Source organism: Diceros bicornis, chromosome 28, assembly GCF_020826845.1.
Source record: "Diceros bicornis minor isolate mBicDic1 chromosome 28, mDicBic1.mat.cur, whole genome shotgun sequence".
NCBI lineage: Eukaryota > Metazoa > Chordata > Mammalia > Perissodactyla > Rhinocerotidae > Diceros > Diceros bicornis.
Genome location: NC_080767.1, coordinates 29,316,430 through 29,460,608, shown reverse-complemented (window position 1 = coordinate 29,460,608; position 144,179 = coordinate 29,316,430). Strand labels below are relative to the sequence as shown.

The following is a 144,179-nucleotide window of genomic DNA, read 5'->3' as shown; positions in this document are numbered from 1 at the left end:
GGCACATCTGGAGTCACTCCATTTCTTCTGATTCTGCTGCCCTGCGTGCCGTCTCAAGATTTGTGAAGGCAACCGACAGTGCCTTGGGTCACATTAGCTGGGATCTTGCCATCGGGCTGCTTCCCTCAACCCAGCATCCCAGATCCCAGAAAATTCCTAAAGCATAAGTCATTTGAACATGTGCTAACTGCATTCCTTCAGAATGGAAAGAATAGGGGCTTAGGCATCACCCAGACCTATGTCACCCTTATCACAGGGAAGGCCTCGTAGATCTTGGCCATCAGTTCAGCACAGGTTGGACATAGCACTTAGCTGTGGGTTGTGGTCCAGATTCTGCCATGCATAGGCTTTATGACCTCACAGAAATCGCTTCTCTCTGAGCCTCAGTCATCTCATCTGGAAATGCAAGGAAGAACTCCAATTTCACAGAGCTGCTTTCATGATAATTAATAAGACATTGTGTATGATGGGATTAGCACAATTCCTGGCATGTAGTGAGCACTCAAAACACTGTCAGACAGAGAGCAGATGAATGGTTGCCAGGGGCTGGGGGGAGTAGGGAATGAGGAGTGACTGCTTAACAGGTACAGGACTTCCTTTTGGAATGATGAAAATGTTCTGGAACTAGATACTGGTGATGGTTGTACAACATTGTGAATGCACCAACTGCCACTCACCAGTACACTTAAAAATGGTTAAAGTGGTCAACTTTACGTTAGATGTATTTTACCACAGTAAAACAAAACCGCCAAGCCTCCTTCTCCACCCCATAGGGTGAGTAGGGAGGAGGAATCAACTAGGATCTGTCTTGAGATCTTCCCACGGAGGCAAGAACCAAGACAAGAAGATGCCCTTGAGAATCTTCATGGCGGGGGAAAGTGGAGCTCGGGGTTGGAGCTTCACCGAGTGTGGCTAGAAGGGAGGGAGGGAAGGAAGGCAGCAGCAGATGGGAAGATAAACGGACACGGCCTTTCAGACTTCAGGGAACCAGTTTTCAGTGAACATCATCATAGGGTACAGAGTGCAAATCACAGATCAGAAAAGAGATAGCAAGCCTGGAAAAAGTGAGTCATGGGGAGAGGAAAGAAAACGTCACTCATCTAAAGAGGAAAAGAATAACCAAGAGGCAGCACGATACAGTGCAAAGATCTCCATCTGAGGCTTACGAACAGAATCCTCTGGAAGTCTATTAAAAATCACCAGTGCCCACCACCTCACTACACTCTCCACCCTCCATTCCCCCAGCCCCACTGTGACTCTGGCTCTGGAGGTCTTGAGCTGGCACATGGTGGAAATAGGCCACACTTTGGAATTTGACTGCTGCCTCCCACTACTTCACAGCTGTATGACTCTGGACAAGTCACCTAATTTTCTGCATCTCAATTTCCTCCTCTGTGAAACAGGAAAACCTACTCATAGGGCTATTAGTAAGAGTTAATGAAGTAGGCAGATAAAGTACACGCCACAGAGCAGGCTCCTTATTAATATACATTGCCCTTCCCCTTCTCTAATGGTGCATGTCACTCTCAAGAATCTATTTTCTCTTTCCATCAGGCCATAATGCAAGAGAAGACACAACAGGGGATTTTGAATAGAAAACAAGAACCATTTCCCATAATAAATGTATATGAAAGATGACACCTTAAATAGAGCACTGCGGGCCGGCCCAGTGGCGCAAGCGGTTAAGGGCAGCCCATGGTTCGCAGGTTCGGATCCCCGGTGCGCGCCGACACACCGCTTGTCAAGCTGTGCTGTGGCAGCGTCCCATATAAAGTGGAGGAAGATGGGCATGGATGTTACCTCAGGGCCAATCTTCCTCAGTAAAAAAAAAAGAGAGAGAGGAGGATTGGCATAGGATGTTAGCTCAGGGTTGATCTTCCTCACAAAAAACAAAATACAGTGCTGGTTATAAGGGTTAAATCTACCATAGAGGCAGCTATACTCATAATAGCCAAAAAATGGAAACAATCCAAATGTCCATTGACACTTGCCTAGATAAATCAATTGTGGTATTCATTAAATATCTGTACAGCAATAAAGAATATCCAACTGCTGATACACACAGCAACACAGATGTCAACAGACATACTAAGCAAAGTCAGACACAAAACAGCACACATCCTATGACTCTGTTCAAATGAAATTCATATGCAGACAAACTAATTGATGGTGACAGAAGTCAGAAGAGTGGTTACATTTCAGAGGCTTTTGACTGGGAAGGGGCACAAAAGAGCCTTCTAGAGTGCTGGAAATGTTCTATATCTTGATTTCTTGGGTAGTTACTTGGGTTTATACATATGTAAAATTCAGCGGGGTATGCACTAAGATTGTGCACTTTCTTGTATGTATGTTATACTCCGACGGGGGGCAGGGGTAGGGACCTGCCACAGAAGTCTGCAAGAATGTCTTGTCACATTGTCCTGAAACCCAAAATACCAAACCTGAAGTTGTGCAAATGGTTCAAAATTCTTTTTGACCAAAAGTGTAGAAATTGAGAGCAAAAAAAGTATTTAGACCTAGCCTGGGAGGAAATCAAACAGGAATAATAGGTAAGACAGTGAGGAAAGTGTTTCACTGTAGTTTTCTTAATAGCACTCTAACATTTTTGACATTTTGTGCTCTAACATGCTAACATTTTGATAGGAGTGGACTATGTACACTCGACAGTCTTTGCATCTCTGCTATTACGTACTTCTGTAATCTCACTTCTTAAATTCTTTGCTTGCAATTATATTGAGCTGCTGCCAGGTCAAAAGTGGTACCGTTGTGACATTCTCTGCAGTGTTCTAGGGCTGGGGCCCACAGAGGCAAAACACAACTAAAAACTCAGACCTACTGAGGTAGACCACCCATGTTCGGCCCTTTGAATACTCTTCTCACATATGGAGAATTTCACATGTTATGGGTGCCTCTTCCCCAAGGGACAAGCCAAAAAACTCACTTGCCCACTTTCTCTTGGAGCTGGAGTGCAGGCATGTGAGCTAGGATCCACCAATCAGAAGTGAAATGAAGACAACTTTAATTCTAAGTAGAGAAAAGTGGAGAAGCAGGCACCATGCAGAATGAATCCATTTTTGGCAAGGGTGGCTGTAGAAGCTGCCAGCTTTCAGGGGCAGCAGTAGTGGGGTTTGGGCAGCAGAGGTGCAATCTGAGATGCTTGAGTCCAGCCGCAGTAGCAGGGGCATCTTCACGGTAGCAGTGGCCAATGTTCTGGAGCATGAATTCTCTGGTTCTGCCAATGTTTCCATGAGCTACGCAATGTCCTATAATAAATTCCTTCCTGCTTAAACTGGCTAAAGGGAGTTCTGTTGTTTGCACTAAGAGCCTTGAATGAATTATCCACTGCATCAGCTCATGTTCTCCAGAGAAACAGAATCAACGAGATATATATATCTGTATGTATGTATGTATATGGGAGACATATGTATACATACATATATATGGCTTTATTTTTAGGAATTGCCTCACACAATTGTCAGGATTGGCAAGACTGAAATCCATGGGGCAGGCTGGCACGCTGGAAACTCAGGCAGGAGTTGATGCTGCGGTCTTGAAGCAGAATTTCTTCTCCTCTGGGAAACCTGTTTTTGTTCTTAAGGCCTCCAACTGATCGGATGAGACCCACCCACGTTATCAACAGTAATCTCTTTTTCCTAAAGTGAACTGATTGTAGATGTTAACAATGTCTGCAAAATACTTTCACAGCCACACCTAGATTCGTGTTGATTAAATAACTGGGTACTGTAACCCAGCCAAGTTGACACATAAAACTAACCAACACATCCAACCAAATCAAAATTCCTGGAATGACCATTCACATTATGAGCATTAAGATCCTTCACTCTGAAGGAGACTTCTTGGTGCGTTTGACATAAGTTTCCATTTGCAAAAAAATCATATACAGTTGTTCATACAAAAGAAAGTCCACCTAATCTAGGCACCTGCATTGAAGAGAAGACTATCCCTGGAATCCAGGCCATCCTCCCACCCCTACAGCCCTTCACCTGGCCCCAGCTGCCATCATCTCTCAGCTGGACCACAGCCACTCCCCCCTCATCCTTCTGCCAGTCTCCAGCCCTTTCTGCTCTAGTCTGTTGTCCATCCTAGGCAAGGGTGCTCCTTATGAAACACTAGCCTGAGTGTGTCTCCACTGATTAAAATTCCCTCCAGAACCACTACACTGCTTCTGTCTCCTCAGGCCAGCAGCCGTTATGGTTTGGTACAAGCAACAAATGCAACTCTGACTGATTTAAGTGAAAGAGGAATTCATGGAGCAGTCCCCAGGATGGAAGGAAAAGCTAAGGTCTCTTGAGAAATCCAGGCTTCCCTAGTGATCTTTGAAGCAGGAACTAATGGACCATCTTTTCACAGCCCAGCTGTGGGGATGAATCAGAGTCAGTCCTCTTGATCTCCATGCAACTCCCCTCAGGGGCCAATTTATAAGGAGTGGGTGTCTGATTGGCTGGGATTGATTCACAGACCCACCCCTTGGTCACAAGAGGGCCAGTGATGGAACCACCAAGACTGAAATTAACCAGAGAGGGGGAGGAGTCTCAGGCAAAGTAGGGGAATTAGAGGCAGAGGGGAAATAGATACTAGGCAAGCATGGACAAGACATAGCCACACCAGGCCCACCTCCGCACCTGAAGGATCCCTCAACATCAGAACAACTCAGGGAGCAGGACGGATTCCATTGTTTGCATTCAACAGGGCCAGCAGGGAGCGGTAAAAGCAGTCCCCAACCAGCTAAGGAGAAACAAGGGCTTTCTGGACAGTAAGACTAGACGCCCAACCCCAGGGACCCTCAGCCTGGACCCCAATTTCCCCTACTGTTTCTAGGCCATTGTTCTCCCCAGGAACTCTATGCCCACAGTGGGGAGCATAAGAGATCTTTCCTAGCCTCCTACCTTACCCTCTGACAGCTCCTCTCTCTTTGCTGGCTATGAGAGTCTGTGTGGCTGGGGAAAGGGTCTCAGGGCTTGGGAGCCAAGCAGGGGAGGGCAGAACAGAGAGAGTTAGAAGGGAGAGCACACTCACCTTGCATTTCTCTGATTTCATTGTTTTCTTGTTTATCGTCTACTCTACTCGCACTGGAATGTGAGCTCCGTACAGGCAGAAGCCTCGTCTGTCTTGATCACTCACTGCCATAGCCCCAAGCCTGTGACAGTAACTGGTATGTAGCAAGCAGTTGGGAAAGTAAATATTTGTGACTGAACAATTAGAATGCAAGTCAGGTGGAGGCTACACCCCACCTGCTGCCTTTGGCTCTGAGCCAGACAGGCAAGATTGGGCCTGGAACTGAGTCAAACCATGAAGCAAGAGGAAGCCAGATGGGGGCAAGGGCACAGCTGTAGACTCAGCCAGACCTGGGTCCCAACCTGCCTCTCGCATCTGTGAGGCATGTCACTTCACCACCCTGAGCCTCAATTTCCTCGGTTTTGAAATGGGGATCACACCACATACTTCACACTGTTGGGGTGAGAATAAGTGAGAATTAAATGTGAAAATTGGCACACAGTAAGTGCTCTCCTCCCCAGATACCCTTCATCTCTGTTGTATGCTCTGCAAGGGAGGAAGTTGTTCTAATCAGATGGTGGGAACTGAATGCTACATCTCCTGGACCTGGGGAGTTGTGTGTTTTACGAGAAAAGCCTGGAAAAGGTAATGTCGAACCCACAGGGGAAATGAAACATCAGTGGAGGAATATCTAGGCAATGACAAGCCCCAGGGATCTCAGTGGAAAGTCTCATGCTGCAACCTCTAGCACATCTAGCTTGTGGCTAGGAGAAATGTCACTTCAGTGTTGCCTCTGCTTCTGGGGAAGGGATCAAAAGATATACATAGCAGGCAATTTGGAAAAAGAGTTTTATTAGTTTCATGAGAAACAGCTGCCATGAGTGACGACCTGGATGGGGACAGATCTCTGGCGGCTTCCAACCAATGGCCTGGAAAAAGCCCACCTGTTCCCTGTATATCCTCGGACGAGGGTCTAAGTTGAGGTCCCGAGAAGAACGCCCCACCTCCTTGCTCCCTCAGTGCTGGCACAGATTCAGGCCACGCATTCTCATTAGACATGAGATTCTCCTGCTCCATGGATATCTCACTGAACAGGAAAATGAATCAAATCAACATTCTAGACCGTCAGATCAGGATCGATCTGGCATACCAGCCACTGTTCTGGATCAGCAACCAGGATCATAACATTCTGAATCACTAATTAGCAAGTCACCATTCTAGAGGGCCACCCAGAATTCTAAAAGCAAAATGAGAACCCCCTAACTTTCTAGGTGATTTCATCAGGAGCTTCACATTTTAGAATGCCTGTATTCCCAAATCAACCAGAAATTGGACATTCTACAATGTCAACCAGGAACCCAGTGTTCTGGCATGCCAAATGAGAACCACTCCTAACATTCCAGATGGTTAACCAGGAATTCAGCCTTCCAGTATGACAAACAAGGCCACGATGTTCCAGATAATGGGTGAGAGATGCAAAGTTCTAAGTGTCAACCCTGATACTCTCGACGCCAAACCAGGAATCCAACATTTAAGACTATCAACCCTGGCCTCGGCATTCTGCAATGACAAGCACAAAGTTCTACCCTCCGGAATGCTGCTGCCTGGCCCCCTCAGAGCTCTCTGGATGGCCGCTCCACACCGGGTCCATCATCCTTGGGGGGCTTGGGAATGCGGAAGGAAACATAGGGACAAGTGTTGGTGTTGAGGCAGACCAGCCTCTTCAGCGTGGCCGTCTTGACAATGTTGAAGCCCATCTCGCCACCAAATGTGCTCGGCTTCCAGTACTCCGGAGAACAGATGGGATTCCCTAGGAGGCCTTTGAGGGAAAAGGGAGCCCCAATTTCTATCATACTCTCCCCAAAGATGGAGTTTGGATGGCACTTCTCAAGAAGCAGCCCCGGGTAGAACTCCAAGGCATCGATGTCTCCATATAGCTCCTCCAACTCAGCAGCCATCTCCTTCTCTCCTACAAGGGGGAGAAGCTAGAGTCAGAATCAGGATGCCATCCATTAAGGTTAATCTGGGGAGGGAATCTTCTAGGTCCACTTTTTTCTGGAGCGAATAAGAGACTTCAGAAGAGCAACCTGAGTGCTGAGCACATCTCCTAAAATCTGGCCTAGCTGATTGAGCCTTCTCCAGGGCTGCATCTAGGGAAGGAATTTGCTACTGAAGAAGGAGTCAAGGCCTGGATCTGCCACCAAACAGCATGTGACCTTGAGCAACTTGTCTCACTTCTCTGTGCCCTAACTACCTGATCATTACAACCAGGAGAAGCTACCCATCTTGTTTCCTTCACAGGCACATTTCAAGGCCTTATCGTGGTCCAACCTTTGCATTCTACTGGAGCTCAGAGACTTAATGTAGCTTGTCCAAGCTCACACAGAGATTTAGCGACAATGTTCTTTCTGCCCCTCTGGGCTGTCATGGGAGACAGACATTGAGCTTCCCTACCCATTTCCTCAAATCCACCTCCGTAGGGCACTCATACATAGTTATGAGTCATGCCATGCCCTGGTCAAAACAGTTCAGTGGTTCCCCATTGTCTGTGACAAGTGTTCCCCAACTTGGCTGCCCAACAGCTGGGCATCTTGAACAACAACAACAAATATGTATATACACACACACACACAAATGTATATACATATATATATACATACATACGTATATGTATACAAAAATATATATATACACATATACATAAGTACATGCATATACACACATGTACACATATACACATACATACAGATTCTTGGGCACCACCCAGGCCTAATGAATCAGAATCTCTGGGAGAGACATCTAGGATTTGGTATTTTTAATCAGTTTTCTAAGTGATTCTTAGGTAGCTGGCCCATAAATGGGTGTTTAGGAACCACTAGACAGAATAAAACCCAAAATCTTTAGCATGGAATCCAAGATTCTATACAATTTGGTCCCAACCTCCCATCACTACCCCCTCCAAATAAGCCCTTTGCTCCAGCCACACCTGCGACTGTTCTCCTGATTAGGCTTATTCTGTACAACCTCTGTGCCTTTGTACTTTCTGATTCTCTACCTAGAAGGCTCTTCTCTGTATTCTTCACCTGGAAAATGCCTATTTATCCTTCAAACTCAGCTGAGAAGCCACTTTCTCTCCCCCAAGCAGGGTTATTTGCCATTTCTCGCCACCCCCGGCGTGGTGCTCCCACACCTCTTATAATCCCACAGTCACAGTGCTGACCACATGTATTGCCCCATTTTTGTTTCCTTGATGTCTTCCTCACTTGATTGCGAGTCCCGCGAGGGCAGGAAACAACTGCTCACCTGTGAGTTCCTGGAAGGAGGTGTAGGGCTTCATGCCAAACCTCTTGCGGTACTCGTTGAACGGCCGCAGGCGCAGTTCACGGGATTCCTTGATGACGTCCACAGCCACATGCAGGACGTGGTGGTCCATGTTCCTACCTCCACCGATCTGCCAAGAGATAAACACAGCTGTGGTTTATCTGAGAACCAGGCCACACTGTCCTGGAAATGAACTTCAGGTCAGGAGTCCTTCCTCAGCCAAGAAAGAGAACATGGCTCAGCCTAGTAGTGACCATGCTGGGGATCTGGCCCCAGGTCTGCCACTTCTGTCCCTGCTCTCTCAGGGACCCACTCAAAATCTCAGCTTCCTCATCTTTAAAGTATGGAGGGGGCCAGGAGGACCCCGCTAGTGGCTCACGAGCTCACACTGTTCCCCAACCCTTTGAATTCAGGTGAGAAATCCCAACATCTTGTTAAGGAAGGTTCTGGAACTATTAGGTTCAGCAACTAGGACTCTGTAAAAGAGATGACCACAGCCAAGAGTTCAAGCAGACAGAAAGGGCATCCCAGCTCTGGAAATGAAATTTGGAGGGGCAGAAGCGTTTCTGAGCCATGAAGTGATAGAAACAGAAGGATGGATGAATATTAGTTTGGGGGGGGGGCCAGGCTTTCCTAAGATGTTTTTTAAATTATTCCTGGAAGAACTGACATGTGTCTGTCACTCTTGAAATCAGTTCTTATCATAGAACAGAAATGTTTAAGCTTTTAAGTGATCCTGCTAAGGAATCTATTTTTATTGCTTCTCATTCCCTGTATCTTAGCTGAGTCAACAAAATTTACTGAGCATCTAATATTAAAAGGTGAATCCCTAGTAACCAGCTACCACTAGGAAAGAGAAACTCAGAGCTAGAAGGTAGGAACACAGGGTATCAAGTCACTCCATGCAGGTCAGATAAAGCCCTTCACAAGAATGCAGGTGACTACATCTGTTCTTTCTTCTTCCTTCTGCCAAACCTCCTGGGAGGGAAATGGTCATAAACAAGCAGGGAGCAAGCTAAGATCTCGCCATGAAAACTATAATATATACACCAATTTAGCTTAACTCAACTTGGAGTTTAACTCCAAGACGAATGGGTGGTGTAATATCCTTTGAAGGGAGGGAAAATAGGGTTCAAAGCCCAGGTAACCTGGTGAGATAAAGAAGTCTCCAGAAAAAAAATTCCAACTCATAACAGTTAAGGAGTACTAGTCTAGAGAAAACTTCATTGTTTGGGATGAATTGATAATGTTAATGCTTAAGAAAGAGTGTTGTGTGTTTAGTACAAGCATAATTGACTGGGAAAGAGGAAAAGCATAGCTGGGTGAAATCATACCTCTTGGAGCAAAGCTAGCACAGGCTAGTGCCAATTTCAGCTCGGCCATTTACAAGCTGTGGGGCTGTTGTGAGTGGACTTATGTTCCCCAAAGAGATATGTTGAAGTCCTAACCCCCAGCACCCGTGAATGTGAACTTATTTGGAAATAGATGTAATCAAGTTAAGAAGAAGTCATACCCTATTAGGGTGGGGCAATCCTAATCCAATGACTGGTGTCCTAATAAAAAGAGAAAACAGAGAGAACACCATGTTGGAACAATGCTTCTACAAACCAAGGAACACCAAGGATTGTCGGTAACCACCAGAAGCTAAGAGAAAGGCATGGAACAGATTCTCCCCTGGAGCCTTCAGAGAGAGCATGACCCTGCTGAAACCTTGATTTTAGACTTCTACCCTCCAGAAATGTGAAAGAATAAATTTCTGCTGTTTAAAGCCACCTGGTTTGTGGCCCTTTGTTAGATCAACCCTAGGAAACTAATACAGGGACTTTGGGCAAGTTACTTAAGCCAAGTCTCAGTTTCCTCATATCTAAAAATGAGGAAGGTAAGAGGATCCACTGATATGGTTGTGGGGAAATAAGCGAGATAAAGCATGCAAAGCACTTACTGCAGTGTTGGTCACATGGTGACCCCAAGATGGCAGCCATGTGCAGTGATTATCAGTGGAAGCCCTATTTTATCACTTCTCACACTCTTTGTAATATCTTGAGAGTCAACACACTTTGGTCACCCTCCTGCCTTGTGCCAAGTACAACAACACCAGAGCTTTTCACACACATCATCATGGTCATTCCTTGAAAATGCTTTGGAAACCAAATAGCCCCACCCAAAAGCTATTGTCTCTATTCATGTCTGTGTCCTCACAGAGAACACAGGCCATAAACCAGCCAGCAGCTGCCCGTTGGTGGCAGCATATGCTAATTTCAGTCAAATTACCAGGAGGAAACCTAAATCCATATGGTGCCACAACTTCATGATAGGGCTTAAGGACAAGGATTAGAGAGAAGCAGGGGATGAGGCAGTCAGAGAGCTGGGATGAAGGAGATGGGAGCTTCCAAATGGGGGGAAGGGGAGATTTAGGAGGGAGTTGATTAGGAATTTCAGGGAAAGAAGCTGTATTCATTTGCTAGGGCTGCCATAAGAAAGTACCACAGACTGGGGGGCTTAAACAAGAGGCATTTATGTCCTTACAGTTCTGGAGGCTGGAAGTCCAAGATCAAGGTGTCGGCACGCTTGGTTTCATTCTGAGGCCTCTCTCTTTGGCGTATAGATGGCCATCTTCTCCCTATGTCTTCCCTCTGCATGTCTGTACCGTAATCTCCTCTTCTTATGAGGACACCAGTCAGAGTAGGGCCCACCCAATGACCCCATTTAACCTTAATGACCTCTTTAAAGACCCTGTCTCCAAATATAGTCACATTCGAAGGTACTAGGGGTTAGGACTTCAACATATGAATTTGGGGAGTGGGGACAATTCAGCTCATAACAGAGGCCTATGACTTAGTAAAGACCTACTATGTGCAGGCACTTTCAATATATTACCATACCCTGAATGTCCTCCCCTTCCTCAAATTGCTACGCTCTCTGACCTCCGGGCCTTTGCCATGCTGTCCCCTCCACCTGGAACAAATCATCCCCTGCCATTAACACTACCTCTTTCCCTGGGAAATCTCTATGTATCTTTCAGATCTCTGCTCCAACATCACTTCCTTATCCACAACCCACAACTCTAGGTCAGCAGCCCCTCTTTGAGTCCCCAGAGCACTGTGGACTTTCCATATTGTGGTTCTTAACATGCTCTCATAATTCTGATAACATCAGAACAGCACTTGGCGGGGTGCCTAACACCTAATAAGCGCTCAGATGATGTTAGCTGTCATATGACTATTGTTCCTTTCTAGGGTGTAAATGTCAAAAGTCAAGGACCCAAGAACCACATTGATCTTGTTCACCACCGTATTCCCAACACGTGGAGTAATGCCTGGTATGGTTGAGTGAACAAAGGAACAAGAGGATGAATGAAGAAATGCTCACAATCGCACTGTGGGAGTGACACTATCACCATTTTACAGAAAACAAAACTGGGATTTGGATCCAGGTCTGTTGGATCCCAGAGCCCACCTGCCCTCACCAATGCTCCTCCGAGACTTACCCGGCCAGCACTCTGGCGAGAGAAGGCGTCCACCAGGGCCTCAACCCCGTAGTCCACCAGCATGGAGGTGTTGAATAGGAACTGCTCGTAGCTGTACTCCTGGGAGCCCACCTTGAAGGAGTCGGGCATGAGCGGGTGCCAGTGGTAGAGGTGGTTGAACTCCGTGGAAATGCGGTTGCGGTACTGGAACTGGACGCCAAACAGCAGCTCCGGGTCAAACTTTAGCTGCAGGAAGTAGCCACTCAGCTGCTGCACGTACTCCTCGATCACAATCTTGATGGTCTCCCCTGGGAGGGAGGATTGGGAGAAGGGTCAGCAGAGCACAGGGCTTGGGAAGTAGGCCAGTTCACGAAAAGGATTTTCTTTTTGCCTCTTTATTGTTGTTATTGTCGTTTAATTTTATTTGGCCACTTTTCCTATGTTTTTTGTAACAACGTGTGAAAATGGAACTTTCTGTCCCAAATTAGACTGATGTCCCGAGGCAAGAGCCACCAGCTACCCCATATTCCAAAGGGAGGTTGTAGGCCCAGCTAAGCAGGTCACGCAAAGGAAGCATCCAAGAATCGGTTTTGTGGCCCTTGGGTGACCACTTTCCCACAGCCCATTAAAAGAGGGTGGAGAGGCCACAGAAGACAGGAGAGCAGAGACTGACTTAGTGAGGGCTCTCAGCATGCTGACACCCTCAGTGGGTGAAGGGGGCTTTGAAGATGCTGAGACCTACTGCTGCAGCAAAGGAGGGACACTGAGGACATAAGGTGAACCTAGTCCCAAATATATTTCTTATCTGTTCTCATACATCAGAATGCTTAACAATAGATTTTTCCTCTGTCCCCTCAGTAACCAGCTACAAAGCAAAGAGCCAGGGAAGAAACAAATTGAACATTCCATAAAAAAATGAAAACTGGTCAACTAGATATTAAAATAAACTGATATTTTGGCCAATTAACCATTACACAAATTGGCTTTTAGCAAATTAATCTGGAGCCAGTGGATTTGCAATAAGCAGGCCTGAGTCTAAATCCTGGCTTCACCATTTCTAGCCATCTGAGCTTGGGCTGTGTTACTTAATCTCTCTGAACCTCATTTTCCTTATCTGTAAAATGTGTATTATAATAATATCAGTATAATAACATCCATAAGGTCGATGGGAGGAATAGATGATGAATGCATATAAACTGCTTGGCACAATTTTGACATAATTTTGTTAGTGCCATGGAGTTGATTCCAACTCGTAGCAACCCTGTGGACAGCAGAGCAGAACCCTGCCCAGTCTTTTTGCGCCATCATCTCACCTTCTGGTGCTATATCAGACATAGCAGAATAGCTCTGCTGCTATTCTTAGGGGTTTTCATGGCCAATTTTTTTCAGAAGGGTGTAGCCAGGTCCTACTTCCTAGTCTATCTTAGTCTGGAAGCTCTGCTGAAACCTGTCCACCATGGGTCACCCTGCTGGTATTTGAAATCCCAGTGGCACACCTTTCAGTATCACAGCAACACGCAGCCACCACAGTATGACAACCGACAGATGGGTGGTGTGGTTTCCTGACAGGGAAATGAACCTGGGCCGTCGCAGTGAGAGTGCCAAATTTTAACCACTAGACCACTAGGGCTGGCTCCTGGCATAATAGGGAGTGTGGATACATGTAGGCGAGAAGCAGGCGTATTAAGTGTAGGCATGAGGGAGAAACCCCTCTCCACACTTGCACATTACAAAAGGTCAGACCAAGCCTTACAATCTCTCTCCACTCAGGAAACAGCCCCCCTCATGATGTGGAGGAAGTAGCATGAACTTTGGTGGCAGCCAGACCTGATTCAAGTCTCCCTCAGTTGAGTGGCCTTGGAGAATTCACTTAACCTCTCTGACTCTCAGTTTTCACAAAGGTAATGATATCTGGCTCCTAAGATTGTTGGGGAGGGTTAAATGAAGCATTGGACTTGCACTGCCCTACGAGTCCTGCCTTTGGTCACAGCTTTATCACCAGTCAGTGCTGAGCAGCCTGCAGCCACAGACCTGCCCTCTCTGGTCAAGGTCTCTGCAATGCTGGGACTTCAGAACTAGCCCCTTCTCCTTCTTTAGATTGTTCCTATCCCTGATGCATGGCACTTCCAGACTCCAGGGAATCAGGCACTATAATTGGGACCAGCCATGCCCAGTGATGCCCAGAGGCAGGGGAAGGGGGTTACTGGTGACTCAGAGTGACCGTCTGAACAGGGGTGTCAGGTGCCAAGCTCACAAGCAGGAAACATCTGGCATTTTAGGCTGCAGACTCGCCCCCATAGGGGACACAGAAATATCCTGTCCCTGAGTCACCTAGAAGCTACCAAACTTCAGGAAGGCAGATACATGCAGGGCAGGAAACATGAGGATTCCTGAAAGCTGGGCAAGTGGAGTTTGACCTGCATATGCTGGCCATGTCCCTGTGTGCCTCTGCGTGCAATACAATGGGGAAACTGAGACTTGGGGTGGCTGATCAAATTTGCTACAAGTCACCCAGCTAATAATCAACCATCACAGCCATCCATTTTCTGAAGGCCTACTGTATGCTAAGTGCTTTCTCATTCATCATCTCAACAAATCCTTAAAACCATCATTATCCTCAACGTCCACATGTGGAGAGTGAGGCTCATATAGGGGAAGAGGCCTGCTCAAGCTCTCACAGCTAATAAACAGAAGAGCTAGGATTCTAATCCCAGCTCTCCGTCCCCAAGCCCTCCACCCCCTGCTTCTCAGGATGGAGGTTGTGACCTTCCAGGACAGGGCTGGTTTGGAGTCCTCACCGATGAGGATGAGGCGGGCCGTCTGGAAGAGCTGCTCATCGCCCCAGGTGGGGTGCTCAGTCTTCAGCAGGTCACACACACGGTTATGCTCACGCAGCCAGAGCGTGGCATAGAGCATGAGCCCAGGAAGCAGCCCAAACACCTCCTGACCCACGGCCATCTGGCTCTGGGGCAGAACGCCCTGTGGGTAGTGCATCAACACAGGCGCCTCTTCCACCGACGGCGGGTACACCTCTCCATTCAGCACCTGCGGGATGGGATTGCCTGGCAACCTGGGGACACGGGCCACAGCTGACACCCTCTCATTCCTACTTACAGCTGCCTGAATCAGGCAGGGCAACTGCACATCCTCCCTAATGACGGCCTGTTGATTCTATCTCCTAAATCTCTCTTAAAGTGGGTCCCTTTCTCTCTATCCCCACTACGACCACCCGCTTCCAACTCACCTTCATCTTCCACCCCGCCTCCTCTTGTAAGTGGCTCCCTACACCCACCCCTGCCCCTAGACCGTCCATTCTTGTCTCTGCAACCAGAGCAATCCTTTTAAAAACCCAAACTTAGCCTCACGCCCTGGCTTAAAACCCTTCTAAGTCCTCTCTCTGCTTTTGGTAGAAATCAGAAATCCTTAACAGAGCCCCACAGAGTCTCCACCCTTACCTGGAACCATTCAGATGCCCAGCAGCACCTTCCTTCTATCTTCCCTGCATGTCCCTCAAGCTGCTTCCCCTCTCCAAGCCCTGGCACATGCTAACCTAGAGAGCCCTTTCCCCTCCTGGGCCTCCCAACACCTCCTCATCCTTCATGCAACTCTTGGTTTATTCACACTTCCCAGGGACACTTCCCACACTCTGAATACTCTCGTGGCTTCTTCCTGGTGAAGTTATCATGCTAGTTATCACAAGCATAACTAATTATATGGTAGTTTCTTCATTCGTTCAATAAATATACACCAGAGACCTACTATACGCCAAGTACTGTCCTTAGCCCTAAAGAGTCAGCAGTGAACTTTTTGTTTTGGTTTTTGTTTGTTTAGATTTGCAGGGTCCAATATGGTAGCCAGCAGCCACGTGTAGCTATTGAGCACTAGAGATGTGGCTGGTGTGAAGGACGAACTGAATTTTTTGTGTGTGTGTGAGGAAAACCGGCTCTGAGCTAACATCCATTGCCAATCCTCCTCTTTTTGCTGAGGAAGATTAGCCCTGAGCTAACATCTGTGCCCATCTCCATTTTGTACGTGGGACGCCACCACAGCATGGCCTGATGAGTGGTGCATAGGTCCGCGCCTGGGATCTGAACCCGCGAACCCTGGGCCGTTGAAGCAGAGCTCATGAACTTAACCACTACACCACCAGGCCAGCCCCTGAATTTATTTTTTTTTTTTTTTTTTTTTTTGTGAGGAGGACTAGCCCTGTGCTAACATCCGGTGCCAATCCTCCCCTTTTTTCTTGAGGAAGAGTGGCCCTGAGCTAACATCTGTGCCCATCTTCCTCTACTTTATATGGGACGCCACCACAGCATGGCTTACCAAGCGGTGCATCAGTGTGCGCCCGGGATCTGAACCTGTGAACCCCCGGCCCCCGAAGCGGAGTACACGCACCTAACCGCTTGCACCACCAGGCCGGCCCAGCCCCTCAATTTTTAACTTAATTTAATTTAGATTTTAATTTTAAAACTGATACTTCATGTGGTGATGGGTTGTAATTAGTATTTTGGTGGTGAACATGATGTAATCTATGCAGAAATAGAAGTACAATGATGTACACCTGAAATTTTTACAATGTTATAAACCAATGTTACTGCAACAAACAAAAAATTTAAAAAAAAACTGATACTTCAGCTATTGGAAAATCTTTAAGTACACTCAGAACAACTTGGGCATGTAAATCCATGTTTTCAACTGTAAATTTTATGAAATCTAAATGCAGATCAGATATCTCCAATGAAAATTTGGCATCCAAATCGAGATGTGCTGTAAGTGTAAAATAAGAATCAGATTGAGATGATTTAGCATGAAAAAAAAAGAATGTGAGATATTTTATTAATGATTTTTGTACTGATTACATGTTGAAATGATAATATTCTGGAAATATTGGGTTAAACAAAATATATTATTAAAATCAATTTCACCTGTTTCTTTTTACCTTTTTTTAACATGGTCACTAGAAAAATTTTAATTATATGTGTAGTTTGCATTATATTTCTATTGGATGGTGTTAGTTCAGACAACAAGTCCTTGTGGAACTAGCATTCTGGTGTTTATATCTGTGGCCCCTGATGACCATGAGTTTCTTGAGTGCAGGGCCCCTAATTATGACAGTCACTGCTCAACCACCTATGCCAGACACATCGTAGTGCCCAACTAATATGGAATAATTCAATGAGCAAATGCAAACTGGACATGCCCATCTCCTGTCGAGCCCCAAAATCCACCTCCCAGGAAGACATGAGAGACTATGTCTGTTCCTCGTCTGCTGCTCTTGCCTGGCACCTTCTCCCAGAGTTTATTGTCTCTCCTCCTCACACACACCTCCAGCTCCTGCAGCTGGCCCTCTGAGGACACCACCCAGACCATGGAAGGTGCTTCCCAATGCCCCATCCCCATGCCCAGCACTACCTGGTACTTGAGTTTCCCATCCTTAAAGAGCCGCAGGTGATACTGACGTTCCAGATTGTCTCCATAAATGTGGCCGAGGTCTACCTGAGGACAGAGGGTGGGTCCATTCAGATCACCAGGTCCTGCCCTAACAGCAACAACGTGTATGTGCCAAGTTAGGTCCTGCCAAGTTAGGTTAGAGATGCCCTGAGCCCCTCCTAGTTACTCACCCCATGGCCCAAGGCCTTGGTGAAGCCAGGACCCATTTTGCCAGAAGTTTTGAAGAACTGGTGGGTGAAATGTTGTGCAAAGAAGGCAAACATGAGATTGGTGCCTTGGGGGTCAGGTATGAACTTCCTCCTGAGTAGGAAGCGATGGCTCAGGAGCTGGGCATCTGGCAACTTCTTCTTCCCTGGTTGGAGAGGTGGGAAAGACCAGTAGCTGCCTCCTGTCTGGATCTTCCTGCCCCAGGGCCCTCTGGGCTCATCAGACCAAACTGGTCCACGCCCAGAGCCGCCTCTGCAGGGCCACCTACCTCCTACCAGATGGCCCCTTGCACCTTCTCTACCAAAAGACCCTAGAAGTACTTATAGGTTGAAATGGCATGATATACGGAATTTGCTTTAAAATATTCCATAAAAAATAAGGTGAGAAGAGACAGATGAAATACGATTGGTAAATTGTGGATAAGTCTTGAAACCGAGAGATGGATACATAGGAGATCACTGTACTTTCCTCTCAACTTTTGTGTATGTTTACAACTTTGAAAAAGCTAACCAAAAAGAAAGGAGAAAGAAAAGAGAAAAAGAAATTGGACTCCCCAGCCCTGGAGCAAAGTGAACACGGAAAGTCATTTCATCTCTCTGAATCTCCATTTCTTCATCTGAAAAATAGAGCAAATGATACTTATTTTATGCAGTGGATTTGAGTAGTGAATGAGATAACGTAAGCATCACAGAGAACTGGTGAGGTAGAAAGCTTTTAAATCAAAGGTCAGCAAAATTTTTCTGTAAAAGGCCAGAGAGTCAATACTGTAGGCTTTGCCAACATATGGTCTCTGTCACATCTACTCAGCTTTGCTGTTACACCAAGAAAGCAGCCATGGATGATATGTAATGAATGTGACTGTGTTCCAGTAAAACTTTATTTACAAAACAGGGGATGGGCTGAATTTGATCTGCAGGCTGGAGTTTGCCAACCTATTTTAAGTGATGTTAGTCTTTCTCTGTCTGGATTCAAGACAAGTCACCTTGAAGCATGTGTCTGTCATTATGAGAATAAGTATTAAGAGGCCTTTCTTAATTATGTCAATGTCAGATGAGTCGGTACCCAATGCCCTCACAGAAAGAAATAGTTGACTTTTTGTGCTCTGGTAAAGGCATCCTTTCACAATACCTCATGCGAGGAACAGTGTTGAAGGTTCAAGATCAATAGAAAAGCGCTTTGGATTGAAATGGCTGACTGGTTTCCTATAGCAGGAAAAGTCATCAAGCACCCTAAAGGGAACTCACCAAAAGGGAAGTTGGAGGGAGTGATCTGTACCCCATGACCTGCAATCATCACTCAGATTCACACTGAGCAAGGACTGGTTCCAGCAAAGTGTTGGCAGAGTCCAGAAGATCTACGAGACCCAGCTATCCTGGCAGAATGGTTATGCTTTGGGAACAGTAGCTATACATGTGCATGCAAACCATCAGAGTAGTGCCCTTGAGGCCCAGCTAAGGACATCAATACATATGCAAGGTTCTGAACCTGCAAAAGCACACAACCACGGGGCTACACAGGACCAGTGTTCAGTGGCGGGAACTGAAGTGATGGCAGTGGAGGATTGATGCCTCTCTTGTCCTCTCCGAAAGTGAAGCTGAATTGATGACTCTGGACTGAGTAAACTCCCAGGTTTTTGGACAACCAGGAATGCAGTGGGAAGAAGGGCTTAGGAGGAAGACCCCTGCCAATGAGACCAAGTGGGGTCTTGGGCAACTAAAGAAAAAAAATCTGACTTTTTGTATAATCTACATTGATGAAGCCTGGAAAACTATTTACATTAGTAAAGAACCAAACATGGAATTAGCACCCAATAAATAGCACATGATTACTTTCCTCCTACATTTCAACTTTTAAGTCACCCCCATCCCAATAAGATCCCACTCATTCAGTAGACAAGGTTCAGGCACAGAGGCACCTGGAAATAAGGAAACACTAGTCTGACTCTGCCACTGACTTTCTAGGCCACCTCAAGCAATACCCTCCACCACACTTTCCTGTCCTTATTCTCTAGCCCTGTCTTCATCCCTGGTTCTGGATATGTCGTATGTCTTGCCTTGGTCCATCCATCTGTGAAATGGATCAATAATTGCTCTTCTGCCTGCTTTTTCCCAAAAAGGAGAACTGAGCATCTCCTGTGATCCCCAGGCCCAGCCCCCTCACCCTGTCTCCATTACCTTTAGTCCCCATGGGCGTGGGGCAGTCTTGGGGCACAGAGGGCAGCACACGAGTGTAATAACTCACATTGGAGAAGGACTCCCAGCTGATGTAGTCATACGCTAAGTTGTAGGTAGGGGGGCTTGGGATAAGGTTGGAACGCACTGCAGAGAGTGAAAATAGTGGTGACAAGAGGGTCCCCACCCATAGTTACACCCCCTTCCCGGCCTCCTCTTGGGTTAGACTTGTTTTATCTGGCATCATAGAGTCTCCCCACCCACAGCCCTTATCAGATGCCAAGAACTCCAAGAACTGGCAGGATTTCTTGCTCCCCAAGAGGGGCCCTGCCCCCCACCCACCTGTGAGTACCAGGCGCATGAGCATGTCACGGATGAAGGTGGCATTGACTAACTCCCAGAACCAGCGCCCGTGTGTCAGCAGGAAGTGGAGGAATGAGGGGCTGGGCCGCAATGAATTCCGGAGCCAGGTCCATAGTTCAGCTGCGGGGGCAGTGGAGCCACTCAGCTGGGGCCTCCTGGCGGACCAGAAGTAGCCAGAGTGGAAGATGGGGACTGGGACAAGGGCCAGGATGGAACAGGGTAGAACCTATGAGGTGGGGGTGAGGATGGAACCTTAGGGGTGATGATACACGACAGAGCCAGAACCAAGTGAGGACAGGGATGGAACGAGGTCAGGTTGGGCAGTGAAGACTCGCCACAGAGCCCAGAAGCAGGGAGTGAGGTGTGCCAGGAGTGAGAGCTTGTGCTGGAGCCAGGCCAGGGAGTGTGTCAGAGGTCAGAGCCAGGCAAGGAAAGAATGGGGCCGTGGCCAGAGACAAGGGCAGGAAGTGGGGGTCTTGGAGGACAAGCCCAGGGGAGCAGGAGGGGCCCAAGACAGAAGGAATGGGGCTGGAGGCCCAGCTCACGGATGGTGCAGTTGGGGCCGGAGTAGCCCGTGCGGGTACAGTCACACTGGTAGCGGTCAAGGCCGAAGCGGACACAGATACCCTGGTGCTGGCATGGATAGTAACAACAGGGGTTCACTGTGGGTGAGAAACAGAGATCAGAGACCACTCTAGGGTGACCTCTCGTTGGGGGCAGAGGCGCAGACACAAGTTGCAGCTCTGACCTAACTCACTGGACTTCAGTGTTCCCCTAAGGGCCTCTCTGTTCCCACAGCTGTGAACAGAAAGCCCCCCACCCTTCCGTTTCCATGCCTGGTCTGGATCTCCAGCCTCGCCCACATGGGGCCCCCAGGGGAAGTCCCCCCTCCCTCCCTGCTGCCACCAAAAGGGGGAAAGGGAAGAGTCCAGGCCACAGGCTGTGACATTGAAGGCTAGAAAACAGCTGATAAGACGCTGTAGCCACAGGCTTCTAGAGCGTTCACTTCCTGCCAAGGCAGAGCCCAGCACCAAGGGCAGGGTTTGTGGGGTTCAGAAAAGGGAGAAGGATGGAGGATTCTCTCAGACCAGCCCCCAACCTCTGGGCACCTGGACACTAGGAAGATGAGATCGCCCACCATCTCTCCATTTTTACAGAAAGGAAGGAAGAGCAGGTATCCTAACCCCACTTGCAGATGGGGAAACTGAGGCCAGATAATGGGAAACCCAAATGGGTCACCCAGCAAGTCACAATAGACCAACTGCCCATCCCTTCACTTCCTCCCCACCCCCAAAAACTAGGGAATCAAGTCCAAGGAAAGAAGCTTCCCAGAACCCTGCAGACATAGTATGGGTTTGAGGGGAGTCTGTCTCAGCTCCCGTTCCTAATGGGCCCAGCCTTGGCCCATGTCACGGTGGAGTCTGGGCTCTAGGATCTTGAGGAAGGTCAGGGTCCAAGGGAACAGGAGAGATGTGGCTGGAAAAATCTCCTGAGAGGGTGAATGGAGCTCTGGCATCAGCCCCCATGCCTCCTGGAGAAACTCCCACCAGGAAGTCCTGCCTTGTGTCTAACTCAGATTTCACCAACCATAGCCCCCTTGCTCAAATCTGCACTGCTTCAGTGACTCTTCAACAGCAAAGTCAGAGGCTCCTTAGAGCTCACTCAGTGCTCACTCACTGCTCAGTGAGGGAACCTAAGGCTCAGAGAGAGGTGGAGGCTTGGCCAAGGACACAGAACAGAGCAGGGCCTCCTGAAGACCTAGGACTCCTGGCTCCTGGCAGGGGCTCCTTCCCCAGGCTTGCATAGAAAGCGCCAGGTTTCCCTCTGCAGACATACTTTCTTATCTGGGCTCAAAGCCAACATTACAAGGAACTCCTATTTTGGAGGTCAAGAGGTAGCAACACGTGAGAGAAGCCTGGGAAGTCATTTCAGGGCGCTGTGATCAGAGGGCATGACCCTGGGCAAGGCCTGACCCCTCTGGTCTTGTCTCCTCACTTCATAGTATGCGGTCTGGGCAGCAGGGTCCTCCTGGGCCCCACTTTGGAGGGGGACTCCAGCACCACCACACTCGCACACACATACACACAAGCAAGCAAGTAGAATCACAAAGGTCATGCAAATAGTTTTGCTTAAGTCCCAGCAACTCCCTATAGCCCCACAATGGCATCTTTGTGGCCCCTGCAGGGGTGTTAGAAGGAGGGGCCAACAGGAAGCAGCCTAGACAAAAAGGCCTTATCAGAGTGACACAGGAGGACCAGCAGGCAGGACCAAGTGCAGGGGCCTGGCAGGACCCAGCCTGCCCCTCCCACAGCCACAGGCCCAGAAAAGCCAAGGAGCCTCAGGATCATCCCTGGCTGGCTCAGGGATCTGGAACTCTCTTCATTGATCCCTCCTGCTCAGGACACTCTGCTAACCTGCCTAATTCACCTGCCCAGGAGCTCCTCTGCCCAGCTCCCAACCCTGGCACACAGGCCCTCTCTCACAGATGGATCAATGCTACCACTCAGCGGGCACAGGGGCTCAAGCCCACCCCTTCTCTGGGCCCAGTTTCCCTATCTGTGGTAGGGATCTCAAAAGGATGGCAAGAGGTCCTTCTTGCTCACTCTGGGGCAGCCCGGTCCCTTGGCCCAAAGCTGGAAGCTCTTCCGCTTCCTCTACCCAGACTGCTGCTGCTTCTCCCTAATAAATTCCCTCCAAATCCACCTGACCCTCCTGCCTGAGCCCACGCCTAGCCTCCACCAGAAGCCTCCCCTGAATGTCCACACTCTAACTCCTTCTGCTCTCCCTCACCCCGGCTCCGTGTTCCAGCTAGACCAGCTCTTCTCCACCCTAAGCCCCAAGACCAGGGGCCAGGCTTTCCCCGACTTTCTCCTCCGTAACACAGGCTGTGCGCACAGCTGGGGCTCAACGCAGGTCCTGGAGAGATCCGGCTGCCCAGGGGATCCAGATATGGTGGCCAGAGCTCAAGAAATGTTTGTGGAATTAATAAAATGAAATGAGGAGAATGGCCACGCCAAGCTTGGCCAAAAAGACCTCTAGTCTTCCCAGCCCTCGGCAGCTGGCTTCAAAGTCTAGCTTGAAGGCTTCCTGCTGCAGCCCGAGGGTTCTACCCAGCAGGCAGCCGAGAGCCAGCATCCCTCTCCTGCCAAGAGAGGCTGTATGCTGAGCGGAGGATCCTCCCTCCAAACCAGCTCTCCAACTTTCCCTCCCTCCTCCTCCACGATCTTTCCATAAACACCAGCTGCCCCGGGGCAGCAAAAGTTCTCCCCAGCAAGGATGACAGCTGCCGCTGGGGCCCCAGGGTGTCAGGGCGGGCAGAGACGAAATTGCATCCTGCTTCCCGAGGGGTGAGCCTGACCACGGATGGACTGTCTCAATCAGCATTGGCCGGGGAAGCCAGGGCTCTAGCTGACCACTCCACAGCTATGCATATCCACCACTCGTTTCTCTTCTCAGCACTCCCAGGAGCGGTGGGTGAGACTCCCCAGGGCACAGAAGAGCAATGCCAGGCTCAGAAGGCAGGAGACTCACTTAAGCCTCACTGCTTCAAAGGTGCAGAGCTAAGACTTGAACCCCCTTCTCTTCCCCTCCTTTCCTCATCCTGGAGGTGCCCAGGCCTGGGTTTGGGGAAGGGATGGGAGCAACAGTCACTTTGATCCATAGGCTTGGAATGACCCCAGGTGAGGTAGGTTTGTCACCCTTCCTTTGAAGTGGACCTGAAAATCTTGAATGAATGAAACCAAGACCCCAGAGGGATCACCATCCCCGCCACAACTAGAGCTCTGGGAACTATTCACAAAGGAAGGCCTTACTTCAGTCTAACTGAAATCCTGCATGCTTTCATGCCAGCCCAGTCCTGTGCTCAGTGGAGGACAGCCTGTATAAGACACCACAAAGAAAGAGAACTGGGGAGAAGCAGGCACCAAGTCTAATGCGTATTGAGTTCCCACACCCAGCACAGGGCCAGGCAGCAAGCAAGTGCTGGGAAAAAATGTATCAGAGAGTGTCTGCTGTTTACTGGCTGTGTGTCCTTGGGCAAGTCCCTTGCACCCTCTGGGCCTCATTTTTGTGTGTGCATCCCAGGAAGAGGATGGAGCAGACAGGCTCTAAGGAGACCCTCTCTGCCTCCCCTTCCTCTCTCCTCTGGGTGGAGATCATCTACCCATTAGTTGCACCCGTATGATTCCCCAGCCCCATCGGCAGAAAACCTTGCAACTTGCTCTCTCTGAGTCTTCAAGCCACCCCAGAGGTGGGGTTGATCACCATGTCCATACTGTACACATTCCTGCAGACAAGGACTGTCCAGGACTACCTGGCTCCAGAACTTTCTAAGGATTCAGGCAAGGAAATGTCCCCCAGCCCAGGAGTCAGGGCTCCGGGCACAGTGGGGGAACACCAAGTCCTCTAGGATGCAGAGGTGCCAGGCAGCAAGAGAGCTTGTTAAAGAGATTGGATTGAAGTCCCATAAGAATAATATTTAGACAAGCTTCAGGGCCTCGGCAGCCAAAGAGAAAAAAAAGGAACCTGACTCGCCAGACCTGCGCCTCAGCCCTATAGCCAGCCAGGGCAGCAGCCAGAGGCCAGGCACCACCAGGCCAGGCCCCAATAGCTGGGCCCAAAGCTGGGAGAGCTCAGCTGGAGACAAAGCCCCCTCTCAGCCCACAGCCCCAGCTGGTGCTGCACATAGGAGGCAGCAGGGGTTGGGGGGTCAGGTCAGGGGCGGGTGGCAGGGAGGCCTTGGCCCAGGCTGGGTTCCCATCCCATGTGCCGAGGTTAGCTGGCCTCAGGCCCCTCCACCTGGTATGGAGCTCTGACTGCCAAGTCATGCCCTAGCCCTAGCCAAGGAGAGAGTATGAAGCCAAGTCCAGGAGCTGGAGGGGATGAACTTGAGCATTAAGGATCCCCTGGCACAGGCTTGCCCTCCAAGCTGGACTCCACCTCTTCACCGACAGGAGAGGCAGAAGCAAAACTCTCCCCCGCCACCTGCCGTCAGGCGAGTCTGCAGCCGTCATCCCCTGGGGGACTGGCCTTTGCTGCCCCTCTGGGGGCAAAAAAGAGGCTTTGGCTTCCCAGGGCAAATGCTCAGGTATCTTGGACCTCAGTTCACTCATAGACTTGGAAGTACAGCCCAAACCTTCTGCCCCTGCACCCAACTTGTCATCAACTCTTCCCTTGACCCTTACAGCAGCCTCCTTAATGGTATCTCACCTCCAGTCTCACCCCCAAGTAATCCCTGCAACTGCTCTCCCGCTCCCAGTTACCCTCAGACCCAAGTTCAGGCTCCTCACTCTGCATTCAAGGGCCCTTGCTAACCGGCACCTGCCTCTCGGCCTGCTGCTCCCTGTGCCCCCATCTGCCTGTGGTTCAGACTAGGCTTCAGCTCATGCCATTGCTTCTACCGGAAAGACCCTTACACAGTTTCACAGTAAAGTCTCAGTATTTTTCCCCACTCACCACCTCCTCAGGGTCCAGGTCAAATGTCACCACCTCCAAGAAGCCTCCTCAATTCCTCACACTTGACAGGTAACTGCTCCCCCCACCAGCCCCACACACCCCTGTGCTGCCCTCAGTCATGGCCCTGAGCCCCTTGGATGACGGTCTGTTGGCATTCTTTCTCCCCTATCAGACTGAGTTCCTCCTAGCTCTGTGTCTCCAGGCTCCAGCCACAGACTAGCACAAAGCAAGCCCTTGGGAATGCTTGTGTAGTGAGAAACACGATTCCGTTCAAACACTTAAGGATATAAAGATAAGCAGAAAAGGCAAAAACACAAAATGGCACAGACCACGGCTCACTGAGCATTAGTGATCAGACACAGGAAGACAGATGGGCGGGCTCTGGCCACCCCAGGGGCCTGGAAGGGGCCGAATGGGGCCTCAGAGGAAATTCTGGTCTGATCCAAGGGCTGAAAAGACTGGTCACTGGGGTGGTCTGGTCAGCCCTGGCTCTGCTATCAGGGTCTCAGACACACGGGCTCACCGCTCTGGGCCTCAGAGTTCCCTTCAGTAGAATGAGTCTGTCACATCTCCCTGGCAGGGCTGTTGTGAGCACCAACGAAGTGGACACCCACAGCCAGGATTTGTAAACTGTAAAGTGCTGGCCACATGAGTCTTCCTCCTCTTCTTCCCCCAAGCTAGGTCTCTGCTCATACCCAAACTCTTGCCTGGAACTCCCTCCATCATTTCCCTGGCTTCCCCAAATGCCACCGACTCAAACTCTCTCCTCCAGGAAACCTGGTCTGATTCACAGTCCACATAGGTATCTTTACTCTCTCCTCTGAGCACCAAATTCCTAGAGCATCAAGGAAGCCCAGACCCCCTTGGCCCTCCCATCCTCTCTTGCCCCCATTTTACAGATAAGATATGGAGACCCAGACAGGGATGGATCCCACAGCTAGGTGGTGAAGGAAGCTCTGTCCAGGCCTTGCACACACACTCATGCACGCACGCACACACACACACACACAGAAGCAGTAAGCTGGGGGAGGGAGGTTGGCTGAGGGAGGAGCTGAATTCCTTCACCTGGAAGCGGGTACATGCATGGGAGGGGGCGGGGGTGGTGGAATTTTACAGAATCTGACTTTCCTCATCACCTTTGGGGTAATGAAACCAGGGTCCATTGGGGTGTGGGGGTGGGGGCACTCTCTGTGGAAAGACCTTGCAAAGTGCCTAGAGTCAGATAGATCCAAGTTCAAACCCTGAGCCCACCACGTACTGTGTGAGCTTGAGGGCGTTATGGCGTCTACTTGAGCCTCAGTTTCCTCCTCTGCCCCATGGCGACCTCTTGAGTAAGGATTTCCACCTCAAGGGAAGCAACCTCGCTCTGTAAATGTATTTCCACCTCCCGTCTTCCCAGAGTGGCTGGTGTACCGGGGTCCTCACCACGGGAGATCTCCGCCGAGGCTGGGAATCCCGACAGGATCCCAGAAAGTTAGAGGCTGGAGAAAGGGAACTCATTCGCCAACCCGCTTTCCCCTCGACGTCTGCTGCTTCCTCCGAAAGGGGGTCCCACAGGAAACAGCGGAGTTGTTGAGGGGGCTTGGACCGCTGGGGGCCCAGAACAGGTGAAGAGGCTGGAGAGGGGCTGTCCCTTCTCCCCAAGCCGGCACGAATTCCCAGTCTGCCCTTTCCCCAAAACTGAGCCCTGTGCGCCCTCGCCAAAGCCACACCCCCCGGGGGTCTTCACAGAGCCCCCGCCCCACAATAGACTCAGCCCCCTCCCCCTCCCCAGGCACCGAACGCAGAAAGGGGAAGCTAGGCGGGCCGGAGGGGAGAGGAGGGAGAAGAGCCAGGCCAGGGGCGCAGGACCCGGGGCTTCCCGGGGTCAGGGAGGGGGCCGCCTACCAGGCGCCGGCGCCCCGGGCTCCGCAGGCAGGACTAAGGACGGCGGCAGCAGCAGCACCAGCAGCAGCAGCGAGAACCGGTGCGAGAGACTCTGCCCTGCAGAGGGAGAGAGATTAAGGGCTGAGCCTGGCATTCAAGGCTCCACTGGGAGGCAAAGAGGATTCCTGGGGACACCGGGGCCGGACTCACGGCTCATGGTGCGGAGGCAGAGGATGGGTGTCGGATACAGACTGCCGGCTCCTTGAGTGCCGTCTCTAACTCTGCCTGGAGCTCTGGCCCGCCCGGCCTGCCCCCTCCCCACCCAGTCTCTGGCTCCACCTCTCCAGCCGGCTGTCACCTCGGCCGCCGCCCACTTACTTCCTCTGCTCCTGCCCCAGCCAAGGCATTTTATTAATTATTCTATGATTGCCACTAAGGCAGTTTTTCACCCAAGATCCTGAGGCACTGGGCTTTCTTTTAAAGCCCAGTGGCGCCAGAACTGTGTCCATTTGGTGAATGGGAAACTGAAGCCCAGAAATGATGTGCAATACTGAGGTCACTCAGGGCTTCGGAGCAAAACTGCGAGCAGCATCTCAGGCTAGAAGGGATGGTCTGAACCACACATCCTGCCCCCCAGAGAGAAAGGGGGCTCAAAAACGAGCCGTCCAGGCCGGCCGGCACATCCTTTCCTGAATGGGAAACCCACTACCCTCAGACAGATCCAATATGGAGGACTGGCTTCCCCAGGGGCTGGGCTCTGCCCCCTGAGGCTGCACGTCTCTGTCTGAGCCTCTACTACCAGAAATGAACAGCACAGGCTCCAAGCCCAGGAGATCTGAGTTCAAATCCAGACTCTACAGCTTACTAGCTGTGTCACCTTGAACCTGGTACTTGCCCTCTCTGGTCTTCAGTAGTCTCATCTATAAAATGGGGATAATAATAAGAACCATCCCAGAGGATTGTTGTAAGATTTGCTGAGATAATGCACACAAATCTCCTGCAGTGCCTAACACATAGTAGGCACTCAGTTATCAGGAGGCATTTCTTTCAAAGATCTCCTAACTCAGATTCCAGAGCTGGCCAGGTTGATGCTCTAGCTGGATTCACATCTACTTGCCGACTTTACAGAATCCCAGCATCCAGCTCCTCCTTTGTATAGCAGGGGAAACTGATCTCAGAAGGAGGATGGGTCCTAGGTAGCACAGAGTCTCCTGGTCCCCACACCCACAGGTTTTCTCCTTCAATTTCCCCAGCACACCTAGCCATCCTGTGGGCCCCAGAGTGGGAAGGCCTGGCAGGAGGGCTCAGAGGTCCTTGTGCCGAGTCCCAGGCATCCTTGAGTGTGGGGTGGGAACCGTGCTGGGTGGAAAAGGTAAGGCCTGCTGGGAGCCCCTCCTACGTCCCCACCCGAGCTGTTCTCATGCTCCACTAGGACAAAAACCAGCTACCCCAGGGAGACAGAGCAAGCCAGGGCAGACCTGGGGAGGGAGTAGGGCAGACAGAGGGCCTGGGGCCCTCGGGTGCTGGGACAGGCTTCAGCTTTCCCCAGCACCCCAGATCCAGGGCCTCCTGGTAACTACCCAGACAGGACGAGAAGACATAAGTCATGGATTATCATCAAAAGGGATGGGTGGAGATTTGGGCATCTAGTTACCTAAAGAAAAGGGGGCTTTCTGGTGATGAAGAAAGGAGAGAAGGGTTTGGATGGGGCCCCATCTTCCACTCCCGGGTCCTCCCTGTCTTCAGGCCCTGGGCCCAGGAAGTTACCATGCCTGGCCCTCCTGCTGACTCCTTACTCCCAAGCTGCCCACCCATTCTCAAAGGAGCAAGCACTTGTGTGGCCCTGGGCATTGGGAGAAAGAGCCTTAGGCTGGGAGTCAGGAGAACTGAGTTCAAGTCTCAGTTCTTCCATAGGTGACCTGAGACAAGTCTCTGCACCTCTCCTGGCCTCTGGTTCCCCATTTAAACAATACAAAGGTCAAATCAGATGGTCTCTGAGAACAGGTCCAGCATGGAGTGATTGAGTCCTCTCTGTGGCCAGGCTCTGTGACTGGTGCTGGAGATCCCGAGATGATGCAATGAAGGAGAGGCCAGAAGCAAGATGGCAGACATGGTGCCAGTGCAGTCCTCCAGGGACGGGACGGTACCACGAGGGTGGAGTGGGGAGAGGAAGACAAGAAAAATGGTGGCAGACGAAGTGCCAGGGCTTGGTGACTGATGGACCCTGAAGCTTCAGGGAAAGAGAGGTGCTGAGGAACACACCTAGGTTTCAGCTTGGTGTTGCTGATAATACCCAGGGAAGAAACCAGGGCCGGGGAGCAGGCTGGGGTAGATGGCATTCAAATTTGGACTCATTGTGTTTGGTCCATCTCAGCAGCGGGGTCCAGCCTGCAGCTGGATACACGGTAGGGGGCTCTAGGCTAGCCCTTGCCCCAGCCCTGGGAAAGGGCCACAGCACACAGTCACCTTTCCCTGCTCCAAAGCCTGTAGCCTCAACATCTGGAAGTTTTCCTAATCCTCAGGATGGTGAACTTCCACTCGTTGGGAAAGGCCCAGCCCCAGAGTCCCCTGGGAAGCCTCAGCTGGCACACTTTCTCCTCTTTCTGGCCTCTGAGGAAACCCCTGTGCCATGCCCGGTCACCGCAGGCAGCACACTGGATTGTGTTGTCCCTCTCTCTCCCTTATTAGGTTTCAAGCATCTTGATCACTCTTGTATCCCCAGGGCCAAGTGCAAGATCTGGCATATAGAAGACGTCCGGCAAATGTTGGTTGATTGAAGAAATGAATGAGTGTATGTATGAGTGAGCAAATGTGTGCTAAAATATGGACCTTGTATGAGTGAGTGAAGGTCCAGGGGCCAGCCTGATGAAGGTGAATGCCACCCTATCCATCTGCTGTGACAACCACCAGAAGTGTGTCAGTGCCCTGCCTCAGTTTCCCTGTCTTCCCCAGCTGGACCCATTGGCCAGCACCCCCAACACTCTCACAGGTCCAGCTCCACCCCAGGCCCTGAGCCCCTCCTAGCTAAGGCAGCAAGGACCTTCTTCCCTATACCCCACTGGTGACATGGGGTGGGGTTTCTCTCTCTGCATACCCCAACCCCTGGCTCTAAACCAATCACATGCCCTCCTGGCAACCCTACCAGAGGCCCTAGCTAGGGCCTGGATTGTAATGCCCCTCAAAAGGTCTCACCCCTGCTGAGTCCCACCCACTATTTGGAAATCCAGAGCTGACTCTCACGTGAATCACTCAGGGACCCAGCCCCACCCAGCCCCACCTCTGGAGGCTGCTTCACAGCCAGGCAGGAAAGCTCTGGAGTGAACCTAACATCTCTTCAAATCCCAGCCCCTGCCAGTCCCGACCAGCTCTCAGTGTGACCTTAGGTAGACAATTGCCCATCTTGGGCCTCAGTTTCCCCATCTGTAAAATGGGGTTCATGAATCCATTCTTGCAAGAGTTATTGGGAGGACAAAATAAGGTCTATGTGAGCATGCCCAGCCTCCAGTAGGAGCTCAATGTTAATTCTTCACCTGCTCTCCCTTCTGTTCTCTGCCCGAGCAGGAGGGCTTATGCAAAGTTTTCTTCCTCTTCCTCTTTACCTACTCAGTGCCAGGCTAGGGTTGGGCATTGGTGGTAATAATAATAATTGCTAATATCTCAAGTATCTATTACATGCCAGACAGAGGCTGTGCATTTTATATGCACTATCACATGTAATTTTCTCAACAGCCCTATAAAGTATTGTCACCTCCATTCTACAGAGAAAGAAACCAAGGTCCAGAGAGCTGAAGTGACTTGCCTAAGGTTGCACAACTAAAAAGGATGAGGTTTCAAGGCCCAATCCCTTTGTTCTGGAATACCAGGTACCATGTACTAAGCCCCAGTATAGCCAGCCAGTCTTTGGAGCTGGTTAAGAGGAAACAGAAATGCACTGTGGTCAGCTAGGGGTGGAGGTCGGGGGGCCAATGTCAGCCGCGTAGTTCAGCTGAGGAGCTAAGAACTGAGACTCACAAAATGCTTTTACATCTCTTTCTCATTGAAATCCTCACAGCGGTTCCAAGAGAAAGGTATCATTATCCCCATTATGCAAAAGAGGAAACTGAGGCTCAAAGATGTCCCTAGATCATGCAGTGAGGAGGAAGGGGAGAGGGAGTTATAACCACCCACTGGAACACCGGCTATGTGGCAGACATGATATTAAGGGGTTTTGGTGCATCATCTCCTTTATTACTCATAACAGCTCCATGAGATAGATTCTCTTCTTGCCCGATTTCTGTAAACAGGAAGACTGACTTGGTAAAGGCCATGGGGTAGTAGGTGGTACAGCTGGAATCCGAGCCCTGGTCTGTTTGATGTCAACGTCTTCAAGCGTAACTCCCTGCTGCGCTCCATCCCTGGTGGTCTTGGATCCCAAACCTAGAATCTTTAAAACAAACACCCAAATTCTGGCAGAGGCAGGCCAAGAAGGCAGATAAACAAGCAGGACACTGGCTAGTGGAGAGTCCCCAGGCTCATCTGGGGAGTTTCCACTGCAGGGTCTCCTGACCCACAGACCTCACCACTAGGCAGCTGACACCATCTGATGGGCACAGCATGGCCGAGTGGTCATGCCACTGGCATCCTCCCCAGCCTGCCCCCACCAGCAGTGTAATCTGCAGAGCATCAGACATCAGGTCCTGGGATCTGGGGGCCCAGCCGCCTGTGACGGAGGAGCTGGGGAAAGAACCATTATCTCACCAAGGGACAATAGTTGGTCTAGAGGTTGCTGAGGCTGTAAAATGTCAGTCTCTGCATCTCCCTCCCCCTCCACCACAGTTGAAGGAAGAGGAACTGTTCCCACGGCCCTCCACTGGTATGTGAAATATCCTCCTAACTCTGCTCAGAACATTCAGTAGCTCCCACTGCCCCCCAGACCTTAACCTGGTCTTCAAGTCTCCTCACTCACTGAATAGGAGGATGTCACAGAGAAAGCCCTGGAATGCCAACCCAGAAGATCTTTTTAGTAACACGACCCCCTGAACTCACTGTGTGACCTTGAACAAGTCACTCTCCCTCTTGGACCTCAGTTTCCCTACTTGCTAAGTAAGCCTGTTGAATTAGATGTGTCGCAGGTAGGGAGCAGGGGTTATGGAGTCAGTTGGGACTGGATTTGTAGCCCAGCTTCAGTAGTCTAGCTGTATGGTTTGGAGCCAGTCGTATATCGTCTCTGAGTCTCCGTTTCCTCATCTGAACATAAGGATAATAATAATATCTATTTCCTGGGACCATTGTGAGGATAAGACCACTTAGCTCAATTCCTGGCACTCAGGAGGCCCTTGGTAAATGATCGTTACTGCTGGAACTATTATAATTAATAATTATATAGTTAATCCAATTCTGTCAGCTGTGAAAAAACTTGTACCAGACACCCAAAAGAATTTAAGAGAGAATGGTTGCAGACAAGTGCTAGCCTATTATACCAAGAACGCATTTGGCTACATATAACAAGTCCCAAACATGGAAGCTTAAACAAAAAAAAGGAGGGGGGATTCTTCTTCTCAAATGACAAGAAGTCCGGAGATACGCAACCCAGGACTCTGTGACTGCTCAGTCACGCCGTCAAGAGTCCAGGCTCTCTCCATCTCTCTGCTCCATCACCCGCAGAATGGGTTGCATCCTCAAGCCGTTGTTCCAGGCAGGAAAAGGAGAGAAAGGGAAGAGGCAGCCTCAGCAGAGTTCCACTACATCTCTTGCACCAGAACTGTGTCACGTGACCTCACTTGGCAGCAAAGGAGATTGGGAGATTGAGTTTGGGGATTAAGCAGGAAAGAACAGGGAGTGGGAAATGGTGACTAGGCCAGCCGACCTCCAGTGTCTGCCAGACTCGGGAGAGTCTCTTTCTGGTGTGGGCTGTGGTTTTTTTTGTTTTGTTTTATTTTGTTTTGAGGAAGATTGGCCCTGAGCTAACATCTGTTGCCAATCTTCCTTCTTTTTTTTTTTCCTTTTTTCTCCCCAAAGCCCCCGTAGATAGTTGTATGCCATAGTTGTACATCCTTCTAGTTGCTCTGTGTGGGACGCCACCTCAGTATGGCTTGATGAGCGGCGCGTAGGTCCGTGCCCAGGATCCAAACCAGTGAACCCCAGGCCGCCGGAGTGGAGCGTGTGAACTTAACCACTACGCCACCGGGCCGGCCCCTGGGCTGTGGGTTTGATGTGTGGCTTCCCTGGAGAATCCAGGAACAAGTATACACTGCAGGCTCCAGAGGTGAGCAGACTTGCCTTGTCCCAGGATAGGGTCTAGGAATTGCAAGACCACAGTGGGTCAGAGCCAGGAGCTCCCTACACGAAGGTCCAATCCAGCCCCTCAGGTGACGGATTCAGAGACTCAGAGCGAGGCAGGGACTTGCCCAAACAGGCCAGGTTCTTTCCTCTGTGTCCTATGGCCTCTTGTAAAATGACTAACCTTGGAACAAATCACATAAGAAAGAGTCGTGCCCCAACACAAGGACCGCTCATCCTTTGAAAACTGCACCCAAGGAACAGAAAATTTAGGGGGCAAGAATTCGCACTTCCAAGCAACTCTTCAGTTCTCAGGCAAGAGTCGTGAAAGTCCATTTTCTCAAGCCTTTCAGATAGAACTGGCCTGACTCATCACTCATGGAATGTGTGTTCCTGCTTTAGTGCTTGATTAATAACTTACCGTCATTCAGCCACACACAGTTTAGAAAAACATTTTCACTTACATCATCTTCTCTTTTGATCTACACAGCAATCTTTTGACGTATGTGCTTTTAACCTCTGAATAGATAAGGATTATCTCCATTACAAATGACGGACACCCAATTTCAATTGATGTAGGCAAAAGAAAAGGAAGTGTTGGCTCCCAAGCTGAAAACTGGGGACAGGTATGGCTGCATCCAGGTGTCAGGTTCTCTCTCTCTCTCTGATCTTTTTTTTCCTCTTATTAGCTTCACTCTCAAGCAGGTGCTCCCCCAAGGACTGGGGCAGCTCCAGGCTTACACCATCCTAGTGCCCCAATCCCACAGGAAAAGAGAATGCCTCTTTCCTGGATGCTTCTGACTGCTCTGGCTTAGCTCATGTGCCCATTCCTGAACCAAATGCCATGACCAGGAGGATGGAGTGTCCTGATTCTGACTGGCCAGTCCTAGACCGTGTGCCCACGTGAACTGAGAATGGGAGAGGGATGTTCCCCAAAAGAAAATTGGGTGCTGTTTTCAAAAGAAGAAGGAAGGGACACACGACAGGCAGAAACAACTGATGTCACTCAGCGCTGCATTTCTCCATTTGACGGACAGGGAAGCCAAGGTTCAGAGAGGTGAAGTGGCTTTTGCCTGAAGCCTCAGGGCTGGCAGGAAGGGAGGCTCTCTTGCTGTTGGCTGTGCTCCTGGATGGAGAGAAGAGTGAAGGGCTACATGGGTGAGAGGGCTCCTGCCTGTCTGGAGCCTAGCAGGCGTCCAGAGTCTCCCCAAGAGGGAGGAAAAAGGGTTTGGAGGGATGCTGGAATCCAAAACTGCTTCTCCTCTGGACTTCCTGGTATTTGCTTGAGCAGGAAAGGATGTTGGTGTTTGTCGAACAACCAGGGCATGCCAGATACTGCTGGGCATTTCACAATCTCTCCAACCGTGTTTCTCAGAAGTGTAAGCTGAGGCTGAGTGAAGAAGCTACTTGTCCAAGTCAAGCGGTCTTGGAGTGGCAAGGCTGGGACTCAGTCCCAGTCTGGAATGACTCCAAAGCCTGTGTTGTTTTCTTGAATGGTTTCAATTGGGCGCTATTGACATTTTGTGTGGGATTGCCTCACACAGGGCAGGAAGTTTAGCCAGCTAATAGTAAGCTCAATCATGGCAACAACCCAAAATTGTCCCATACACTTCCAACCTCCACCCTCCAGGAGGCTACCTCTGCCCCTGGATGAGAACCACAATACCATGCCAACCAAATCTGACTCCTTTCTATGGACCCAGGGCCTGAAATAGAGAAAGCACTTAATAAATGTTTGATGAATGAATAAATGAAATACTCTGAAGTCAAACAGGACTAGGTGCAAATCCCAGCTCTACCAATTACCAGCTGGATGGCATTGTGCAAGTTACTTAATCCTCTGTGCCTCAGTTTTCTTATCTGTAAAATGAGACAATATTAGCACCATCCTCCCAGGGTTGTTATGAGGATTAAATGAGTTAATTCTTGTAAAATGCTTAGGACATTGACTGATGCTTAATAAACACTGTGTCAGTGTTTCTTAAACAAATGAGCCAATAAATGAATGAATGCATGACTATCATTTATACATACACACATAATCAGGAGTTTACAGTTTACTAACACTTTCATGTTTGTTTTCTCATTTGATCATCTCCATTACCCTGTAAGAGAACGTTATGCCCATTTTACAGATGAGGAAACTCAGGCTCAGAGAGGTGAAGTGACTTGGCTAGGGTCTCCTGGTTATTCAACTACAGCTCCAGAATTTCAGACTATGGCTTCTCTGCATTTTCCATCCCCTGCAAATAGACATTTTTAAGCCAAGAATGAAGGAACAAAGGAGCTAGAGGGATTTCTGAGAGGTGGACCTCTCAGACCACCCGGTCAGGGAGGGGCTGTCCTGATCCCGCAGCTGGTGAAGCTCCTCCATCCCACCCGGAGCTCTCTCCTGGAGCTGCCCAGTGCTGTGTGGAGCGTGTGTGTGTGAGAGTCACCAAGGGGTTGAGGAGGGAGGAGGCCCAGCCATGCAGCCAGGACCACACGACCACAGGAGAGAAATGAGTGGTGAGTGAGGGCTGGTCAGCCGCCTGCCCACTCTCTGAGAAGAGGAGCACTGGCTCTGTGGGCACCCCAGAGCCCCCAAACCTGAGCCCGTCCCCAGGCCACCCTCAGGATGGCACACAGGAGTGACCTCACTGCTCTGTGATTCCTTTCCATTCCACTCCACCCATCCTACAAATACTTGTGAGATGGCATCTTGGCCAACCTCCAGACAGGTTGCTGGAGACTTCTGCTCTCAAGGAGCTCTCAGACAATGCGGTGAGCCTCAGAGGAACAGAAGACAAAGGATGGAGAAGGAGTGCTGGGAAACTCCTTGCAAGGCCCCACCTGCCCAGATCCTTAGGAGGATCCCAATTCCCAAATGCCAAAGGCCCATAAACCAGCCCTGTCCCTGCTGCCGAGCTGAGGCTTTGAGTAACATGGCATCTCTGGGCTGCCCACTCCCTCAGCTTCTCACCTCTTCTCCAACCCTTCAATCCACCTTGCCTCCTCTACCCCATCCTCCTCTGATCCTCACTCTCAGTCTCCCAGTATATCCCCCACCTCTGCTCTATCTTCTCACTCCCGCTCACCTCCTTTGCCCATCTAAGCCCTTTAGACCTTCTCTCGCTCTCTTGGCATAAAGAAAAAGTTATGGACTTTAGAGACATACCGACCTGGGCCTACTTCACACTAGCTGTGTGACCTTGGCTATGCTGCTTTGCCAGTTTCTCCCTATAAAATGGAGGGATTTTGTGAGGGTTTAATAGACTGATGGATGTGAAAATACTTAGCACATAGGTGATGCTCAATAAATACTACATTTTCTTTTCCTCAAAGGCTGCCACCAAAGAATTGGGCTGAGACTAAAAGGGGAAACCTCAGATTTTCTCTCCTCTTTCCTTCTCCTTAAAAGATCTTCCTGCCAGGGGTTCGCCCAAACAGAACTCCTTCTCTGCAGAGGTTAAGATTCTACGGGTGTATATACACAATGGAATATTATTCAGCCATAAAAAAGAAGGAAATCCTGCCATTTGTGACAACATTGGGCATTATAATATAATGCCCAATTGAGAGCATTATGCTAAGTGAAATAAGTCAGACAGAAAAGGACAAATATTGTATGATCTCACTTATATGTAGAATCTTAAAAAACTGAACTCATAGAAACAGTAGATTGGTGGTTGCCAGGGGCTGGTGGGGAGGGAAAATGAGGGTCAGTGGTCAAAGTGTACAAACTTCCAGTTATAAGATGAATAAGTTCTGAGGATCTAATGTACAGCATGGTGACTACAGTTAATAATACCATATTGTACACTTGAAAGTTGCTAAGAGAGTAGATCTTAAATATTCTCAACACACACACAAAAGGTAACTATGTGAAGTAATGGATGTGTTAACTAACCTTATTGTGGGAATCATTTCACAATATATATGTGTATCAAATCATCATGTTGTACACCTTAAACTTACACAATGTTACATGTCAAATACATTTTAATAAAGTTGGGGAAAAAAGATTCTATGGGATATTGATTCTCAACTGGAGCACACCCTACCTTGGGAAGAATTTAAGAATCACCTTTAGGTATTTTTTCAAATTGCACACACACACACACACACGTGAGCACATGCAATGAGATTCTAATATTCCCTCTTCCGATGGCAAGATGCAGATCACAGCCATAGTGAGCCTCCATACCAGTGGAAATGTAGAGTGGTAAAAAGATGGAGAAACACTGAGCTAGATCATTTATATGCCAAACCATCTGAGACTCACAGATCTGTTTAGATCTCAGCCTTGGACATCTCCCCTCACCAGGTCTCTCCTTGTTGGTATCTCACTCCATCTTCCTTCCCTGGCAAAATAATTTGGATTATGCCAGATCTGGGCTCTTCCTTACTCCTGTCTACTTGGAGTCTTATAACTTTCTTATCCAGAGCAACTCAACCTAACTCAACTCAACTCAATCCACCTCAATTCTCCTAAATTCAGCTCAAGTCAACCCAGCTCAACTTATTTCCACTCAACCCACTCAAATCCAACCTAACCCAATTCAGTCAAATTCAACTCCACTTCACTCAACCCAACCCAACCCATCTCAACACAACCCAACTAAGTTCAACTCTACTAGTTTCAAATCAAGGCAAACCAGCTCAACTCAGCCCACTCCCAAATCCAACTCCATTCAATAGAACCAAACTAAATTTTGTTCAACCCAACCCATCCCGACATGACATAACACAACTCTGCTCTACTCCACCCAAACCAAACCAGCTACACTCAACCCAACTCAACATAATTCAACTCAACTAAACCCATCCCTGCCCAGCTCAGTTCTCCTTTTGTATCTCCTCCTTCCTTCCAACACTAAGTACCTACCTCCCAACCCTCCCCCACTGTCAGATTCCCTATCATTCCCTAAATAGTGAGGCACAGAGTTAATGCCTGAGCTAAATAGAGGGAGAAATTTTTCTTTGGACTTTCCACCTCCTTGCTCTTCTGCCAACTCTACAGGGGATGTAACCACATCCCCCTACAGGTAATAACCTTCATTCATCTCTGACTCCCCACCATTTACACCTACCCTTGAACGAAACCTCGAGGCCAAGAAGTCTGTGCAAGCTCTCATCTCTGCACACACTACCCCCAGGGAGGTGATCTAGAGGACATTTCGATTGTGGGGCAGGTGGGTCCCAGCCCCAGAGGAAATATGATGGGCAGAAGAGGGACCACCAGACCCAGGCACCTTGCAGGGAAAAGCAGGATCTGGCTTGACCCCCAGAGAGAAGAAAGCTCTGTCACTGGCTTTTCTGCCCCATCCACCTGGTCTCCTTCCTCTGTATTCTGGCCCTGCTCTCCTCTTCCCGCCTTTATCACTCAGTCTGGGTCTCATATCTCTCTTTCTCTCTCTTTCTCTGTCTGTTATTATCTCTGCCTCTGTCTGTGATGGCCCTGTCTCTTCATCTCTGTCTTGGAAACTCTCTTCCTCTTTCATTATCTCTGTGTTGCTATCTCCCTCCTGTTGACTCTGGCCCTCTCCATCTCTGTCTCTATTTCTGGCACAATCTGCTTCATGTTGCAAGCTCCGGCTGGGGAGTTATTTCTTCTGAACAGAGATGCCTCGATCCCTTCATCCCTTCTACCTCTTTCCTGCCAGGAGAACAACAGGCACCCCAGGCTGCCTGACAACCACTCTGAGGCTGATGAACCAGGCCTGAGGCCTCCCGAGCCCAAGAGCTAAAACTTCTTCTCCCGTCAGGAAATCAGAATGATACACACTACAGCTGGAAGGGAATTTAGGCCAATCTTCTCATTTTATGGATGGGGAAACTGAGCCACACACACCGTAGGGGGCTTGCCCAAGGTCATTCAGGTTTAGTGAAGTGACAAGGAGGCCCTCCTAAGCTGGAGACCCCAGAATCTGAACACAGAGTGGGAAGGTTTGGGTACCAGCCTGCTGGGAGATGTATAAAAGAACAATAGCACCTGCCTCCAGAAGCCATCTCCATGACCAAGGGAATTGCCTGCCTTGCCACAGCATCTCAGAGCAGTGCCTCCCTGTCTCTATCTGTCTCTCTCACAGTAAAACGTATTCTCTGTGGAGTGGAGAGGAGGGAAGACGAGAAGCATTCTGGGACCCCGCTGGTGAGGGTCATTCACCACTGACCCTGACCCTTCCCACCTCTCGGGGCGGGACCCAACACGTCATGGAAGCACAATTCTGAGAGCACAAGAGGGCAGCCCTCATAGGCCCAGGGAGAGGAGGAAACCAGGGTTTGGTCGGCTGCTGTGAGGGACAAGGCTGGCCTTGTAGCCAGACCAAATCCAGAGTCCAGCCATGGAGCCCTCAGCCGCAGCTCCCTGCCCAGCCAGGCATAGCCCCCAAGACTGTCTGGTCTTGGTCAGGGTGAGCCCTCGGCCGAGGGCCAGGACTGCATTCCTTCCTGCCCCACCCACCACCAGCCTCCTGGTCAGTGCGGGCCCCAGCAGGAACCAGGGCCCCCGGGGGGTTGGGCCAGGCTAGGCCAGGGAAAAGGCCCCTTCTCCAGCCCAGAAGTGAGGCCCCCGCTATCTCCTCCTAAGCCCATGACTCACTGCCCATCTAAGCGCTCTGGAGACGCCCCCCTCAGCAGCTCCGTGTTCCTCGGCAGGCACCAGCCTGGGCCTTCCTCACAACTCTAGGATGTCTGAAAATAGAAAAGGAGAAGAGAAGCCTGTGGTCTGTGTAGTGAGCGGAGGAGAAGCTGAGAAGGGGCAGTGTGGGGGAGGAGCTAGTTTCTAGGCCCATGGACAGATGCCACCAGGACTGGTCCTGTCCTGACCTCCAGTACCCCTGACGCCTTCTCTAGCCCCTGCTTCCTCCCTCTCTGTAGAAGGGCCTCAAGTTGTTGGGCCCAAACCTCCATAGAACAGATCAGGAGACTACAGCCCAGAGAGGGAAGGAGTTTGCCCAAAAAGACATAGCAGAGAGGGAGCTGGAATCCAGGCCCCTGGCCTCTGACCTGGGTCCTTCCCCAGCAGGCTCTCTGGATGGAGTTCCTTTGGGGCCCTGAGCCTGCCCCATCTGCCCAAGAGGCCAAATTCAGGCAGTTCACACCTCGCATGAATTGTCCCAACCCAGGAAGGGCCCTGTTCCTCAGAACCCACGGCTCAGCCTGAAGCCCAGCTCCCTCCGAGAGGCCTTGGGAAGGCAAGGCCCTCCTTCCCTCCTCCTGCTGCTGCCCCACTGACCTCCGCCTGGGCCGGCTCTTCCTTCCCCTTTCCCCAGCACCCCTCTCCCCACCCCACCCTGGGCCCAGCAGAGCTGGAGGTAGACAGCAGGGGGGCTCTGAGCCCCTGTTTCTGCCCCCTCCCCCACCTGCCTGGACCTCAAGACAAGCGAGGCCCCCGTCGCTGCGGCAGACCTTGCAGGGCTTGATCTCATTCACGCCATCCCACCAGCGTCTTCATTCTTGGAAGGTCATTGGACACATGAAACCGAAATCTGCTTCCCTGGCTTCCCCACTGGCCCCGCTGCTGCCTCCAGGGCCTCACACACAGGTCACTTCCTCTGCCCCCATGACCCCTCAGAGACAGGTCAGCTGCAAGCTTGTTCCCTGGCAGCACAATTGCTTCAAGCGGCTACGCATGTGAGTTCCTCCAACAGGCATGAGCCCTGCCTCAGCCCTTACTCGCTGTGACCTGTGTAACTCTGCCCTATATAACTCTTCCTCTGGCTGATCTTCATCTGTCTCCCTTCCCTGTAATGAACCATAACCATGTGTATAAGAGATTTCAGTGAGTTTTGTGAGTCTTTGCAGCGAATTATCAAACCTGAGGGCTGTTTTGGGCACCTCTCAAACTTGCAGGAGGTGTCAGAAGTGAGGGCAGTCTCGTGTGCAGACTGTGCCCTCTAACCTTGCAGTGACCCCAACTTACAGCAACTTCTTCCGTGATCCTTCATCTCACCCTCACAATAACCCTCTGAAGTAGGCACATTACCATCCATCCTTTTTAGAGGTTAGGAAACTGAGTTAAGTAATCTGACTGAGGTCGTACAGTTGGCAAATGACAGAGGCGAAATTTGAAAGCAGGCAGCCAGGTACTAGCGTCTGTGCCTGTAACCACTGTGCATAGTGCCATCCCAATTAGGGGAGGCAGAGAGGGGACCATGAGACATGGAGCTGGGGGGTTTGCAGGGACAGTTCCCAGAGGGGTTCCCTGGTAAAGAGGCTGAGCTTTGTCCTGGGGTCAACGGGGAGCCATTGATGGTTTTAAGCAGGGAGCAACATGAATGCTGTGGGCTTTAGCAAGGTCCCTCTGGATGCAGCATGGAGAGTGGATTGCAAATGGGCCCAAGCGGGGAGAAGAACAAATTTGTGAGGGTACCGCAGCAGACCAGGTGAGGACAATGGCGACTGGACCTGAGCCGTGGTCTTGGGGATGGAGAGCAGTGAACACGTTCCAGGTCTACCTACAAGGGAGACTTGACAGGACCTGGGGACAGACTGGATTCAGGGCATAATGGAGTAGGAGGAGCCAAGGGTAACACCCAAGCTTCCGGATTAGACAATCAGGGTGCTAAGTCCTTGAGACGGGGAAGACAGAGGAGGAACAGATTCAGGGTGAGCTATACCACCATTAATGGTCCCAGAGTCCCAAAGTGGTCAATACCTCAGATCAGGGCTGCCCTCACCCCAGGGCACAGGGTCCCTTGTCTGGACCAGGACAGTGCTGCTAGCTCCAGGACCAAGAAGGGGCACCCTCACCTACCTCAGAGTTGCCACCAGGTGGCAGCAAAGGCCACCTTTTTCCAAGACAGCTGGCTGGAGGAGGAGGAAGGGAAACTTGCAGCTGGGGAAGCTGACTCACTGAGGAGACCTGGGAAAGTGGGCCAGGGACCTCACGCAGAGGCTTGTGAATGTGAGTTCCTGCAGGTACAGCCTCAAAAGAGCCCCGATCTAGGATGCAGGAGTCCTGGGTTCTGCCTGTGACCCAAAGCCAGAGCCTGCCCCTCACAGAGGTTTAGGTGTCTCCCCTGTAGAGTGCAGGCCCTGCCAGGGGCCAGAAGCTGGCAGATGGACTTTAACCCCTTCCCTGGCTTTCTACCCCTAATAGCTGTGGCTTTCAAACATATTTGTAGAGGCAACATCTTTTTTTACAAACAAAATCCTAAGTGCCCCCACCCCACGTATGAAACAGGGAACAGATTTATATGGATCTGCTGCAGTTGGTGTGGAGGTTTGGGATACTCCCAAGCCCACACAGAGGATAAAATCTAGACTCCTCACCCTGGCATTCGAGGCCCTCACTCTCTACCTGTCCAGCGCCTTCGGCACTACTCCCCCACCCCCACTCTCCCACTGGGACCACTCTACCAGCGTCCTTGTCTTTGCAAGTGCTGGACTTTCCCTTGGGATTGCCTTTCCCTCCCCTCCTGATTCAAACTCTCCTCATCCTTTAATGTCAGGTCCCTTGTAACCAACTTCCAGAAGCCTTCTCCAAAGCCCCTGATGGAAAGAGTCACTCTCTCCCCCGCACTGCCCCAGACCTCTGTCACTAAGCACCTGCTGTGGTCGGGCACTTCCAACAAGCCAACAGCACTTCCTCTGGCTCCCCAGATCTCATGTTCTACATACACTCGCAGGCGTCTCTCTCCACTGCTCCTGAGTGCCTGCAGGTGGGGACCATGGCTGATTCCCCCACAGCCGAGTGTGCCCCGTCTCACCCCACCGGGAGCTGGCAGACCAGCCTCTGCCCCACCAGGCCTCACTGAGACACATTAAGAGATGGTTCACCTTTCCTGGGTCTCAGCTTTCCCCTCTGTATAATGGGGGCTGCTATCATCTAACCAGGACTGTGTGCAGGATCAGGTCTGGCTATGTAATTTGCAGGGCCCAGTGCAAAATGAAAATGTGCAGACCCTGGCTCAAATTTTTTTTTTAATTTTGAGACAATGATAGTGGAACATTAAACCAAGCACAGGTCTCACACCCATGGAGCCACCCTGAAGTTTGTGTCCTACACGAGGGGTCTGAAATCCAGCCAGCTGAGCCCAAATGTGGGGCTTTCTCTGCCAAGAAGATAGTCACCTTTTTCTTCACTCAAGGGCACTTTCTGCTGGTGAAGCTGGCGTCCAGAAGCAAGGCTGAACTCACCCAGAAGCTCTAGAGCGCCTTTTCCTAAGTCACACAAAAGTGTGGCATTGGCCTGTAGCCACCCTGCCCAAGTTCTCTGCGATTTCATGGTCCTGGCACGCGAAACATGCTCCTGGACTGCTTGTCAAATGAGGAAGAGGGACCAGAAATTGGACACAAGAAATCGGAGAAAGCCTGGCTTACAACCGTGGCCTATTAATGCTTGATAACCGAGTAAATGAATGACTAGGTGAATGCTAAGACCAAACCTCTCAGTAATGGCATTGTGGAATTACGGAGCTAAAAGAGACAGAAATCATCAAATCCAGGGTTTTCAAACTATGTTCTTCGGCCCTAAAGGTGCGTTGGGGACAACACTAGGGGACACAGGAAAAGCCAGGCACTCAGAGATCAGGCCCCCTTCCCACCTTTCACCCTTTTACCTGTCTCACATACTGGGTTTCTCAAATAAGGTTTTGTTTGAAGAACTCTGCTGGCTCAGGAAGGGCAAGAGACTTGCCCAAAGTCACACAGCACAGGCTAGGGAGACGAGGGCACAGAAGAGGGATCAGAGATGTGAGGTCAGAAGTCAGCTGGGAGCTCCCAGATGAGAGAGGCAATAAAAGGCAGGCAGAAGAACATAAAAAAAGACAAAATCGTCCCATTTGCAACAACATGGATGGGCCTGGAGCGTATTATGTTAAGTGAAATAAGCCAGAAAGAGAAAGACAAACACTGTATGATCTCACTCATATGTGGAATATAAACCAACACATGGACAGAGAAAACTGGACTGTGGTTACCAGGGGCAGTGGGGGTGGGGGGTGGGCACAAGGGGTGAAGGGAGTCATATATATGGTGATGGACAAACAAAAATGTACAACCCAAAATTTCACAATGTTAGAAACCATTAAAACATCAATAAAAAAAAAAAATTAAAAAAAAAAAAAAAAGCAGGCAGAAGAGGGAGCATCAGTTTTACACCAGAGTTTTATACCAGAGACGTGAAATCAAGGCAGAGGAGGCGAGATTAACCAGAGGATGGAGATCAGGGATGGTAAATCCCAGCTCAGAGCAGAGGTTCAAGGTCAAGTTCCAAGTTTAGAAGCCAAAGGTAGGGGTTCATTCATTGCTTTGTTCATTCAGTTGGTATTTACTGAGCACCTACCGAGTGCTGGGCACAGTTCCAGGCTCTGGGATACAGAATTGACAAGACAAAGTCCCTGGCCTCACAGGGCTCACATTCTTGGGGGGAGGGGACAGTCAGGAAATAAACATTATTACATGAAAAATAAAGAACCAACCAGCTAGATATAAGTGACACAAAGAAAATTAAACAGAGTGAGAGAGAGAGCCTGCAGGTGGGTGGGCTAATTCATATAGGGTGGTCACGGAGGGCCTCCCTGAGGAGGTGACATTTGAGCTGAGCCCTGAATGAGATGGGGCCGCCGATGCCCCCAGCTGAGAGGGGGGGCAGGTGGCAGAGCTGCTGGCCTAGAGAGCTGCAGATCCACCCTGCGAAGTTGGGCGGGCTGGGCAGGAAGTCTGGCCCCCTGTAACCGTATCCCCAGGAAGGAGGAAGCCAGGAAGGTGCTTTCAGCAGTCGTATTCATCAAGACCGGCTGCACTAACCCGCGGGCAGCACCAGAGGCTCCTCAGGGCCCCTATCCACCTTCAGCCGCCTGGGGAGGAGACAGCCAGGGAGGGAGGGCGGCCTAGAATGGGCCCTGGATTCTCTTCCAGACAATAAATGCTTCCAGGTTCCCGGAGAGCATTCCGTGGGTCACAACCGCATCTGATCTCAATTACCCCGGGTGTAGGGTTCCCGGGCTGGGCGGGGGCCGGGGTGGGGGGAAGGCTATTTCTCCATAATCAGAATCTCCTGGCCCAGCGGGTGAAGGCACCCCAGGACAGGTCCCCAAAATTTCAGGACTCAGGGAGGGGGCTCTCCCCAGAAGGAGAGGTCTAGCTGGGTGTGGGTGCAGGGCGTCTGCTTCATAGCCACTTTGCTGTGCGACCTGGTGTAAATCAGGTAACCTCTCTGGGCCCCTGTGGAAATGGTGAAGATTCTCCTTTTCCTTTCCGTGGAGGCAGGAGTACCCTCCAGGCCTGAAGGGCAAGGCTCAGTGCTGTGGGCCGGGGTGGGCTGGGCTGGAATGGGGTGGGGTTGCTAATCCCTTACTCTTTCCTGCCTTGATTAGATTGTAATCATCCTGCAAATACATCCCACCCAAGATTATGGTGCCAGAGTTGTCATGATGAACATCTCCTAAAACTGACCAGGGATAAGCCCCTCACCTTCGACCTGCTCAGATACCTCTGGGCCTCAGTTTACCCGTGCCCACCTCCAGAGGGGAGGTGAGGATCAAATGAGCAACAAGCCTAAGGCCGGTTTACAAAGATACACACCAGTAACCGTGTTCATTTGATTAATTTTACAATCAACAACAAGCACAAAAATGGCGGTACTTCTAAGCATAGGAAGAAAAAACCTGCATTTGTAAAAAGTCTGCATGATATGGTTTTTGTGATTGACGACCTTGAGCAAGTGGTTCCCCCTCGAGGCCTCAGTTTCCCCATCCATAACGGAGCCTGCAGCCAAAGGTCCACCCTGAAGAGGGTCTTTTCGGGCCACGGGCAGCCCGGTTTGCACAAAGGGGTGTCGCTCAAGCTACACTGGCGGGTTTCCTGTAGTAGGTAAAACACGCCCCCTGCAGCCTGGATTTCACTGGGTCCCTTTTCTTCTCGAGGGACTGCGGCACAGGGTTAGGCTTTTAATGGGACAAGCAAACTGGAGGGGGGTGCAGGATGAAGCGAGCGGTGGGGGTTTTCACTGAGGTGGGAGTCCAGCAGCTAATTTAATTTAACACTAGGAAACGCAATCTCCGGGAGGCGGCGAGCCGGGATTCGAACCCGGGTCTGCCGGGCCGCAGGGGCGGGGCGCGATCCTTCCCGGGCTGCCGGCCGAGCGGATGCCGGGGTCGGCGGAGCGCGGGGCCACCGGCCGGCCGGCCGCTCGGCGGGCACTGCTTTCTCCTTTTATGTCCGCGCGGGGCCGGGAACTCCCTGCCCGGGGCCGCGGCCCGCGAACAATGCGCCGCTTCCTGCCGCCCGGCCCGGCCGCGGCCCCGCTCGCGCTCCCCGCCCTGCGGCCGCCGGGAAATGGGCCGGAGCCCCGCCGGCCGCGCCGGTACACCGGGTCGCGCCCCGGGAGACGGCAGGGGCCGGGAGGGGCCTCCGTGCCGACCCAGGGCCCTGGCAGGGGCGGAGGTGACCCAGCGCTGGCCCGGCGGCAGCTGGCGTCCGTCCGTCATTCACACGTGCACAGGGCACACGGTTTCAGCTCGTGCGTCCGTGTGTCCACCGTGCACGCCTGCGGCTTAGGCTGGTCGCACGCCCGCCTGGCCGTGCCATGCACCTAAAGCTCCTCTCCATCCTGCATGGGCCCCACGGCTGCACGGCCTGCGCGCAGACGCCACTTGTTGACTTGACAAATTGTGGTGGCCTCTCCAACGGGCCAGGCCCTGTGCTAGGCGCTGGGGATTCGGCAGGGAACAAAACTGAGACAGGCCCTTGGCCTCCTGAAGCTTACGTTCTAGTGAGAGAGAAAACAATGAACATCAGAAATACTGAATTATATAGTATATGAAAAAGTGATACTTGTTTGGAGAAAATCAAGAAGGGACTGGGATGGGGAATTGGGTCTGTTTTAAACAGAGTGGTAATGGGTATTTTAACTGAGAAGGCATTTGAGCAAAGACGCACAGAACATGAATCACAAATATATATGTCTCAAAAGGATATGCAACATACCCCCAAGTATATGCATTACACAAACACACACTGTTTACATCAATGTGGCCATATAGACCCCATGCATAAGCACTTCACACCCGTGCACACACCAGACCACATACAACGCATTGTATACGTCCAGAATGTATATCCACTACATGCATATCTATTTTTATTACATGTATCACCTCTATGCACACACAAATGTGCCATGCTGTGTACACATGTGCACATTTATGACCATGCCTGCACCTCCAATATCGATTACCCCATATACATATATTCTTCAATTCACAAATGCAGAGCCCTGTGCAGATTTATATATATCATATACCTCAAGTATGTGTTTTTTCTAATTTCATAAGCCACTTGTCAATATAGTACATCCTAATACATTTATTTACGTCTTGTGTTGCATTCATTATGTAAAATATATATGCATACACCCAAGTACAGGTATCATAAACCTTGCATAAATATATGCCTGTACTATACACACCCACAAACACACCTACACATGGCTTTCTCTCTCACAAAAATATGTCCACACTTCCCATACATTCCCTTGTACCTGTTTTATACAGCCCATATACATGTATCGTGTGCAAATAATAGTAATAACAGTTACAGAGTACTTACTATGCACCAGACACAGTGCTAGGGTCTTTACCTGAATTATCTCATTCAATCCTTAGGACAACCCTATGCAATAGGTACTATCCGTTTAGCTTGGCAGCTAAAAGCTCACACAGCAGGCAGACTGCCTAGATTTGAATCCTGGCTTCACCATTATCTAACCTCTGAGAGCTTCAGTTTTCCCATCTGTAAAATGGGGATGAGAGTAGTACTTACTTTCAGGGTTATTGGGGAAAGTCAGTAAGATAAAAATGCATGAGAAGCATATAGTACAGAACCAGGCACAGAGTAAGTGCTCAATAAATGTTAGTTGTGACTATTACAATTATCTATCCTACAGATGAGAAAAGTCAGGTTCAGAGAGGTTAAGTGACTTGCCTGAGGTCGCACAATCTGGGGGTGGAGGAGGCAGGCCTCAAGCGCAGGTCTGTGTGACCACACAGTTCAGGCCCTAGAAGCATACTCATGCCCCCATATCACAGAATGGGGGACAGTGACACACACACACACACACCCGGCACATTCCATGCAGACTCCATATGCTCCTACCTTTCATATATGTATCCCATGTACCTATTGCATAGACGTAAATTCATCCCACATTTATATAATCAACACCTATCCCCCCAGCCAGGCACCCAGCTAGATGCTAGGGGTATAGCAGTCAGCAAGGCGGACTTGATCCTGCTCTCGTGGCACTTACAGACCAGCACACACAACTGTGAACACACACCACATATAACCTGCGTATACACGGCTCCGCTATGTGCACATGTCCACCGCGGGTATCTGTACACACAGCCCGTGTGCCTGAGCCACCGCACACCTCATTGCTGGATCAGCAGCACATAATCCACATAGACACGTCTTATATCATTTACACACACCCAGTATATTCATACCACATGTACCATATACGCCTCCTGTGCACGTGTCATTCACACATGGTCAGTGGACACACTTTCCTTACCTGTGTCCACATATTACACATACCCAGCATGCGTCACTCATGTACCTGTTCCTCTCTCTGCCCCACACGGGCAGCTTGGGAGGCCCAGGCCAGCCCCTCTGGGTGGGTCAGAGGTCCGAGAGGCAGGGCCTGGACCCCCATCACAGGGGAGAGAAGGTGGCCCCTGGCTTCACGGCTGGCGGCCAGGAAATTATAGTCGACACCAAACCAAAGCGGCCCCTTCGCGGACCAGGTAATCAGGCCTCTCCCGGATTCGGCCTGACAGCTTAAATGTTCTAATTCCGCTGCCAGGGGCCCAGCTCCCCAACTCCGGCCATGGCCCAGCCCTCGGCCCTCCATCATAATTGGACCCACGTTTTCATTACCCTGAGATTAGGCAGGTCCCCTCCGGCCAGGAGGACGCCTGCAGCTGCACGAGAACCGTCCCCCACACGAACGCATTTACCTGATTATGGAGTTTATTTTATAGCAATTGCTCCAGAGTGCTGGAGACTCCCTTTGCCCTACCCCCTGCTCCCCAGGCCCCAGAGGCCTCTACCAACCCCGGACAAGTGGTTTCTGCCTAATGTACTGAAGCCACTTCCCCCATGCCCTGTGATCCTGGAGGCCCCACTGGCCCCCAGCATGGACTGAGTCTCTTTTTTTAAAAAAAAAAATCACTTAAGGAATTTGGAGAGGGAGAGAGGGAGGGAAGAGCATTCCAAGAACCTTCTCCAGGGGTGCATGGGGGGGTGGGATCCTCCTTCCAGAGCTGTGTCATTTATTCATTCAACAAACTTGTATTCAGTCCCTGAGTGAATGGCAACGCCATTGATGGGTGAGGACCTTCACTCATTCAACACCGACTGATGCCAGAGAAGAATATGCACATGGCCACTGCTTTCCCAGAGATCACAGCATAGCGGGGGAGACCAGAAATTTCCCTAGCCCATCATTTATGCTTAGGTGAGGGCTATGAGACTTATAGGATGAAGCAGTTAAGAAAGGAGGTTGGGGAAAGGGGCCATTACAGGCGGAAGACACAGCAAGTGGAACAGCCCACAGAGAGAGAGAGCCCAGTGTGTCTGAGGAACTAAAAAAAGATAATGAAGTTTAGAGCGTGCAGGGCAGAGGTAGGACCTGAGACTGGAGTTAGGGCCCCGGTCATAAAGGGCCTCAGTGGAAACTGCTTACACTTCACCCTGAGGACATGGGAGCCATGGGAGGGCTTTGAGCAGGGGAGGGACCCATCGTATGGCACGCATGTTTTGAACACTCACTGTGTGCCAGGTGTGGTTCTGAAGGCCTGTGTGTAGTAACTCATCTTATCCACATGTCAGCCCCAAGAGGCAAATACTCCAGGCCCACAGTGCCTTCACAGTGCTGAACCCTAAAAGGTTTGGTGGACCAAAAGGTTTTACAGAGGTTGGTGCCAAATTATTTGGTGCCAAAACTGACCTGAACTAAGAAGAAGCTGTTTTCGGTCTTCATTTCTCTACCTGGTGTGAATATTTGTATGTCTGGTTGAAAAAAAATATGCATGAGTTTGATTATAAGAAATGCCCCCACTGGGAGGTTGTACAGTATATAGGATATGTATTGTATTAGACTTCAGAATCAGAAAAGCTCTGAAACCTTCCGACTTCACAGGTCTGAGATGAGGGACTCTGGGCTGGTACCATAATCCTTATTTACAGATGAGGAAACTACAGAGCTGGGTTAAGTCACTTGCTCAAGATCACACAGTAAGATGGAGTCAGGCAGTCTGGCTTCAGAGTCCGATCACTGCAGCACACATGCTGTCTTGTGGCTTTTGATGCTCTGAGATGGGGGTCCCGGCCTGCCTTAGGTGTAAGGGGGCCCTGGGGAAGAGAGAAGGAGCTGGCATTGCTCAGCACCTGCTCTGAACCTGGCCCTGTGCCAGCTCTGCTCGCCTCTGACCTTCAGCTGCACCTGGCTTGCGGGCATTGTTAGCCCCATTTCACAGGTGGGGAAAGTAAATCAGAAAGGGCAGTCATCTTTGGGCAAGGGCCAGCAGCAAGAGGGTAGCAGAGCTGGGAATGGGGCTCAGGTCTGCAGTCACTGGAAACCTGCCCTTCCCACTTTTCTAGGGACCGGTAAGAAGAAGGCACTAGCCGCACCAGGTGGGGCCGAGGAAATGGACCCCAGGAAAAGGCAGATCCAAGTCAAGAGCCCCAGCACCCCAGTGTCACCCGAGAGTGACAACCCCCACCCCACCTCCACCCCCACCAGGGCTGCTTCAGCCTCACTTCTGGACTGTGTCTCTGCCTCCGTGCCCAGCCCCCTCCAGGAAGCTTTCCCTGATTCATCTGAGCCAAGCTTCTACTTCTATCTTCTTGATATATGGGCCCTCCAATCATGTCTTCTTTTTTTTGTGTGTGTGTGTGTGTGTGTGTGTGTGTGTGTGTGAGGAATATCAGCCCTGAGCTAACATCCATGCCAATCCTCCTCTTTCTGCTGAGGAAGACCGGCCCTGAGCTAACATCTATTGCCAATTCTCCTCCTTTTTTTTTCCCCCTTTTTCCCCCCAAAGCCCCAGTAGATAGTTGTATGTCATAGCTGCACATCCTTCTAGTTGCTGTATGTGGGACACCGCCTCAGCACAGCAGGACAAGCGGTACATCAGTGCGCACCCGGGATCCGAACCCTGGGCTGCCAGTAGTGAAGCACGTGCACTTAACCTCTAAGCCACAGGGCCAGCCCCTCATCATGCCTTCTTGACTCTCCTTCACTAACCGAAAGTGTTTTTAAGCCATTTGTTCACATGGCACCACCTGCCCAGAGATTAACGGGGGTCCTCCCTTTGGAAGGGGACTGAGGGCTGGCTTTGGAGCCAGACTAGACCAGGGTTCAAATCCTGGCTAGGACAGTTACTAGTTGCGTGACCCAGGAAAATCACTTTACTTTCCTAGGTCTCAATTTTCTCATCAGTAAAGTGGGAATAATAATAGCGTCTCCCTCATAGGGTTGCTGAAAGAATAAATGAGATAATGCCTGTAAAATGCCTCAGCACAAGGCTCTATTCCTAGTAGCTGCTGCTACAATTACACTTTTTTTTGGTTTTTTTTTGTGAGGAAGACCAGCCCTGAGCTAACATTCGATGCCAATCCTCCTCTTTTTTGCTGAGGAAGACTGGCCCTGGGCTAACATCCGTGCCCATCTCCCTCTACTTTATATGGGACGCCACCACAGCATGGCTTAACAAGTGGTGCGTTGGTGCGCACCCGGGATCTGAACCGGCGAACCCTGGGCCACCGAAGCGGAGTGCGCGGACTTAACTGCTTGTGCCACTGGGCCGGCCCCTGCTGGTACAATTACTCTTCGCTGCCTGGTGCATCGTTGACACCCAATAAGTTTCTTATCCTCTGGCCATTCCTTTCCCTGCTACAGGGATGCTCAATTTAACATGAAAACAAACAGCCCTGAGCCTGGCCCTCGAGACTGCCAGGCCCATCTAGACTCACCTCCTGAGACCCCTATTTGAGTTCCAGACTTTGCATTCATACTGAGCCCTCGTGGCTCCCTGTTCCCCCTCTGAGATTTCTTATCTCCATGCCCTTCTTTCTGTCATTTCTGACACTTAGCATTCCTTCTCCATGCCCCATTTATACATGTCTAAACGCTACTATTCATTCATTCTTTACTCATTCATTTATTCAACACAAATGCTTTATCCCACGCCTACTTTGGGTCCAGATCTGTGCCAGCTACTTTCACATAAGTTATCACACTTAATCCTCATGCCAGCCTCGCAAGGGAAGGAGCATTATCTGCATTTTACAGAGGAGGAAACTGGGCTCAGAGAGGTTAAGGCGCTTGCCTGAGATGACCCAGCTAGCAAGTGGCAGAGCTGCGATTTGGCACAGACCTGCCAGCCTCTGGAGGCCAGCTCTTTGGTCTCTACCTGCGAGTGCCAAGGCACAGGGTCAGAAAGCAGGGGAGCCAGGGGGAAGCAGTCCTCTGTGCCTGGCGACAGAGAGGTGAGTAGGGAAAGGAAAGGAGGTGGCGAGGTGAGTGGGGACCAGATTTTGACTGGGTTAGGGGAAAAGGTTCATTCTGCTAGGAGGAGAATGGGGGGGCAGGAGGGGAGCCCCCTGGGGGGAACCTGCCACTGACAGCAGCAGGTTTGAACCCGGCTTGAAGACAGGGGCCTGGATAGGATGACCCCGCCTGCTTGAGGAGTCAATAGGAACCCTCTTCACCCCTGCCCCCCCCCAGCCCCCTTTTCCAGGCCGGTGTGAGATTGGTCTGTGATGACAGAGAGATGGCTGTTTTCCTGCTGTCCTTGACTTGGGGAGAAAATGGATGGCCTCGTGCTGCCCACGGCAGGAAGGCTCCACAGAGTTCAGAAACCAACCCCCATGCCCAACCTCCTCCTTCCAGGGGCCACAGCTCTCAGGGGGGCAGCCCTGCAGTCTCAGATCTCTCAGTCTCAGACAGATGCCAGCTCTGGTAACACAGGCAGCTGAGCGAAAAGGAGTTTTGTGGCCTGGCAAAGGTAACAGGCAGTCAGACACAGAGAGATGGAGAGAGGGACAGGGAGGCAGAGAGGGAGAGAGGAGAGGAAGGCACACAGAGACAGACTCAAGGATGGAGACAGGGAGAGACAGTGAAAAGGAATGCACACAAGATGCAAACAGAAAGAGGAGTGTGGGGAGCCTGAGAAGCAGCAGAAGGCAGCCACACAGGCAGTGAGGGGTGGTCCATGCAGCTGGGAGGACGGGACCTTTGTGACTGCACACAGAAGGACAGAATGATGAGGGACTGGTCCTCAGGGACAGCCAGAGGAAAAGGGAAGCAGCTCCCAGACTGTGTCAGGAGCTCTGGCTTCAATGCTGTGTGGCTCTTCGCCCCACCTTCCCCTCTCTGGACCTCATTAGCCCCACCAGCAACGTGGGAGCAATACCCCGTGCCCCTGCTTCAGTTCACATTCCTGGATCTCTCTAACCCTGATGTAGGGAGCCAAGGGCAGTGAGACGCACGGGTCTGAGGCCTGGGCTGTGGCAGCACAGACGGGTCTCATTCATGCCCATGGCTGTGGCTCTGGCTCTATCCACTTCAGGGTTCTGAAGTGTCCATGATGACAACTGCAGCTCTGGTCACATCCCTGATGGGTCCCTGACTCCCTGTGCACCCACATGTCTCTCTCTGGGTCCCTGACCCACACAATGTCATGTCTGTGTCTACAGGGGGAGCTTCTATAAGAACCTGCCTGAAAGAAGTGAAGTTTGGGATGCACAGACCCCTGTCCTAGCAGACTCAGAGCTACTGTCCCCGTCCTGGTGCTCCTGCCCGCCAGGAGGTGCACAGCTGTTAGCCCTGGGTCTCCTGACCACGCACAGCTTACTCCCCACATTACCCTCCAGCCTCATGCCTGGTGTTGAGCCCAGGACTGGACTATGGATAGTGACAGCCACCAGGACCATCTGGAGGACAGATCCGGGTGGGAGGCTCCTCCTGGGAGGAGAAGCTGCAGGAATGGAGAAGACCAGCTCTAGGAAAGGAGACTCGACAGAGCACTGTCCCCACTGCCGACCTCAGTGGGTGTCATGGGGCCAAGGGACCTCAGTGGGTGTCATGGGGCCAAGGGAGAAGAGGTGGGCTGTGGGCAAGGAGCCGAGTAAGCCAGTAGAGACTGGCTGTAGGCAGGGAGCTCCCCACCCCCGGGGGAGAACAAGCATGGGCTGCCATCCTCTCCACAGGAATGTGGTGGGAAGGATTCAGTCATCAGATAGAGGAGGATAAGGAGCCTTCTGAGGCCCAATTCTGAGAATGTCCTGCCTCTCCACCCGAAAAAGAAATCAAGAAAGTGAGGCAAGAGCCACTGCCCCAGGCTCCAAACTTTCCCATCTGCCTCGGGCTGGCTTTTGACTTTTATTGATCATGGTCATGGCCATAGCTGAAGCCCTCCAGAAGAAATAATGATGAGTATGATAATAATAATAAAAAGGCACTTGTCGGGTCAGAGCTAACATTCAGCAGGAATGCACTAAGGCCCTCCCAGTTGTTAAAATATCGACTGCGTCCACACCAGTTGTTAAATAGTCACTGCCCCACGCGTCCGGCGCACACTCCGTCCGGCCCAGCCGCCAGAGCTGAAACTCCCCGTTCCCGTCTGCTCAGCGAGTCTGCCCCACTCGGAGCATCGCTGCGCCAGTTCACCTGCAGGCACACCACCCCGAATGGGGGTGCCCTCGGCCACAGAGCTGCCCCCTGAGGCGGCGCCCCATCTTCCGAGGCCCCTCTCCCGAACCTGAGCAATCAAGGCCGGCTCCCTCCAGGGGCTGGTGCGAGTGCCCGCCTCCTCCCGGGCCCTCTCGCGGCTGCAAACCCAGCTCATTTGCATGTGGATCGCGCCTGCCACCATGGGTGCTGGGGTCAATTGAAACTCAAGAAAAGAGAAGAAATTTATGCAAAACTGTTGATTGCATTTGTATGTAATGAAATCATCCAATATTCATCTGACTATAGAATCTAATCTGAGAAGAGAACTGAAGGACATGAGTGTCACTGCAAAACCGTAATGAGCCACTGTAGTGATTAAAAAAGCTCTTGAGCCTTCTGAAAATCCAGGCAGAAATAGCGTCTAATCAACTCTGAATATAGGAGGCGAGATTGGGCTGGCGCGTTGCGCACGGCTCGCTGCGGCGCTGGGGGTGCGCGGTAAACCCTGGCGGCCGCGATCTGTGGGTGCCAATCGCCCGGCCACAATCAGCCGAGTCCTCGTGCACAAAGCAATCGCCGCGGGCGCCATGCGGAAAAAACCCAATCACAGCTCTTGTGAAGAGCAGCTTCGGGCTTTCGAACCCGCCTCAAAAGCCTCGCCAAAGGCCTCTTCTGGGTTCCTTGCTCTCCCATCCTGGGACCCTTTGGGGATCTGGAACTGTCATACCTGGGCACACCTAGGGCCCAGCCAGCCCAAGAAGGGGAGAGAGTCTGTGTCCCTCAGGAACCCTGGCTCATCACTGAAACGTCACCGCCTCCATGAAGCATTCCCTGACTACCCCATCTTAAATTGGCAACTCTCCACCACACACACACACACACACACACACACACACACACACACACACACGATATTCTAACCCCTTATCCCTGCTTTTTTGTCCTTCATAGGTATGCCTGGCATCGTGGTATTTCTTAATCCGTTCAATGTGAAGTAGACTGTGACCACCATGAGGGCAGGGACTTTGAGGTGGTTTGTTCCCTACTGTGGAGTGTGGAGAGCCAGGCTTGACACCTAGTAGATGCTCAACAAATACCTGTTGAATGAATAAATCAATTTCAATGAGCAGCCAAATATATTTATTCAATCACTCCACATAGTGTGTGCCAGGCTGTGTTCCAGGCACTGAGCTTGTGATGGTGAACAGGACGTCCCTGCCCCTTGGAGCTCACAGTCTGGACAGGAGACAGACACTGAAGACATTACACATAATTAAATGGGACAGTGTGATGCTGGGGGCAGTCCAGTGGCTGTGGAAACAGCTGACAGAGGGTGCCAACCCAATCTAGGGTGGTCAGGGAAGGCTGCCTGGAAGCAGTGACGTTAGGTTGAGATCTAAAGGATGTATAGGCATTAGCAAGGCAGAGTAGGGTCTGGAATGCCCCAGGCAGAGGGAAGAGCGTGTGCAAAGTCCCTGAAGTGACAGACACAGGTGGGGACCTGAGAGAAGACAGTGTGACTGGAGCCAGAGCAAGGGAGAGCCTGGCGTGAGATGAGGTTGGAAAGGTGGTCCAGGTCAAACCTTACAGTTAAAACCTTGACGTAAAAATTTGGGGCTTTTTCCTGGGAGTGACAGAGAGCCTTTGAAGGGGAGTGGCATGATTTGCATTTTGAAGAGTTCTCCATACGAAGAAGCGGTCAGAGGGGCCAGCTATGGAGGAACGAGATTGGTTAGGAGGCTGTTCAGTTCTCCAGGCCACGGGGAGCTCCTGGGCACTACTGAGCAGGGCCACATCATGGCAAAGGCTGTTTTCAGAGGACTAATCTGACAGCAAGAGATGGAGCAGAGGAAGGGAAACCAGGTAGGAAGCAAAAATCCACCTGGCAGCCATTCATTCATTCATTCATTCGTGTATTCAGCATTCAACAGAAGCTGACCTTCTCTACATTCTAATTTATAGTCTCCAATCTGCTCTGGGTTTGCCTACCAAGTTACCTAGTACTAAAATGGGTTCTAAAGTTGGAGTCAATCGGATCTGAGAATCCAAGGAACTCTGTGGATCAGGAGGCTGCTTTTTTTGGCCTGGATTTCCTGACATCAAAGGGGCCTTGTGAGTCATTTGCCTTCTTTAGGCCTTAAATTCCTCATCACTACAAAGAGGGAGCCCAAGGAGACGATCTCTACGATCTCTAAGTTCCCTCCCTGCTCCCCAAACCCTACAGTTTTATGTCCTATGAAGGCATAAGACACCGCAGAGCCCCATGGATTAAAAGTCGTGAGAAGTCTGCCCTGCCATGTGGTAGACTCCACTGGGCAGCCAGGGGAGCCGGAAGCAGGCTGGAAATCTGGGTTCAAGTCCCAGCTCTGCCACTCACTTTTGTTGTCAATGGATGAGTTCTTCCCTCCGTGTGCCTTAGTATCCCCTTTTGTGCAATGGGGGAGTTGCCAAGAAGGAGAGCCATGCATCCCACAGCCCAAACCCAAGACACGCCCACCAGCAAACTGGTCAGACCTAGTTCCAAGTTACTGCCATCCTGTGACCTTGAGCATGTCACTGAGCCTCTCTGAGTCCTCATCTATAAAATAGGGGCTATTGCGAGAATTAACTAGATAACGTAGCTCAGGGGCAGGGCATCGAGTAAACGCTCAGTAAGTGGTTCTAGATGGGCCCGATGCTTGCCTGGATAGGTGGACCAGGACTGATGTCCTTCTTCCTTCCACCTCTACAATGGCTCCATTTTACAAGCAACTGGGATTCACTGGGGGCCAGTGGGATTCAGGATTCTTTTTTTTTAAATTTTATTTATTTATTTTTCCCCCAAAGCCCCAGTAGACAGTTGTATGTCATAGTTGCACATTCTTCTAGTTGCTGTATGTGGGACGCGGCCTCAGCATGGCTGGAGAAGCAGTGTGTCGGTGCGCGCCCAGGATCCGAACCCGGGCTGCCAGCATCGGAGCGCACGCACTTAACCACTAAGCCACGGGCCCAGCCCTCAGGATTCTTTTAATAGGTAGATTTGGGTGGAAGGAGCTACCTGCTTCTCTGCCCCACTGGGGTGGGTGAGGGGAACTCTGCTGGGACTCTAGCATGAAGCTTGGTTAGCAAGGTTGCCACAACCAATCAGCTAACTAGCAATGAGTGATTTCCTGGTCACAACAAACAAGACCTCCTCCTTGCTCCCTGAACATTTTTGAATAGAAGCAGCCATCCACCCCACACCTAGATCCCCATTCTGGAAGCCATGCTTTGAATTTCAGGAGCCCACTCCCCCCTTCCCTCATAATTATTGTGTGTGTTGGATCTGAGATGTGATCAGAGCCTTCATAGTTTGCCTCCTACAGTGGTGGAATGGGAGAGGTAAGTTCAGCATCCCAGACACCCCTGGGCACCATCTCTGTGCCAGCCTTGTGCTGGAAGTCCCTGTTCTCGAGGGGGTCCCGTCCAGAGGGGAAGCAGTCCGTGAACATCACAAAGGGAAACACATGCGGGAAAGTGCTTTGAGCCCTGAGAGCTTGGTACCAGGAGAAAGGGAGACCACATCTCATTGGTGGATGCTTTCCTGGAAGGCTTCCCACAGGCGATGGCCTTTGAGCTGGGTCTGGAGGATAGCTAGGATATTTCTCTCTCTCTCTGGAAAAATTTTTAAAGCATAGGGGAAAAAAAGAAAAAATAAACAAGGTAACAACCACTCCTATTTTCACGACCCAAAATTAACATTTTGTCAAGCTTTCATATATAGATATAGATATGCAGATATATGAAATGACTTTAGGGTACCTTTATGTACAGTCACCATTATGAATGTGGTAAGCAGCCCTTCATAACCCCCCCTTTTAAGAAAATAATTTTATAATGCAAAACAGAGGCAAGAATAATTAAGCAATTGCTTTGTGCTTGTGTCATTCTAATTTATATAAGTGGTGTCACACTCTCTATATGACTCCACTTGCTTTTTCCACCGCCCATCATGTTTCAGGGGCTCTGTTCTTGTGGAAACATGTGGCCCTGGCTCACCACTGCGTTGTATGGATGCACCATATTTATTTACCCCCGGAATGGGTAGGGTTTCCACGGATGGAGATAATCAAGGGGTGACATTCCAGGTAGAGGGAGCGGCAGCAGCAAAGGCAGGGACATAGGAAAGCTGGGGACGCATCTGGGGGCTGGCAAGGGGCCAGGGTGGAGGGAGCGCAGGGCATGTGGTGGATGGGGGGACGGCCCATGCCTCAGGCCAGGAATCTGCAGTTAGCATGCTGGATATCTGGGATTGTGGGGACAGGCCCCCCCTTAGAACCACCCGCACGCCCTCCACAATAATTCCACTCTCCAAGTCCTCCCTGGGGAGGCCTATGTTACTCTTTCCATTAATTGTCTCATTAATGACCCACTGAAGTCAAGTACCCATTGTTCTCAGGGCCTGGGGCAGCCTCCCTGGCTTTCTCCCCCGGGGGATTTGTAAACGTCTTTCCTTCCCCTGCTTTCCTTTGGCAGGCGTCCTTATCTGGTCCCTGCAGCCCTGGCCCCAGCTGGTGCTGCCTCTTCCTCCACCCACACCCTGCGCCCCCTGCAGAACCTGGGGCTGTGCAGAGCCATCAGACTGGCTCGTTCCCTCCCTCGATGTCTGTTTCACTCAGTCCCCGTCTAAATGTGTCTCTTTCCATTTTTCTTTTCTTTCTCTCACTCTCTCCTCTTTCTTCCTTTTAAAAAAACTGTCTCTGTTTCTCTCCCTGGATTTCTGTCCCTTTCTCTCTTCCTGTGTATTTATCTATCTCCCTCTGTGCCTCTGTCTCTATCTCAGTGTCTCTCTTTCTAGGTGTCTTTTTCAGAATATCTCTCCGGAGTAACTGTCTCTGTCACCATCCGTTTCTGTCTCTGTGACTGTCTCCATCTCTCTGTCTGTCTCTACGTGCTGATCTCTGTGCTTGTATGTGTGCATGCGTGTGTGTGCACGTGTGCACGTATATTTCTGTCTTTGTCTCTGTTTCTGCCTCTTTCTCGCTCCCTCCCTCTGGCCCTGTGTGTATCTCTCTCTCCCTCTCTGTTTCCCTCTCTCCTCTCTCTGACTCACCTCTCCCTACCCGTCCCTCCTCCCTTGTGGGTCTCTGAACCCTCCTGATTGACTATTGTCCTGTTTCCAACCCCTGCCTCACTGCCACGGCTTGCTCACCCACCGGGTCCCTGACACCCACACAGGTCAAACCGCCTCCCTCCGTTGCGTCTCTCCCTGGTTACAGCTCCAGTTCCCCTTGGATGACAGCCTTGGGAACATCAGTGCTGGGAGTAGGCGTGAGGTCCCACAGCTCCCAGACTTTGGGATTCACGCATCTGTAAAGTTAAAAAAAAAATGGAGGGGACCAACAGAAGGTCACCAACTATTTATCTTTCTAAATGAGGATATTTTTAAGAATCATCAACTTCTTGTGATTTCATAATAGAAAGAATGTTTTAACACCAAAAACAAAAATAGGAAGAGCAAAGTACAAGAATATAGAATAGTCCTTTAAGTTAAATAATTTTATGAAAACATTTGCTACATTGTCTTTCTTCTACCTATTTTGCCCCCAATGGGTGAAGATGCCATCAGGAGCCAGCAAAGGTCTCTGGCCCAGTTGGAAACCACTAGTCTTGTCCTTGGTACCCATGGAGACGCGGATTGACCTTTACTGCGGGGAGAAAGGACAAAACAGGGCCCATGGCTCTCACGGGCCGCTTCAGCACCTCACAAGGCCTTTTCCAGCCCCCCCCCGGTCTCTTAGTTAAAATAAGTTGTTAAGGCTTTCCAGTTGGGAGTCAGACACCAGACCTCCTGTGTTCCAAGGCTTCCTCTGGTCTTGTGTGTCGTTGAACAAGTAGTTTAATCTCTCTGTGCTTCAGTTTCTTCATTTGCAAAATGAGCAAAACAATAACTAGCTTCTGGAGTTGCCTAATACATAGCAAAGGTCTGGGACTTGCTAGCCACTATTATTATCTGTGAAGAGGGGGCGATTTTGGCTGAGGCCGGAGCCTGGAAGGAACAGTAGAAGCACAGGTGCCCTGCCCCGTGGGCCAGCTGTGCACCCCATGTCAGGGGCAGCAGCCTGTGAAGGAGCCACTGTGCTGGGAGACTTTAGGGACTTGGACTGCGGCAAGGATGCTCTGGAGCTCAGGTGGCCAAGGGTGGCATGGGACTAGGGAAGAGACCGTTTCCCTGCCTCTTCAGGGACCCCACCCAGCATGCTCAGGCATTGCAAGCCCAGGAACCAGCACTCTTGTCACAGACACTGACACTCAGTAGGAGCAAAGGTGAAGCTCCCTCAACTGGTATTCATGCCCACAGACACCAGCGAGGGGGAGCCCAGGTGGGAGAGGAGGAGGATGGTAGATGCCAATGATTGTGGACACCATGGGAGGCAGCCTTTAGATGCCCAGAAACTCCTGAAGCCGACTTAGCAGATGAATTTGGAGGTCTGAGCAAGCAGGTGACAGTAATTAGAGAAACTTGGGGTTATTGATGTAAATTGACTTCATTTGTATTCAAGGCCTGCCAGGCCTGTTACACCTGGACAAACATTTCCTTGACACCTGCTCTGGGCCAAGCACTGTGCTAGTCAGCGGATGCAAAGATCAAAAGAGAATTCTTTCAAGGGACTTCAACAAGGCTTATCCAGTGCCGGTGGTGTTCTACCTCTGAGGTGAGGCCAGAGGCACGGGCGAGGCCAGCCTGGAACATCTGCCACATCTGTTCTCTGGTAAGCACCACTCAAGGCTGTGCCTGAAAGGAGAGGAGAGCACTTTGCAGGTAGAACTTACAGGACCTGGTGATTTACTGGATGAGGCGAAAGGAAAGTACCCGTGGCTCCCAACGTCCTGGCTTGGCACCTGGGTGGATGGTGACGCTATTCCAAGAGAGGACACGCAGGAGGGTGAGCAGGCCTGGGGGGACATGTACTGCAGGCGGGGCCGGCTGACTGGGGGGCTTGAGGCACATCTAAGTGGAGATGCTCAACAGGCATATGCAGGTCTGGGGATCAGGAGAAACGTCAAGACAAAGAAATGAATGAGGTAGTGCAAGAAGGACGTGGGACCAAGAAGGGCTTTGAAGGCTACATAAATTTTGCCTGTTGGGTGGGGCAGGCATTTAAGGGAGCACATATCAAGCAAGGAAAATAGCCTAAGACATGAAAGTGGAAGAAAGCAGCACAAAATTTCAGAAAAGCTAATAATTCCATTTAGCTTAAGCACTGGTTGCATCAGGGTAGTTGTGAGAGATATCACAACTAAAGAGATCCGTCGGGCCCTGACTGCAGAAGTTACTGAATGCCAGGGTGAAGAGTCTGCACATAATTCAGCAGGCAGTGGGGAGCCACTGAAGGTTTCTGAGCAGAAGAGTGACACGATAACGGCTGTGTTTCAGGTTCACCTAACAGCACGGGATGGACTGAAACAGAGACTAGCAGAAAGGACTATAAGAGACAGGGACCATCACTTATTTGTTCATTCAGCGAACAGTGAACTTCCTCTCTGCAGAAGAAACCATTCTCCTCAATCTAATCGCTAGTCCCTAAGCTGCTAACGGTTTAGAAACCAAATCACCTAGTGTTAATATTGCATGTAAAGAAAGAGTAAAGGGGTTCTACTAAACATATCAGTATTACCAACAAATGTAAATGAGCCTGTCACCTATTAAAAGAGTTTCATGTATACAGACAATGGAAAATTATTCAGCCTTAAAAAGGAAGGAAACTCTGACACATGCTACAACATGGATGAACCTTGAGGACATTATGCTAAGTGAAATAAGCCAATCACAAAAAGACAAATACTGTATGATTCCACCCATATGAAGTACTTAGAGTGGTCAAATTCATAGAGACACAAAGTAGAATGTGGCTGCCAGCCGCTGAGGGGAGAGGACAATGGGATGTTGTTTAACGGGCAGTTTCAGTTCTGCCAGGTGAAAAGAGATCTGGAGATTGGTTACACAACGTGAATGTACTTAATACTACTGAACTGCACACTTAAAAATGGTTAAGACAGTAAATTTTATGTTATGGGTATTTTAACACAATTAAAGATAATTTTATTTATTTATTTATTCATTCATTCATTCATTCTTTTTGTGAGGAAGATCAGCCCTGAGCTAACATCTGATGCCAATCCTCCTCTTTTTGCTGAGGAAGACTGGCCCTGGGCTAACATCCATGCCCATCTTCCTCTACTTTATATGGGACACAGACACAGCATGGCTTGACAAGCGGTGTGTGTCGGTGTGTGCCCGGGATCCGAACCTGTGAACCCTGGGCCACCACAGTGGAGCATGCACACTTAACTGCTACACTACCAGGCCAAAGATAATTTTAAAAAGGAGTTTCTGAGTCGTTCATAGAACAAAACTCAACTCTAAAAAAGAAACACACCTAAAACATAATGATTCAGAAAGGCTAAAAATAAAGGAACAGAAAAGATACACCAAACAAATGTAAACGAAAAGAAAGCCAGCCAGGGCTGTGATCTTGATATATGACAAGACAGAATTCAGGCTCCAAGCACTGAATGAGATGAAGATGTAAGAATCAGGCTATCTACGCATCAAACACGGCAGCACTTTCATAGAACAGAAATTACAGGAAATGCCATGAGAAACAGAAATGCTAAAAACAGGACACTGAAACATACCACTTTCAGTCCAAGACTCACCAAAGGGTCAAAAAGTAAGAATACAAGAAACCTAAACAACGTAATCCAAAAACTGCATTTCGTGTGTACATATCAAAATTTGTACCCCCAAACGGAGAACATATCTTTTCATGCACGTCATGAAAATCGGCTATATTAGGGCAAAAGAAACGCAAAGCTTCACTCAAGGGTTTTAATGGGATAAGGGACGTAGAAGTACTTTGAAAACTAAAAAGCACCAGCCAATATTAGTTTTTGGTGCTGTCAATACCATAATTGTTGTTATTATTATCATTACTCACTGTCGGGTGGTCTTTCTGCTTACTCCATGGTTCTGACACATTCTAGAGGAGTCTGCCAAGCAGATGAGATATAAATATGTCATCTTTACTATCTCCATAAGAGCTACCATCTCTTCAGTGTTTACCGTGCCAGCTACTGTGCTGTTTTCCATGTAGTCTTTATTAGAAATAACTTTCTCATTGTCTTATGAAAGCGAGCTTTCTGCTTCTCTTATAGCACCTTCGGGGCCCAGAGCAGTGCTAGGTGCATTTTCAGTAAGTGCTCAATGAAGACTTCCAAACCAAAGTACACTGATTTAAGACCCACTTCAAGGTCAGATCTGAGTTTCAAACTTGACTCTGGCACTTTCTAGCTATGTGACCTTGCACAAGTTAAATACTCTTTTTGAACCTCAGTTTTCTCATATGTAAACACAGACAGTAGTAATACCTACACTAACAAGGATTGTTCGGAAGTTTAAATGTAGTAACAGATGTAAAGGGTCCAGCATGGTACCTGGTCCACAGTAGGCATTCAATAAATGTTAGCTGAGGCTGAGGAAGAGTACAACTTACCAAAGACATAAACTTAGAATGGGGGTTCTTTTTTCTCAAAAAAAAAAAAAAAAATCTTTAAATAGAAACATACTCCGATGCACCTGAAATGACTTAATACTGCAATGAAATATTGCAATGAAAAAGGATGAATTGTATCTACATGTTAACACATGGACAGATGGCCATGATATGTTGTTGTGTAAAAAAAAGCAAGCTTCAGAACAGGAACAGAATAGTTCCCTCCCTGCTTTTTAAAAATTATGTATGTATAGAGAAAGGTCTGAAAGGATATACATCTAATTATTAAAGGGGAGTAAGATTGGGAAGTTGTGAGAAGGGTCTCTTAACTTTTCGCATTCCAGTGTCTTTTGTAATTTCCAACACACACACACGGACGAAAGAATACAAAAATAAACAGAAAAGAAAGTTCTCAAATTCTCTTTGGCCTGTATTTTTCATGGGACTTTGAAAGCTGTTGAACTGAATAGAGGAGGTGGCTAATTCTTCTGGCAAGTGTGAGAATTTCCACACTCAGCTTTTCTTTTTGAAAGAGAGAGACTGAAGGAGGGAGACTGAATCGCCCCAGCATGACTCATTACTCAGCACATCCAAACAGGTAGTCTCATTCTCGTCCCTGCCACCACTGCAGCCCTGACACACAGAGTAACAGAGAAACTCCTTGATAAATGTCAACTGAAATAGAGCAATCAGCTGAAAGCCATTTGCTGAGCTGTCTGACTGCCCTGGGCTCGAGGTTTTCCTTTATTCATTTATCATGATATACGGCTTTGGCCAACATACACACAGGAGAGAAATTGTTGACATGTGGAACCCAACTACAGAAAATCTTTCATTTTCCCCCCCCGTCTGTTCACCAAATAAGTTTTTGTTTATTTAAAGACTACAGAGGATTTGGCTGTTAAGAACCAAATGCCTTTGGAGTGGAGTTACAACATAATTTATCATTTCCTCTGTTTATTAAAAAATCCTGCATCTTTGAGAAGCACATTTGGAGTGAGTGGGGGATTTCGGGCACTCACGAAAGACTGTTGCAAAGCCCTGCCATGTGGCTTACCCCAAAAAGGCTCCTTGATTGCTATTTCTATCCCCGTCCTCCCCCAGCTGACTTCCGATCGTGTGATGGCTACTCAGGACTGGTGAACAGGGTTTGACTGAGCACAGGTAAGCGGGGCTGGACACTGTGTTAGCTTCGTTCATCTTTGACCTAATTCTGACCTTGAGTCCCCGCTGACTGTTGTGCAGTGTGCTCCACCACTGCAAGCAGAGGGAGAGGTACAACCCTTATTCCTCTAGCACGGGACAGAACCTGAGAGAAGACCAACAGCAAAGAGAAGTTGGACGCTGCCTTGAAGGAACACAGACAGGCCCTGCTGCTTCCAAATGGGTTCCACTCTAAAGGCAGACATTTGGAAGCACTGCAATGAACTTCCTACCTTCCACCCAAGACATTATAGATAGCAACTCAGTCCAGTGTACCACGCACCCCTCAAAGGCAGGGGTCACAGCTTACTCATTTTTGTATTCCTAGCACATAGCACAGGACCTGACACACAGCTGCTGTTCACTGTTTGTGAAGGCAGCAGGATGCAGAGGGCAGAGCACATGGTCTAGATCAGGCTTTAATTTGAGTACCAGGTCTGCCATTTTTTTTTTTTTTGATGAGGAAGATCGGCCCTGAGCTAACATCTGCTAATCCTCCTCTTTTTGCTGAGGAAGACTAGCCCTGGGCTAACATCCATGCCCATCTTCCTCCACTTTACATGGGACGCCACCACAGCATGGCCTGCCAAGCAATGCATCGGTGCATGCCCGGGATCTGAACCGGCGAACCCCGGGCCGCCACAGCGGAGCAGGCGCACTTAACCGCTTGCGCTACCGGGCCGGCCCCACCAGGTCTGCCATTTGCTAGCTGTGTAACCCTGGGCAAGAAACTTAACCTCTCTGAGCTCTTCCCTCTCTGTAAAATGAGACTGACAATGAAAAATGAAACCCTCTATCACTAACTAGCTTTGTTACTTTGGGCAAGTTATCTAATATTGTCAAGTCTCAGTTTTCCTATTTGTAAAATGGAGATAATACACATCTTGCGAGTTTACTGTAAAGATTTAAAATATTGCCTAGAACTGTATCTCTCTCATAACGGCTATATTATAAATGAATGAATGAAGGAACAAATGAGTGAAAGAAAAAATTATTGGGGGGAAAAAAACTATCTTAACCCAGTACCCAAAGATGAGCCACAACAAACCACTTGTCTGTCAATAACAGGCAGGCTCTGGGGGACTCACTACCAGGTAAATGTTGAGGACAAAGGCAGGAACATAAAATGACAGAATGACCCTTTTAAGAATGGAAAGAAAGGAAAAGAAGCCAGCATTCACTGAGCAGCTACTACGAGCACTTCATTCACAACACATTTGAATGCCTACCATGTACCAGGCATTATGCCAAGTTCTGAGGATCCTGAAGACATACAGACTAATTATCAAAAAGAACAATTAAGGTTCAGATAAAAGCAGTAAACAGTGCTATGAGAACCAATAACAGGGGTCCTCGGTAGCGGGAAAAGAAAGACTTCCCAAAGGAAGTGCTATGCAAGCTGAGACCGGAAGGATGAACAGGACTAGCCAGGTGAGCAGCTGGAGAATGGTCCAGGCAGAGGAAAGAGCACATGTGAAGATGACTCAGTTTTCTGGTTGCTTTACATACAGGTCCTTAGGGATCATTAATCCAGACCGACTCTATCCTTTCCTTCGTGGTTGTTATTCTTTCCAATTTATTTAGATTTTATTGTTTGATGAAAATAGGCCTTTAGCAAAGGTATCCAGCCACAGGTGAAGGCCCACATCAGCCCAAGCAGAGTTCAAAGATGGGGACAGGGCCCAACTAATTGTTTGAAAAGGAGGCTCCCAAGATGAGGACCAGGTGGTGCTAAGTCTGCCACTGGTCCTGTCGCTTGGAGAAGTCACAGTCAAGGGAAATGCCCCAAATAAAGGCCCTCTGTCAGCAGCAAATATTCGTTGAGGGCCACCCATGGCAGAAGGCCCAGAGCAGAATGGGGTGGACAGGGGACAGGAGGATGAGAATGGACAAGTCTGGGTGTCCTACTGGAAGGCTGGGCCTCACAAGGACTGACAACTGCACAGTGACAGTCTTCCGTGTGGAAGGCACTGAGAGGTGCCAACTTGCCACCCATAGGATCCACCGGAAATTGGGCTCTGGAGTACTGCTGGCCCCTGGTGGATTTCATCCAAGGAGTTCTTTGGTCTTCACTGCCAGATGCCTGTCCATCTCTGCAACTGTGTCATCGGCCATTTGGCTGATCTGAAAAAACACAAAATGAGACAGCCTGATAACTGGTTGGGAAAGAGTAGGTGGACAAATATTCCAGGACTATGGAAAGGTCATCAGGGAAATAATAATGGTGACAAAAGCTGACATTAATTGAGTCCCAGCCAAGCAGTGCACTAAGAATTTTATATACACACTCTTACGGACTCCTAACAGTGAATCCATGAGATGGACTGAATTATTATCCCCACTTCACAAATGAGGAAACTGAGGAAGTTAGATCACTTGTTCAAAACACACAGCTAGAATGTAACAATGACAAAATTTCATCCCAGGTTGTCTGATTCCACAGCCCCAAATTCTTAACTACTATTATAGAATACAGAGAAGCCACGCTTATCTGTCCCTTAATAATTGTCTAGAATTTCCTACACCTCAAGACAATCTGGTATATGAAGTCCTCATGCTAACTGACAGGAAGAATTTTAAGATCCCAGTAGTTAAGCAGAAAAAAATGTCTTGAAAAATGATGAAGTAGATCTGGTTAACAAACATGGAAAATTCAAGAGACACTGAAGAAATGCAAATTAAAGCAAGACATAATTCAGTTATCATAGTTAACAAAATTTGTTATTGTGGCTTTTAATTACAATATTCAATGGCAGGAAGCTGCGGTGAAATGGATAAGCTCATATACCATCAATAGGAATTCAAATTGATGAAATGTTCATACCATTTCTTAACCCCAAAAATCTCTCAACTGGGAAATTATCACATGAATGGAATCAGAAAAAATTTAAAGTTCTATAAGCAAAGATATTTATCTAAGTTTATTTTTAATAATGAAAAATCAGAAAATCTAAAGTGACAGAACAGGGAAGTAGTTGAATACATACAGCCATTAAAAATGGTTAAGATCGTCTACTTCTCATGGAGAGGGTATAAACGCGAATAACATGCCAGTATATATTTCTGAAATATTTGAATGTTTTATAACAAGCATGGATTGCTTTTGTAATCAGAAAAAAAGAAACAATGTTTCAAGATATTATTTATAATATCATAGAAACATGCTCATGTTACCCCTGAATTAAAGAAAAGGCAAGATACAAAATTGTGTATATATGTAGTGGAAATTATCTCAAATATGTAAAAACATGTAAAAAAAGAAAGTGCATTGTTTAAAACTGGAAGGAAACATGTCCACATATTAACAGTGATTATCTTTTAGTGATGGGAAGATGGGTAATGTGTCACCCGTGTTTGTATCTGCCACATCCAGCATAAGATCTAGTACATAACAAGTGCTCAGGAAATATTTACTAAATGAATCAAGTTTTCTGTGCTTTTTCCATATTTTCCAAATTTCCTGCAATAAACATGTACTCCCTCTAGGAATGAAAAACAAAACACAATACTATTTAGTGAGTGCTGCGGCCCCCCTCGCATGTCTACATGGGGCCTAGGCAGGAGGCCTCAGTCAGGAAGCTTTGAGGGGCAGCATGGTGCTCAGGATCTGTGTGTTCAGCAGCGCAGCGGCTGTCTGACATCTTTATTTGCAGACCACAGGCCTTGGCCAGGAACTGGGAACTAAATGCGCCGGAAAGGGTACAAACTGAAAAGGACTTGGAGCAATTGGTTCTAGGCAGGGAGACACCAAGCTCCCGCCACAGCATCAGCTGCACATTTTTTAGCTGGCAAAGCAAAGCTCCTGGGGCAGCTGGGTGCTTTGAGCGACTGGGCTCAGAATGGCTGCTTGGTCCCTCCTCACTCAGCTGGCGCAAACCCCTGACTGAGGTGCTTCTTTTGCCCCCGCCCCCCAGCAGCTGCCTTGCATGGGGTGTGGCACGGTGCCCAGCAGCACTCCAGCACCGGCAGGCTGGCAGCCAGGGACAGCCAGGAACAAGGGCTGCAAGCCTCCTCTGGAAAAGTGGCTTTGAGGGCAATTTGGGGACAGGGACGGGGACTGGCGGGAGGAAGAATACCTAGGGTAACAATTTGATATCGTGGGTTCTGGGTTAGATTCTCAGTGGGGTGATAATGCACAAGTCACTTCCCCACCTTGAGTCTCAGTTTCTTCATCTATCAAATGGGGACACTAGTCCCTTCCTCAGACAGTAGTTGTGAGGGTTAAACAAAATCATGAATATGCAAGCACATTTTAAACTGATTATTTGCTCTGCAAATACTGCTTGTGTTACTCTCATTTTTACTATCACTTCCTGACTTTTCAAATTAACCAATTAATGAAAATATTTACTAACCTTCTACCATATTACAGGCACAAAGTGCCCTTGGGGACAGTCTGCTTGCAAGTTCATCTTTTCCATCTTTATCAGACTTAAAATAATGATGATTAACGACGACGACAATGATACCAACAACAGCAACCACTTACTGAGTATTTACTACACGCCAGATACTGGGCTAAAAACTTCATATGCGTTACTTTACATAGCAGATTAATTTACACAATAGTAGAAATACTATTATTATCTCCCTTTAATACATTATGAATATTTAATTATTCACCTGACAGTTGCACAGTAGTTCATACCATGCGGAACTGTCTTGTCCTCTGTTACTTCATTCAAATCCAACAACCTCACATAACCTCTACAAGGCAGGTGAGACAGGTATTATCCTCAGTTTACAGGGGAGTAAAGCATTAACTAATCTACCCAAGCCCACATCAAAAGTCACTGAAGTGACTGAGCCAAGAACTCCCCACCCTGACCACCAGTGTAGAGCTGCTACTCCCTTTGTGGAGTCCACAGCACCCGGCCTAGTCCGTCCTCACTCCAGGCAGACTGTGTCAGGGTTGTTACAACAGTCAATCCCAGTTCCTATTCAAAAAGTCACAAGGCTGGGGAGAGGAGTTGAATGGACAAATAGAGCGAACAATTACAGAGGACTAGCAACCATCCTGGCCACTTCTAAGCACGTTGTGTCATTTGGTCCTCTTACCAATCCTACGAGATAGGCATTACTGCTCCCACTTTACAGATGAGGAAACAGAGGCTCAGAAAGCTGAAGCCATTTGCTGACCTTAACAGCTGAGAGGTGAAAGAGCTAGGATTTCAATCAGTCAGGCCTGTTGGACTCCAAAGCAAGGGCCCTTTCCATTATAATATACTGCCTCATAAAGATTATAACATCATCATCAACATCATCATCATCATCATTACATTTGCTCCTTACCAGTTCAGGAAAATGAAAGGCAGAGACAGAAAAGGGGGATGGCAGGAGCACAGAGTACACACCTGGGACAGACCTGGGTAGCAAGTCATCCTTCCTGAGGCCTGGCTCAGAACACCCACGATGCCGCTGGGTGCTGCTCCACTGCCTCACTCAGTCCAGCCTCCCTGCTTGCCTGGTCTGCAGGAAGCCGTTCCCTCCTTCAGCCCCACTAGCATCCTTCAGAGCAGCTCTGCTTCTCAGAAAAGGGCGGCAGTGAAAGGATCTTGGCCAGATTACTGGTGGTTTCTGCCAAGTGCTTTAATGTTCAGCAGGCCCATTTATAGCAAACTAAAGCGAAGGTGAAACAGCAGGCTGGCAGATGTGCGAGTCCCAAGTGGGAAGACCTTGGTCCTTCTTCAGCAGAGCTGGCCTGGGCTGGGGGTTGGGGTTGGTTTGGAGGAGGCGGGGGTTAAGGTCAGACACGAATGCAGGGTTGGAACCTACAGCTGAATCATTTCATTCTTATACACCACAGATGAAACATTTTTATAATATACTTTTAAAAAATCAGACCTCAACATAATTTTGGAAAATTAAAAAAAGAAAATATAAATTAAAATTGTTCATAATCCCATTACGTGAAATGACCACATGAACATTGTGAAGTGGATAAGCTGCCAACTTTATGTACATGAAACCTTTCATATTTATGTGAAAAATGGAATCATTACAATATTATTATGTAAACTACCTTTTAAAAAAATAAATTCCCCCCAAAATTTACCATATCTGAAAATATTTTTCCAACTGTCTATATATCGAGATCCCAGTGAATGGATGTAAAACTATTTTCCCACTGTCAGAAATTTAGAGTTTCCAGTTTTCTACTATTATATACATAAAACATCAACAGACATCTCTAGACAAGATTCTTGACCATTTATTTTGGATAAATTCCTAAGTCACTGAATCAGAAATGTATGGATTTGGGTATATACTGCCATATTATCCTCTAGAAAGGTTGTATGGATTTATACAAAGAATAAAATACTCTTTTCTGTAGAGTATGGAAGTAAAAGCAATACTTCCAAGATAAGCAACATTTTAAGCTTACATTAAAAACTTCTAGGTTCAAATGTTAGGGATTAGAAAAGGCAAAATTTTTAAAAACACACAGCTTCTAAAAACCCTGCAAGTAATTTAGGCAGTACGTACCAAAAACCTTAAAAATATGCGTTCCCTTTGTGCAGTAATTCCACACTTGGGACTCTATCCTAGGGAAATCATCTCAACAAAGATTTATGTATAAAAATATTCACTGCAACCTTATTTATAATAACAAAAAAGTTTAAACAAACTAAATGTCCAACAAGAGGGCTTATGAAAGTAAATTATGGTATAACCACAAGATGGACTATTTTGCAACCATTAGAAATGGCTGTTTACAAAGTGTTTTTTAAGACACAAGAAAATGCTAATGGTTTTAATGCTAAACAGAAAATAAAAAGCTGGATACAAAATTGTATACATACTACATGTTCCCAATCATGTTAAAAACTATGTAGTTAAAAAGGAGGAAGAAGAAATATTCCAAAATGTTAAGAGCAGTTGCTTCTGCAATGTGGGATTATGGGGTGAAATCTTCCCCATTTTTTAAAACAGTGTTCTGAACTCTTACATTTTCTACAATGAGACTACATTACTTTGATAATCAGAACAAAGTAAACAAATAAATTTTTAAAAATTGTTTGATAAAGCAACAATCAGCCCCCGCCTTTTAAAAAAACAAAAACAAAAAACACACCCAAAACTCCAGATCCATGCCTTCTGTTGGGGAAAAAGAACAAAATGAAGCGTGCACAAGGCTGTCTCCTGAATATTTTCTTACTCAAACTTAACCATATGACAGTAAATGAAGTTATTAGCAATAATGGTAAGAACAAGTATTTAAATGATAATGTATTAACAGTAAAGATTATTGCACTGGATGTATCATGTAATACATACAGTATGATCTTTTTTCTTGTAATATTATATATACGCTTACAGAGATAACTTGAAGGTCTGCACTAAAATGTTAACAACGATCATCTCCAGGTGATGAGATTTCAATTACTTTCTTCTTAATTTTTTAAAAAATTTATACTAAACATCTATTAGTTTAGTATCAGAAAAAACTAATAAAGTTATTTTCATTTTGAAAAACAGAAATAATCAACAGTAGTAATAAGCACTGAAGAAAAAAGTCTAATCTGAAGAGGAAGGTGAAAAGCCAGGTGCTAAAGGCTTCCTGCAAGGTCTTTCTCCAGCAGGTTTTATCAAGAGTACCAGTTATCCGATCATTCTTTCTTTTTCAAGAAGCCTGGGCTCTGGTCCCCGAGGCAAATGCCCGGAATTGCTAAATGAGGAGTGCCTGGCAGGCCCCAGGTCCACAGGCTTACCACCAGGAAGTAAGAAAAGGCCAAGGGTCACCTGCAGAGATGGAATCCCCTGGGAGATGGACAAGGAGCTGGCCCAGCTGGGGCCAGGGACCAGACTCTTACGAGTCTCAGTGCTCAGAAAAGGCCAGCCTAGTCTACAAACCTCTTTTAGCTGCTGCGGGGAAAGAGGAAGACACAAAGAAGGCAAGAAGGGAGCTTTGCGGGTCCCGGTGTCAGATACTCTCACGGTGCTTCTAGCATACCCTGGGCAACCCTTCAAGGTAAGAATTACCAATCCCTTTTTACAGATGAAACAGACTCCAAGGAGTCAAGTAACTTCTCCAAGGTCCCAGGACATGAAATGCAGAACAACCTCTTTCTAACTGGTGCCATTACAAGGGTACATTGTAAGGCGTGTAGGTCATTATCTTCCATGTCTGCTTTTGTTGAATTATCTGGCGAGCTTTTTAAAAATACACATTTGGGCAGACCTACTTAATCAGAAAATGCAGGAGTAGGCCCAGGAATCTATTAAATTCTCCCCTGGGTGACTGCTGAGGCTGGTCTACAACTACCATTCTAACTGCTGGTCCAGGAGAAGTGAGCAGTTAATTTATGGCCTCCTCCAGATGTCCCGCTAACAACTCTCCTGCATCCTGCTTCTTCCCTCTTTACTCCATGCTCCTGTTCAGTATTACTAAGATATCGCCTTTACTGTGGACGAGTTAGCTTTGGGCAAGCCCTATATATTACACTAAATGTTATAAATTCTATCTCCTAAATACTGGTAAATTCTTCTTTCTATCTTAATTCCACTGGTGCCACTCAGGTTCAGGCCATCATCATTTCCCAGCTGGATTTCTGCAACAGCCTTCCTGGCCTCCCTGCCTCCAGTCTTGCCCCCTACAATCTGTTTTCTACCCAGCCACCATAGTCATCTTTCATAAACACAGATGTGATCCTCTTACTGTCTGGAAAAAAAACCTTTCAAGGGAGTTACTGTATCAGAATCACCTGGGGAACATTTTAAAGTGCAGTTTCCTAGGCCCCCCCAGATTCACTGACTCACTCTCTGGGGGTGGGGCCCCACATACCTGTATTTTTATAAGCTCCTCAAGTGATTATGATGCTGTGGTAGATTAGATTATTATTCAACAAATATTCACTCCCTCCCACGCACCTCCATGAAAAACTATCCTTCCCAGCCCCAGTGATACTGGGACTGGCCCATGTGACTTGCTTGGCCAATGAGATGTGACAAGAGCAGGTGCTTAAAACGTACTCCACTGGTTGGGCTTATGCTCTTGGTGTCTGCTGCTGCCATGAAAAGAGGCCCTAGGAAGCTTGTGGACTCCAGAAGATTAAGAAGACGAGTGACCCCAATCCATAATCTGGAGCCAAGCCCGCTGAGCCCAGCCTAGAATAGGTACATCCCAGCTGACCTAGAAACCAGGATAAGAAATAATGCTGGATATTGTAAATCACTGAGTTTTGAGGCAGTCTGTTATGCAGCATTACTGTGGCCACAGATGACTGATAAAGATGCATAGCCAACGTGGGAATCTCTGGATAGGTTAAAGTTCAGACTCCTCAACCTGGTATACAAAGCCTTCTATGAACTGGTCACTCTGTCTTCTCTATCCACTCTCCAGTCTCATCTTAGGTTCAAATCCCAGGCATCCCTCTTTTGTCACATTGTTTTACTCCAGTAGCTCCTTTAAGACCTGTTCAAGTGCCACTACTCAGCACACTGAGAATATTGTTAAGTCCTCACTGCTCAGCACCCAACCAACCAACCACAGGCAGGAGAGCGTTAGAGAACAGGCTCTGAAACCAGTGTGCCTGTGTTGGGATCCCATTCCTACCATTTACCAGCAGTAAGTTGGGTAAGTTATTTAGCTTCTTTGAACCTCAGTTTCCTCACTGCCTACCTCACAGCTTTATAGTGACGGGCATCCATGAAGGGATGTACAGTGTCCAGCACAGAGCCTGGCACGTAGTAAAAGGTCAAGAGCATCTTCTCCTCCTCCATATTCCCAGGGTCCAGCACAGGCTGGGGGGGGGGGGGGGGGGGGGGGGGGGGGGGGGGGCCCAGAACAGAGACTCGGTCAATGCTGATCACGTCAATGTCATTGAAGGAACCACGGGCACTGTTTTAATTTTCCTCATTTCAGACATGAACAAGTGACTCCCTGGCTGGATACATAAGCACGACCTCTGCTGGCGGCAGTACCTGTTTCTCTATGAGCCTAATGGTGTCCTCTGAGGCCTTGTCCTTTGATTTCTTCAGCTTATTCATTGCATTGGTACGAACCTTCCGTAAAGAATCTTTGGCCTTGTTGGTGTTCTGTTTGGCCAGTTTCACCAGCATTTCCCTGTGCTCTCTGGTTACTCTGATAAAAGACAAGAGAACATTCAACAAAATCGTCCTACATGTGTTACTGCTGGCCAACAATCAGCATCATCACTCTGTCCACTATCTCAGCAGTTTGTAACCATAACCTCTGGTGGACGACCCTCACATCCTGACACGTGCCCATGGGATACTCAGGATCAAATAAAGTTCCTGTGAGTTAGCTGAGGAGAGCCAGTAAGAGTAGTGCTTAAAAGCACAAGCCAGGGAGTCTAGGCAGACCTGGGCTCAAACCCTGGCTGTGCCACTGACTAGATGAATAACTGACTTCCCCTCCTCAGAGTTCCCATCTATATAACGGAGATTGTCAGCACCTGTCTAAGGAGGGTGGTGTGAAGATTATATGAGATGACACATGTAATTTGTTTAGCACCAACCCTGGTACATTTTAAGTGCTCAATAAAACAAAGCAATTATTAGCTATAACTCCACCCCTTTCTTCTCCTTCTAAAGAAAGCAATGCAAATGAGCGATGATGCTGTAGAAACAGCATGATCTCTAAATCTCTAAATCACCCAAAACAAATAAGTAACAACTTCAGACTTAACTATTATCATAGCAAATTACTTGTCAATCACCTCAGCACTGACCATGAGTCCTGACATAACATGTGAGAACCACTGGACCAGTTAACTTCCACAAAGGACCCATGAGAGTGTCTGGCACATTCTAAGTGCTTAATAAACGTCAGTTATTTTGACTATTAATGTCCTCATCATAACAACAATGAGCACACTGAGGGCCTACTATACACCACTGGGATAGGCACTTTATACGTTAATCCTCACAACAACTGTGTGAGGCAGTTATTATTATTCCTATTTTACGTTTCATCATCACAACAACCAAGCAGAGTAGCCCAGCATGTTTGTCTTGCCTTCATTTCTTCGTTATGTACATACTGAGTGCCTATCAAAACCAGTGTTGGGCACTGAGGGTATTACAGTGAACATGACAGACCTTTGTCCTGCTCTTAGGGAGACAGACAAGTAAAGAGACATTTACAACAGGGCATGAAGTGCTATGGTAAGGGAAGTGGGGAAGTACACGTTGCCATCCGAGCACACAGCAGCTCAGATAACCACCAGGAGCTGTTCCAGTTTGGGAGGGGGCAGTAAGGGAAGACTTTCCTGAAGAAATAATATCTAACTGTGGTGGTCATTAGGTCTGTTCACTAGTATTCTGGCTCTTATTTCTTCCAGTAGGAATGCATTTCCCCTCCGGTCACACTCTGAAGTTTGGTGTGGCTGTACAACTTGCTTTGGCCAATGAAATGTGAGCAGAAATGATGGGTGGCACCTCAGGGCAGAAGCTTTAAGAGCCAGTCTGTGCCCCATCACATTTGTTTCTGTTGGCCGCAGTACTAGTCGAGATGGAGCATCCATCCACTTGCGTTCCAGAGTGACTATGACGAACAGAGCCCACCATGCTGCATGAGTGAGAAATAAATTTCTGTTGTTTAAGCCATGGAGATTGGGGGATGCTTGTCACTACAGCACAGCACATCCTGTCCTGACTAATACACCACACAACAATCTGAAGAATGAGTGCAAGTTGCCGCAACTGGGGGGGATTTCCAGGAAGAAGAAAGAGCATGTACAAAGGTTTTAAGCTGAAAAGAGATCATATTTCATCTGAGGGACTGACTGGAGCACAGATAAGAAAGAAGGGAGTAACCAAAAAAGAGGCTGGAAAGCCTATCACAGAGGGTCCTGGAAGATCATGAACCTCTTTTACAGATGAAGAAAATGAGGCACAAAGAAGTTTGGTATCTTATACAAAGTAAAACCCAGGCTGGTATGTCTCAAAAGCCAATGGTCTTAGTATGAAAAAATTGCTCTGCCCCCTGGGTCCCTAAATAGATATCATCGGCACATGATCCATGACCCTCAAATCAATGTGCTTCTTGCTTAGTAAGGACAATCCCAAGTTTTGGGTATATGTTCTGTGTGTGTGAAACAGTGACAAGGAGGTGTTGAAGATGTAGTGGCACCTACTTGGTATTTTTCCCCTGATAGGAAGAGAATAAAATTAAAGAATTTTGAGAAAGGATAAGCTCTGAAGACCAAGTAGACAGCTATGTTATAAATAAATTCTCCTAGAGTCAGCTATTTGAAGGTATTCTCAAAATAAAAATGATCCTGATTACCACCAATATTAAGTCCAAATCCAGGTGAGTCCTTTAAGTATATATTACCTCCCAACAACTCTCAAACTAGATTCTAATACCCCCATTTTCCCATGAGGAAATTGAGCTGCACAGATGTTAAGTAGCTTGCGCATGGGCTTAAGTGACAGACGTGGGATTCAAATCCAGATCTTTCTGGCCTGTATTCTTTCCACTACTCCATGCTGCCTACGCCTTGTAATCTATTTCAAATAAATTATGCACTGCTGCCATGACTTCTGCTTCCAGGCAGAAAGCTTTTCAAAGTCGGTAATATGAATCTTGGGACTGAAAAGGACAAAACCACCATGTCAGGAGTTTAGGGATTTGGATCAGATCTTGTTACTTTTATGGTTTTTAATTCATTGAACAAAAATCACGCTGACATGTTTAGGTCTCTTTTTTGTTCTGCCAAAGCATATGTCAGTATAAGGAAGGAACAGGAAAATTAAAACTTGATCCACTGATTCAAAAAACTTAATCCTGCTGAAATACTAGGAGGGGTAGAAAATAAATGAATCTAAGTCTATAAGAAACCTCTTAAACATCTCTAACAAGAAGTATTTCAATCTTATATTTCATATACAATTTGAAATAGGTATCCCACTGTTTAGACAATCTTTAATAAAATTAAAAAATTTATCTAACCAACTAACTCCCGTTTTCACTACATTGTTTTATTTATATTTTACATGAAGAAAAAACCCACACATTTTAAAAAATATAAATTGAAACTCGAAAAAAATCTTAAGAGTAAAAGGCTGTATAAAGAAAACAAAATCGTAACATATGATTAGCCTTAGTAAAATGTATTATTTTGTATTTATTAATGTAACTGTGACATCACTACACTATTAATACCAGATAGTTTCCATATATAATAGTATCCAATTATTGACACTGACAAAAATATTTCCATTTCAGGATGCAAATAGAGGCAATAATCAAAAAGATACTCTAAGGAAATGGAGAGAGGAGTGCAGGGAGGGGAGGAAGGTGGGCGGTGGAGGAGGGATGCCAAGCGCAGGAAGGGCTGAGGGGAAGAAGGGCATGTGCTTGCTGGTTCGGGGTGTTGAGCTGAAAAGTATCTAAAATACAAGATCACAAGCAGTTAGGGTGATGGAAAGGCACTGGTTTTGAAGTCAGACAGAGCCTGTTTCATTCCCATATCTATCACTCAGAAGCTAACTATCCTTGGGCAAGCTACTTAATCTCTCTGAGCCTCGGTTTCCTCATCTCTAAAATGAAGATAATAAAAACACCTTACAGGGTAATTGGGAGAAGCAGCCACACCATATATAAAGTACCAATAAAGATGGCAGCATATAGTAGCCTTAAATAAATGACAGTGTTTATGAATGTTTTAATCAAACACACTTAATTACTTCCTCATGAAACAACAAGGGCACATCTGTTTTAGAAAAGAAACACTATATTATGGAAATATTTTAATTCCTTTCCAAACCAGTGATTAATACATCTGATCATCTCCATCTCGCATTCATGGAGTTCTGCAAGTACACACTAGTTTGTATTCCAGGCTTCTGGACTCAGCTGGTTGATCTGAGCACCCACTCTGGACTTGGCGTGCATTCATGCATCAAGCACTGGCTGAGGCCCCTACGTTCCATGCCAGATCCTGGGCCAGGCTGAGGAGCTCCAGAGAGGAGGCAGGCCTGGTCCAACTTCTCCAGAGGCTCATTCCAGTGGTGGAAACAAACTTGCCAACCATTACTTAGAAAGAGTATGACTGCTGCTAGGACAGAGGGACAGACCTTCTGTGGGAAGAGCATGCAGAAAGCACAACTCATTCTGCCTTGAGATTTGGAAAATGCCTAGAGATGCATACTAACTTAGCTGCAGAAGAAAGGAAAGGGCATTCCAGGCAGAAGCACGGCAGGAGATATAATGGCAGGAGGGCATGAGGCTGAAAAGGGTCCATCAGGGTCAAATTTGTTCTGCAGGCCCAGAGTTTTCAAATTCTTCTTTGGCCACAAAACCCTGGCTTCAAATAAAACCAAGAGAGAGCTCCCATTTATAAAACAGATAAAAAGAGAGCTATTCCAGTTAATGGAGTGGGTGGCACTGTATCCCAGGCCTACGAAGCTTAGCTCCACCCTGACTCCCCTCCACTTGTACTCACTGGCTGAGTGACCTTAAGCAAGTGACTTAAACTCTCTGAGCCTTGGTCTTCTCATCTAGAAATACAAACTAAAAACAAACAAAAACCAGCATCTCCTTTCCAGAGTTCTCGTGAGGACTAGATGAGATAATACATGGAGAGGATACAGTACAGAGCCTGGCAGAGAAGGAACACTGGGAAAACGTAAGCTGCCTTTACTGCTGTTGTTGTTTATGTTTAGGTGACACTGAGGCATGTTCAGATAATGAAGAGTTTATTCGTGAAAGTTTTTATCAACAGAGAAAGGTCAGGGCAAACCAACTATGCTTCAGCAAGATGACTTCTTGAGATCTGACTAGTAATGTAGCATCTCATGTACATTTCAAAATCCAAATGCTCTCAGCATGTAGCCCTGAAATCTTCTGTTTTCAGTATTCACTCACTCATTTAGTCTATAAGTCCATTCTACAGCTGTTTACTGGGAACCTACTATGTGCCAGCCACTGTGCCAGCCACGAAGGCTATAGCACTAAACACACAGGAGTTTACAGTCTGGCAAGGAAGGTAGCCATTAAACAATTAATCAATAAGTTACAGTCGTAATAAGCACAATAAAGACATAAAGAGTTCTATGAAAATAATTAGCAGGTAAGGGAGTCTGATCAAGCTCTCCTGTGGGACTCCAGGAACTAAATGTGGAGACATTTAAGCTAAGTGATATTTAAGCTAAGATGAGTAAGAGTGAGAGGCTAGCAGAAGATCATTCCCACCAGAGGGAACTGTGTAAAGTGAAGACACATTTCCAGGAAAGAAGGAGGATACTGCTCTTGAGGGACTGAAAAAAGGCAGCGTGGGTGGAGTATAGAAAACAGAGGAGAAAGATCATCACAAATGAGGAGGCTGGAGAGGCCAGCAAGGGCAAGCCCATGTATGCAGGACCTTCAATGTCATACTAAGTCTTAGTAGGTCCACTGATGGATGAATACACACACAAAGGTGGCAGACACACAGTGGAATATTATTCAGCCTCTAAAAGGAATGAAATTCTGACACGCTACAACATGGAAGAACCTTGAAATCACTATGCTAAGTGAAATAAGCCAGACTCAAAAGGACAAATATTGTACGATTCCACTTATATGAAGTACTAGAGTAGTCAAATTCACAGAGATGGAAAGTAGAATAGCAATTACCGGGACCTAGGGGATCAGGTTTAATGGGTACAGAGTTTCAGTTTTGCAAAATGAAGAGTTCTGGAGATTGGCTGCACAACAATGTGAATGTACTTAATACCACTGAACTGTCATTTCAAAATGATTAAAATGGTAACTTTTTAACGTATGCCTTACCATAATAAAAAAAACTCAAAAAAAGGAGTCCTAGTAGATTGTTCCTAAGAACAACACGGAATACCACAGATGTTTGAGTGAGGCCGAGGAAACATGATCAGATTTGTATTTTGTGTAGACAGCAATATACAAAGCAGATATAAGCACATGGCGAAAGTCTGCTCAGGAGCCTCTAGGCAGGCAGACAGGGAGCTCAGGACCTACCCTACAAGCAGCTTCTTGGCGGGGTGACGAAGACAGCAGCCTTTTCCGCTGGGGTCAGAGAGCCTCCCAGCACAAGGCAGGGGTTTTGGCTGAGCTAGCAGGGTCACACGTTGTTTGTACAAACTCCACCAGGCAGGTCTCCAGTAACATCCTGGATGGGGGCCTTCCTGCAAAATTCCTTGAGCATGTTCCCATGAACAATAAGCAGAGGGCATGCCCCGCTGGTAACTCACACAGCAGAGAATCCCACTGACTGAAATGATACTTCCTATTGTTTCAATGACAATGGGACACATGTACAAAGCCATTCGCCAGGTGTATATTAGAGGAAGCTCTGCTCAGCTTGGGCAATCACAGTAAAACCCAGTTATAATATATCAGACACTCGACTTCAAAAGGACCTTTGGTCACTTAAAGGGGACTTTAAAAGTTGAAAGGACATGGTTTAAAGCCAAGAAGACCTAAGATGGAATCACAGCTCTGCTATTTGTCAGCTTCAGAACTGTGAACACGCTCTTTAGTCTCCAGACTCAGCTTCCTTGTGTATAAAATGGGAGTAGGAATGTTACTAAGAGGGCAGAAGCAAGGATTAAGTGAAACGACTGGGGCAAGTGCTTGGCACACTGCCAGCGTGTATGCACTCTAGGAGCTCAGTACAGGGGGGCTGCATTCTTATCCTTACTACAGAATCTCCAGGACTTGGGGATTAATGGGATGTGAGTGGTGAGGGAGAAAACAGTCAAAAAGGATTTAGTCGCTTGGAGCTTGGGCTACTGAGTGGATGGTGAGCAGAGAGGGAAAGAGCAGGAACAGAGGAGAGCAGCATGCGGAGGGGGCAGGAGGAGGCATGAGTTCTGCTCCAGCAGCTGGGCAAGACAGGCTGAACACGAAGGAAGCTACGCTTCCAGGGAATGGCCCATCAAAACACATTTCGGACAGCTCCACTGAGAGAAACCTTGCCGCTTCCTCATTGGGCTCCTGGGAGACTTCCCCTCAGTAGGTGCATCGGCATGCAATCAGCAACAGACACATGCCCTGCTTTATTGTTTGCTGGTGGGCGATGCCCAATGCCTTGGGGCTGCTGGCCCTGAAGGAAATGTTTTTGTTTGTGTAGCCCAGCCAGACTTCCTATGCTTCTAGCTACACAATTTCCCCCTCCCTCCTTTCCTCGCCACACCCCCTCCCCAGCTCACCAGCCTGTCTTACAAACATTAATGTCTCATAAAGACATCAGGTGTCCTTTTAGCCCAAAGGAAATCACACATGTGCTTTCGAAGGACTTCTACCACCAGCAGAAACAGTTCTCTCTGGGGACACACCTGGCCATCTGCTTTCAAAGGACTGTCCTGTGACTGAGGCCTGGCTAACCCAGACACACCATCCGGAAATACAGCCCAGCAAGACGGAAAGAGAAAGGAGGCTGAGGTCAGGAGCCACAGCTCTACATTCTCAGGTGAGTGACCTTGATTAAGTCACTCATCTTCTTCCCTGTCACCCCGGAAGGATGGGAACCCTAGCCCAAGGATAAAGTGGAGATAACTCTTGCCTCAACTCTAATGTACAGGAGAAAGAGCACAGGTTTGGTGGTCAAGGCAGACTTAATTTCCAATCCCAGCTCTGCCACTTACAAGCTGGGTAACTGTGGACAATTAACTTTTTCCCTCTGAATCGTAAAGCAGGATGTCTAGTGAAGCATTTAGGAGAACCGCCTCTGAAGCCAGACTGCCGGGGTTAGAGGCCCAGACTTATCATTTCTTAGCTGTATGGCCCTGGGCAAGTAACGTTACCTCTTTTTTTTGGTGAGGAAGATTAGCCCTGAGCTAACATCTGCTGCCAATCCTCCTCTTTTTGCTGAGGAAGATTGGCCCTGGGCTAACATCAGTGCCCATATTCCTCTACTTTATATGGGACGCCACGACAGCACAGCTTGATAAGCGGTGTGTGGGTCCATGCCTGGGATCCGAACCTGTGAACCCCAAGTCACTGAAGCGGAGCGCGTGAACTTAACCACTATGCCACTGGGCCAGCCCCCAGTAATGTTACCTCTTTACTTCAGTTTTCCCATCTGTCAAATGTGTATAATACTGTTAACTTATGGAATTGTTGTGAGGATTAAAAGAGTCAATAAATGTGCTGGCACACAGTGATGTGTTCAATAAACATTATCTGTTATTATTTCCTCAACTGTCAAATGAAGGGGGCTAATAAAAACGCTACCTTTCTTCCACACTTAGTGTTAGGAGCAGATGAAAAACAATGGTTAAAGAACTTTGCATATGTAGGTACTGACTATTTTAAAAATTGACAATGACATCAGTAATAAAAATAATGGTGATATCTCCTACTGAGAGAGGGCAGAGAATGATGGCTACAAGCCCAGGCTCTGAGAAAGACTGCCTGTTTTTCCACTTACTAACTATGTGACATTGGGCACAAAGAATCCCCTTCCCCTGTGACTCAGTTTCTTCATCTCTAAAAGAGTAGTAATAACATACCTACCTCAAAACATTGTTATGAATACATTAGTTAAGATATAAATAGCACCTGGAACAGTGGTGGGCGCATAGTGAGTGCTCACATTCCTTATTCCACAAACACTGAGTGCATTATTGCATACCTACTCCATGCTGGGCCCTGTTCCAGGGGCTAGGGTTACAGCAATGAATGAAACTGACACAGCTCCTCCTACCCACATTCTAGCGAAGGAGAGAGATTAAACAAATAAGTATTTTTTTTTGTGAGGAAGATCAGCCCTGAGCTAACATCCATGCTAATCCTCCTCTTTTTGCTGAGGAAGACCGGCTTTGAGCTAACATCTATTGCCAATCCTCCTCCTTTTTTTCCCCCAAAGCCCCAGTAGATAGTTGTATGTCATAGCTGCACATCCTTCTAGTTGCTGTATGTGGGATGCGGCCTCAGCATGGCCGGACAAGCAGTGCGTCGGTGCGCGCCTGGGATCCGAACCCGGGCCGCCAGAAGCGGAGTGCGCGCACTTAACCACTAAGCCACGGGGCCGGCCCCCAAATAAGTATTTAAATGACATATAACTGCTATGAAGAAAATAAAGGTAAGGAGATAAGGAAGAACCTTATTATTATCACACTAAGGGTCCATGTATATTTGCCTAGACATCTGACTCTGAGGTCATCCACTTCCCTTCAGTAATAATAACGATAACTAGCACATGCAGAGCTCTTTCCACGTGCCAGGCTCTGAGCTGATGCACTCTCTATGCATTAGCTCAGGGAATCTTCACAACACTCCTATGACATGAGTGGTATTATTACTTGGATTTTACAGATTGGAAAAGGGAGGCTCACACAGATCAAGTAACCTGCCCAAGGCCACCCAACAAGTTCCTGGTAGACCTGGGATTTGGGCCCAGCTCAGCCTGACCCTTGAATTCCAGATCTCCCTTGTTGCTGCTAGACAAATCTAGGCAGCTATTCTTACTCACAGTAGTGATCAGAATAGCACTGCTCTTACATTAGGGGCTGCTTAGATATACAGTCCATTGTTGCCCCTGCAGTTCCCCTACAAGTCCAAGCACAGTGGGGAGAAAGGAGAAAGGGAATCTACAGAGGACTGCAATGGAATAGTGATTTGACCTACAGCAGTCAGTTGCCAGATTCCATAAATAGGTGCAGGACACAAAGGGTGGAGAACAGAGGAGGAGCAGGGAGAGGAGGAGCCTGTCCTATCGGCAGGTGTTGGTGGCAACTTTTGCGCAGGTGTTGGTGGCAACTTTCTCCTTAGCTCACGCTCCACTCTTGATTTCTGATTGCACTTTCTTGTGTGTTTCAACCAGAACATATGTGCTGAGAGGGAGCCCCCAATCCACACACTTGGGTCTAGAAACAGCAGGAGGTGCTCCTAAAAAGCCTCAAGCTGGGTGGGAAGCAACCCTGAAGAGGACAAGGCATGCATCCTAAAAGTACATGGAGGTTTGCCCGGGCCTGGAAGGTAGAAAGAACAATGTTCTGGAACTCATCCAGCAGAATGAATGGCCCTGCGAAAGCAGCGATGGCAAGCAGGCGGCCGGAATGAAAGGGCTGGGAAAGCAGCTGCAGTTGCTCAAATGCAGTTTGTGGCTGCCCCAGCCCAAATTAGATCATTAGGCAGTTCTTCTCCGATTTTTTTTTTTCTTTTCAAGACTGCTAAAGGTCTGTATGCATGTGGGTTGTATAAGAAAAGGGTATTAGCAGTATTTCATGGAATGTGCACATTATACACACCAGCTCTGGTACAAGATCCACAAGGTGATATGGAAGCTAGACAAGGAGGCCACAGAGCTGGAAGGAGGTGGGCTCCAGGTCAGCAGCCCTGAGAGCAATGTGATAGTGTGGCAAGAACATGGGCTTCAGAAGCAGACAGGTTCGATCTGAATAATGATTCCTCCACTTACTAATCTGTGACTTTGAGCAAATTACCTAAACTTTCTTTTTTTTTTAAATATAAAAAGATTTTTATTCACTTTTTTCCTTTTTTAAAAAAATTTTTTGTTTATTACAGTAACATTGGTTTATAACATTGTATAAATTTCAGGTGTACATCATTATACTTCTATTTCTGTATAGATTACATCATGTTCACCACCCAAATACTAATTACAACCCATCACCACACACATGTGCCGAATTATCCCATTCGCCCTCCTCCCTCCCCCCGTTCCCCCTCTGGTAACCACCAATCCAATCTCTGTCTTTATGTGTTTGTTTGTTGTTGTTATTATCTGCTACTTAGTGAGGGAAATCATACGGTATTTGACCTTCTCCCTCTGACTTATTTCACTTTGCATAATACCCTCAATATCCATCCACGTTGTCACAAATGGCTGGATTTCATCGCTTCTTATGGCTGAGTAGTATTCCATTGTGTATATACACCACATCTTCTTTATCCATTCGTCCCTTGACGGGCACTTAGGTTGCTTCCAAGTCCTGGCTATTGTGAATAACGCTGCAATGAACACAGGGGTGCGTGTATCTTTACGCATTGGTGTTTTCAAGTTCTTTGGATAAATACCCCGCAGTGGAATAGCTGGATCATATGGTAGTTCTACCCTTAATTTTTTGAGGAATCTCCATACTGTACCTAAACTTTCTGATCCCGTTTCTTCATCTGTATTACACCCATCTCAAAAGGGTACTTCTCTACAGCCAGAAAAACGAGATCACCATGAAAAGATGTACACAAGATACTGTTAAGCAAAGAAAAGCAAATTGTGGTACTGCAGATATTTACTCCCATTTATGTAAACTAAACATATATATATATAGGTTCATGTATGCATCTTTTACAATCTGGAAGGATACATACTAATCTCACCAACAGTTACTTCTAGGAAGAATACCTGGGGAACTGTAAAAGAACTTTTTATCTTTCTGTAGGATTTGAATTTCTGCAATAAATGTGTTATAATTTTTACAATTAAAAAAAGAGAGAGATGAAAATCATATATCTGATAAGAGTCTAGTATCCAGAATATATAAAAAACTCTTACAACTCAACAAAAGGACAATCTAATTAAAAAATGGGTGAAGGACTTGAATAGACATTTTTCTAAAGATATACAAATGGCAAACAAGTACATGAAAAGATACTCAACATCATTAGTCATTAGGGAAATGCAAATCAGAACTATAATGGGATATCACTTTATACCCACTAGGACAGTGGTAATAAAAACAACAATACTACTAATAATAACTAAAACAACAAGTGTTGGCAAGGAGATGGAGAAATTGGAACCCTTATATATTCACTAGTGGGACTGGAAAATGTGCACTCCCTGTGGAAAAGTTTGGCAGATCCTCAAAAAGTTAAACAGTTATCATATGACCCAGCAATTCCACTCATATGTATATACTCACAAGAACTGAAAACACATCCACACAAAAACTTGTGCAATAATGCTCACAGCAGCATTACTCATAATAGCCAAAAAGAGGAAACAACCCAAATGTTTACCAACTTACGTATGGATAAATAAAATGTAGTATATCCACACAATGGAATATTATTCAGCCATAAAATGATACTGATACATGCTACAACATGGATGAACCCTGAAAACATCATGGTAAGTGAAAGAAGCCAGACACAAAAGACCATATGTGTGATTCCAATTATATGAAATGTTCAGAATAGGGAAATCTCTAGAGACAGCAAGTAGATTAGTGGTTGCCTAGAGAAATCCCTGGGTTGGGGGGTGTTGGGGGTAAACCATGGAGTGACTGCTAGTGGGTACACAGTTTCTTTGTGGAGTGATGAAAAATGTCCTAAAATTGACCATGGTGATGATTGCACAACTCTCTGAATATACAAAAAAACATCGAATTGTACACTTTAAATGGGTGAACTATATCTCAAGAAAGCTGTTACAAAATGTCCTATGCCTATCTGGCTCTCATCAATGAACAGTACTCGTATTCTGAATAGAAAGCTCCATGACAGGCAGCATGCCTCTCTTCCTCACCTGTGGACCAGCAGTGACTGCCCCCCACAACAGTCAATAATCACCATGCAGAAAAAGTCGTAGAAATGCTCAATAACATCAGCTAACTTGATAACAATTTAAAAAATAATATTATTTCTCACTTATTGAATTTCTTTCCTCTCTTCATGGTGTGAGACCTGCGTCATGGTCTAAAGGCTCTCCCTGTCTACTCCTCTCCCTCTCCCTTTTATCCTTCACAGGAGTTTCTCCCAGTAACTCTTCACAAAAGTAAATGTTGCTGTTATCCCATTTTACAGATAAGGAAACTGAGATCAGAGAGTTGAAATAACTAGCCTAATGTCACATTTTTTTTTACTGATTTTCTTGTTAGAGGTTTTCTGACTGTAATCTTGGCTCCTCCAGCTATCAATTCTGGCTCTCCGTGGCTGCACAGCAGCTACCCTCCCTGTTAACTCTGCCTGCCTTCCCCAGCTCACTCTCCCTGGAAAAACCTGGTCATCATACATGAGAAACTGTACATCAGTATGCGGTGGGAAAAAAACACTTAAGAAGAGAATTCAGGCTAGGAGAACTGTAACTCAGGGCTTTTGATTGTTATCTGGTGAAACTCCCTGGTCTGATCCCAAGTAGAATTCTCCTCCATGCTGTCACCTCTGAACAAAGTATGAGGGAAGGAGCCTGGTCCAGGCATAAGGTCTATCATCCCCGATGATGCCCAGAGGAAAAGTGGGAGCTAATGATGGTAATTATCCAACTACTGTGAGGCCTTGGGGAGCAGTTCACTGGGCTGCGGGTATCAAGAAGAGCCAAGGTCCCTTGGCCTTTCCAGAAACACAAAGCGAATCTCACACCATAGGCAGGACTAGTCATCAGATTTTCTTATTTGGGATATACCTTCCAGGAGGTCTTGTTCACCATAATTCATATGCAGAGAACAAACCAAGTGCTCATTAACAATCAAACTACAGTGTTCCTGAGCAACTTAAATTCCAAGATAATTCCAACATAATGTCTCAACTCCTCCCAGTACCCAAAATGGAGGAAAAGATAGAAAAAAAAAAATGAATGTGGGGTTGGGGGAGGCGGTTAATAAGGAAGAGAGGGAAAGAGAGTGTTAAGGACTAAAAGAGAACACCAAACAGAAACAAAATATCATTGGTTTTACTCCCAAATAATCAGAAAAAGAATGTTTCCAAGAACTCCTTAAACAGGAGAATTAGATAATAACAAATACTATAAGAAAAAGGAATAAAAATTTATTAAGTATCTATGACACGCCAGGCCTCACACTAGGATCATCACATATAATACCCCATTACTCCTCAAAACCATAGAAATTATTCCCATTTTACAGATAAGGAGGCTGAAGCTTCGAAAACTAAAGCAACTTGCCCAAGATCACTGCAGTGCACACATTCCCCGGGCTGCTGCCAACAAACACCATACATGACAGAGGGACTCCTGTAACGCGCAATCTTGGCTCAGGAATGCCCCATGAGCCTGGGTGACGTTCTAAGAGGTGCCCTGGGGGGAGTCTCCTTCTACCCAATCCTCCTCTTTTCCTTTCCTCACCAGTGGCAGACCTGCACCCTGTCTCTTTCACAGACCTTTCCTCCAATAAATCTCTTGCACATCTAATTCTATCCTGGCATCTGCTTCTCTGAGGACCCAAGTTGACACAACTAGACAGTGACAGAACAGGGATTTCAACCTAGGTCTGTCTAATCCCAAAGCCCTTGTGTTTTTTGGTTTCTACTTGGAATGAAATAGGAAATGATTGGAGGGTTTTGAGCTAGGGAGTCGCATGATCTGATTTAGATTTTTGAAAGGATCCTTCTGGCTGCTTTTTTGAGAATTATACCGTAGGCAGGCAAGAGTGAAAGCAGGGGACAGTCAGGAGCTATTGCAGTAATCGAGGCACGACGGTGGCCTGGACTAGTGTGATAATGGCGGAGTTGGTGAGAAGCAGCCGGATTCTGGATACATTTTAAAGGTAAAGCTGCCAGGATTTGCTGACAGATCGGTTGTGGATGTAGAAGGAGAAAACTCAAAGATGACTCCAGGGTTTTGGGCCTGAGCAACTGGAAGGATGAAATTGCCGTTTACTGAGATCGGGGAGACTGTGGGAGGACAGGTTGGGTGTGAGGGAAGAGCAGGTTTTGTCTGTATTTATTTGAGATACTGCTAGACATCCAAGGGGAGAGGTCAAGTAAGCTGTTAGATATGTAAGTTTCGAGTTGAGGCCCACCCACAGGTGTGGGCTAGAGAGATTAGAACTACACCATCAGCTCTCCTGGGTCTCAGGCCTCCAGGCTCGGATTAGAACTACACCATCAGCCCTCTTGGGTCTCCAGTTTGTCGACTACAGATCTTGGGACTTGTGAGCCTTCATAATCACATAAGCCAATTCCTTATAATAAATCTCTTTATATATACATATACGTATATATCCTGTTGGTCCTGTTTCTCTGGAGAACCCTGACTAATACAAAGACCTTATGAGATCATGGCCTCCCTATTCACTCTGATTTCATCTCCTATTTCTCTCCCCTCCATTGCTCTGCTACAGCCACACGAGCACTCTTGCTATTCCTTGAACGCCCCAGGCAGATTCCCACCTCAAGGCCTTCGCACTTGCTGCTTCCTCTGCCTTAGTGCTGGACATAGGCACAGTTCACTCTCTCACATCCTCAGTTCTCTGCTCAAATATCACCTTCCCCCTGATGTCTTCTGTGAACACACTACTTAAAATTGCATCACCCCAACTACCCCCATCCACAACATCCTTTATTTCTTTTCACTGCCTTATTTTTCTCCACAGAGAGAAAAATATGACCATCTGACAAATACACTGTATGTGTGTGTACTGTCCATCTCCCCAGTAGAAGGTCATAAGGGTGGAGGTTTGGTTTGGCTTGTTCACTGCTGTATCCTCCAAGTCTGGAACTACGGCTGACACATAGTAGGAGCTCAATAAATATCTGTTGAATAAATTTATGAATGTCTTGGAAGTTTCACATTTCAACATAAAAATTTTATATCCTCATAAAAGCAGTTAAGTGGTTGCCTGGGGCCAGAGGACAATGGGAGACTGACTTGCAATGGGGTGCAGGGAAACTTTAGGGGTGACTGAATTGTTTTACATCTTGATTGACATGGTGGTTACAGGGACACATATATTTGTCAAAACTCATCATCATGTACACTTGAAATGAGTTAATTTTTTGTATGTGAGTTACACCTCAATAAAGTTGATTTAAAAACAACAACAAATACTCTATATTCTAGACTGCCTCTCACACCAAAAAGTGACACACAAATTCACTTTCAGATTATGCATCCTGATTTGAGCTTTGGAAATTATGTTCCACGTGGTTTGGATTGGTATATAATTAAATTTTAAAATACCAATTGCTGCCCCTTATTACAAAATCAAAAAGTGCTCTTAGAAGTCCACAGATGTAGGAATAGACTTTGAAGTCAAGCAGACCCACATTTAAATCCTGCACAAGTCTATCTTTACTAGCTAAATGATCTCGAGCAACTTACTTAACCTCCCCTAGGCTCACTTAGCTCATGTATAAAAAATAGGGAATAACAGAATAAGTTAAATAATACAGCATAGATCCTAGAATATAGTTTGCACTCAGTAAATAGTCACTTTGCTTAATATTATTATTGCCATGCAGTGAGCTAGGAAAGCCATTCAAACATCAATTTGGGTCTGAGGACGACCGGAGGGGTCACTCGGGTGCGCTGCAGATGGTTGTCTCTAGGAAGCTCAGCTGCTGCAAACAAGCACCGAGACGATCAAGCAGCAACAGCTACACCAAGGCCCCCAGCATTCCGTTCACATCTTCCCAATTACAGTCCCCCTACCACTTCCCGCTCCCAGCAGAAGAAGAGGAAGCAAAGCCTTAGAGGATCACTATAACACTGTCAGTAAAAGAGAAAATTTTTAAGCAACCAAGATATTCAACAATTGGGAACTAGTTAATGCTCCATGTAAAATGCAAGCACTATGCATCCCGTAACAAGAGTGGGGAAGAATTCTCATCAGAGAGAGTAATGATACATTGTTAACTTTAAAAAAAAGCGCAGAACAGTATGTAAATATAATCCCATATCATTACAAGAAACGTGAAGAAGGAGATATAGACATGTGTTTGAATTTGCATACAAAAAAATCCAGAAAATCAAGGTGCTAAAAGTGGTTCCCTAGGGACACTAGGACAGAGGTGTTTTAATTTTTTATTTAATTCTACTTAAAATAAACCCAATGCACACACTGATGAAAAATAAAGAGGCGGACAATCAAGGAAGGATGCAACCTCAGTGGGGAATGAGTCAATCACACGTACTTTTATTTCTTCAGTGAATTCATGATTCCTTGCACTTAATTTAAAGCCAGACATGAACTCAGTGCTTTCAAACCAAAGCAGCCTCCTTCTACTTCGAGTGGTTTTCTCAGTGATGTTTGCTAAAACAATGAGTAAGGGAGTGTTCGTTTGTTTGTTTGGGGGCATGATGAAGGTGTGAATGGGGTGAGGGCAGAAATCTGGACTGATCAAAGTGAACTCCTGCTCAAAACTTTTCAGGGTCCCTGATTGAGGAGTGAAAGGCTGATGTTCCAGAGAGACCTGCTATCAGGAGAAGAACAGGGAAAAAGGCAATAAAAAAGACTTCGCATTCTAATCCTGCTTCTGCCACCTAGTAACTTCATGACTTGGGGCATTACCTGCTGTGAGCTTCAGGTCTCTCATCTGTCAAATGGGCATAAGAAGAGTCTCCTGACCTCACAGTAGTGCTGTGAGAATTCAAGGAGAAACTATAAAGCACTCAGCACGGCACCTCCAGGCACTACACTTGTAGTGTAGGTGGTTAATAAATAGCACCTAAAATTTGATTACATAAATAGGAAAGAAAAATAGAAGAAACTCAGTGACTCTTGATTAACAGGAACGTTCAAAGAATCCATCCAGTTGACTGACTTCTCTAAATGAAAGAATACTGGGCAGAGAAGAAAACAAAACTACACACATTGTCAGTGGGGACAAACAAAACCCCAGATTTATTTAGGATTTATCTTCCACCTACTTCCCAAAAGGATCAGAGGCAGGTTACAGTAAAAGTCACATACTCAGTAGACTCATTTCAATAGAATATAAGAATCAGAGGAGTGTAAAGAGGGTGAGGTCTGAGCTGAGATCTGCTGCAATTGAAAATAAAACTTAGCTCTCAGCATCCAGGGTTAAGGCAAAAAAGCAAACTTGTGGACTATCATTAGGCAGAGGACAAATCATGATCAATCAGGAAAGGCAAATTTTCCTAGAACTAAACTTGAAATTTTATAATCAGAAACTGATCCTAGGAACTTATGCTTCTGATCCCCTCCCACCTCCCAAACTCCTAACATAAGCTTTCGTGTGTTATTTTCCTCTTCACAGCTTTGCCAATTCCCAGCTGTGTGAGGTGGAACCAATGCCTCACCTCTGAATCTCAGTTTCCTCATCCTTGAATGGGAATGATGCTCCTACCCACTTATGAAAGGGAATGAAGGAACATGTGCTAGCATTAACGGGTTGTTGCTAAACAGCCAAAGCTTTGTATACAGTATCTCACCGAAATCTCCCAGTAACCATATAAGGCAAGTCCTGTAAATATTTTACAGATGAGCTCTCTGAGATTCAGAGAGGTGAAGACAGCTGCCATTGTCACACAGCTAAAAAGGGAAAGAACTCTAGAACTAAACTTGAAATTTTATCATCAGAAACTGATCCTAGGAACTTATGCTTCTGATTCCCTAGCAACTGCTAGGGTGACATACCCAGAGTCATATGGAAGTCACTGCCAAAATCAAAGAAAAGCCAGAACTCAATTTCATGCTTCTGTGATACCAAGGCACAAATTTACCATTACTCTGTTCCACTTTCCCTGCATATGTCAAACACCAATAATTTCTGGCACACAGTAGGTACCCAACATATTAGTTCCCTTCCTCACTCCTTCCTCCTAAAGTAAAATTACATATATCTAGAAAATTAAAAGTTTACTGAAATAATATTAGTATCTTATATTTATATAACTTCTTTCATCTAATGAAATCATACTAATTAATCTATTTTCTCTACTAATCCTACCAAATCTCTACATATCATTATGTATTATTTCACTTATTTTACAAATAAGGAACTAGAAGACAGCAACTGCTAGGGTGACGTACCCAGAGTCATATGGAAGTCACTGCCAAAATCAAACAGAAACCTTGGTCCTCTTTACATCTGAACCAACCTTTATCCTCTCACATGACACAGCCTCCATAATAAAGAACAGATCATTCATTTTTTATCTGGAAAACTACCAAATGTATAATTCAGTAAGGGGCCTCATGACCTTACCACCTTGTCAAAGGGAAGAAAGTATATAAAAAATGAGGTTTGCAGGAGCAGACGGTTTTGGTCCGTCAACTTTCTCTTGGATTACGCCCATTAACCAACATAAAATAAGGTAAAATATAATGTAACAGATCTCCAAGTCTTTGGAAGTTCAAGTTAAACTCACTGATCCTTCGAACTTATATACAACGCACAAGGGCAATCATTAACTCCTGTGGGGCTGCAGAAGTGCACGTTATGTCAACCAGATCTTTGAAAGAAAAATATGACATACAATCGGGCCACTCTAAGAAGAATCCAAGTCAGCAACGAGTACTTAGCAGCACAAATTCATAGCATCACAGAATTTCTGAGCTCTCCTAGAAGGGACCTGGCAGGCCACTGAGAACAACCCATTCATCTGGTATATGAGGAAACCAAGGCTCAGGGAGGTTAAGTGGCTTTTCCAAGATTTCACAGACAGAGCAAAAACTAAAAAATAAACCTGCTGATTACTATCCACTCCACTTCCAAGTCTTGCTTCTAATGCCCATAAGCACACTTGGCACTTTGCTGAATTACCCATCTACACAGAGAGTGCGGGAGAAAGAGCCTGTACTCTGGTAACAGAAAAACTCAGGAGTCAAACCCTGACTGCCACTTACTGGCCATGTGATCTTGGGCAAGTCCCTTAATTCTCTGAATTTCAATTTTTTCATCTATAAACTGTAGATAATTGTAAATTCCACACATAAGCTGCAGGTAATATAAACAAGGGGCCTGGCACAGCCTGTGAGTTCCATGAAGGCAAACATCAGGTCTGTACACCCCCAAGCACTTAGCACAGAGCCTGGCACACAATACACTTGTAGAAAATTTGCTGAGCAAATCAACTAACTAACCAAACAAACAGGTACTGGACTTGAACCCAGGCCTATCTGGTTCTTAAAACACTAGGTTATATTGCTCCCAATGATGTCAAAGCAGAGGGTTAATTCTGACTTACAGAGTACCAAGAACACAATGGAATAAGACGGCCATTTTCTGGCTACGAGACAGGAAAAAAGTTCAGTGGGGAAAGTTCCTGGACTCTCAGAGTTGGGATTATTTCTTGTTGCCAGCATGGGTACATCATCAGGCTTCAGAATCAATTAAATCTGGGTTTAGATTCCAGCTGCAGCATAAGCTGTGTGACCTCAGAGATATTACTTTACCTCTCTGAGGCAAAATTTCCACACCTGGAAAAAACCTACTTCACAGGAATTGTGTGACAAATGAAGCAATATACGTAAAGGAATACAAGGTGATGCGTGGTGCAAAAAGACTCTCGACTAGTGTTACCCTCCACTTCCCTTCTAGTTATTTGGAAGCTTCATTCATTCATCTCACTTTGGTCTCTGCTCAAATGTCACTTCCTTCCTGAACTTTCCCGTCTACAATAAAACCCCCAGCTCTATCGCCTTATCCTGCTTAGTTTTCTTCATAGTCCTTATCATCACGTGACATTACATTACGTATTTGCTTTTCTACTTGCTGTGTCTACTCAACTAGAAGGTAAGCCCCAGGAGGACAGGGACTTTGTGTTGTCTGCTTTGTTTACGGCTGTATCCCAACAACTAGGAAAGTGCCTGGCATGTAGTTAGCGCTTAACAAATATTTGTTGAATGACTGACTGAATTAATCCAACACTTATTTGGGATTTGCTATATGTGAGGCACTGTGTAGGAATAAAGACTTAAAGATATCTAAGAAATGTTGCCTCCTGACTATTCTCCTCATGTCTGCTCTGTCCCCCTAAATCCCATTTGGTACTCAGCTGCCAGAGAAAAAGTCAACATCAGATCGGGTCACTCTTCTGCTTAAATCCGTCCAACAGCTTCCCATTACAATTAGAATAAAGCCCAAACTCCTCACCGCGGCCAGTCAAACCATCAGCCTCTACTCACTAGCCCAATCCTCTTGTACCACCTTCTCCCTCCTTCACTGAGTTTCAGACACACTGGCTTTCTCTTTCTCCAACATGCCAAGGTCTTGTCATTTCTTTCCTTTCTTAATTTAAAAATAAACATACATTTTTATTCACTTAAAACTGTAAGTTCTATATATTTATACAATTAACAATATTCTGTTCTTATGCCTAAAATTCTTCAACAAGCAGGGACTAATGTACAAACAGCTCTTCAAGGAACATGGGATAGAGAACACAAGTGTCAAGGTCTTTTCTGACTCAGAGCCTTTGTGCTGGCTGTACAAGCTGCCTGGAAAGCTCTTCCTCTAGGCTAGCTCTTCCTCATTATTCAGCTCTCAGCAAAAATGTTACCTCCTTAAAGAGGCCTCTCAGGCTGAAGTTGTCCCTGCCACCATCACCCTCATCAAGTCACTCTACTGGATCCCAATGCCCTTTCTTTCATCACAGCATTTTGTTATCTGGAATGACTTTATCTATTCATGTGTCTTATCTTTCCAACGAGAATGTAAAATACAGGAGGACAAGGACTTTGCCAGGTTTACTGCTGCATGTCCAGCCCCTAGAGCATAATAGGCACTCAATAAATATTTCTGAACCAGTCAAGTGGATCTCAAAAGATGTCAGAGTTTGCCTGGATGAGAGGTAAGGTAAGGTAAGTTACTGGCCTACAAGTACCATGGAGTGTTAGTTTCCTTCAAAGGACAACTGCCCCACTGCATCAAAATATGTGCATTTCGGCCAAACTTACTTGGGAATTGGTACCCGAATTAGCGTCCCTTCCACTTCTGGGTTCAGATTCATTCCACTTTCTCTTATAGCCTTGATAGCTGCAGCTGTACACTGAAAACCAGATCAAAAGGTAAACAGAATTAGTAAATAATTATTACCAGATGCAAGCCCTCTGTCGATAACTGGCAACCCATCTTGGCAGAACATGGAAACATTTAGTTCTGTTACCAGTAAGATCAGGAAGTTACATTGGTGTAGAGTGCTTTGATCAAGCTGAATAGCAAACTATGTCCACTCCTGGTACCAGTGTACTGCGGGAGGAAAAAAGCAAAGAGAAGGAAAAAATAAAAAGAAAACAGCTCTGCTTCTTTGAAAAGATTTCAATGGTTTGAGGCAACACAGATCAAAACCACAATAAATCCTCAAGGGAGGGGGGCTGGTCTGTGCAAAGATTGGTGTAAAGACAGATGAAAGATTTTATACATTAAAAATTCCAGTTGACATTTTACACTCAAAATATACCAGTGCCGATTTGGAATGAGTAAATAAATTTAACTCATTCGCATCTACACTCACTTATGTTTTGGAATGAGCAATGAGTCTCTGCTGGTGTGTGCTCCAGGAAAGACAGTATGGCGTACTAGTTAAAAGCATGGGCTTTGGAGTCAGAAAGATCTTGGTTCAAACCCTGGGTCTGCTAACCACGTGACCCTGGGCAACAAGCTTGAATTCTCAGAGCCTCTACTTCGTAATCTGAGACCACATGGTACCTCAGAGAGGATTAAATGAGATAACACGAGCAATGCTGTTGTTCTGTGCCTGGCACACAGTAACAACCAGGAAAGGAGCATTACTATGTAAATTTCTTATATAAAGGTAAGAACACACAAACCCCCAAAACGAGGCTAAGTTGCAGTCATCGCTTAGCTGATACACTGCTGTCCTGTCTGACATCCTCCAGGGTCTTCTCTGACACAGTCTTGCTCTCCAATGTGCCAGGCAGCACACTGTACATTGATTTCCCAAAGTGCCTCACCTCACTTCAAGCAACATTATAACCACACCTGGTATACAATCCTAAAGGATGAAAGAAAGCAGTGTGGAAGAGGGAAACTTTCATTGGCACAACAATGTGGAATTCATAAAACAAGGCCTCTGACATTTTCAAAAGAATTTTAGGTTTGACCAGAGCCAATCCACATCACTTGGAGTCACAGGGCCAATTCTTGGCCTTGAGTTCCTCCCTAGACTTTCTGGTTTAAATGAATGAGGTTTGTTGCACGTGTATTTTACTTTTCCAGGTTTTGTCTTGTTTTTTGAGGGAGTGCCTAAAAAGTTTATCCATTTCATTTTTAAATGACCTTAATTCTACAAGGACATGACGTGTTACCATTCGTCTGCACACTCACACATGCAGACAAATCATCACCTTGGGAGGCTGTAGACAGAATTTAACAGTGTGGCCACTGCTTAAAATAGTGAATTCCTAAAATGGTACCTCTGACCACAGACTACTGGAGCTGGAAGGGATCTCTGACATAACCAAGTACAGGCCCTTCCTTATGTATACAGGGACCTTTGGATAAGGTCACATCCCTAAGTACAGACATGGTCTTCCTTGAGAGCCAAGAGCAGTGGAGTGAGGACCTCACCCATCATGCTTCCAGTTACTGGCAGAGTTAAGACGAGACTCTAGGCTCCTCAACTCTCCATCCAATGATGTTACTTTGTCTATATTTTCTTCCAGATCCCCTAGCTCAAAGTATTCGGGAATTGTGGCACATGGGATTTGATTTTTTTTTAAATAGCCAAAAATAATTTGGAATTAAGTCTGGTGTATAAAGGGTAAGGCCAAGGTAAATAAAAGAGCTGGATAAAGAAATGAAATTTTCCTCTGCAAAAGAACTGCCTTCTTCTTTAATAAAATGAAATGCAGATTTCTAAAGAATCTCCAGTTTGAAGGGGTGGCCTGATCTCAGGTCTCCCAGTCCTCCTCTTCTGAAGCTTCTCACTGAATCACTGATAAACTCGCTGCTCACCATACCTCCCTTTCCCAGTCTGGCCCAACTCTTTCCATATAATCCTCCCCTGTAGGCACAGGAGCAGCTACTGCTGCTACCAAGCTGGGAAGGAACTACGCCTTGATATTTACATCTTTCCCGTACAAGGCTCAGTGCCGGGCACACGGTAAGAGCTCAGTAAAAGCCTGCTGAATGACTATATTAATGAACTGGCTCAGATCTGTTAGAAAAACTCATCTCCTTGCTCTACTTCATGTACATAATTCCAAAAACTTATTTTATACTTTACTTTTTCAGTGTTCTTTCATATGCAGAAAAAATGCAAATCAAGAGAGGTTTCATTCTGCAAAGAAACCTACTAAAAAAGGTAGTTCTTCTAAAATATTCTAAATAAGTATATTTTCGTTTGATATGGTAGGATGCAGAAATTCAGGGAATTAGTCATTTTCCCAACATGACTTCTGAACTACTCATGGTTCAGCCACAAGGCACATATTTCTATCAATTTCTTTCTCTTAACTTAGCCTTTATCCTCTCACTGAGGTATGCTCACCAGTACCCCAGAGCAAATCGCTGTTCTCAAACGGCAACACTGACCAACTGGCTGTGGCTGCTGGGAGTACTGCATTGAGAAAGATCATAGACTCCATCTGGGGGCAGGCAGGAAAAAGTGCTGTGATCAATTAGCAATGTCTGCTATTGCTATTCTTTAGCTAATCTACGCTAAAGGACAAAACACGGTAAAACTTTTGTAGATAAGTGAACAAGCCCTTGGCAATTTGGGTTTAAGTCCACTTTGTTAGGGCCATTTTAATTACCGGCCTTCCATTTTCTTTATATCCCAGTGAGTCCCTAGAATGTAAGATCTATGAAAGGAGAGACCCTATCTGTCTTAATCATCAATGAAGTCCAGCACCTTAAATAAAAACCAGTAACTTGCAGGGATTCAAAAAAATATCTGTTGAGGGGCCAGCCCGGTAGCATAGTGGTTAAGTTCGTATGCTCCACTTCGGTGGCCCGGGTTTGCAGGTTTGGATCCCGGGCGCAGACCTACGCATCGCTTATCAAGCCATGCTGTGGCAGCATCCCATATATAAAGTAGAGGAAGATGGGCACAGATGTTAGCCCAGGGCCAAGCTTCCTCAGCAAAAAGAGGAGGATTGGCAACAGATGTTAGCTCAGGGCTGATCTTCCTCACCAAAAAATATATATATATACCTATTTGTGGAATTAATGAAGGAATGGTAAAAGGAGCACAGGCTTTAGTGTCAAATAGACCTACGTTCAAATCTTGGCTTTATCACCACAGTGTGAACCTGGGAGAGAAATTTTACTTCTCTGATCCTCAGTTTCCTCATCTATAAAATGGAATAAATAATGCTGAATTTTAGAGTACCTGTGTCGCTCACATGAAACAAAACATGAGAAAGTAGCCTGGCAACAGTAGACACTCAACACACATTAGCTTTCTCTCTTCCACAAGAGCAATAATGGAGCCTGTAGAATTTCTTTTTCCATTTGCCTTGTTCAAATCATGCTGTGGTTTTTACTCCCTTCTTTTCTTTCCCATCATTAACTCTAGCTGCAGGCAAGTTTATGGAAGGCAGCAACTGTGTGTATCATTTATCAAGCAGGACACATGTTAAACAAATGCAACACAGTTTTCTGTCTTCAATGCATTTGAAAAGATTATGCATGTAAATCTGCATCATGTCACTACAGCATGACACAGAAATGCTCAGGTTTGGAAAGAAAGCCAACCACATATGAAACAGAAAGGAATTACATAAACACAGAGAGGATTAGCTCAGCATTTTGAAGCTATGAACCTGGGTACTCTATGGACAGCTTCTAAACTGGAGGAAGGAAATGTTTAGTTAGAGCTCTTTGTTTAATATATACACCAGATGAGATAAAGGAATTCAAAAGACAATGTAACTCACACTTCCTCACTCTGTCCTTGTAAGGAACCTCTCTACTGAGATGCTTGTAAAGGTTTTTTCAAAAACTCACAGAATTTCAACTTGCAGAAATGGCAAAGATGCTTTAGTTGAAAAATGAAGATATACTCCAACTTCCTAAGAAAAAATTAAGCTGTTAATACCTCCTCCTGCCTCATAAGATGCTCTGGTGGCCAATCAGGTGCTTCTTCTGTGAATGCCGTTTGCTATTTAATAACAGAAGTGGCTGGCTCTGAAAAGCAATCTGCCTGATGAGGCCTTCAAGCTGTGTAATTAGGAGGCTATTCCCTAAATTGGCCCGCAGTGCCTGTGGGATTAGATGAATAAGGTGGAGAGGTCTCAGCGGTTCACAGGGAGCCAGAAAGGGAAAGAGTTGACAATTCCCTTTTCGTCTGTTTCTCTGCTCCTCAGTAACACCAGGAATGAGTGCCTTCCTTCTATCAACCTAATGACAGGTATTCATCCTTTTGAGGAAAATTTACTCAGTGCTCCCATGTGCCAGCCACTGTTAGGTGCTGGACACAATGAACAAGTTAGAATGATCCCTACAGTCCAAGCTTACAATCCAGTGAAAGTGAGATGTAAAATAAAGATGTAAATAAATGTATAACTATTAACGATAAGTGCAATGAAGAAAAAGAACCGTGCTGTATAAGAAAGGTTAGTGTGGAGGAACAACTGAGATTGGGCAGATTAGAGAAGGCTTCCCTGAGAAAGTCACATTTAAGCTGTGATCCAAAATATGAGTAGCAATTAGCCAGGCAAGAGTGTTTCAAGCAAAGGGACGAGCATATGCAAAGGCTTTGAGGATGCAAACGGTGCCGGGTGTTTGAGGAACTGAAAGACCAGCGTGGCTAAAGCAGTGTGCAAGGACGACAGTGGCACAAGACTGGACAAGTTACAGAGACAGGCAGGGGCCATATGCAACGCCTTCTAGGCCACAATAATCTTTTTCTTAAAGATTATTTGAAGCCACTGATAAATTTAAAGCACGGGAATGACATGATTCAGTATATATTTTTAAAAGTTCACTCTGGCTGCAGTATGGAGAATGAAACGGGGGAGTGGTGAGGCATAGCCCTCCGCAAGTGTGCCCGGCACATTAGCTACAAGAGCCCTCTAATTTGAAACAGTTTCTTCATAGCAAAGGCTTTCCCTTACTCATATCTCTAAACCAGTTTGTCATCCAGCAGATTCAACTTTGATCTATGTATTTGGGATAGAACTACTGAAACAGACAATCGGAATAGGAAAGGACTTCAGATTCCTTCACCTCATACTAACAGATGAGAAAATGGACGTCAAAGAGCCCATTGGCAGTAGAGACGAGACCAGATTCCAGGTCCTCAAGGACTCCTAATCCAGGTCAATCCCAACTGGACCAATAAGGAAAAGCCCATTTATCTTCCACAACTAGACTTGAAATCATAGTCTCCAGGCTGCAATGATCTAATGCAACCCACCTTCCAGCCTTGGAGGCACTGTGCTCTGTGAATATTCTGCAACGGTCAGTTCAGTTTGAAAGGAACAGGAATTCTTGGAGGGTCTGTTCCAAATACTAATGCAGAGGTCACAAACTCGTGGCCCACAGGCCAAATATGGCCCATTAATACACTTTGTCTCACAGTCTTAAAAAAAAAAGTGAATTAGTTATCAATATTTAACAAAGATCTTACATAAAAATGTGGATTACTGGCTTCTTCTGGAAACAAAAATCATTACCTGGTAACAGTGATTACCAAGCCTACATTTCTCCCTGGCAATGATCAGCAGGAGCTGGGCGGAGGCTGCTCCCTTCAGACAGGGCACAGGCTCTCCAGTTTACCACAGCCCCCTCCACACTGGCCAAGCGCCAATCACTGCATTGCCACAATTATTCTTCTTAGATGGGGCCTGTTTCAGTATTCAAATTACTTGCCTGACCTCTACAGGAATTTAGAAACAGGAAGAGAGCTTTTCCTTATCCTTAAGTTCCCTTTACCATGCCTTCTCTCTTGTTACATCCCAAGCTGGAGGGAATACTTCCTCCTGACTTGACCCAGCCTCCTCCATCCCAAAAGAGACCATGGAGAGGGACCCTTTCAGCAAGGCCACCTTACCTCTGGGAAGCTGGCCATATTCACCAAAATCAGCTGTGGCGACTTCATGGAGATCTGGCCAATCTGGTTTAGAGCAAGCTTCCCATCAGCAGTTACCACAGTGATATGATCAAGGGATCCTAAAAGAAAAATTATAGGGTCTTAAGAATTCAGAAGGACCTTAGTTGCCCCACATCTAAATCCCTCTCTAATTCAGATTCAACTAATATTTAGGGATCCCTTATCAGCGTGGCAAAACTGTTGAAGGGGCTTTCACAGGAGCAGAAGAGCTGTGAAATGCTGACAGAACTAGGTTGGAATTCCTCACCAGCAATTAGGGTGGCTTTGCAGGGGCCTGAGGGGTTTCCTGCGACACAGGACTTTTAGAGCTAAAACTAGAAAGAGTTGATCACCCCTCCAGCAACTTTGCCATTTACTAACTATGAAACCTCAGGCAAGTTACTTATCTTCTCTGTACCTTGGTTTCCAACACAGTCAAAAAATAACTACCTTATAGGATTTGAGTCAGGATTACGGCTAAATATAAACAACCAAGAATACAAGAGGCACCAAAAAATAAGCATTAAAAAAGTACCTCTTATGGGTGGAGGGATGCATTTATATGGTGACTGACAAACAATAATGTACAACAAAAATTTCACAATAAAAAAAAAGTACCTCTTATTAGCACTTTTAGTTCTTACAACTACTCTGTAACATTTCTATTACTATCTCCACTTTACACATGACAAAACGAGACTTGGGGAGGTTTAATGGACCAAGATCATAGAGGTAACAAAAGGAAAAACAATCAAGAGCCAGGTCCCAAACTCAGGTGTGCTTAATTCTGATTCCAATCAAGCCTCTTCCCCACACACCAGTGGAACTCAAATTTGACTGTGCGTCCAATCACCAGGGAGCTCTTTAATTTAGATTCCTGGACCCCACCCCCAGAGCTCCTGATTCTGTAGGGGCTTGGGAGCCTGCAATTTTTTTTAAGATCACCACGATTCTGACACGCAACCTAGTTTAGAACCATTCCCTAATATCACCTTGATTCTGGCATGTAGATCCCTTTTAGAAAGAAAAAACAAACAAAAACACCAACTATTAACATTTCATTGTTATCCTGGATAGGATCTCCATCCATATCTGAATTCTGGAAAACCCGGGGCAAAATTTTCAGCAACCCAAGAAGGCAAGCAAATAAAGCTACAGTTACAGATGGAAAGGGGGCATTACTCCAACTCCTCGTCTTCCTATGCAAATGAGAACTAGAAGAAAAACCTTATCATTCACAGTAGGAACCACTCCTGGCTGGCTCAAACTTAGACACAAAGAGAAAGTGGTGGGGAGTGGGTCTTTGACACAAATTGGGAGTTTTCTGGGCAAACTAATGGTAGAATAATGCAGTATCATACTATGGCCCAAAGATCCGATTTGAAGTACTCAACCAGAGTCAATGTCATCACAAGACAGAAAGTTGTCAATACCACTGGCTTCAATCTGGAAAAGTCCAGGAGATATAATGGTAAAAGTCTCCATGATTCTGAAGACCACTGACCTGCGTTCAAATACCAACTCTGCCACCTCCTGATTGTGCAACACTGGGCAGAGCCCTTCAACCTTTTGGGCGTCTATTTCCTGATCTCTAAATGAGGCATAAAAATCGTGCTGATCTCATAGGGTTGTTATGAGAATTAAATGAAACGGTTTATGGAAAGCACTTATGACTGTGTCCTGGCATATACAAGTGCCCAATAAATGTTAACTATTATTATTACTTCTTGACTTTCTCCTATGTTTTAACCAAACTCACTTACTTAGAGTTTCTCTAATACAGTCTCTTCTTTCTTGCCTCAGGACCCTTAGCATATCTTTCTTTCTATTGAGAACACCCTCCTTTGCGCAAATAACTCCCGCTCATTCTTTAACACTCAGCTATAATTGCATCTAATCTCAGAAATCTTGTCTGATCTCCTAGGCTGGATTACAAACCCCCTTATGAGCTCCCAAGCGTCCTATGCACATTTCTGTAATAATGATGATACCCAATATTTGTTGAACTCTTCCTATGAGCAAGACATTGTGCTAAATGCTTTCCATAATTTATTTGCTTTCATTATCACATTAACCCTATGAGATAGTTCCACCATTTCACCTATGAGGAAACTGAGGTACAGAAAGTAACTTGCCCAAGGTCACAAGAGCTCTTAATAATGGAGCCAGAATCTACACCCAGATCTGACCAATTCCAAAGCCATGGTCTTCACCACTCTGCTTTGCTACATGGTTTTATACATGTTGCTTTCATTGTCTGTCCCTTCACATTAGGCTCTAGGTTCTTGGACAGTGGGGACAACGTCTCTTCCCTATCTACAGCACCTATTAATCAGCACAGAATAAGTGCTCAGTAATGCTGTGCTGAATAAATGAATGTATGTATGTATGGATGAAGAAGAGGATAAGAACAAACAAATGAATAAACTCGCATCTCAGACAACTATTAAAAGTAATCAACCATCTTGGAGATAGAAATTGCTAGTAGACAGATGGAGGTGTAAGAGGAAAAGTGCCTGCTGGTTCACATAGTACTGAAAGATGATATGGAAGAATCTGGCAAAAAAAAGACTGGCTGAGTTCAGCCTGTTTCACCCAGTTTCTTCATCGCCTCCGTTCTACATAGAACATTACACAAACACAACCCAGAAGAGAAAGAAGCAAAGAAGAAATACCAATGGGAGGCCTTCTGAAAATGGATCTTAATTCAGCCTTCCTGATTTGTTATAAGATCCTTTGCCACAGAAGTCCCAACATGGGTTTTTCAGTATGCAATTGTGGTGGTTCCCATTCCCCAAATCCATATCGACATAATGCATCAAATCCTTTCCCCTCAATCTGTCCCCAGCGAGAATCTCCCTCAGCCTCATTCCTGCCCCGCATTTTCTCAGAGGTTAACATTTAACAAATTACACTCCCAACCTCTTTCCAGACCCATCATCTTTTTAAGTTCAACAAGAGTGGAGCTTGCTGGCTAATTTTAAGTATCACATTTCTCCCTGAGCTCCTCTCAAACTGTGCTCTGGTTTCGGCTGCAGAATGTTAACAGGCCAGAAAGCACAGGGGAGACAAAGCACTTTATCAGTTTCATACCTAAAATAATAAGCAAGTTTAAAATAAACAGTTGGGAGAGATTGAATGGCACACTCTACTGTCAGCAAAGGCAGAAATGCCCCAGTCTAAAGGTTGACAAATGACGGAATGGTCTCCTGGTTTCACACTGGATCTCGTTTCTGAACTCAGTATGTTTCTGCTCGTGTTTATAAATGCAGCTGTATATTTTTCACTTGGTTTGCTTAAGAACAAGTTCATGAAATATTTTCTAGTTTCCTTATGAGCTATCCCAACCAAGATGTGAGTGGGAACAGTCCGAGCTCCCACAGATACCTTTAGAGGGGATCCCAGGCTTGACTCTAGGATGACGACAATTTCCAAAAGGCCACTTTAATAGCAATTGGATTTTTCCTGCCTGCCTGCACCATTAGCTGACAACTCACTTCTTCCATCACATCTGCAAACAGTTCTCCTAGACAGTTCTGACATTTCCCACTTAGAAAAGCCACTTTCAGGAAGTTATTAACCCAAACGGAATCTTCCTGGTCAAGCCCAGGGGTACAGAAATGCCTCAGGTGGGCAGGTTTGCAGCCACTTGGTTTCCAGTAATGGATAACAATGGCCAAATACGACAAATTGGAAAAATCAGACCAAAGATGACAGTTACTGTGAGACTAAATACCTGGAAGTGTTTATAGTATAGTCATAATAAAACTCTCATTTTTTGAGAGTATAATTCCACAAGAGCAAAAACCATGCCTGTTTTTGTTCACCACTGTGTACTAGCACAATACCTAGCTCATAGTAGGCAAATATTTGCTGAATGGATAAATAAATGTTGTGAAGTATGTGCCAGGCACTGAGCTAGAACCATTACATATGTTACCTCACTTATTTTAATACCCATCCCCAAGCCATAAGGTAGGAAGTAGACATAGAAACTGAGGACCAGAAAAGTAAAGTGACAGCCCATGGTCATCAGTTAGTAAGTGACAAAGCTGGGACTAAAACCCAACTCTGCCAAAGCCATGCTTTTCCCACTTCCCCTCTCCAAAACACTGGTTCAGTCACTAACCTGGTGAGGTCCTGATATTGACAGTCTTATTGAAATTATCCTTCAGTGCTTCCACCACAGACTTCATTTCTTCATCCACCTCTTCCAAGCTGATTATATCCTCAACCAAGGCAGTGTTAAGATTCACTCTAGTTTGGGACTGTCCTTTCCCTTTGGCTAGAAAGTCAACATTCAATGAATAAAAAAATAGCAGCATAAACAGAGATAATGAACAATTAGTGAAGAAGTACCTACTATGTGCAGGGGAAAATGCCAAGCACTGGAAAATTATAGAACATTATCACTGCCCTAAAAAAGAATCTACATTTACTGAGTGTCAACTAGGTACCCACTATTGTGCTAAACACTTTCTCAGATATTAGTGAAGGCACAGGCTTTATAATGAGACACCCCAGGTGAAAATCCTGGCTATGATGCATACCAGTTTTATGACCTGAGGCAGGTTACTCTACTTTTCCGAGTATCAGGTTCCTTACCCGTAAAACAGGGATAATATCTGTGTGGCCAAGTTGCTACAAGAATACTAATTAAGTAATTCACATACCTAAAAGAGCACTATCCACATGGCAGGCACTCCGTAAGTGAATTACTTACTTATTTTTTAGAAAAAATAAACAGGAGATGAGAAAGGTAAAGTGACCTGTTTAATGTCACAAGGTTATGAAATAGTAAAGCCAAGATTTGGTCCCAGATCTGCCTAATTTTAAATCCATGAACTTTCCGTTAGATGGTATCCATAAAATCTAATCGGAGACATAGGAAATAAATTAATTCATTTTAAAATGAATACTAAGACAAGGATGTGCAATGTATCGGATGGCTGGTACAGACAAAAGGGACAACAGTAATTTAGAAACATTAACCACCACCCAATGGTAGCAACAAGGGCTTATATTTTAGAAAATCAATAGCACTGAGAGTGGAATGAAGTTCTATTTTATGTCTAAACCACCATGATGATTTTTCATATACATTCTATAATGTATATAGATCACTCCCACAAGTAATACAAATATTCTTGCATTTCTTTATGGGGAGGAGAAAAAGAATAAAAATATTTAAGTAATGTTATCCTATATTTGTTTATTTATTCAACAAACATTTATCGAGATTCAGTCACACACATTTTATTGAACATCTACAGTAAGAAGATCCTGTGTTATTCGTATAGCATATTATAATTTGCAAGGCAATTTCAAGTACATTCTTCTAATAGACATTCAAAGTACCTCTCTGAGGTAGGAAGAACAGAGATTATTATTGTCCCCACTGTACAGATGAGAAACCTGAGGCACAAGCCATTTAAATGTTTTGCCCAATGTAACCAACCAGTAAGCAGCAGAATAATTTTTTTAAAAACATTTATTTGCTTGTGTCACCATCATGCTTGAAACCTCATTGCTCTTAAGTTAACAGGCTAATGGCTGAGAATTTTCAGAACTGATCAAAAATGTGAATCTTCAGATTCAGAAACACTAGTACCAAACAGAATAAAAGGAAATACATACTTAGAAATCTTGTGAAGGCAGAAAATCAAGGACAAAGAGATCTTGAAAACAGCCAAAAATTATCCATAAAGGATCAAAATTTAGAATAACACTATACTTTCCAAGAGGAAGAACTGGAGCTAGAAACAATGGAAATTACACCTGCAACTTTAGATTTTTTTAAACCAAGTATGCATGTTAAAAATTTTACTTTATGCTCATCAATATTAGAATGGATAAATAGTGGTATTTGTGGATGAAATATTATACAGCCATGGGAAAGAAAAATCTACAACTACACAGAAGAATTTACATGAACCTCACAAACATAATTTTCAGCAAAGAGACAGACACAAGAATACAGACTGTAAAATACAAAAGCCAGATACAAGAATATATACTGAGGTACAACGGACAAAACTAATTCATGCCATGAGAGGTCAGAATAGTTACCTGCAAGGGGTAGAACGTGGTAAGTTATTACAAGGGGGCATAAAAAGGACTTTTGACATGCTGGGAATGTTCTGGTTTTTGATCTGGGTGCTGATAACAAAAGTATTTTCAGTTTGTGAAAATTATCAAGCTGTTGTCTTGTGACAGCTGCATTTTTCTATAAGTGCTTTTTTATTTCCATAAAAAGATAAAAAAGAAATTGAGAGTAACCACCAAAACAATAAAAAACAGAAAGTATAACTTCCAAATCAGCAGGGATGAAAAAAAAGGAACAAAGAAAATTGATTAATCCAATAGAAAGGAGGAAAGAAGAAAAAACAAACAAAATTGCAATAAAGAGAAAGTGCAAAATAAAATGACAGAAATACAAAAACTCAGTAATCACAATAAATATAAACAGAACAAAAAGACCAGTTAAAAGTTAGAGATTCTCAGTAAGAATTTTTTTTCTTTTGGTGAGGAAGAATTTTGCTCTGAGCTAACATCTGTTGCCAATCTTCCTGTTTTTTTTTCACTTGAGGAAGATTAGCCCTGAACTAACATCTGTGCCAATCTTCCTCTATTTTGTATGTGGGTCGCTGCCAAAGCACAGTTTGACAAGTAGTATAGGTCCGTGACCGGGATCTGAACTTGCGAACCAGGGCCACCACAGCGGAATGCGCTGGACTTAACCACTATGCCATGCGGCTGGCCCCAGTGTTTTTTTAATCTAGTCATACGCAATACATACAAGAGGTTTTACAAAAACATAAGATCACAAAACTTTTAATGTATAGGAATGGAAAAATTATAACCCTGGCAAGTATTAACCAAAAGAAGGCTGGTGTAGACAAAACAGATTTTAAGACAAAATGCATTATTAGAAATAATGAGGGGGCCGGCCTGGCGGCACAAGCAGTTAGGTGCACGCGCTTTGCTTCGGTGGTCCAGAGTTCGCAGGTTTGGATACTGGATGCACACCGATGCACCGCTTGTGAAGCCATGCTGTGGTGGCGTCCCATATGAAGTAGAGGAAGATGGGCACAGATGTTAGCTCAGGGCCAATCTTCCTCGGCAAAAAAGAGGAGGGTCAGCATCGGATGTTAGCTCAGGGCTGATCTCCCTCACAAAAAAAAAAAAGAAAAGAAATAATGAGGACCACTTCATAATGATAATAGAAACAACTCACTAAAATGATTTGAGCTTAAATATACTCAATAACACAGCCTCACAATAAAAAGGAGAAACTAATGAATCTACAATCATACTAGCAGATTTTATTATACCTTTCTCAATAACTGATAAATTGAAGAAATTTAAAAAAATAGAAAATTTGATCAACACAATTACCCAATTTGATCTAATGATTATATATAGAACCATGCACCCAACAATAAAAGAATACCCATTCTTTTCAAGCACTCTTGGACCTTTATACAAAATGACCATGTTCTATCCCAAAAGCAAATCTTAACAAATATCAAAGAATCTATATATAGAACACATTCTTTGACCGTAGCGAGATTAAGCTAACTCTCCAAAAAACATATGTTTGAAAAATTTTAAACACTTCAAAATAACTCATAAACTAAACAAAAACACATCATAGAAATTTAAAAATATTTAGAAATGACAATAATAAAAATACTATATAGCAAAAACTTATAGGAAGCATGTAAAGCTGTACTTAGAAATTTACAACTTTAAATGCGTATAAGAAAAGGACAAAGGCTGAAAGTAACTGTCCAGCTCAAAGGATAGAAAAAGAACAAGGACATAGGAGAAAGTAAATAAAGAGCAGAAATCAATAAAATCTAAAAAAGAGACCAACAAAATTAAAAGCTCTTTTTAAAAGGCTTATAAAATTGACAAACTTCTGTGAAGAATAACTGAGAATAAAAATAGACACAAATAAATAATATCAAGAAAGAAAAAGGGGACACATCAAAACAGTAGAGATTTTAATACTCCTAAGAGACTATTACGGACAACTATATGTCAACAACTTCGAAAACTTAGAAAAAATGAAAAATTTCCTAAAAACATAATTTACTAAAACTAACTCAAGAAAAAAGAAAAAATCTAAGCAGCCTCATAATTATTAAAGAAATTGAATCTATGATTTAAAGTCTACCCACACACATGCACATGCACGCACACAAATACCAGGTCCAGATGATTTTACAGGCAAGTCCTACCAATCACGCAAGGAAGTGATAATCCCGATTTTATACAGACCATCCTAATAAGACAGACAGGAAGAGAGAGAGAGAGAGATGAACTCCCCAACTCACATTATGAGACTAATATAGTCTTGATACAAAAACCAGACAAGGATAATACTAGAAAGCTATGCCTATCAATATCAGAAAGTTATATTAAGGCTAAGCTCACATACCAATATAGACTCAAAAACCCTAAATTAATATTAACAAACCAAGTCTAGCAATGTATATACAGATTATGTATCAAGTAATGTATATACAGATTACATATCAAGAGCAAATAGGGCTTTACCAAGAATGCAAAAGTAGTTTAACATCAGAAAAAGCTATTGATGTTGAGTCACCAAACTAACAGATTAAAAGATTAAAAAAAAAATGATCATCTCAATAAATGCAGTGAGTATTTGATAAAAATTTAATACCCATTCAAAATAAAAACTCTTAGTAAAATAGGGATAGAAGATCTTTGCTTTAAAGAGATACTACTGAAAAATAAAGCAAGAGAATTCTTGATGTTAACGTATAAGAAGTGCTCCTTATAAAGTCAGGAATAAAACAAAGATGTCTACTATCATCAATCACATTTATTCAAATTATCTTAGATTTCCTCAACAACGCAGTTAGAAAGAAACAGAGAAGAATAAAAGGTATATAGATTGGAAAGGAAAAAACAAAGCTGTCATTATTTATAGGTATTATAATTATCAACCTAGGAAACCCAAAAGAATATACAAACAATACATCTAATAAAAGAATTCAGCAGGTTGCAAGATACAAGATAAAAAGTGTTCCTATTCACGAGCAACAAAATAGAACAAATAATTTTTAAAAAGATATAAACTTGAAAAAATAAATCTTCTATACAATAATACAGTAGAATATATTCATGACCTTAAGGAAGGGGAAAATTTCTTAAATAGAAAACAAAAAACACTATCCATAAAGGAAAAGATTGATAAATTGGACTACATTAAAATTAAGAACTTCTGTTCATCAAAAAAACCAATGAAAGTGTGAAAAGGCAAGCATATTAGCAATACATACATATGACAGAAGTCTTGTCTTTAGAATACATAAAAACTGCTACCAATCAATTTTTTAAATGGGCAAAAGACTGGAAAGTAGATATCCAAATAGCCAATAAACAAATGAAAAGGAGCTCACCATCATTATTCATCGAGGGAATACAAATTAAAACCACAGTGAGATATAACTGCACACCCATCAGAATGGCTAGAATTAAAAAGACTGCTATACCAAGGGTCCACGAGTACATGGAGCAAACAGAAAGCTAAAACACTTGTGGGAGGAGTGTAACCTCGCATGCCATCTTGGAGAACTGTATGTACTGAAACTGAATACACGCACACAATCCCTCCTCTTCATAAACACATACATCCTTACATGTACGGCTTTATTTCTGAGCTCTCGATTTTGTTGAACTACTCTCTCCCTGCACTATATCCTTTATTGCCTGAATCACTGCCATAAAGTCTTGAATCTAGTGGTACAAATCTTTCCCCTCACCACACGCACACTTTTTCTTCTTGTTGGCCTTTTGCTCTTCTATATGAAAACTCATGCCCCAGAATGTTCAAAGCAAGCATTATTTATTTGAGCTCAAAACTGGAGGCAACCCAAATGTCCATCAACTGTAGAAAGCACACAGAAATTGTGGTATATGTATTCACTAGAATACTACAAAGAAATAAAAATGCACGAACAACTACTACATGCAACAACATGGACAAATCTCACAAAAAGATTGTTAGCAAAAGAAGCCAGGCACAAAGTAAACCATACTGAGTTCAAAAAGGGCAAAAACTAATCTATGGGTTAGCTTTGGAAGGGTGACACCGGAAAGGGACACGAGAGAAGCTTCTAGAGTACAAGTGATGCTCTATATTTTGATCTGGGTGATGGTTACGCGGTTGTGTCACTTTGTGAAAATTCACTGAGCCATACACTTACAATTTATGTATGCAATTTTCTATATATACATATCTCTCTCAGAAATTTTACTTTAAAAAACATATCATATACGAAAGTGATAAAAATGATGATATACTCGAGAAATAAACCTGATTAAAGAACTGTGCAAGATCTTTATGGAGGAAACCTGACAATATAACTATAAATTTCATATAGAAGAGCAAAAGACCAGCAAGAAGAAAAAGAAAAATTGTGCACATGGTGAGGGGAAACATTTGTACCACCAGATTCAAGACTTTACGACAGTGATCCAGGCAGCAAGGAATTTAGTGCAGGGAGAGAGAAGTAGTTCCACAAAATCAAGAGCTCAGAAATAAAACCATACATATAAAGAAACATAACATATGACAGAGGAGGGATTACAAATCTGAGAGTAAAAAATGGGCTACTCAATAAGTGGTGCTGACACAACTTATAAAGAAACTTAAAATTAGATTCTCTACCTCACATTATGTTCAGAAATAAATTCCATATGGATTAAAAATCCAAACAGGAAAGTAAAAACCTTTAAAACATTTAGAAGAAAATACAGAATGGCTTTATGACCCTGAAATAGGTAAGGATTTGTTAAATAAGACAGAAAAAAAGGACTGAAAAATATGACTATCTTAAAACTTATGTTCAACAAAAGACACCACAAAGTAAAAAGCACAGTAGATACTTGTAACACATACAATCAACAAAGGCTTAGCATGCCTAATATAGAAAGAATGCAATAAATCTAAAAGAAAAAGTCAAACAACTGACTTTTTAAGGAGGCAGTCAAAGACGACAAAAACTCAAGAGCCAATTGAATATGAAAAGGTGCTGCTCACACGGTGTAGCTAATATCTAGTGCACCAGAAGACTGCAGTGCTGTGGGTATCAGGAGACCTTGGTTTACAGTTCCGCCACTAACTAAAAATGACCGTGGGCAAGTGTCTTATATGTGTACCTCAGTTTCCTCATTTGCAAAATGGTGAGCTCTGTGCTTCTCTAGCTAACTATAAGAATTTCTTCACGGGATAATTATAATTCCTTCAATGGATAATTATAAGGATCAAATTATTAAATGCAAATTTTTTTACAGAATATAAGTCTTCTAAGCAGTAATGCTCTTTCAGCAACTTGTTAATTTTCCTATTAACAGAAAAGGGAAGGTCTGCATGAAACCATAAAAGGAAAGTCAGTGGAAAAAATATTCAGCAGCAGATTTCTAGCATCGTCCTTGGGAGTGGACTCCCCGACCCACCACTGCAAATAGCAGGTCTGCCTGACAATTTTCTGTCACTCATTCATTCATTCAACAAAATTTTTTGATGCACACCACATGTCAGTTCCTGTTAGGTGCTCAACAAGAAAATCACAGACCCTGTCCTCATAGGGCCCAGCATGGAAGACATGTAACAAACAATAATCAATCCTACAATTAATTAATTTATTAATGAGTGCTGTGCTAAGTACGTCAAAGGTAAAATAACAGGGCACACGACTGCATGCAACATGGGACCTGATCCAGTCTAAGAGGTCAGGGAAGGCTTCCCTGAGGAAGTGACATTTAAGCTGGGACCTGTGGTATATCAAAGTCTCATTCTTGGATGACACAAACCATTAAGATCATCCATCTAAATCCACAGCTCTAATACCCCCATACTCAACAACCTTCTGGTTTTAATTTTACTTCCAACACAGATCTTCCTATAAGGAGAAAACATGTTGATCCCTGCCACAAGCAGTCTGGTTTGCTTGGCACTTACACTTCTAATTCTAAATCTGAAAGAAAGAAATTTGGCATTTTCTGAGCCATGGTAACATATGAGGCAGCATGGTAATAAGAGAACAGACCCTAGGTTCTAATACCATCTCTGTCCCTGTCACCTTTTAAGCTAATAAACTGAACTATCTAAAACACCATTCCCTCAAGTGGCAAGGGGAGAAATTCAGTATATCTCTGAGACCCCTTCCAGCTATGATAAATCAAGGGCTAAATATAAGAAAGGGGTGAGGAGGTCATATGTCTCTACCTTTGGCTTTCTTGGTAGCAAAATGACGGATTGGTACAGCTGGATAGGTCACGTATTGCCCATGGTCATTTTGTCTTCCGCTCACTGTCTTCAGCTTAACTTCTGAAACAGGTCTGGTCAAGGCTGTGAGAGAGTTGCAAAAGGCGGGGGGGACCAAGCGGAAGCACCTTAAACCCAACGCCATGACTGAAGACAATCCTTGTGAACATCTACTAAAAAGAATAAGACAAAAAGGAGATGTAAGTAAAACAGACTCTATTACAACTTCAGAAAATTGTGTGTACCACTTATCAAGCAACTTCTATACACTGAGCTATGTGCTAGGCAATTTAAATAAATTATCTCTAATCCCTCTCCCATCAGCCAGACAAGGAAATATGATTAGCTCTGTTTCACAGGACGAAGAAACTGAGGCTCACAGAGATTGAAGTAACTTGCCCACTGTCTGTAAGACTCCAAATCGCCATGCTCTTTCCACTGCACCAAATGCCTTTAGCACACAAGGAAGAGAGTCAAGCAAATGTGCGGCAGCCTAAATCTTTAATGATGCTAATTAAACCCTTATATGAGAAAAGGCACAAAATCATGATGAAGTTATACTATAAAGAGGGAGGGCAGAGCACTGGAAGAGGACTTTAAACTAAATAAGAAAACTATTTCAACAGGCATAAAATGACTGGAAAATTCACACAACAGCATTTAATTAAAATTTTCTTTGGTTCCTTATGCACTGATTACCAATTAGGATACACTTTAATGTGAGTCTGAAGCATGGTTGAGGTTTGAGGTCTTCCATGTCACAGAACTAAAGCTCTGGAAAATGCCACCCTCCTCTGGGTTAACACAAGTTACACATTATACTTCTGGGGTCTTTGACCATGAAAAGAGCAAGAGCCTACAGCTACCTCTGGGATAGAACACAGTCCTAGCTAACTGACAAATGAAGCCCTAATAGCTTCTGCCACACATCTGGCTATTATTCAGCTAAAATTTAAGAATAATTAGCATTAAATACCTGGAACCTACTATCTTTGAAAATTAGTTCCATGTCTCATTAAAAGAAAAAATCCCATCCTAAAATTTCAATGTAGTATAACGGATTGAATAAGAGCATAGGCTTTGCAGGCAGGAAGATTTGGAATCCACTCTCAGCTTCATCACGGACTAAATGCCCCTGAACATCTCTGCACGTTCATTTCCTTAACTGTAAAATGAAGATAACTATACTTATTTCTTAGGGTTGGGAAGAAAAAATGAGTTGATGCAGGTAAAACACTTGGTAGAGTGCCTAGCAAACAGCAGGAGCCTCCAAAAAAGATCTGATAGCTATCACTCTTCCTTTCAAAGACTTCCATGACAGGGGGTCAGGCACATACAGGAATCTTGCATGTCATTACTGTTGTATAAGGTGGCCTAGAGTCAGTCAGAACTGGATGGAAATTTCAACTTTGGGCCATTCACTCCACCTTTCTGGGTATCACTTTCCTCATCTGTAAAATGAGAAAAATAATCCTGATCTAAAAATAAAATGAGATTGTGAATGCATGTAAAACACCTAGCACAGTGCCAGGAATATAGTGCCTGTTTAATAAAAGCCAGCTGTCAGTATCATTATTTTTTAAAAGCAAATGAGTAGCACAAAGGAAAATAATTTCTCCTGATGGAATTTTTAATAGCAAGGGATGCTAGATGTCAATGATCAGTTTATGAAGTCAGTAAAAACAGATCTGGATCAAAAAAATGGAGGAATATTTTTTTCCTCTTTTTTAATTATTATCAATAGCTACTATTAATTGAGGTCAGGCCTGGGCTGCTTGCTTTACTCATATTATGTCATTTAATCCTCTCAATAATGCCACAAGGAAAGTATAATAATCTCCATTTTACCGATATAGAAACTGAGGCTCAAAGAGACAGTCACTGCCCCAGCCATGGAACTAATAGCTCTGCCCTATTTCAGAAAAACTGTTGACAAAAGTTTGGCTCTAAGTGAGGTTTCTATATCTAGGTTTTTGCCTAATATAGACAATGCTTAACCCATACTTATATCCAAATATGGCTGTATAATAATGTGTGGTTTTTTGTTTTTTTTTTAACCTACAGGGTCTCAATCTGGCTGCTTCATTTAGGACAGGTTTCCTGGTGTTCCTGTTGCAGGTCATAATACCAATCCACAAAGCAACAGGAAATCAAAATGGGTTAGAAATAAACAACCTTTGACAGAAAACGCAGCACCCAAAAGCAGACCCAGTACACGTGAACCGGAAGACAACTCTATAAATAAACCACATCGCTGAAGTGTTTAAGGCGTAGATCGTAACTGCACAGCAGTCAGGAAATTTCAAAGTGGAAGTTCAATAAAGGCAGTCCATTGGACCCTTTACCTTAAGGACATGTATATTAACACTCAGTCCAGCAAAGAAGAAGCCAAGTTGAGGAAAGGAACTGTTATGGCAGCCCAAGTATTATCCAACAAAATTAACCCCTACTCAAGAAAAAATGGGGCAGGAAGTATCTGGGCTTTGGATGCAGTCTTGAACTGGAATCTCAGTTCTCCCACTTAGTAGCTGTGTGACCCTGGATAGATCACTTAGCCTCTCTGAGATACAGTTTCCACCACATCTTTATCATGGTGATATTAATGAGCCTTTAAAAAGAAAATTATAGGGCCAGCCGCGTGGCTTAGCGGTTAAGTGCACGCACTCCGCTACTGGCGGCCCGAGTTCGGATCCCGGGCGCACACCGACGCACCGCTTCTCCGGCCATGCTGAGGCGACATCCCACATACAGCAACTAGAAGGATGTGCAACTATGACATACAACTATCTACTGGGGCTTTGGGGAAAAAAAAGGAGGAGGACTGGCAACAGATGTTAGCTTAGAGCTGGTCTTCCTCAGCAAAAAGAGGAGGATTAGCATGGATGTTAGCTCAGGGCTGATCTTCTTCACAAAAAAAAAACCAAAAGAAAAGAAAAGAAAATTATAACAATAATAATGAAACAACAGTTAATACCTATATAGCGATAATTACGTGCCGGAAACAATTCTAAGTGCTATACTGCGTACATTAACTCACTTGAGCCTCATGATAACCCTATGAGATAAGTACTATTATTATAACCATTCTATGGATGAAAAAACAAAGCTAAATAATTTGCCCAAGATTTGATTTCAGGCAATCTAGCTCCAGAGTCTGTGCTCTTAACCACTATACTTCACTGTGTATATAAAACACTCAATACAATTATTGGCATTACTATTCAAACTGTTGAGATATTTTTAAAAACTACTTGAAGCACATATTCTTTTTCCAAACTCGACGTTCTCAAACTTGAATTTTCCTGTTTTTCATAGAAGATTCATTTTAATTTTGGAAAGAATTAGATGAGGATTACAAAGGCATGGCTTATCCATTGTCCCAGCAACCTGTCCCAATCCAGCTGTATACTAGCTTATAATATGTACATTTTTATAACCATGGGTGTGCACACACACAGGCCCTTGTTGTATATATAATACTTTCACATGTATTATCTAATTCCCACAATAACCAGAGTTGTGATTACTACCCACATTCTACAAATAAGCAAACTGATCTTTCATTTCCTTGAATATTCCTCCTGCTCCAGGGTCTGCAAACATTCTGTTGAATCTGCTTGGAATGATTTTCCCCCACCTCTTTCATGAACTACTTCCCATTTTTCTTTCAGATTTCAGCTTGAGCATCAGAGGATGCCTTCCTTGGCCATCTTCTCCAGTGCAACTTCTAGGTCAAATGTCCTGTAGCCCACTTTCATAACACCCTATACTTTTTCATAGCACTTACTTTAACAACATTAGTTAATATTTGTGTAGTTATTTGATCACTGTCCCTTCATAAGACTAGAGGCACTACAAGGACTGTTCTATGGTTCTCTTGTTCACCGTTTGTTCCCAGTGCCTAGCAGTCCCTGAACACAGAAGACACTGAATAAGTGTGATGAATACCTGAATGGAAGTCTAGAAAGATTAAGTCCTTGCCCAAGGTCACAATGCTAGCACCAGAATTGGAATCTAAGCCTCAGAAAGTGGGTCCTGTGCTCTACTTCCCAATACTGCTTCCATTACCTCTTGGTTTGCCAGATTTTCACTTAGAGATAGTAAAACATGTTCTTCTCTAAATTCAGTGCGACAGAAGGGTATTTATACCCTGACTACGCACAGAATCAGGTCCCTGGCTCAGCCAAAGAAGGGATGAGACCCTTTAAAAGGTGGAGACAGAGCTTTTGCCTGAGAGCTAGGAAGACTGGATTCCAATATAGCTATCCCATTACTCCCTGCCAATCATCCTTTTCAGAGTCATAACCACCCTGTATTCAAAAAGCATTTGCAGCAGCTCTACCACTCACTTGTGACTTGTATCAAGTCATTTCTCCTACCTAGGTTTTGTTTCCTCAACTATAAAATGAAGAGTCAGACCAGGTTTTCATTCTTTCCAACTATAAAGCTCTCCAAGATTCTGAGAAATGCAATAGAGTGCGGTGAAAGGAAAAAGGCACCAAACTGAGAGAAGACCTGTGGTTCCAGCACTGCCTAGGTATCCGACCTTAGGTGGATCAAGCTCTCCGGACCTCTATCTCATCTGTAAAATGTAGATGACCATACTATTTCAGGGACACCTGGGCGATCAAGTGAGATAAACGATTTGTAAATAGAGAAGGGCTATTGGCAACTGTTTCGCCACTGCACGGCACGGAGTAGGGCTACAAGTCCAGGCTTTGGAATTTGAGCTCCATCACTTACTAGCCGCATGACCCTGGTCAAGTTATTTCTCTGAGCTTCCGTTTCTTCATCATGGGGGATAATAATACCTACACCCATTGGATTGTTCTGAAAATTAAATGTTCCTGCCAGGTAGTGGGCTACTAAACGGCGGCTACTATTTACTAAGCCCCCTCCCATCCTCGAAGTTCCTAGCTGATGAGACGAGCCCCGCCCCCAACCCGTGAGACTCGCTCTGATACGACAGGTCCCGCCCCCAGCCTTAAAGGTCAAGGCGGACTCGAATGGAACGCGTCGGCGGACAGCGGCCAGGCCCTCTAAGGTCCCCCAGAGTCCCTGAGTAGAGGTCTCTGGCACCCGGACACCACGCGCGCCTCGAGGCCGTGCCGACGCCACTCACCAGCTATCGCCCAGGCTACTAGGAAAAGACTCGTGCGACCGCGGCGACGGCGGCGGCGCGGGCGTCATGACGTCACGGGGCGGCGCGGGCGTCATGACGTCACGAGCGGCCTGGCAGCGGGCGGCGTTGAGGCGGACGTGTGCAGACGGCCGACAGGCCGCGGAGTCGGGACCTGCTTTTGGGGCATGAGCCGAGGGGAAGACGCCGAGGCCACGAGGTGAGTCTGGCCGCGACCTGCCCCTGCACCTCCACGCCGGCCCCTCGAGGGTTCACAGAGGAGGCTGCCCTAGCAAGACGGCTTCTCAGGCCCCGCCCCGGATTGTCCCGCCGCTGGCCCGGAAATCACAATCCGAGTAATGACCCATCGCATCTGGGAATTCGCAGCCAGGAATCGGGAAACCGGGCTTCCAGGCTTGACCCCGCTGTTACCGTTAGCTTTTACGAACAAGTGCCTTTGCTCCTCTGAACTTCAGTTTCCCCGAATGACTATTCCTGGCTTCCAGGGTGGTTGCAGCCCAGCAGGAGGGATAGACGGAAAAGCGTTTCGTGAACTCTGTTTATCTAAAGGGTTGTCGCCATTGCAAACCCAAAGGATTTTGGTAGTCCTATGCCATCTTGATCTCTTATTACACTTTACTTTTCCTCAAAAAGCGCTGTGCTGAGCTGTCACAGATGGTGTCTTATTTAAGCCTCATAACGACCCATGAGTTAGGGGTAATTGTGCCCATTCTAGAAAGGAAGAAGAAACTGAGGCTCCGAGTAGAGAAGTGGCTTGCTTCATTCATTCCTTCAGTAACTATTGAGCACGAGCCGTGAGCCGGGCAGTGTACTACGTGCTGGGGATAGAACCATGATCAAGATAGGCAAGGCCCTGCCCTCTGGTAGTTTACATTCTAGTGAAGGAAACAGAAGATAAAACAGTAAATAACACATTGAATTAGTGTTATATGGAAAGGAAAAGGTAGATGTGATAGAGACTAACAAGGAGCTCTGTTAGGGAAAGCTTTTCTGAGGAGAGGACACTTAAGGAGGGATCATGACATACTAAAGTCACACAATAACTGGGTGCAAAAGCCAGGATTTGAATGCAGATCTTTTGGCTCCATCTCCCGCACTCGTCCCACTAAAAATGGTACCTTCCTGTAGCTATTGCTCTCATTGCTGTTTTTAGACATGAGAAAATCAGAAGGTCCTATCATTCAAGTTTCCTCTCAAATGTCATCTCCTTTAGAGGCCTTCCCGCTCCACAAATTCTAAAGTAGTCCAACCCCAGTCTCCATGTCAAATCACCTTGCTTAATTGTGTTTGCAGTACTTAGCACAAATTACATCATTTGTTTATCTGCTTTTGTTTTGTCCTGCCCTTCTTCCAACTGTAAGCATCCTGAGGGCAGAGACCTTGCTTGTTCACTGCTCTGTCCCCAGTACCTAGACAGTGCCTAGAAAATACAAACTCAGTATATTGGTTTTGAATGAATGATCTGTAAGAAAGGAGGAGGAAAGGAAAGCAGGAAGAAGACAAAATGTTTCTCCTCCCCTGTTTCCGCTCCTGGGGTTCTGTTTATGTCTTTCACCTTTCTCTCAGGAGGTGAGAGCAGGGGCTATGGCTTATTCGTTTCTCTATTTTCATCACATAGCGCAGGGTTTAGCAGTTGGTATTTGCTTGTCACACATTGCTGAACAGACTGAACATGTGAGTGGGAAAGGAGATGAATATACATGTGTGAGGGTAGATAAACACATTCAACAAACAATTACCTAGGGGCTTCTGTGTACTAGACTTTCTAGGCTGTACTGAGATGAATAAGAGGTAATGGCAGTGTTCAGTATATGTCAGCTGCTGTTATTAAGACACAGTTCCTGGGGGCCGGCCCAGCAGCGGTTAAGTGCACGCGCTGGATCCACTTCCGTGGCCCGGGGTTCGCAGGTTCGGATCCCGGGCGCACACCGAGGCACCGCTTCTCAGGCCATGCTGTGGCAGCGTCCCATATAAAGTAGAGGAAGATGGAAGATGGGCATGGATGTTAGCCCAGGGCCAATCTTCCTCAGCAAAAAAAAAAGAGGAGGATTGGCATCAGATGTTAGCTCAGGGCTGATCTTCCTCACCAAAAAAAAAAAAGTTCCTGCAGCGCTGACCTCTGAGGCACTTCTGGTTATATGGGACACTTGTTTTCTCTAGCAGGGTGTTCTGAAGTCTGACACAGCCTGCCATCTTCTCAGCCCTTATATCTTTTCTTTCTCTACCACATTATACATTTATTAAAGCTTTATTTTACATCTATCGTCTCATTTTTGGTCCTCTTAGCAACTATAAGTGATAAGCAGGGCAAAGTTTATTATGTAGAGACGAGGAAACTGAAGCTTAGAGAGAAGTGACTTCCAGTGGAAATGCCAAAATTTGAAACCAGGTCTTCTGACACCAAGATTTTTGCTCTTTCCACTACTGTCTCATCATAATCCTCATCCTCCTTTTTTGGCTGTGAGATGAGACATTTCAGGAACTAAGACTAGTAATAATTTAAGCTAACGTTAATTGAATGCTTCTTAGGTGCCATCCGCTGTTCTTAATGCTTTACGCGTATTAACTCAGTAAATCCACACAGCTCTCACGAACTATTATCCCCAGTTTTACAGGTGAGGAAACTGAGGCACAGAGTGGTTAAGTAACTTGCCCAAGGTTACAGAGGTAGTGAACGGTGAAACTGGAATAACTAAGGAGGAAGTTAGTCTCTTCTTCCCAGTCTCTCCCAAAATATTAAACATGGTAATAGCTAATATTTATTGATGACTGACTGTTGTTAGATGCAGTGTTTACTGATTTTTCATGCTCTCTCTTCACAACAGCCCTGTAAGATAAGAACTGTTATCTCCATTTATATATATGAGGAAACAGAAGCCTAGAACATCCAGGTAATTCACCAAGTCACACAACCTGCTTTCAAACCCAGTTCTAACTCCGCAGTCTATGGCCTTAAATTTCCTATATTGCCTCTGCCATAAAGAAGAGAGGTACTGCTGCTCTCCCCCACCCATCCCCTTCAGTGTCATGAAGACTCTCTTTCTGGTGTTTTCCAAGGCTTATTTTGGGTGACCATTGTTGAACTGGAGTATCATGTAGTAATAAAGACTTTGGCCTCCTGCCCAGTCAGCCTCTGGCTTCACAAGAGGAAAACTTTAGTTTCTACACGCAGAACCACGCCCCTTTCACCGTAAATGGAAGCTTTTGCGCTCTGGCTGCCGGAGGAGCTGTCCCAAGGGAACCGGTGCTGGGGCCGTGGTTGTGGAATGACTGAGGCCTTTGAAGGACTGCCCAGGGCATGCCCTCCTTGAGTAAATGTTTGTTGAATTGAATTTGAAGTCTCGTGTTCACAAGTGTTGCTCCTCTCCTGCCTGAATGTTCACATTTCCTTTAGTATTTCGTAGAGATTGATGGAAGCAGAAACCAAAACTCTTCCCCTGGAGAACGCATCCATCCTTTCAGAGGGTTCCCTACAGGAAGGGCACCGGTTATGGATTGGCAACCTGGACCCCAAAATCACAGAGTAAGTCTAAGTCATCTTAATTCATTACCTACAAGATGGGGATGTTTGCGGTGATGATGTTCAGAAGAGTTTTCAAGGGATGTAGGATATATTTTGGCTCTTTATTTGTGTTTTGATTATCTTTGAGAAAGGTGTGATGTTATTAATCGCCTATTATCTTGTCATTTTTTTTACTTTTGAGCTCTTCTCCTGCAAAGACACAGACTTGGATATCCTTGAAACCATATACTTCTTTTTCCTACTACCAAAGATGTTCTCCAATTTTCAACTATATGAATCTTTGCACCCAGCGACTAGAAAATTATTTTCTAGAATCAGCCTTGGGCATACTTTTATTCCTCAAAATGAAGGAACAAGCAGAAGAAGTCACAGTGCCTTCACAAACAGGCATAGAGGTACCGCTTGACTCTAATTCATGTTAAGCGGCCGTAGAACTGTAGAAGGTCAGAGCTGGAGGGGATCTTTGAGATTACCCCAGTTCCTTCGGTTTTCATTCATTCATTAAATGATTTGAGTGCCTACTGTGTGCCAAGTGCCATGCTAAGCAGTTTTCAAACTTTAAATCTGAGGAACCTTGTCTTAAAGTAATCAGAACCTATATATAAAGTAAAAGCTCAGAGCTGCTCTAATTAAAGGAGGAAGAGGTACCCCCGAAGCCTTTTGGAAAGGCTGCCACCCTTTCTTTAGAAATCACTTATAGGGCTCCATGGAGCACACTTGAAAACCTCTGATATGTTCCAGCTGTCTTATCCTACAGTAGAGAAAACTGAGGCCTATGAGATGTAAGTGCCTTGCTCACGGTCATAAAACTCATTGAATTATCCTGACTTTGCATTCTTTGCATTGAGGACATTATACAGTCATGTGTTGCTTAACAATGGGATACGTTCTGAGAAATGTGTCGTTAGGTGATTTTGTCATTGTGCGAACATAGAGCGTACTTACACAAACCTAGATGATGTAGCCTACTACACACCTAGGCTTTATGGTACTAATCTTAGGGGACCACCGTCGTTTATGTGATTCGTCCCTGACGAAACATCGTTTGCAGCACGTGACTGGAGTGGAAAGGAATTTGTCAGCAAAGAGAATTGAGAGGATTTTTCTTCCCCTAGTTGTTCAGTAGGGGCAGGGTGGGGGTTAGTGGCAGGAGAGTATAGCGTAAGTGGATTGAGCTGTATGGGGTCAGTGCTTAAAGTGAGCATGGCGTGTATCCTCAGTCCTAGAAGTTTCTCCCTTTGGAATAGAGTTAAAGGCAAGGGGAGAGGAGACAAGGGCACCTGCTTGTTTGAGTCTGGGATGAGAGGAGGTGTGTACAAGGGTTGGGATTAGGAGAGATGAAAAGGGATGTAAACTAATGTATCAGAATCATGACAGAAAATTTAGTTCCTTGAATCTGCTCAAGCTCAAATCCACTAAATGTAGATACTGGTGGGTCCCTCTAGAAATCACAATGGTTTTTAAGATGTCTTGCCCCCATATTATGTTACCTTGATCACAAGGGCCCTGAAATATAGACTGTGCATTTATTTTGGTTCTCTTGATGCCTTTTGGCTTTGAGAATGAATGTGTGAATCTGCCCAACCTCTCAGTTAATGTCTGTTGATCAGAGAAGCTGTTTCCATCATCTAAAACCAAAGCTGCGAGAGGATGCTCCCAAGAGTGGTTTCCATTCCCACCTCTGCCTGTCTGAATGGAAATCTGCAGCGTGGAAACTATGTTGTTTTGGCTGCAATTCCCTGTAATGAGACCCATGTTCTAATTGTGTCTTGCCGCTTGACAGGAAGGTTCAAATGGGCATCTGCCATCTCAGTTTATGTCATAAGTTGGAGTATATGAATGTTTTCTTCAGTTAGAACGTTAACAGGAGCATTGAATCAAAACTTTCCCACTGGTGTCTCTGCTCTTTTTAGAGCAGGTCAAAGGTAGACATCAAGTACTAAACCACAGACCAGGGCCTTGCTGGCTGTACCTGTGGCTTCCCACCTCTGTATTACCAGGGATTGTTTTTGCTGTTTTTCTTCTACGGATTCCTTATCTTAAAACATTTTCTCTATTAAACAAACTAATTTATTAAATAATAATAAATTTCTTTTTAAAGACATAACTACCAATCACAGCTGTGGTAAGCATGAAATGCTTAGTATTACCCATTTAGTTTACTTAATTACAGCAAAGAAATCTGACATTTTAGTAAGGTCCTCTTTTGTGGAAATATGTGATTTCCTTCTCAGTTTTTGAAGTACATGAACTTCTGGATCCCATTCCTCTCAAAGTAGGTAACGATGGGCCTAGACTAATTATTAAAATAAAATCATTCCCAAACATTGAAGGATTACATGATGAAACTGATGTGAACATGTGGTACTTGGCTTGTAGTCCAAGCTCACAAAGCCTTATTTGAATCCAAATCTCTGAACTTCTAATGACAGAAGTTTGCAGAGCACCCTCTAGTTTTCATAATTAAACTGACACCCCACCCACAAATTGCTGCTAGTTCCTGCTGTCTCCCCCTTCAACAAAACCCTTCTTATCTTTCTTTCCTATACATAGCTATACTCTCTACCATCCCTCCTCTGATCTGTTTTATAAACTATACAAATGCTCTCTCAGGGCCAGCCCCGTGGCTTAGCAGTTAAGTGTGCGTGCTCCACTGCTGGCGGCCCGGGTTTGGATGCCGGGCGCGCACCGACGCACCACTTCTCTGGCCATGCTGAGGCCGCGTCCCACATACAGCAGCTAGAAGGATGTGCAGCTATGACATACAACTATCTACTGGGGCTTTGGGGGAAAAAAATAAATAAATAAAATTATACAAATGCTCTCTCACCTGTTGTTAGAAGACAAATTATAGTATATATTTACTGTCATGAATGGTTACAGGGGTATGTAAAACAGCGGCAGTTAAAAACTTTTTCACTCAATTTTTCAAAGTTTATTTTGTAATTAAATCTAGTCATTCTGTTTGTGCATGCTTGTTAGTTATTAATCTGAGTCCAGCTCAAGTTACAGTAGGATGCCCATCAAGAGAATATGCATGGGAACCGACTGTCTTGCTCTCTAATATTCTGCTTCTTGTTTATTTGGGTTCACTTTGTGGTTGCAATACTGACCATTTTAGGGCCATGTTCCTTGCCAGGAATATCTGTGTGAGTAAATAGATCTTAGGGATTTGGATGTAAGGGAATAATGACATACTCTTATTTATGGAGGTAGCAGATGCCAAACTCTTGTTATTTCTATATTCTGATTCCTCTCAACTACATTATACCTCATATTTCTTACCTATAAAGAAAGAATGTTCAACCAAAGGATCTGAACATTTCTTTTAGCTCTAATATTGCATTAGTTCCTCTTATTTAAGCTTGTAACAACCTCGTGAGGCAAGTGGAAAATAGTATTTTCCCTATTTTTTTTTTTTTTTTTTGTGAGGAGATCAACCCTGCGCTAACATCTGCCAATCCTCCTCTTTTTTTTGCTGAGGAAGACTGGCCCTGGGCTAACATCTGTGCCCGTCTTCCTCCACTTTATGTGGGACACCACCACAGCATGGCTTGCCAAACAGTGCGTCGGTGCACGCCCGGGATCTGAACCGGCGAACCCCAGGCCGCCGCAGCGGAGCGCGCCCACTTAACTGCTTGCGCCACCTGGCTGGCCCCAGTATTTTTCTCTATTTTATAGGAAAAGAAGAGTTAAATGAGTTGACTCAGTTCCCTGAAGTAGTTAATGATTGGACTAGTTTCCCACTACTTAAATTAGTGCCTTTTGCACAAATATTCTAATAGTCCACATAATTAAGCAGTCATAACCTAAAGTATCCTATTCTAATTTTGAAATGTAAGGACATCTTTTAAATAGCTAGGGGACCCAATCTAACTGTGAGAATAAAACAACACCTGTAAATGTCATTACTAGCGCCTTCAGCAGAGAAGCTGGAAAGGTTAATGTCCTTAGACATTATTTGTTTTCCACACCGTGGTTTCCTCTAAAAGAGTTGATACTGCTTTCTTTTTCAAATATTAAATGTGCTATGTAGAAAGCCAAATTAATAGCCACTGCATTATGTATGAGGAGAAGTATAAGAGAGAACAAAGCCAGTAGAAATTCTAAAAGAAGGAGCAGTCTAAAGGGAGGGTGAATCCTAAATAAAGGTATATAAGTAGGAATAAGAAAGATTGTTATGTGTGAGCAGAGTATCAGGAAGACCTTTTTGACTAAAGGAGAGGTTGCATATTAAATGATAATGAAAATAGTAGTTGGCCAGATAGAATACAATCAGATTAAGACAAAGTCTAAAATTTATTCAGACGAGTTTGAATTTCATGTAGAAGAGACTCATTGTGAGTGTTTAGCAGGAGACTGACATCATGAAAGTGGTGTTTTAGTAAGGAAATTAGACATCAGTATGTAGGATGAATTGGAGGGGCAAAGATTGCAGTCGAAGATAAGCTACAGACCTGCCTTTAGTATCATCTGGACAGAGACAGTGAACTTGGAGACCAGTGGTTGAGTCTGAGAGATGGAGAAAGTGATTGAAGAGGAGTGGAGAGCTGAAGATGATCCTAATGTTTCTTGCCTGAGAAATGTAAAAGAATTGGGTCCACACTGACCAGTGGGATAGCTGGAAAGAGGCATCAGTTTGTGGAGGGGAGATGGTCAGCTTGTGGTGTATTAAGGAAACTTAAAAGCAATGGAGAGCTATCCAGGTGGAAATGTCCTTCTGATGCAGACTTTCAGGGGTAAACTAGAATGCAAGGGGGGTAAACTCATGACCATGTAAGAACAATGCGTTTACTCCTGAAGAAACCCCTGTTTCTCTCTCTGCCCGTTCCTTATTTTTCCTTTGTTGCCCTTGCTTCTTTTCATGCCTTGGTTTGCATGAAACAGCCTTTACTGTTTGCTTACTTAAATTTGAAACACAGTAAGACCATTTAATAATGTACAGAGCATAGAACGTAAAGACTCACCACATATAATTTCTATAAGTTTATAAAGAAAATTTTTTCTAAAACAAATTGTGACTAAAAACGATCTTAAATGTCATTTCATTGGCTTCCCATTGCCTCCAGCATCAAATTAAAATTCCCTCAGTAAGCACACAACATCCTTCACCACCTGTCCCCTGCCTGCCTTTCAGCCTCATCTCTCACTGCCTACGCCACTCTCTTCCACTGGATCGGTCTCTTTTTCACCTTTATGTCTTTGCCCATGATGTTCACTAACCACCACCTTCCCTGCACAATTGGTCCTCTTCGTATGTGTGCTATGTACATACCTCTGTGTGCAAGCATCACACTGTTTTCTAGTTGATTATGTATCTCTCTCCTCTAACCAGAATGTGAGGTCCTTGAAGGCAGGAACCTAGGGCCTTCACCAGAGTTAGTTATGGACCTGGTTGTATTCATCTGGAGGGTCCAAGTGCCTGATGCAGTTCTTGGCACATAGATGTCCATTTTACCAATTGTGTAGATTAATCACTTCTCTGCCTTTAGGCAAGAAGGCCATTTTAAAGACCCATTACCGAAAACACTGATTAAGTTGCAGAAATATGTGTGGTTCTGGTGTAGTAATTCTCTAGCTCCTGGAGGCTGAAGGGCCCACATTTCATTAAGTGAAGTGAGGCTCTGACGAGTAGTGAGCTCTCCCACCCTTAAGCAGCAGATGAAAGTGCTTGCAGATGTGAAAGCAAGATTCTTCAGGCTTTTTTCACTATCAGAGCTTGCAGTCCCCATCTCCAGGAAGCAAAATAGTAAACATTTCATTCCTTTTGTTTCGGTGTTCCGATAATTTCAAGAAATTATCAAACAAGAAAAGAAATCTTGGAGAAGTTGAAAGACACAGACCTAAGCAGATGTTCCTGGAATCTTAAGGTCGCACTTCTTGGGCAGAATGTATTTGTTAGCTTTTCAAAGAATAATCTGTTGGCGTTTTTTTCCTGAGTAAATTAAAATACATTTCCTAGGAAATGCCAATCGCCTTACCTTCCTGCTATTAAGCAGAATGGAGCATGAAAAGATGACCAGCCCATGGTAGCCTTTAGATTGTTTTTTTAAAAAACGAGTTTGACCCACCATTCATGGTAACTGGCGCAGTGTTAAGGTTTGAATGGGTATAGTAAGTAGAAGATGCAGCTGTGAATTAAAGACCCTGGGGAGACTCTTCCAGCTCATCTGTCTCTGCATTTGAGAGACTCACCTTTGCTGTAAGCCTATTCAAAAAATCAAGTAAAACCAGAAATTTGCACTTGAGGTGTCTCCCTTTCCCCTGAAAAATCACCTCCTACATTCTCACTAGCAGTTGAGGTCCCCTGATGGGAGTTGAGAATTTGGAAACTAGAGAATTACGGTTGTTTTCCCTTTCAAAACAGGTCTAAAGACCAGATTAATATCCACAGTATGCCTGGGGATCCTTGCATCCTGCCCAAGTACAAGACCTGTATTATGTCTTCCTTGCTCCACTCTGTCAGGCACCTGATCCAGGATAATGGGCTTTCGTGTTGATGTGCGTTAGTTTCAGATTTAGTATAGCATATGATCCATTTCCTATCTTTCTGCCTCCCAAAGGAGATTCTTACTCAAGAATAAAATCTTGATGGGTTTCTCCTAAAAAACAATGTGAATATAAATGTGGCTGTAAGGACAGCTCTGCTGACTCCCTGTGGGGTAGAATTCCCAGTAATAACAGATTTAGCATGTGGGCTGATACCTTTTTAGTATCACAGGGACAGCATTGTTTAGAGAAAGCCTTGACTCCATTTGAATAGCGTGGAGGATGCCAGGAGGAAGGCCAAAGGAAAAGGAAACGGGAGAGCTGTTGGTTTGTCTCACCCTTACATCAGATGACAGGAAGTCGGAGTTGAGATTGGCCACAGCAACCTGTTAAGGCCACATCTGTTTGAATAACTTAGAAGCTCTATAGAAACCAAATAAGTTTTAGAGACAGGAATCCAAGGAGGGGATGAGGGCAGAGTGGCAAGCAAGAGCTTGGGGTGAACCTCCCCTGCCAGGAATAAATTTCTTCCTTGGCCATCTGTAGTCTTTATTCCTCCATGCTCCAGAGTATAAACTATGTTAAAGCAGCTGAGATTGGTTAGTTACCCACGGCTGGATAATTTATAGGACTGGCCAGGTTCCCCTGCCCTGTGTGAGACCAGCCTCAGTCACATTGTGGCTCCACATTGTCCCAACGTTCAGTCACATCAGGGGTGGAAACTCACAAGCACTTGTGGAAGTGCTACTAGCTGTGGTTTGGTTTTGGCAGAGTTTCTCACAAATGCAATTTGGGGCTAATGATTAACTATGCAATCTAATAAGGAAGTCTTCCAGGGTTGTATGTTTGTTTGTGTGAACGTGTATGTGTTTTGTTACTTTATTTTTGAGATAGGGTAGGCTTTGGCTTTTGGAGTGCGTGTGTGTTTCTGATGGAGTTGTGGTTGTTCACGAATACTATTTCATTGTCAAGAAATTAAAAATAAATAAATCAACACTATTTTTGAGCTTTTCTCCCAAAGAAAAACAAATGATGCTTGTGGGCCAGACAGCTGTTTGTTAGGTGTGGTTTTTTGTTTGGTATTTTTGTGCTGGACAGACGCATAGCCATGACAATTCTAGTTCCCATTCCAAATAGAGGCAAACAACTCTTTTTGCCAAATAAACTAAGACTGCAGTATGGAGGAAGGCAGGTGGCGGGGGTGCAAGGCTTTATCCCTGGGGTAAATTATCTCCTGCTTTTATCTCACACTTCAGGCTGAGTGGCCAACAAGATTTCCAACATGGACTCATGGGCTGCTCTTTTTCCACAGATACCACCTCCTCAAGCTCCTCCAGAAGTTTGGCACGGTCAAGCAGTTTGACTTCCTCTTCCACAAATCAGGTGCTTTGGAGGGCCAGCCTCGAGGATACTGTTTCGTTAACTTCGAAACTAAGCAGGTAGTTGAGCTCCGCCATCCCAGTACTTACCATCCTCTCGTGATTACTCGTACATCTCTCTTGACTACCAGAATAGCAGTTCCTTGTGGGCAGGAGCCATGTCTGATTCATCTCTGGGTGCCTCACTCTGGGTCCTAAAGGAGATCCTGAGCAAACAAATGGATTAGTGAACAGTTTTCAAAATCTGCCCTCCCTAGGCTCACGGTCTGAGGCAAGTGACCTACTTTTCTGACCAGATGCTTTGGGATACCCACATTAAGCACGTGGATGTCCTCCTCCCTGTTCTGTTTTGTTTGTTCCTTTAGTGGCTGGCCAACAAAGCCTCCTTTTCTTTCAGTAGTTCTGCCCTGTGGTACAGAAGCCCTCCCTGTCTGTGGTGAGCCACCCACAAACTCTTTTATTTTGATTTCTTAGAAATGTACCCTTCTTCTCAATGTCTCAGAACAAATGCATACAAATTTGAATATATGTAGAAGAAGAGAATGTTCAGCTTCAACCGTGAAATATACATGTATCTTCTTGTACTAAAAATTTAGTCCTTGGAGTGGACATTTATTGATAAATTGCATTTGAATGTTATTAAATATAGACACTGCTTAGTATTCTCTATAATTTTATTAGTCATGTGTGAGAACATTGTCTAGTTATTGTTTTATTAATAATGATTGTATTTGGATGTTTTTCTTATTATGAAAGTAATACGTGTCAATTATAGATGAAAATGTAGATAAGTGACTTCACTTATCAGCCCAATACCCAGAAATAATCACTGTTAATATTTAGTTATATATCTTTCTAGTCTCTTCTTCTTTCTTCACGTTCACATACACATACGCACACGCTTAAACACGTGTACAGCTTATAACACATGAATTAGATCTTATTGTCCTGTTTGCCACTCAAAGTATATTAAAATTTTTCTCTCATCTCATACACATCAAGATGACATTCTGTATCATGATATTGTGGTTTCACCAGTGTAGCTATATATATATTTATATATATGTAAAAATTCATTGATCTGTATCTTGACTATTTATGCATTTATTAGATGTAATTTAGACTTCAGTTTAAAAACTAATCAACATCATTTTTTTTTTTTTTTTTTTTTTTTTTTTTTTTTTTTTTTTTGGTGAGGAGATCAGCCCTGTGCTAACATCTGCCAATCCTCCTCTTTTTTTGCTGAGGAAGACGGCCCTGGGCTAACATCTGTGCCCATCTTCCTCCACTTTATATGGGACGCCGCCACAGCATGGCTTGCCAAGCAGTGCGTCGGTGCGCGCCCGGGATCCGAACCAGCGAACCCCGGGCCGCCGCAGCGGAGCGCGCGCACTTAACCGCTTGCGCCACCGGGCCGGCCCCTAATCAACATCATTTTTGATGACTGCATAATATTTGATTATATGAACATATGATAAGTTATTTGACTAATTTCCAATTGTTAGCTATTTAGGATGTCCCCAGTGATTCACAAGTGTAAATAGTACAGTAGTGAATGTATTTATAGCTCTACGTGCATATTTACTACATCTGTGGGAATGGAGTTGTGTCAACAAAGGGCATGCATATTTTTTCTTAATGCGACTGCCAAATTGCCTTCAAGAAATGATGTATCAGTATGAGAGGGTTGTTTGTCCTTACCAGTGCTGGAGATTTTTTTATTTGCTCTAATTTTTGCAAATGTCATAGGCAATAAGTGATACATTGCTGTTCTAATGTTAATTGTTCAAGTGTTTTTGAGGGAACTAAAAGAATGCCCCATATGGTTAGCTTTTTAAATACTTTATTCTTCCTTAATGATAGTGTGTGATGAGGATTTTTACAGACATCTAAAATCAGTGGTCATGTTGGGGCAGATGTTGTTTTAAAAACATTGGACTAGAAGTCATAAAACCCAGCTTCTATTTCTGGCTCTTTTATTTATTAACTTTGGGCAAGTCTCTTAACCTCTTTTGGCCTCAATTTTTATCTAAAAATGGAGATTAAAAACACACACCCTCCTTAACTTATAGGAAGTTGAGAGACTAGATGAGGGTACATAAGAAAACGTAGTTGGCATTTAGTAATAATGTTGAATATGTGAACTTTGAAACAATGTACTGAGATATGAAATTATTTTTTAAAACATCCCCTGCTGGCATCTTATTACTCTGATGCTACAGAATTAATAGAGAGTGCCATGTAAATTCTCACTCACTAAATGAAACTTAGGAGAAGAAAAGGTCTCTTATCTGTCCCTCCAACTTTGTGTGCTAGAGTGAGGCGAGGATGCTGGTCACTATCTCATGCCTGACATACAGCAGGCATTCAGTAAATATTTGCTCAATGGCATGCTGGCGAACTCCAGGGGAATAAGAGAATCACCGGTGAAACCAGACTGGAGTGCCTGCTGTCATTACTCTGCAGTCTCAGATAGACTCTCCTTGTTCCTCTTCCTGTTCCTTAAGGGCTTCTTCACTCGCAGTAAACGTGGGTTACACTTGGCCGAATGCCTCATGGATACAAATGGAGCAGAGAAGGTTTGGCAGGATGGAAAACTACAGCCAGGCTTCCTGGGAATGTCCTAGAGTGCCTATTATCCAGCTTCAGGAATTCCTTTCAACCTTGTTGCTCCTATATCTGATGGGGAAAGGGTCAGGGAACTTTTGGCTCAGAAAGCCAGGTGCATGGATTGGCTCACACAAATACCTTGCTCACAGTCTCTTTGACTCACTCCTGCTTTTTCCGGCCTAGTTTCCTTCATTCCCATATCCTTTGAAACCATTACTGTTTCTCACTTTGGATCCAGGGAGTATAAACCCTAGTCCAGGATATAGTTCCAGAGTCCCTGGGGGGAGTACAACTTCTGGACATAGTAGGTGCTGCCCTAACTAAGAGAAGTGTGTAGAAAGGTCTCACTAAGAAGAACAAGACTACTAGCTATCACTGGTTGAGTGCTTACCACATGCTCTGCATGCACTCTGACTCCTCACAACGACCAATGAGGAACAAGTAGTAGTATCCATATTTTACAGGTGAAAAAGCTAATATTCAGAGAGATTGAGTGACCTGCCAAATATCACACTGCCAGTAAGTGACAGAGCCAGGATTTGAATTTTTGTTTAACTGACTTTACAAAACACATACCATCTTTGTAATTTGGCCTTTTTTTATTGTAAACTCTTCGCCACTTGTTGACCAAAAGCAGTTTGGTTAGAAACGCAGCCATCAAAGCTAGTGAGGCCCTATGAGAATACGTGTAGCTAGTTAGGCATTTGAATTTTTGACTAACATTAGTCCCTTTCCTGGACAGGAAGCAGAACAAGCCATCCAGTGTCTCAATGGCAAGCTGGCTCTGTCTAAGAAGCTGGTGGTCCGATGGGCACACGCTCAAGTAAAGGTAAGTCTAACAGGTTAGAAAGACAACGTCAAGCTTGTCCTACATGAGTCTGCCAAATGACAGTTGTCCACTTACCCATTTGTATCCCAGCCTCTTCACATCTGGAACAGCCATGCTTAGGTCTCCTACTTGTATTTACCATGTGTGTTGCCAGATTTTTCTTTTGAGAAACATCTCAGGAGGGATTAAGTTCCTTCGTTGTTTCCCTCCACATACGCACAGATTCTGTTTTTGATTGATTTTTCCATGTGGTTGATGTGTATACTCAGACCTCTATCATTTTTTTGGTGGGGGTGGTTCTTTGGAGGAAAAAATGTATTTATTTTAAAAATTAGTTGCTTTAGGCATTATTAGACTCTTCCCAGCCTCTCAATTCAGTAGAGAGTTTGAATATGTTTATTCTAAATGCTTGAGAAATGGGTCGTTTGTGTGAGTGCTTAAAGCACTGACATCCTACTACAGAGATTTTCGAGAGTAATTTGTGGGACTTTGCAGTGTCTGTATTGTTTCCAAGGACCAAGAAGCAGCAAACTGCCTTGTTCATCTTGTAGTTGTTCTCTTGGGAAATGCACTGGAAAAGCTACGACCATTAGAAAAAAAAAAATGAATGGCATTCTATTGTAGCCAGCACAGAGGTGGTGAAGTATGTGGACTGGAGCAATCCAAAGAGTTGATTCTCTTCCTTCTGTGGTGAGGTCTTGACAGACCTGCCTGCAAAAAGATTTGTGACAGTTAAAACTGGAGCCTCAATCTTGAGCTATATGAGCCTGATTTTTGATCAGACACTCTCTACCCAACAAGCTTCCCAATAAAGAGTCACTGAAGTTAAACATTTGAGCTCAGTGTCCAAGCTGACAAACTGAGCTCAGGTACTTTGGATCCTTATGAGAATTTCAGGTGATCACAGAGCCTTCTCAATTTCTAGAACACATTGCCTTAAAAATAGAAACAACAAGGAGAATTACCAAATGCTTTTTTTACTCAAAAGAAAATCAAGGCTCATTTGCCAAATTGGCTGTTGTTTTCTTGTTCTGCATCTCACCGAAAAGACACACAAGAGAAATCATCCTTCGTTCCTGTGTTTCATTTGAGAATCTCTGTGCCCCACAGTTCTCTCCTACAAGTCTTTTTGACCAGAGGCTCCTGATTGCTCTTTAATATTATGTTTACGTTTTACAAGAAGTATATAATTATCTGACATCAAATTAAGCTACTTTTTTACGGAAGAATGTTTTCTATATCAGTGGCTGAAAGCTGTTATGACTTTTTTTCTCTACTCAGGCCTCTTAAGAGTTGAATATTATCCTTGGTACTTGGCAAAAATCTAGCAAAATTTTAAAGTGTTTTGAATAAAGCTAAATAGATATTGTAAGAGGTGATATGTGACAGAATAAGAATGCAAGAGGGCAATCCTGCTGTGTATTTGTACCATCTGTGAATTTGAAAGTTGAGATTCTTTCCCTACCAAATAAGGACGACTAATGGCTAGACAGGAAGCCTCTTCTAAACTTCTTTTTCTAAATTTAGAGCTTTTAGGCCAAAATTGTGTGGAGTTTTGCGTTAGTTCTAAATGTAAAGCAATCCTAAAATTGTCTAGAAATATGCTGATGATACACTGGTGGGGCTGGAGTTTCTGAACCCATGCACGAGAGTAAAGGGCTGGTTTTTTCCAAGTGAAAGTAATTTGCCTTTTTCTTTCTTCCAGAGATACGATCATAACAAGAATGATAAGATCCTTCCTATCAGTCTTGAGCCATCCTCAAGCACTGAGCCCACTCAGTCTAACCTGAGGTAAGATGGTGTGCTGTAGAAAGACACAAACAAGTATTCCAGAGCTTGAACCATTTCTTCATTCCAAGCCTTCATTCATTCTCTAGTCAATCTTCAGACTCAATTAGAATAGAATCTGCTAACTTTTGACATGTTGAGAGATGCGTTCCCTTCATCTCCAGAATGGATACATTTGCACTCCTCCCATACCTCCAAGATCGTGTACTACCGTTTATAGAGTTTGTTCACTCAAAACAAGGCTGGCATACTTACCACACACCAGCCATTGTGCTTGGCACTGAAACACAAAGGTACATCAGACATGGTCCTTACCCTGAAAACAGGCGTTTTCTTAAGGCCTTGAGTCTCCTCAGCATTTGTCACTATACACTAATTCCTCCCCAACTATGAGTTCCTTTGTACCAGATTTTAGTTTGCAGCACTTTAATTCTATGTACTGTTTCAGCAGCTATAACAGTTTTGGTTCTAGTATGTACAAATTGTCAGTTACTTCTTTGGAGTTAATTCAAAACAGAAGGAACTAAGGGGATAGAGAAAGAGGAAGTTAAGTGGATGGTTGAGCAGAATTAGAGGTTTTTTTTTTTTTTTTGCATTGTAGCTTAGGGAGAAATTTTAACAATAACAATAGCCAGGATTTTTTGAGCTTACTATGAAGCAGGCACTGTGCTAAACACTTTACATACCATGTGTCATTTAGTTATAAAAATTCTGGTAAAGGTACTGTTACACTCATTTTACACATGAGGAAACTGAAACTTGGAGAGGTAAAATGTCTTGGCCAAGATCATGCAGGTGGCAAATAGCAGAGTCCAGATTCAAAACCAGGTCTGCTGGACTTCAGAATTCCCGTTTTTGTTACTACTTCAAAGAAACTCCGTGCTGTAAATGCAAGAACACAGTTCTGAAGCCTGTTCTAGAGGAGGGGGAAAGAAACGTGAAGGAGCCTCACTGTTTTATAAGGATTAGAAGTCAACTCTCAATCACGAAATCAGGAAAATGACGCCTATTTGAATGGAGGGCCAGACAGAAAAACAAAAAACAACCTTTCTAATATGTTATCTGCACCAAACAAAACAGATTTACAGACATCTCACTAAACTGCAGGGTAATGTGATCCTGAAATGTTTTCAGAAGTGATAAAATTGATAAAATTAATTTTATACTTACTAATTTAAGTTTAATATCGTTGATATTTCTTAATTTTATGCTGCTTTATTGTTTGGAGTCCTGGAAATTAAAAAAAAAACATTAGCATGATTTCTGTAGATTCACTGGGTACTCGTATCCACTATGCTATTTTCCCCATAAGACTGAACCTCCTTGATCACAGAGTGGTCTCTGTGGAGGTTCTCATGAAATCTGACTCCCGCTGGGAAGGGACGACTGCATTTATAATTGGTGATCTTCATGTTACACTTTTTACTAGATAACCTAGTGTTTTCCATTTATTTTTTTAACTCAGAGAACTTCAGCTTACATCTTTCTGTTAATTTCTATGCTTAATTAGGGAAGGTTGTTTCCCTGTGACTCATACAGAATGAATGGTTGGCTGTCCCATTAATGGAAGAGGTGCTGGACTGCATCTCGGTAATGCCTCAGTGTTCTTTTTATTATAACTTAGTTTTTTAATTTTACATTGCCCTTGAAAAATTATGAGTATGTGCAGCAGATGTATATCTTTTGAGGATCTCTGAAAGGCCATGTATACATTCCCTTCCAAGCTTCTCTGCCTGACTGTTAGACCACTGACAGCATCAAGCATGGAAAATAAAGGGAGCCATGGGCCAAAAAATACCCCTGCCTGTGTTTTGCATTCTGGTCCGAGGATAGCAGTGACCCCCATCAGAGGGAAATTCCTCACAACTTCTGCAGTGTCTCCTCAGCATGTCTCTCTGCTACGGGGCTGCTCAGCTCCTAGCCTGATGGGGAGGGAAAAGCAAGGGCTTGAATCCTGGCTCCACGGTTTGTTAGCTGTGTGAACCTTGGGCGAATCACTACCTCTCTGCGTTTGTTTCTTTATCTATAAGATGTAGATGATACCCACTGCAATATTCTTGCAAAGATTAGAAGCAGTGTAAGTAAAATGCCAGGCACAGAGCCTGGCTCGTTGTAAGCACTCTGTAAATGACAGCCGTTATAAACACATTTGTCATTCAAAAGAGGTATTATAGGATTTCCAGGATGTTTTTTCTATTATTATTTAGTGATTCAAAAGGTGGTAGTATACCAGTTAATAGCATGGGCTCTGGAGCCTGACTGTATTCCAGTGTCACCTCTACCATTTACTAGCTATGTAACATTAGGCAAGTTAACCTTTCTGTGCCTTGGTTTCTTCATCTGCAAAATGAGGAATATTACCCACCTGGTAATGTCTTCAATCCTACACAAATTATCTTTTCCAATTTTTTTATTCTCATAAAAGATGTATAACAGGGCCGGCCCCGTGGCTTAGCGGTTAAGTGCGCGCGCTCCGCTGCTGGCGGCCCGGGTTCGGATCCCGGGCGCGTACCGACTCACTGCTTCTCCGGCCATGCTGAGGCCGCGTCCCACATACAGCAAGATGTGCAGCTATGACATACAACTATCTGCTGGGGCTTTGGGGGAAAAAATAAATAAAATAAAATAAAAAAATAAAAAAGGCGTATGCTTTAAAAAAAAAAATGTATAACGTAGCATTTACCATCTTAACCATTTTTAAGCATACAGTTCAGTGGTATTAAATACATTTATAATGTTGTGCAACCATCACCACCATCCGTCTCCATAATTCTTTTCATCTTGTAAAACTGAAACTCTACCCATTAAACAGTAATGCCTCATTCCCAGCTCCCCCCAGCCCCTGGCAACCACTATTCCACTTTCTGTCTCTCTGATTTTGACTACTCTGAGTACCTTGTATAAGTGGAATCATACAGTATTTGTCTTTTTGTGACTGGCTTATTTCACTTAGCATAATATCCTCAAGGTTCATCTATGTTGTAGCGTATGTCAGAATTTCCTTCTTTTTTAACACTGAATAATATTCCAAAATAGTATTCTAAAATATTCCAGTATACCGCTTTTTGCTTATCCATTCATACGTCGATGGACACTTGGGTTACTTCCGTATTTTAGCTATTGTGACTAATGATATGAACATAGGTGTACAAATATCTCTTCCAGACCCTACTTTCAATTCCTACATGAATTATTTTTGAGTGCCTACTATCTGCCAAGCACTAAGGTGCTGAAACGTGTTTGTGTTTGAGGATTAAATGTAATGATATGCAAAGTACTCCTAACAGTGTCTGGACTTACAGTAAAAACTTAGTAGGTGGTTCAGACTTGATCTCTTTCTTAAAATGAGAGCATTAGTTATTTTTGTGTGTGTTTAATATGAAATGTTTGCATGTTCATATTTGAGTATCTTGTTGCTTCTCTGATTTGCATAAGAGGCACAAGGAAGATGAAATACACAAGTGTTTTCTGAATGCACCCCGGCCCACTCTGATCCTCTGCTATCCTTTATCCAGTGTCACTGCAAAGATAAAGGCCATTGAAGCAAAGCTGAAAATGATGGCAGAAAATCCTGATGCAGAGTATCCGGCAGCACCTGTTTATTCCTACTTTAAACCACCAGATAAAAAAAGGACTACTCCTTATTCTAGAACAGCCTGGAAATCTCGAAGATGATGGTTATGAATTACTGTAGCAGCAAAAGCAAATTGGTCTCCACACATGAAATCCTCTGCCTTTGTACTTTATAGATGTGAATGGTACTATCCAACAGAGCACAGTCACGTGTTAAGTTTGGTAACATAACATTTTTGGATGTTCTTATGGCTATTTCTTCCCTGAAGTATGTGTGGAATTGAGCATCATCCAGAATAAATAGGATTGTATCCAAAATTGTGATTTGAACACTGGGATGCTCTAGTTGGCTGGTTTGTTTGGATTTGTAACTCCAGAAACATTATATAGTGTGCCAGAGAGAAAGGCAAACAAAAAATGTTACTATTTAAATTAGGAAACTAAATTTATTAATGTCTGACTTAAAAAAAAAAAAAAAAGCATTTTTCTGTGCTCAGGTGTCTTTACAACATAAAGAAAAAGTAAGAGACAGGGAGGGAAGTGACAGATTTTGAATCATGTTCAGAACTATTGTTCCAGAATTTACTATGGAAATCCCTCCAACTGGATTAAAAACACAAATTCTTGGCAAAAAGGAGCCGGTTCCTTGAGCAAATATTGTGGTAATCTGTTTAAGAATTATGCTTATTGTTTCAAAATCCCAATTAGGAAAACATGGTGTATATCTTAAAATTGTTTGCATAGACAAAACTGTAGAATCAAATTTACCATTTTATACCACAACGGAAGTTCTGTTTGGAAATCCAACTTTTATTCTATAGTGATCATTTTTTAAAAACCTGAATAATCTTGCCTTCTATAATACCACATGTTGTTATTAACATGGGACTTTTAAAATTGCACTTATTGCATGAGATTGTTTTTATAGCATGAGAATGTTCTATTTGGAATTATATCATGGTCAATCTAAATAGAAAAGTGAAGTTTCTTTGAAAACCTAAGCGTTGCTATATTGATCTCTATCAAACATATTATTTATTAATAATTGTGTAGGGGTCCGAGTAGAAGAAATTGAATTGTCTTGTGCAGGGTGAGGAGGGGACATGCAGTGGACACAGAAAGTCAATGGAGCAGGCACTACTCTGGCACCAAGATTATAATGACCTCATGTTTTATGTCGTTTTTAACAAAGGCTTGAAAGACTGCATGACTATAAAATGATCCTTCATTTGTAGAACATAGTTCTCCCCAGATATTTTTTGCCACTTTGAACATTATAAGTATAACAATAGAGAGAGAAAAATAAATCAACAGACTTGGGAGTGTGTTTCTGTCAGCAAGTTTGGTCATTTTGGTGCCAGGTTGACAGACTGTTACATTGGGCAGCCCTGTTGCTTCTTTAGCAGGTAAATCATTGTGTTAGGCTAGGGCCATTCCTGGTGGTTACATACTGTTTAGCATTATTGTTCCTAGCAAGAGGAAGCTTTCTTTGTTAGAATGTAAGTCTTCCTATGAGCATAAATGAATTTAAGACACTGGAACCCAAACTTCAGCGTAGTGAGGTTTCAGAATTCACAGGACTGGTTCAGAGAAATTCTTATCACCTTTCCCAAGGTAAATCTTTTTAGATATCTTTAGATATTAAATACTTTCTGCATTTATTAGCTCTGTCTATGATACAAGTAACTCTCCTTCCATTTGGGGGATAGATCAGGGAGGTGGCAACATTATCTCCCATTTTTCTGGTGACTTCTTAGAGTATAGAATTCACCATTTTATCCTTAAGTCCTCAAAGGGTTATGGTGGAGTAGGACTTACTTAATGCAAAATAGTCTTCTATTTTTAATGGGAACTTAGAAAATATTAACTTTGAATTATCTAGAGTTGTTTCCTTTAGAAACCAGAGCTATTTATTTGTATTTAAAGCAATGTTTATTATTTGTACTGATTCTTATTCCTCCGTGTGAATAAATGCACGACAGTGTCTGTGTGGTTGTGTCTTCTCTCTTCCAGTTCTTGGAATAAAGACTGCAGCTCTCTGGTAGGCTTGCTTCCTCCCAGGACTCGGGCCAGTGTGTCCAGGAGGGCTGCTGTTCCTAAGTGCCTTCTCTGCAGAAGGCTCTGGCTGGAGGTGACCTCAGAGGCAATTCTCTCCACTCTCTATGCATGCCTACTTCTGTGATTAGAGATGAGAAAAGAGACCAGCTGTTCTTACTGCAAATAACTATTTGAAAAGAAGTTGTTAATGGATGTCCCTGAGAGCATCCTACTGTGTTTCGTCCCTCTTTCAAAGTAGAGGTTTCAAAAGAGATAAATGTGTCATTAATAAGCTGAAAGCAATCTAGTGACAGGTTTGTAAAATACAAGTGTTAACTTGGTTGACTCTTTGTTACGAAGTTACCTGTACTTTAAAATTATATGTTGGTTTACTGTTTGGCTACAGTTATGTCACTTATCATTTTGATTTATACAAGCATGAAGAACGGAGGGAAATGTTCAGGAGAGAGACGTGAACTATCTTCTTAATCTCAGCTCCTCTTTTTATCAAATGCAAAATGTAACCCTAACCAGTTGATTTTCTGTAATTGGCAGTATTGTATTGGGGAGGAGGATCAGATGAGGAAAGATTTTTCAAAGCATGTCAAAATTCAACAGCAAAAGTTTTTTAAACCGGGGCCGGCCTGGTGGCATAGCAGTTAAGTGCGCATGCTCTGCTGCTGGTGGCCCGGGTTTGGAACCCCGGGCGCGCACCAACGCACCGCTAGTCAGGCCATGCTGTGTCAGTGTCCCACATAAAGCAGAGGAAGACGAGCACAGATGTTAGCTCAGGGCCAGTATTCTTCAGCAAAAAGAGGAGGATTGACATGGATGTTAGGTCAGGGCTGATCTTCCTCACAAAAAAAAAAAAAGTTTTCTTAAACCAAATGTTCTAGAGCCCTGTCCCTTGTTTATTGAGCTATGTACAGTTAATTTCTGAATCAG

General features: G+C 45.2%; 3 protein-coding genes across 10 annotated transcripts; 1 reads left to right on the top strand and 2 right to left on the bottom strand.

Annotated features, from left to right (window-relative positions):
- Positions 1-5,853: 5,853 nt before the first annotated feature.
- Positions 5,854-41,051, bottom strand: PTGS1 (prostaglandin-endoperoxide synthase 1). 3 transcript variants are annotated; one of them, XM_058523950.1, is made up of 12 exons: positions 40,966-41,051; positions 40,157-40,248; positions 27,337-27,432; positions 20,541-20,657; positions 19,975-20,115; positions 19,636-19,779; positions 17,425-17,606; positions 17,216-17,299; positions 14,602-14,848; positions 11,825-12,111; positions 8,320-8,467; positions 5,854-6,985 (listed from the first exon to the last, which is right to left on the bottom strand). In XM_058523950.1, the coding sequence occupies exons 2-12, from the start codon at positions 40,161-40,163 to the stop codon at positions 6,630-6,632; spliced, it is 1,809 nt and encodes a 602-aa protein (XP_058379933.1). In that variant the 5' UTR covers positions 40,164-40,248; positions 40,966-41,051; the 3' UTR covers positions 5,854-6,629. The 3 variants fall into 3 exon arrangements, with proteins under 3 accessions (XP_058379933.1, XP_058379932.1, XP_058379934.1); XM_058523949.1 differs by lacking the exons at positions 40,157-40,248; positions 40,966-41,051 and adding an exon at positions 27,526-27,578; XM_058523951.1 differs by lacking the exons at positions 27,337-27,432; positions 40,157-40,248; positions 40,966-41,051 and having other exon boundaries at positions 19,975-20,150; positions 20,541-20,593.
- A 24,075-nt stretch (positions 41,052-65,126) lies between these two features.
- On the bottom strand, positions 65,127-121,053 carry MRRF (mitochondrial ribosome recycling factor). 4 transcript variants are annotated; one of them, XM_058523942.1, is made up of 7 exons: positions 120,989-121,053; positions 115,828-116,036; positions 107,689-107,844; positions 103,521-103,639; positions 97,459-97,550; positions 75,886-76,045; positions 65,127-68,085 (listed from the first exon to the last, which is right to left on the bottom strand). In XM_058523942.1, the coding sequence occupies exons 2-7, from the start codon at positions 116,009-116,011 to the stop codon at positions 68,008-68,010; spliced, it is 789 nt and encodes a 262-aa protein (XP_058379925.1). In that variant the 5' UTR covers positions 116,012-116,036; positions 120,989-121,053; the 3' UTR covers positions 65,127-68,007. The 4 variants fall into 4 exon arrangements, with proteins under 4 accessions (XP_058379925.1, XP_058379924.1, XP_058379927.1 ...); XM_058523941.1 differs by having other exon boundaries at positions 115,828-116,039; positions 120,989-121,044; XM_058523944.1 differs by lacking the exon at positions 120,989-121,053 and adding an exon at positions 116,247-116,308 and having other exon boundaries at positions 115,828-116,039.
- A 38-nt stretch (positions 121,054-121,091) lies between these two features.
- RBM18 (RNA binding motif protein 18) lies at positions 121,092-143,181 on the top strand. 3 transcript variants are annotated; one of them, XM_058523947.1, is made up of 7 exons: positions 121,092-121,205; positions 123,832-123,897; positions 124,411-124,529; positions 132,331-132,457; positions 135,750-135,836; positions 137,542-137,627; positions 141,140-143,181. In XM_058523947.1, the coding sequence occupies exons 3-7, from the start codon at positions 124,417-124,419 to the stop codon at positions 141,297-141,299; spliced, it is 573 nt and encodes a 190-aa protein (XP_058379930.1). In that variant the 5' UTR covers positions 121,092-121,205; positions 123,832-123,897; positions 124,411-124,416; the 3' UTR covers positions 141,300-143,181. The 3 variants fall into 3 exon arrangements, with proteins under 3 accessions (XP_058379930.1, XP_058379928.1, XP_058379929.1); XM_058523945.1 differs by having other exon boundaries at positions 124,401-124,529; XM_058523946.1 differs by lacking the exon at positions 123,832-123,897 and having other exon boundaries at positions 124,401-124,529.
- The last annotated feature ends 998 nt before the right edge of the window (positions 143,182-144,179 follow it).

Bases quoted from the DNA above. Each gene is read 5' to 3' on its own strand.
- RBM18 (XM_058523946.1), top strand. From the start codon at position 124,417: ATGGAAGCAGAAACCAAAACTCTTCCCCTGGAGAACGCATCCATCCTT. The intron at 124,530-132,330 runs GTAAGTCTAAGT...CTTTTTCCACAG, and splicing joins CTGGACCCCAAAATCACAGA to ATACCACCTCCTCAAGCTCC. The intron at 135,837-137,541 runs GTAAGTCTAACA...TCTTTCTTCCAG, and splicing joins GGGCACACGCTCAAGTAAAG to AGATACGATCATAACAAGAA.
- PTGS1 (XM_058523950.1), bottom strand. The intron at 14,849-17,215 runs GTAGTGCTGGGC...CCCATCCCGCAG, and splicing joins ATGGGAAACTCAAGTACCAG to GTGCTGAATGGAGAGGTGTA. The intron at 6,986-8,319 runs GTGAGCAGTTGT...TCCCCCTTGTAG, and splicing joins CTCCTTCCAGGAACTCACAG to GAGAGAAGGAGATGGCTGCT.
- MRRF (XM_058523942.1), bottom strand. From the start codon at position 116,011: ATGGCGTTGGGTTTAAGGTGCTTCCGCTTGGTCCCCCCCGCCTTTTGC. The intron at 107,845-115,827 runs GTAGAGACATAT...TTGACTTTCTAG, and splicing joins TGCTACCAAGAAAGCCAAAG to CCAAAGGGAAAGGACAGTCC. The intron at 68,086-75,885 runs GTACTGCCGCCA...GTGTTTTTTCAG, and splicing joins TTAGGCTCATAGAGAAACAG to ATCAGCCAAATGGCCGATGA.